The following is a 144,179-nucleotide window of genomic DNA, read 5'->3' on the forward strand; positions in this document are numbered from 1 at the left end:
TTTAAGAATTTGAATAGCAATTGAGAAAAACCAGTCTTAAGTTGATATCCATCTTTGTCCTTTCATTTTGACTCATACACCCTGCTTATCATTCACTGACAGTTCAGGGAATGGAAAGCCTTTATCAAACAAATATCACTGTTATAAACTAGTAAATATCAGACCCCTAATTATGGAGGCTGGATAACATTCCTGGGCTGGGAACCCATATTTATTGAAACATTACCAGTGATCATAGGTCTTTCATTGTAGTTGGTAACACTCCTCTTACTGCTAGACAGTAAATCATCTCAGCCCTACCTTAATGCAGGTACAAGGACATAGGCCACCAAATATTCCCCTCCATGTCAGGACTCAAGTTAAACAAAAACACAATAGCCATTCCCCATACACCTTGAAAGACTGACATGGACTCAAGCCCTATTTTCAATGCCTGTTGTGGCAGATAGAACTGAGCAGCCCTCTGGGAACCACAACTCAGGTGTGCAGCTCCCTCTGGATAATGGGGCTCTGGCACCATTAACAGAAAACACCCTGAGAAGATCCCCTGAGGGCCTGAATTCAGCTTTGGTCTGCCTGGTGAAAAACATAGTTCTTCTCCAACAATTCCCCTAGGAGTTTCCTTAGGAGTACCACACGTAACAGTAAACTGACCCATTTGGAATAACAAGTTAGCTACATGAGAAAGAAAACAATGTCTCTTAAATTTACTGACCAAAGCCTCAGTAATTTGAGTTTGTTATATGAAGTTGACTAATTATGCTGTCATAGCACTCAAATTTGGCTATAAGATTTCATGAAAAAATCATATTTTAGGGAGTATTAAATGTAAACGCATGTATTTAAAATATCATGAAAAACTCTCTAATTTAAGAGTTTTGTTGACACTAGCATAACTTATTTATGAAATGTATTATTGTCCAATACAATGATCTATTTAAATCATTCGGTTTTCTAACTTTTTTCTGTAGAGTGGAAATTTTTACACTGTCTCAGAGCCAAAAAAATTTATTTACATATAAATATTTTTAAGCTCTTCATTTTATAAACATTATATGGTTCTAAAACTTAAACAAACAACCAATAAAAAAAGAAGTTATGGGGTAAAGAGTGGGGGAATTAGAACTGATCCATTGGACACATAGTATATTCTCCTGATAAATTAGACAGGAATTCTAGGCCAGCAGATAAAAAGCTATTCCAACTTCCCTTATAAATGCACATCCATACTGTAACAACTCCCATGGTGATATGTTTTCATGCCAGTACAATGCTGTTTTGATTGCTACGCCCTTGTAGTATAGTGAGATAGCAGGATGTGTGATTCCTCCAACTTTTGTTGTTCTTTCTCAAGATTGCTGTGGCTATTTGGGTTCTTTTGTGGTTCCACATAAATTTTTAGAATATTTATTTTGTTCCACAAGATAACACCATTGGTATCTTGATAGGAATTGAATTGAATCTATAGATTGCTTTGGATAGTATGGACATTTTTAATGATAATTCTTCCTACCCATAAACATGGTCTATGACAGCAATGAAGATCAAATCCTCCTCTTTCAAACTTGATTTTTATTGCTACCAGATTTACTAAATTAAGTTTGGATAATCACTGTTCTATGAAAAAAAAATTGCTGTGAAAGTGTTTTCAGGTATCTAAAATAAATGATAAAGAAGGATCTCTGGAAGCAAAGGCTGCGAATACCTGTGGGTGCCCCTAGTTTTGGCCAAGTCCTGCTCAGGAGGGAGACTGTTGCTTGTGGCAGTGCAGCACGCAGGACAAGGAACATCTAAGATACCTGCTCCCAGACCGTTGCAAACAGTTTTACCCTTTGGACTGGGTCAGTGGAACTGGCGGAGGAGAGGAATTAACTTAAAGAATGGCAATAAAGTCTACATTGCTCCTTCAGGAGTGCAAAAGGAGCAGATTCGGTCTAAAGACATGTTTGTGACATCAATGAACAGGACATGAGCAGATCTTCACCATTCACCATATAAGAATCTCAAAAAACAAAAACAAAAACCAGTATACACCTCTTTTTATGAATGCTTACACTATAGGAGGAGCAGGCGCAGTGATTCCTACCTGCTCTAAAGCTGCTGTCATGGCCCCCCTTCTCTTTCTAGGGCAGGAGTTTAAACTTACACATCAAGAGATGATAAAAGGAATAAGGAAATGTACCTCGGGAGGGCATTATAGATATAATAGTATGTTTGTGGTACCCATTACTGAGAATACACCTGAGGAAAAAGACATCAAAGAACGAATGGCTCGCACAAGGAAGGGATACCCAGACTCCTGTACAGTACTAGTCAGACGTTGCAGGGTCTATGGGGAGAAACACACGAGAAAGCTTAAACTATGTGTGAGTGTTAAAACTGTTTGTTTGATATGCCATTTTAATGAAGAAAGTAGGATTGGTTCCTCCACAGCTTCCAGCTGGAGAAAATGGGGTTGTATAAGCCAAATATAGGTGTTTATATAGAGAGACAAAAGTTATCTTAATTATTACTTAAATGAAATATACTTTTAAAATTAATTGAAAATTTCCACTCTTCCATTAATTTGCCACTATATTCTTCAGATGATCATCTTGAACCTCTTCTCTCTTTTTTTTTTAAAGATTTTATTTATTTATTTTTAGAGAGAGTGAAAGGGAGAAAGAAAGAGAGGGAGAAAAACATTGGATGATGTGAGAGAGAAACATGATTGATTGACTCTCCTACATAATGGTCTGGGGACCGAGGACACCGTCCTCCTAGCCCCCAGCCTAGGCCTCCCTAGTAGTCCATCCCTGGACCATTCTGTTTGCAGGAAGATGCCCAATCAACTGAACCACGTTGGTCAGGGCCTGAATCTCTTCTGCAGTTGAGTGATATTTGCTTAAACTCTTGTAATTTTAAATGACAATGCCATAGCCTAAAAATTTTACAATGAAATAAATAAATAAAATCAATGATGAAGAATGAGGGGTCATTATTTGCATAGAAGCACTGTACTTTTGGTACAATAAACTCAAAAACTAAATGTATTAAACAACTAAAAATGGGTACACGGAAAGTCTATATGACTCTATCTCAGAGATGAAATCTCTTGACTAATTCAAAAAGTGTCAGTCTTTTCTCCCCTTCAAACATTCACTTGATTTCTCTAATTTATCTAGTTATATAACTGATTCTGTGACTTGTAAACAAACAACCTTATTGCTTGACAATTCTAGATCTGTGGGTTTGTTCTGCAGTTTCCCAGTGTAGGTTGCGAGCTGCATAATGATTTATTCTTTCTCCACCCCTGCCTTCTCTTCCTAGTTGGCTTCCCTTTTTTATTTTTTCTAAGTAGATTTAAAAAAATCCAAGGAAACTACATGTGAAAACAAATCCTGGTGCTATAGGATGGAGGCTATAATTTAAATACCCTAGACACACAAAAAAATAAAAACCTGAGGGTCTCATACTCAGATGTGGTCTCACAGGGAGACTACTAACATGTATTTTTCAGCATCCCCTGGAATCTTAACCAAACGCTTTTGTATAAGGCAGCTTTGATTCTCCTGATTTCCCACGCATGAAACTCTCATAGCTTGCAAAAGATACACGGGGGTGTAGTTCTGTAGGAGAATGGGGCTAGTAGGCAGAATGTGGGTGAATTAACATTGCAGTCTGTGCTTTAATTCCAGTGCTACCTTTCACTGGTGTGCCCCAGATATAACATTGCTGACAAATTAGAAGCTTTCTATTTTGGTGATTAGACCTAATCAATTACCTGGAATTAAAACACATCTAATTTCACCTTAGAGAAGTTGAAGTCCATGTTTATTCTTAGGTTGTGAATTCTATTTATTTTCAATAGTGTAGTTTCAGTACAGTTTATACGGGGGTATGATGTGCCATGTACTGACTGGCTGTTTGTGTTGCGGATAGAATCTTCAGGAAACATTTTTATTACATAATAATTTAATGCAGGTAAAATAAATCTGGAATAAATCAAGTATTTTTAATTTTTAAAATCCAGAAAATAATGAGGTCTTTAGAAAAACAACAGAGCCTTGAAATACCTTAAAAGATTTCCTGAAACTTGAATTCATCCTCCTTTTGTATTTTCTATTTAAGAAGACCTTTATTTCTAAATATTTTCAAACAGCTTTCTCTCCCATATATCACCTTTTCTTCTACCACCAGGGGCATTGTAAATCATTTTTGTGCCGAAGAATCTCTTAGAACATTAAAGTCTAATCTAATAGTAGACTTTCTTCTTTTGAAACGCCAGAGAGGTCTTTATTAGCTGCCCCAGGGCAGAAATAAGGATTTTTTGAAATTGCTAAAGGCGTCTTTGAACGCTGTCTTTGGAGGTTTGGTCTCACATCCATGAATATAAGCAATTTGTGATTAAGGGATGTTTGATGATCTCTGTGTAAGAAATCTAGCCCTTCTTAAAAATCATTTTGTTGTGGGAAATTTTTTTATATTAGTGCATTTCCTAGCTTTATTTTAAATTAATTTTATGTGCATATTTTCATTAAGAATGTACAATGCTCTCTGACCTCGATCCATGTGATCCAGGTTGAAATGAAAGTGGCAGGCCCCAGTTCAATGGCCAGCAGACGTAATGAGATTCTGAAGTGAAATAGTTGCTGAGCCCAAGAAGTAAGAGAAGCCTTTGTGTTGCTCTCAGCGGCTACAGCTGGAGCTTGCTCGGGTTTTCTCTGGCAGGTTTCAGAAAGTCTGTTAGAAACATGCAAGCTCTGGCTTTTAGAGGTGGACCAGAAGATGCTTAGCCTTCATCTCTTCACAATCCCTCCTGTTAAAGATAAGAAAATGCATCCCAAGCAGGAATTGTCATCTTGAGAAGTACGTTTTCTATTTTTATTCCTTTCTAAAAAGGAATTTTTAGCTTAAGTTCATATTAACAATATTTATATCCTACTAAACAGGAACCCCTGAATTACTCTGTCCACATGGTGGAGGAATTGGAGGGATGAGCCATTTTGCTCCCTTGCAGGGACTGAGAAAATGCAGAGCAAACCATTGGATAAAACTTAAGGATCTGGATTTGTAACAGGGAATGAATACACTACTTATATAAAACTACCCATATTAATCTTAGTAAATATTAAACTCGGTTTGTTACACTAACCTGATTTTTCTCTTAAAGGTAGAGCCTACATGTTAAAAGTTTCTTTTGTAAATATATTCTACAAGAATTAACAGACTCAGTTCCTTTGTAAACCTAAGAAACAGTCTGACCTTGGGGTCCCACTGACTCAAGGATGTTGACCGTAAAGGTCCATATCAAGACCCACAAGGACACCGCCTGCATGTTCACAACCTCTCCCCCAATCTCTTTGTCCTACTTTCCTTCTCCTCCTTCCTCTTAAAAACCTCTGCCTGCTCTAAGATGTTAAACTGTAACCATAATTTAGTATCTCCCAGCTAGTAATCAAAGTTATGTCAACCCTGCGCTTCCACTTCAGTTCTGCTTGCAGCTGTAAGATATGCTGGTGCCAGCCACAAACCACAGGTATCCAGGGAAGGAAAGAATGCTAATGTAAATAGAGAGATAACACCCCAACAAAGGGAGTGAGTGAGCTTGGGGATAAACTGTGAAACTCCCCTTTCAGTACCCCCTCCCCTTACTCCCAAGAGAAACAGCATGTCCGTGCCCACCCTAGGAATTTTCCCCTTCCCAAATTCCTACCAACTCCCGGTAAGAATCACTGGCTTTATCAGATGTTAAGATAGGATGGGCTTTGAAACAAAAGTTCCCCATTTTCCATCTGAAATAAGCCACTGAATAAGCCACTTTCCTTTACACCAGCACCTGTCTCTTGAGTATTGGCTTTCAAAGATGCAGGCAACTGGACTGACATTTGGTTACAGATCTAATTCACCAACTTCCATATTAATAAAACATACTGTCAGATTTACTTATATAATCACAAACTCCAACTATGAAATATAAGATAATGTTATTGAAACCAACCTATTCTTTGCAATGGAACCGTAGTTGGATTTTTTTAAAAGGTTGTTTAAAAATTCACTTTCTTATTCCACATATCAGCTTCCTGTGTACTTTGAAATCACATTTACTGTATAAACAAATTAAAAAATTTTTAAAGTTTACTGTTACATATTATTATCTAGTGAGTAGAAACACTAGTTAAGGGAACAGGAGAGAAGATTATATTTCTGCTATTTCTATGCCAAAGCCTGAAACATTCTAAAAGAGAAAACGTTGGTGAGTCTGTGGTTATGAAAGTTCCCAAATGTCTTGATGAGTTTGTATAGTGATTGGGAAATGTGCACTGCTGGTGAGAGTCTATAGTGGTACAAACTTTTTTTAGAGTAATCTGACTACATATATTTTTAAAACCTTTAAAATTTGTGTACATTTTGGTTCTGTAGTTACTCTATTACAAATGTATCCTTAAAAAAATTGGAGATGTGCACAAAAATTTACAAAGATGTTTAATATATTATTGTCTGTACTAGAAAAAACTAAACCCAACTAAAATCAGAAATAAGTTACAGGAGATGTGCTAAATAAATTAAGGCGTACATTAACATTGTTGAATATATAAAAATTAAAAATCATATTCTCAAAGAATATTTACAGATATGAGAAACATTTCTCAACTCGTAAGTAAAAAGCATGCTATAAAACAGCAGGACCCAATTATATATGTAAATTTTTTCTGTATATCTACATACAAAAAAGATTGGACATACAGTACATCCAAATATAAACAATAATTACCTCTAGCTGGTATGATTACAGATGACTTCCCTTTCTTTGTAATTTTCTGTATGTAAAATATTTTCTATAATAACCATGTTAATTCAATGGTTTTCCTCCAAGGGTCCATTAGAATTTAGCTATATCATTTATGTCACCAAACAATTACCCAGTGTCCAGAGTCAGGCGAAAGAGAGAACAGGCTTACTCAAAAGTGGAAAGTTCTGAGTAGCTCCCTCTAGTGAAAACAATGGAAGTAAAGCAAAGGTTACTAACATCTAGTATTTAGCTTCAGTTTCCCCATCTAGAAAATGCCATCCTAAGCTATGCCCAGTTATGGTTTATAACTACAACTTAGTAACACTGTAATGACATTGCATTGCTTCCCTTCTCCCAATAGAAATTAGTGGGAATTTCTGAGGTCTGCCACCCAAAGCCAAATAATCTCTGTTATCTGTGGGCTATAATTGGTAAAACATGTTCCCTTTTCTAGGGATCAGCTTGATCCTGGTGTGCATACCTTTTCAAATATCAGATGAGTTGAATTAATGGAGAGCCTATGCCAAACCAACCTTCATTTGCTAATTTACTTATTTCTCTTCCTTCTGAAGCCAAGGACTACCTGAAAATTCCCTGAGAAAAATCCTGATAATGCAAAGAACTGGATTCAGTATGTTTCATACCCTGATTCAGCACTAAGGAATGTTAGTTTTAGATGGAATATAAAACTGAAACACTGATCTTCTATTTATTAAAGATCTCTTAAGAATATGTGAGCTGACAGAGTTAATAATTTATCCTTTGTACATTCTCTTTACATTCTAAAAGTTCTCTATAGTGTCCTGATTGCTACTTGAAATCTATGAGTATACTAACATTGTGGGTAAAAATGTAAAATTCAAATTACAGTAAAAAATAAAAATTGCTAGTGAAAATAATGTAAATCAATTATTAATCCCGTGAAGTTAAAAATATATTTATGAATTTAAAATGTTCTTGTTTGTTGCAGTATATTATTTGATTTTGAAAACACTACATTAACCATTTTAATATAGACTGTATGTATTTTTGTCAGTAGTACTGACAGTTTTCTTATATTTCAGTCTCTAATACACACACACATTTTTCTTCTTCTGACATTAGCACATTTCATTTGTTCAAATATACTTTTCTGAGGCTTTTTTGAGTGTCTTTTATATGTTTGCTTTAAATGCTAAGGGCACCTAGGATAGGTTCAATTAACTTGTTATATTTTAAATTTTCATACCAAATAATAAACAAACATTATGTTAATGGTCGGTGATGAATATTTTTAGGTAAAGGACTTAGATGAGTGCTGTTCAATACAGCTTTCTGTGAGGTCCAATATAGTAGTCACGAAGGTATAGAGCTGTCAAGCACTTGAAATGTAGCTTGGAAGACAGAACTGAATTTTAATTTTCTTCAATGTTAATTAACTATTATTAGTTTTTATCCTTACCCAAGAACATGCTTATTAATTTTTAGAGCAAGGGGAATGGAGGGAGAGAGAGATGGAGAGAAACACCTATGTGAGAGAGAAACATCAACTGGTTCCCTCTCGCACACGCCCTGACTGGGGACCAAACCTGCAACCTAGGCATGTACCCTAACTGGGAATCGAACCTGCAACCTCCCCATTTATGAGAGGATGCTCTAATGGAGCCACACCAGCCAGGGCCAATTTTAATTAACTTAAATGTAAATAAGTCACATGTGGCTAGTGGCTAACATACCAGACAGCACAGACATTAAGACTTAAATTACTACCCAAATTAATACAGAAATGGCCCTTGCTGGTGGGGCTCAGTGGATTGAATGCTGCCCTATAAACCAAAGTGCCTCTGGTTTGATTCCCAGTCAGGGCACATGCCTGGGTTGCGGGCTAGGTCCCCACAGGGGGCGCATGAGAGGCAACTGCACATTAATGTTTCTCTCCCTCTTCCTTTCCCTCTTCCTCTCCCCCTTCCCCTCTCTCTAAAAATAAACATGTAAAACCTTTAAACAAAATTCATACAGAAATGGACTGGAACCAGAGGTGGAATCAGAGCTAGGGTCTCACCCTAGCCTTACAGAGTTTCGTGTGGAGGACATGTAGATACTTTGAGTGTGTAAGTGTATTAGTGAGTTAACAAGTATGCCAAACAGGTCTTCTTTAGTGTCACAATATTAATATGTCTCTTTTACATTTAAATCATATTTTCTGTCATGTTGAGGTAAATACTGCTTAGGTAAATGCTATATGGTAAATATAGTAAACTACTAAAATGGAAATACTATCACAGTCCATAGAAATGGTTTTCGTTGTTCTGACTTTTATGTGCAAGAGACCAAAGAAATAAGTGGTATATGTTATTCATAAAAACTCTTTCAAGACATAAGCTAAGACATCTCAGTGAATATATACAGATGTGAACCAAGGAGGACCATCTGTTTTGGTCCTCCTTGACCACACGGTTTTTCCTCTTGAACCATCTTCAGCTTCCTGGTCATCCTGGCCACTGAGTCTCCCGCCCTTTGGCCTAGTCCATCATATTTTCTTTCACTTCTTTCTTTTTGCACTACTTAAATGTATATGTTACCTTTGTTTTTGCCCTTGGTGAGGCCCTATTGCTTCTATGTTTTCTGACTTCTGTCCTCTACCTCATGGTTTCAGCTGTGATGTTTATATAATGACCCAACTGAATATGGTTAGCATATAGAAAAATAATCAACAAAGAAAGAGAATAAAGCTCATCATGTGAAATGTTAACAGCCTTAAAAAAAACAGCCTTAAAAAAAACACCGTGGGTTTTTCCTCCAATATTTGGAACTAGATTGTGGATTCAAGAGGTTTAGGAATGAATCTTAGAAAGCGTTTTTTGCCCTTTTTTTTGGTCCAGAAAGTAGTAGAAAAATAATTTACATAACCAATTTATCACATAAAATTGGAAAAACTTTTCCTAATTAAAAAATATTTCTAATTTGTGTTTCATCTGAAAAGTAAATGATAGGTTTTATTTTGAACAAATTCAATGTTATTAATTCCCTTATCAGAATTTGAAAAGTTGCATACAATCCATAATTTTAAAAGTAGTTGTGCTTAAAATAAAAAAAGAAAATCCATCCAGTATGTAGCATACATTTTATGCAAACTCATTAATTCCTAAAGCTACATATTTTTAAGAGCATTGTTTTCTATTATTGTTTTTAATAGCAAATATACAATTTTAGCTACATGATAATTTAATTAGGCTTTTGTAGGAGGGCCATTGTTTACAGAACTCTTTGTAAAGTGGTTTCTATGGAAAAATGAGCTTCAATAAAATTTAGAATCCTTGGCTCACACCTCTGCTGCTTAGGAAGAAGGAACTAGCTACTTCTTTATCATCTCAGGTGTCAATGAACCTTTTCTCAACCACCCCCTGGAGCAAGGGGCTAGCGGGAATTCCTGCTTTCCCCTCCATACAAAAAAACAAAAGGGATTCTGGGAAGGAAGGTGAGCTATTTCCCAGGCAATCTCAGTGCCCTCTGAAAAAAGAATTCTAGGATGTGAAACTAGGTGGAAAAAAGGTACAAAATACTCTTAAATTGGGGATTCTTGAACTGGTACATACATGTTTATCCACGAGGATTGATAGTTGCTTCCTCTTCAAGTGGTTTTAATTAATTCTTCATTTTAATTGGCATTTTCTTCCCATGTATAAAAGTATAAAATTAAACGTGGTTTCCAGTAAACATTAGTCAATGTAATCACGAATAAGAGTAGATATTTTGAGGTAATACTGCACTGGAATACCTTAAACAACTACACGAATGGTAATTTGTTTCTTCTGCCAAACTTAATTATTATATGTAAATAAATGACAGTGATCAGTCCTTTAAGAATATGGCAGATTTCTAGATATCACAATGATCTTGAAGGTCTACACATGATAAAATTTCCTGTGACATTTCCAACTTAAAGATAATTGCAGAGCCATTGAAGCTTGAGGCTGCCTATAGTCCAATATGACTGTAACCATTACTCTTTCTTAAACTTTTCTTTTCCTTTAATTTTCTACTTAGCAGCTTTATTACCATCTCTGAGTTTTTTCCTTTTTATTAACACTAAATAAGGGAAAATTTGAATATTTCACTTTCAATCTTTTTTTTAAAGTTGATTCCTTCCTAATTCTTTAATTGAAATTTTTTCTTAGAAATATATAATCAAAGGAACTCTGTTTCTTTCTAAGGTGCACTTCCAGCTTCTACTTGGGTGCTTTCACTAGGATATTTCATCAGTAGCTCAAATATTGCATTTTAAAATACATATGCAAATCTTCTCACTCAGCAACCAAACTCTCGACTTCTTTACTTCTCTAAAAGGTATCACTATTTTCTCTTATCCAAACTAAAACTTTTCACCTTTGATGTCTTCCTCTCCTGTTCCCCATATCCACTGAGTTGCATAGTCAGTCCATTTTTGCTTCATGTCTTTCATATTTACCCCATTTTTTTCTCTGTCATTGGTACTTCTCATTACCTCATCTCCACCTGTTACTGTTTCTTGTAACTAGTATCTATGTCTTCAGCACTTTTCCTTCCAACTTATTTGACATCATACTTCCCAACGATCATCTTTGGGCTGATACGTTTTCTGGGTATAGTAATCCACTTATTAGAATCTTTCCTTTTTCACTTATATATTTAAAAACATGTATGCCTTTGGCAGTACATTTGGTACCTGTTTCCTCTCATACCAAGTTTTACAAGAAAACTTAATGAAAAAAGACAAAAAAGAACAACTATCTATCACCTGTTTTTTTTGGGGGGGGGGCCCTAGGGGGAAAACCTGGGTATTAAAGGTGCATTTTAGATTTGCTTCTCTTAATGGATTTAGAATAGACTAATTAGATTCCATGTCAGAGATGGAACCTGATACATGCCTGTATTTTATGCAGTTTAAGACAAAGCTGAGAGACTGTAAATGGTAGATTCTGGGAGATTTACAGGATGCAAAAGACCAAGTGAACTGACTGATCTTGTGTCTCTTGCTTTGGTCAATACCAGAGGCTAACCCATCTTTCACAATGACTACATCTTGAGTTTCTGATTTAGTCACAATAGACATTTGTTGAATGATTATAGTCTGAACTAGCTCAAATAATAAGAATATTGTAAGTTGCTCTAAATCCACTGCATTCCATAGATCTCAAATTCCTCCTTAGTATACAATCCTCAGTCAAAATGATTTGATTTTTACTGAACTTGTTGGAGGGACACACGCACACACAACATCAGTTACAGCGACTATCTCTGCGAACTGGATTTGAAGGAGTTTTTAAAAGTAGTACTGTTATTAAAATGAGCATGCCTTAATTTTACGATAAAACTAAAATTAAAATAAAAAATAATATACTTATAAATGACACACATTTAGTTTAGGAACTTTCCCGGTTTTGGAACACATCAGTATGTAAACAGCAACATACCTAAATCGAGAAACTTAAATGGTGGAAGAAACCGTCATTTCCTGACCTTTCCTGGATACATACACTACGTTATTAGTCTGAGTTACTTTTTCTCATTCACCTTGACACGAAAACAAAATAGTTCTTTTAAAAAAAGCAGGGGAGGGGGTAGACTAGAGCACATCCCTCAGCCTCTATTAGAGAAAAATGAGTGCCATGGCTTTTTATAAACTTCTCAAGGGATTTGTCAATAGGAGTTTCTAACCACTCAGAAAACATTCTTTCCCTCTCTTCCACATTTTCACAAAGATGAGATTATCAAAATCTGAAAAGGAATAACTTGTTAAAATTGCTGCGAAGTATTTTCTTCACTATCCTTATCACACTTCTCCTGTCAGCTTATATTTTCCCTGAACATAACTTTCTTTCCTCTTTCTGCTTTTCTGGACTCCCATTTCCCATTGTAGTCTGAATTTTCTGGGAATCCGCCACCAAAGTGGATACAGCCTTACTAAAGAAACAAGTGGGCGTTTTTCAAAAACAAACACTGCTGCACCCTACAAAAGGCAGGATGGAAGGTTTAAGGAAAATGCTGAGCTGGATGAGAAAGCTTTAGCGAGAGTGGGAAGCAGCCCCTCTTCTCGGTTGTCCTGCGGCTCCCACGCCTCAGGCTGCGGCCAGCTTTGGCTTTCTTCCCGGTGTTTCCAACCCAGCTCCTGACTGTGCCAACTAACTCATACTGGAGTGTAGGCCTGCAATTGCTGCATCGGGGCGACAACAGCGTAGATGCACCAAGTACTGGGTCCAAGTCGGTACACTGATGGGAAGATACCCGTCTTCAAAAGCAAACTGATCCTCTCCAGGTTAGATTTTTCTTTTTGGTGCGAATGTCGAGGTGGTTTTGACACGCTAAAATAGATCATCTGCTACTCCTCCCCCTCGGAACTCCCAGTCCTGGTCCCAAGTGCCCCTCCGCCCAGGGCTCGCGCACCCCTCGCATTTCCTCCCTCCCAGGGAACCCTCGCATTTCCTCCTTCCAGATACAGCCCTGCCTTCCCCCACGCCCGCCTCCAGCCACGTGACAGGAAGGGCTTCGCCACGCAACGTCACCGACGTCCGCGACCCCGCCTCTGTCCTCCCACCGCACCGCACGCAGGGGGCGGCCGGCGGAGGGGTGAACGTGTCGGCGCGCTCCGCGCTCCCCAACCAGAGCTCGCCAGAGCGCCGCGGCCGCCGCCAACGAGCCGCGCGCGGGTTCCCGGATGTGCGGCGCTCGCGGAAGCCCCGCCCCCGCCTCCGCGCGCCCCCGCCCTCTGCCCCGCTGCGCTGTGCTTTCCCCTCCCTCTCCCGCCCTCCCCCTTTTTCGTGCCTTGAGGTTGCGGGTCAGCGCGAGCCTCTGCAGTGAGTCCGTCACGGCTCCGGCGTGAGCTTGAGCGCGAAGCTGCAAGCCCCCGAGCCACTTGGCCCCCTCTCTTCCCTTTCCCCTTCCTCTTTGCCTCTCCCGCTTTTTGCTGTCTCTCCTCCTGCTCGCTCAAGTCTCTGAACCTCGACTTTAATTTTTCTTCTACCCCGCCCGCTCCCGCGTGCCCAGTCACCCGGCCGGCGCGGGCCCCGCGGCGCCGCCTCTCCTCCAGCCCGCACCCCCTCCCCTGCGGGCGTCCCGAGGGCCGCAGCCGCCCCAGCCGAGCGCAGCTGGGCCGCCGCCGCTGCTGTTGCCGCTTCCTGCAGGAGCCCGTCAGAGCGCCGACCCTCTTCTCCGTCCGAGCGAGCCGCCGACCGCCGAGAAAAATGGTGAGACCTGTGCTTCCCCAATGCACCAGCCCTCCCCCGCCCGCCGCTTGTAGGGGCGGGGGCGGAGGCGAGCCCGGACGCCCCCGGTCGGCTTCCCCCGGTGGAAAATTCGAGAGACCCGGCCCGGGCTGGTGCCACGGCGCATTCAAAAACCTCAGCGGCCTGGGTGTCTTGGCGGCCGTGGGGGCGTCGCGCCGTTGCCTGACAGGACGATGGGGCCCCCGCTCCCGCCTCCGGGCGTCTGCGGCGCCCCCTCCCTTGCGGCCTCCGGGATTCCGCCTCTGCCTCGGACACCCCCCCCCCCCCTCCCGGGCCATCGGACTGGTGCGGTCCTCTCGCCGCCCCGCATTACTTTTTTCGGACCCTCTTCCATGTGGAGCTTCCTTTCACCAACCCCCCCATCCCCCCAGACTCTAAAGTTCGGGGACATTCCGAAACCCTATGGAGATAATATGTGACAAATGGCTTTTTATATAAGACCCAGTTTCTCTCCAGAGCTGTTCCCTGTCCCACTCCATTTCCAAGCAGTGAGCATTGGCAGGAATCCTGCCACTTAGTTCCCCCCTCTCCTTTTGGTGTTTATTTCGCTGCTGTGTGCAACCTTACGGGGATTCTCCCGCTGCTGCTTTTCTTTGCACTGGAGAACCGGAAAGGGCCAAGGTGTATATTCATGAAAACATAGCATAACTCGGTCTTTGGTAAATGGGGATGCCTTTTTTTTTAATGCTTTCTTACTATCAGGGGTTTTCTTTGTTACCTTCGTAAGTCTCTCGCTTGCGGTTGTTTTTGAATCATGGCGATTTAAATTTGTCTTTCCCTACCCTCAGTAATCCCTAGGTAGAATTCACTGCTGTAGTGTTTCAAACCGACGCTAGGGGTGTGTCTCCCGCCTCTGTCACTGTAGCCAAGAAATCAACGACGCCCTTTTAGCCAGTTACCGGTTCTCTCTCTCCGGGGGTGGCCGGTGTAGTTTCCTTTTGAAATCAAGAATTGTGTACAGGGTAACAAAGGTTCGCAGTGCTTTTCCATATGTATCAGGGATTCGAACATGTGATTTGGTTGCTTAATGCTTTCTCGGGCTGGCTTTACACAATTTGCAGAAGATATTTAGATTGACGGGTAATTTCTCGCACCTTTTAACTGTATTGCACCCTGTTTGTAGAATTTAAGTATTTCAAAATAGAGTGATGGATTACTGAAGAAATTCTGTTATTGTAACTTAAACTCATTTTGGTGTGATCTGCGGGAAGAAAGTGAAATTAGAATGTTCAAGTCAGCTTTTATTTAAAGGACAGGTCAAATGATTACGAGCACTTACGAGTGTACTTAAAACCCAAATTAAGAGCAGACTTAAGAAGTGATTAGTGATTTTGATATGTATAAGTTTTCCCTTCTAGTTTGGGAGGCATCTCAGAGACAACTTTGGCTCAGAGTCACAAAATGTGGGCTTTTTCAGACTTACAAAAAAACAACTTAGATCAGAGTCATTCATATACAGCTTCATTATACCTGTATTTTAATTGAAGGCCAGGATCTTGAAGATCTTTATGCATTGCAGTGAATGTTTTCACCTGTATTTGTAAATAGTAAATTTTGAGAAACAATGATCTAGCCTTTTGTCGTTTGTGTATTATATAGCAGAATGATCTAATTTGCAAACAGTTTTTCTTTCTTGTTTTTTTTGGGTTTTTTTTCCTTTTTGAACAGACTGGATTTGGGGAATTCTCTTTTGGCTCTTAAATTTATTTTTCAGGTATATTTTAAAAATATACCTGCGTACTGAGCTCCTAGGAGATTTTCCCAAATCTCACTAATGGTCGGTTGTCTTTGGTAAAATAATAGATGTTATTCAAATAAATACAGATATCCTCGCAGTTACTTCTCTAGGCATGTTTAGTTTTAGAGTACTTCAGTGTCACATGTAAAGGAATGGAAAAAATAAAATAAACAGAAGAATGTTTAAGTTGCTGTGATTGAAAACAGTTTGAGTAATTTTTGAAGGAGTAGATTTTGTAGGGCGTTTTTAGAACCAAGTTAACTTCTCACATATTAAAAATAGTTTTTATTTTGTGCTTAGTATAATTTAGAAATGTGACCATGCTTTTTGTATCTGTTGTTATTGGAATGGATAATAGGAATTTAACTTGGATGCATATATGAATATAGTTCATAAGTAATTAGTAAGTGGCTACTTTAAATTTTGTTACTTAGGGCAACCTTAAATTTAATAAATGACCTTGTGACTTTCTGTTTTTAAGCTTTTTATTAAAATTATTTTCATGATCTGTAAATATGAAGCACATACATTGTTTACGTTAACTGCACTTAGAGTTGTACGCAACATAATCTATCTAGTTCAGATGCTCTGACAAAGAAAGGCTACTTTAAAAACAAAATCAAGCAACATGTCTTATGGCCAGAAGAATTAAAATTTGCATCAGTCGGAAGGAGGAAATTTCTTTACTCATTATGTCCTATAGTGGATGAGAGAATTAAAAAGACTCAGAGTACAAGGTAAAGAAGCTGACTAAGGGTAGGTCAGCAATGAGAGGCTGCTGTGGGAGGATCGGTCATCTGTCATAGGTAGTAAGGCAAGCAAAAGTCCAAAGCAGTATAAGGAAGTCAGCTTGGGCAGAAGGATTAAGTGAGTTAGACAAACTGGGCCTAGAGTCTGGGCAAGCAACAGGGATTCATTTGAGTCAACAAACACTTAAAGATTTTGTCTATTGTTTATTGATTATTGTGCTTGGTTGTGGAAGATCATAAAATGCCAGTGGGTGTGGAAAAAAAATAAGTTACCATATGAATGATATACACAAAGCCCAATAGAAATTGAGGAAAGAGCAAGACGAGTTTCATCTGGGGTTAGTTTTGTGGAGGCTGTGACGTTGGAGCTGAGTCTAAAAGGATTATTTGGATTGCTGTAGGCAGAGGTGGGGGCAGCTAGGAAGACTTTAAAATTCTTGAGGTAGAACAATATAGAGCACTGATAATTAAAATGTGGTTCCTGGACCAACAGCATCAACGTTACCTGGGAACTTGTGAGGCTCCACACTAGATAGAATAATGACCAAGGAGATAGCAGAAAGAACTTGAATAAAACAACTATAGGACATTTACACAATGGGCTACTGCTTGGCCATAAAAAAGAAAATTTTACCCTTTGCCACAGTATTGGCAGACCTGGAGAACATTATGCTAAGTGAAATAAGCCAGTCAGAGAAAGACATACCAGATGAATTCACTCATATAGGGAATCTAATGAACAAACTGAACTAACAAGGAAAAAGGGGACAGACTCATAGAGGGAGAGCAGGATCACAGCTAGTTGCAGAGATGAGGGGGTGGAGAAAGGACCTCGTGGACATGAACAACAGTGTGGTGATAGCTGGGGGAAAGGGAGTATAAGGGGACTAAACGGTAATGGAAAAAATACAGTAAAGATTAATTTTTTTTTTAAATTGGTTGATTGGACGTAGGAAGAGGCAACATGTTTGAGCATTGATTCTCAAAATGTTGATCCTGAACTAGCATCGTCAGTACCAGCTGTGACTTGTTAGAAATACACATTGTCTGATTAGAAGATACAGGACAGTGAAATTTGGAGGAGTGATAATGATTTCTTTCTGGACATGTTGAATTTAAAGTAGTCATGGGTCATCTGGGTAGATATGGCCAACAGGTAATTGGCTATCTATATCTGGAGCGCAGAAGAGAAATCTAGGCTCGGATTAAGGGTTTGAGCATTGTGTTTGTATTTGTATTAGGTTGAAGCCATAAAACTGTATGAAATCCTGTAGTGAGAGAATATAAAATGAGAAGAGTGCATACCTTAAAGAACATTGCATTAGAAATTCAGGTGGAGGATGAGGAACCTGTGAAGGCTCAGAATAAATAGCTAGAGGGATAGTTGGAAAATTAGAATGATGTCATATCTGAAGGAGTCTGCAGTGTCTAGATACTGCAGAGATCAGGAAAGAGGAGAACCTAAAAGTTTCCTTAGAAGGGGTCAGGTAACTTGGGAACAGTACAAAAAAACCCCACATCAGTTTGTACTGGTAGCAAGGAAAGCCAGGATGCAGTGAGTTGAATATATGGATGGTGGGCAGACATTGGGTATAGACAGTTTTTTGGAACTTTTGACTACTAGGAGAGATGATCAAAGCTAAAGAGTTTAGATTTGAGTAGGCATTTATTTTGAGGTTAAGGGAACATGCCAGGAAAGAAGGTTCAGTTGAAGATTCAGAGGGATTAATAAAATGGAATTACTGATAGTTTGAGCAAGGAGGTAGGAAAGCATATGATTCTCCCAGACAAGAGGAGAGGTTTTTCTCATCTGTTGACGGGAGACTGAAGGCGAGAAAAAAGACGGCTATTACTCATTAAGTTCTGGGGAATGAAAATAAGATTTCAAGGGAATGTAAACTGTGAGAATACAGAAGCCTTATCTTTGTCTTTTCATTGTTATATTCCAAATACTTGGTATATAACAGATACTAAGTACTGTTTGAAGAAGGAATGTGTAAATGAGTAAGTAAAAGAAAGGAGTAAGTATTGATGAGACTGGAGGCAATGAGTGTGAGTGTGAGTTCCTTTTTTTAGACATTTATGAAGAAAAGAACAAAGAAAAGTTAAGTGGGTTACAGTTGGGGTAAATTCTTTTTAGCATGTATAGATGTTGGTATTCTTTAGAATTAGAAGAAAAGCCAGGAGAGGGAGCTGTAAGAGAGAGGATGATTAATAGAATGGGCCCTAGAAGTGGTAGGAAAAAGTTATTAAATGAAAGGAGGGACGTCAAAAGGGATGGAAAATCAGGGTGGGGAGAGTAGGCCATGCAACGAATATTTTTAAAAAATTTTTTATTGTATTTTTTTCTATTACTATTTAACCTCCTTATATTCCTCTCTCCCCTGCAGTCACCACACTGTTGTCCATGTCCATGAGTCCTTTTTCCTTTTTGTTTGATGCAACAGATACGTGTTTTAATAATGAAGTTCATACCAGATGGCCTAAAAATCATCACAGTAATTTGAGTTAGTTTGAGGCAAGATTATCTGCTGAAGTCGAGATTGAGGTTGAGGTAAATGAGGTGAGATTGAAGGTGGAGAGTATAGAAAAGGGTTATGATAGCAATTCTGGGGGGTTTGATAGGCAGTTAACAGGGTATTAAGTAAATATTATTAAATAGTAGGTGGACCCAGGAGAGGACAACAGTGGGTCAGTGACCTAGGAAATGAATCTGGAGAACAGGAATTTTAACAAAACAAAGAGTTTACTGCTCTGTTAGTCTTTGCTTTAGTAACTTCTGATCAAGTTACATGGGCCTAAAAGGAATGGACCATTTTCTGAGTTTAGGTTTTATGTAAAGGAAACGTATAGTTGTGGATTAATATTAATTTTTTCTAAAGTTCTAAAGACATTATTAATACACATTTGCTTAAAAATTAAACCACACTGAAAAGTATAAAGTTGAGAATAAATTTAATGGGGAAAAGATGGGGAAGCATCAAGTCAAGGAACATGTATAAAGGACACATGGACAAAGCCAAAGTGGGGAAGGATTGAGGGTGGGGCAGGGGAAAGTGGTGGTGGGAAAATGGAGACAAATGCATCTGAACAATTAAAAAAAGAGTACATTTTTCCTGGTCAACCCTTTCCCTTGTATTGATTATAATTTAGTTTTTATTTAAAAAGATTACAGAGGTCAAACGTGGTGATTTTAATGATGCCATGCTCTAGTTTATTAATTGCAATCAGTTTATTTCAAGGTATTTAATCGTATTTCAAATGTAAACATTGAGTCAAAAACAATTCATAATTTTTCAAATCAGGTAGCAATTTTATAATGAATGAAATTGGTACTTTAAAAAGGGTCTGAACTGTGATAGTATTCTTATGAAATTATTCATAGGGATGATAATATTTTCCTAGAACATTGTACTTTTTCCACTTACCGTCTTATTAAACATTAACTGTGTGGATAACAGTTACTTCTTACAAAGAAAACGACCTTGGAAGTGTAGTGGATAAAGCATCTATTTCATTTCAGGCTTGCCAGATTAAAATTCTTCATCACTTTCATCCTTCCAAATAAGCCTTTTCTTCAGCAGCCTACAGCCGCTGTCTCCCTTTCTGAATTTTTTCCTTGGACTTCCTCTTTGTGGTCATGAGTTTGACAGTATAATTAAAGTTAATGTATAGATCTGGCACAGGAATAGAATTTTGAAGTGGAATGTGACTGATACATGTTTCTGGGTTTGTCTTTGTTTTTTATAGTCTTGTACTATAAAAATATTTAAAACATTGGAAGGTTTCTATGGGAAATCCTTTGAAATTTAGCACTGATAATGAAGTCATAGGTTCTCATAGGTTCCTTCTTCAGGGTTTGATTTTGTTAGTTACAGACATTCCTTAAAGCGTCACAGGGAGGAAGGCCGTGACATATAAGTGAAATCATAGGTATTTATCTTTCTATGACTGGCTTATTTCACTTAGCGTAATACTCTTCCATTTTTATTCTTAATTTACCTCGTTTCAGGGATGGTTTTCTTTCATATCCTCCAAGTGTGGTGTCACAAGCAGTGTCCTATTGGAGGCATTCAGTAAGCTGAAGTCTGAATATGACAATTTAGTTTACTGAATGCCTTATGAATACTTAATAATAATATGACAGAAGCATACATTCTTTCATATTACTTGTAAGTTAATTTTTAATAAAAATTAGAACATCTGGAAAAAACAAGTGCTAATAATAATTGAAATCTGTGATTTTATGTGTGTTTATGTTGCAGCTATTTTCCTAACAAATAGAATTTTGGAAATTATAAACTAACTCATAATATTTATCAAGTAAATAGTGAACTTATGTACAGATAAACTTCACCTCTGCTTTTCTGTTTGGTTGTCACTGTTCCTCTATCTTTACTATTATACTTCTTCACTTTTATCTCCTTTTGCTGTTTCTCTTGTTTCTCAGACTACAGCAATCTAGATCTGTGATGTCCAGTTAAGCAGACACTAGCTCTCTGTGGCTGTTTTAAGTTAAAATAAATTCAATGGAATTCAAATAAAATGATAATTTAGTTAAATGAATTAAAATTAAATAAGATTATATATTCAATTCTTCAGTCACAACAACTATATTACAAGTGCTCAGTAGTAACTTGTTGCTAGTGTTATTACCTTAAGGTAGCTGTAGACCATTTCCATCATTGTATGCATCTGCATTTCACTGAAACTTAGTATGCTGGCAGTAGTTTTATAAGCCAGCATGAGATTTGGAGTTGGAATGATTTGAACTTTTAGATTCTGATTGTGCCATTTATTAGCTGTGTGACTGAATAAATAACATGAACTCTCTCGGCATTATTTAGTACATTGTAAGTGGGAATAACATCTCAAATTGTGGTGACAATAGTGTCTGGAAATCCAGTAGGTACTCATTAAATTTATTTGGTGCTTTGTTCTTCTTCCATGACTTCTTTGTAATGTTGGACGTTGTTGGAAACTCTTAATTCTCTCCTCTTTTGGTTTCTGGGTGCTTTTAAATGTGATAGTATCATTTTCCCATTTAAAATTCTGTATATTATAAAACTAAGATGTTTACCATAGCCCATGGACTCCATATGTTCTATGCATTGTTCAGTTAAGCTTCTTTCACATGTTCCTGCTTTTCCTCTAAACTCTAGTCACTGTGTTTTTGTTTGTTCTGCTATCAGAGCCTTTTACATAGACTATGTTGGAATGCCTCACAAGTCCCTCATGTAAGAGACTGAACCTGTCACCCCTGAACATGTTAGGCCATGTTCCTTTGTGCCTTTTTATGTCTTATTTGTAGTGCACGATTAATTAGTTCTCTAGGTGTTTGGTTGCGTACTGTCTTGCCATGATTTAATATGAGCTCCCTAAAAGTGGGTATTGTGGCTGTATTGTTTTTCAATACATACCCATGATGCCAGCATAAGCCCCTACGTATTATAGGGATTCGGTAAATATTTGTTAAATGAATTATTTGTTTATTCTCAAAGTTTTATCATGTTTTATGTAATGATTTATATTTTAAGTTTACATCATATTCTTTTCCAGTCCATGGATCAGATTGCTTACTGGATGGATATTTATCTAAATAAGGATATCTGTAAGGCATCAAATTCAAAATAACAAAAACTGTGTTCATTATTGTCTTATTCATGCTTCATTATTCCTTAATTTTTCTTAAAGGAAACCCTATCTGTGTATTTACTTCTATCTGGAAACCTGGTATTCCTTTTTTCTCCCCTTTACTACTTACCCATGTCTTAAGTGGTCACCAATTGCAGTCTGTACAAAAAAAACAGTAAAACATACTCGAGGGACTTTTGAGCCATTCCAGTTTGGCACATACACTATTGATAAAGAGGAAAATGTATATATAATGTTCCCAGCGTATTAGTGCTTCATGCCATGAAGTAGTGGCAGCTGAGTCCAAAGTATACTAACGTAGTTGAAAACAGTGAACTGAAGAATGCAGTACTGTATACTGTCTGTATAGCCCAAATTCTTTCTCTTGACTTAGTTTGGCCATTGATCGGTGTTGGAAGAACTTACTTCACAATTTCCCCAGATGTTTGTGCATTTTTCCTTTGTTTTTATAGTTTAGCTTGAAGCAGACCTTGTACTTTTTTCTGTTACTTTCATTTGTATCTTTAAAAAGTCCTGTAAAAAGCCCAGAGCCAGAAATTTGTTCATCAAGTTCCATCAGAGACATAGGTTTTAGTTTACTTTAAAGCTGGGCACATCAGGAGAGAGTTGCTACAGTTTCAAGTGCCAACATCTGTCTGAAGGAGAGAGAGCAGGGAGTAGTACTTCCTCAAGTTTTTCTTTTTACCAGAGAGGAAGAATTTTCTTGCTAGTCTCATAGCAGGTTTTTTCATTAGGTCCCATTTTATCTTTAGTATTTTTGTTAGTTTTGTTAGTACTCCAGTTACAGAGTTGCATAGGTTTTGCGTGTCTGCTTCTAGCTCCTTTTTAAGCCATGTTATTTTTAATGCGTAGTGTTAAGAACATGAAGTATTTTCAGGAACGTAAGTATCATGTTATAGCAAACCTGTCCTCATTTAGGTGCCCCAAATGCAACTTGAATCAGCTTCTTCATCCCCATTGCCACTGGCATTGTTGCAGTTGCATGTATCTCTCAGGAGGACTATTTCTATAACCTACTTAATACTTTGCTCTTTTTGCCTCCAGGTTCTTCCTCCTTCATTCTTTCCTCTATATTGCCACTAGAGTTTTTCTTCTGAAGAGGAAATTTACTGTCATTGCCTTATTTAAAAGTCAATGCTACATCTTCCAGAATTAAAAATTTAAACTCCTTTCATGGCAGTCATGTTCTAATCCTTATTTCTGGCCATCCTTATGCTATGTCTAGAAGTCAAGTCACTTGGTTCTCAGATGCCTTATCCTTCTTTATTTATTAGTGCCTTTGTATGTACTTTTTCTTCCATCTGCAGTGTTTTTCCCCTTTTTGTGTCTGGCAAAAAATCAAGATCCCATTTCAGTGGCATTCTATGAAAACTTTCCCACCTCCCCCAGGCAATTACTGGCCATACGTAAGTAACTTCTAGTGCATCTTATATTTCATTGTGTTTAATTGCCTTTCCTCCTAAACTCTGGGCTCCTCTAGAGCAGGGAATGCATTTTAATTCTTCTTGGTAAAGTTAGTTGCCATTATAGTCTCTCTCATGGAACTTAAATGTAAATGATCGATGGGTGAGTGAGTAGGCTCTTGTCCTGCTGGCTTGGGAAGCCAACAGAGGTGCAAATGAGTTGTTTTATTTATAGTCATTGCTGGAGGAAAAAATGACAAAACTGAAGCTGCCCTACTTCAGGCACATAGTGCGAATATAGGATTCTTTGGAAAAAATAATCCTGGGAAAATTAGAAGGCAGCAGGGAAAGCGGTAGGCCAAATATGATATGGATTTATTTCATAAAAGCAGCCATAGGCATGAGTCTATATAGTAGAGCTACAACAAGGTGCTAGATTTCTTCTGGTCACTCTGCCTGTCCAGTTTGAACATGGCATGCAGCAGTTGTTTGGACATTTTATTTTTCATCCTACTTACTTGACTCATCAAATAGAGTTGTATAATGTCAATCAGTTATTTAAGTGCTGAAAGAATACTGTAATTTTTTTTGCTTTATGTTGCTTTCAGTGAATTTCATTTGGTACTATGAGACATAATATGTGATAGAACAAGTGTGGAATATAGAATTGGAAGACCTGTAATAGAGTAACCTGAATCTGCAAAATGGCCTCAAGACTGCCTCATTTAGAGTTCTTGTGAGTATTGGGTAATCACCCAAGATGCTTATACAGTGTAAAATGCTGTTTAAATTTTTGAAAATCAAACTGCCAGACTGTACGTATGTGTAGTATTCTTGGCAGATTTAGGTTTCATATACTTCATTTTAATTTCTGTGCAGCTAACAAAGTAGAAAATACATCAGAATGTTTTGGGCTACAAGTAATCGAATACCCACCTAACTAAAAATGGGCCAATAATAAGGAATGTATTATTTGACAGAATGAGAAGTCCAGAACCAGGAACTTGTTCACATCAGGAGAGAGTTGCTACAGTTTCAAGTGCCAACATCTGTCTGAGGGAGAGAGAGCAGGGAGTAGTACTTCCTCAAGTTTTTCTTTTTACCAGAGAGGAAGAATTTTCTTGCTAGTCTCATAGCAGGTTTTTTCATTAGGTCCCATTTTATTCTTAATGTTTTCTTGCACCTAGAAAAAGATTAAATTCCTTATTCTGGCAGGGTTTTTTTCCAATCTTACTGAGAAATAATTGACATACATCAGTATAAGTTTATGGCAAAAGCATGATGATTTGACTACCACAATAGGTTCAGTTAAAATCCATCATCTCACATAGAGAAAATGAAAGAGAAGAAAGAAGAAAATTTTTTTCTCATGAAGAGAACTATTAGGATTTACTCTCTTAACTTTCCTATATGTAATAGAGCAGTGTTAACTATAGTCATCATGTTGTATATTACATCCCTAGTGCTTATTCATAACTAGAAGTTTGTATCTTTTGACCACCTTTCTCCAAGGCAGTTAAGTTCTTAAAAACTGGTTGTAGTTTACCACAGATGAGGCCTTACATTAGTAAAAACAGCCTCTTTATTTTGTACACTGAACAATATCTTACTTGGTACTCTGATGAGATTGTAGGTAGTGAAAACTGTATTTGGCTTCTGATACTATACCATACCTCTTCCCTTACCAGTACTTAGATATCACCCTGTATTGTCAGCCTATTCACAAAAGTATTTTCTGTACCGAGTTTACCATAACCAAAATTCTGCTTCCTTCAAAAGGGTACCATCTGCTTTGCAGCCCCTGCATGTAAGGAAGGCTGCTCATTTTAAGTTAGGGATGGATGGGAGTTGTTGCCATTGTGTTAGATCAGGAGTTGAAAAACTTTTCTGTAAAGAACCCTGGCTGGTGTGGCTCAGTGGATTGAGTGTCGGCCTGTGAACCACAGGGTCTCCGGTTTGATACCCTGTCACGGCACATGCCTGGGTTGTAGGCCAGGTCCCCACAGGGGGCACATGAGAGGCAACCACGCATTGACATTTCTCTCCCCCCACAAAAAAAATAAATAAAATCTTAAAAAAACTTTTCTGTAAAAAGTCAGATAAATATTTTAGGCTTCGTGGACGATACATTCTATCAAATTCTAACCTCTGGCATTGTAACTTGAAGGAGCTATAGACAATTCATAAACAAGCAGCATGGCGTCATTTCAGTAAAACTTAATTTACAAACAGTTGACAAATTGTTTCTAAAAGCAACAAAGTAAACAAGGAAATAAAAAAAGATAAATTGAACATCACCAGAATTACCATCTTAAGTGTTTCAAAGGACACCAAAAAAATGAAAAGACAACCCACAGAATAGGAGAAAATTTTTGCAAATCATAGAACTGATAGAAGAAAATACAAAGAATTCTTATGACTCAGTAACAAAGACACACCCATTTATAAAATAGGTAAAGAATCTGAGTAGACATTTCTCCAGAAAAGATAATCTCACGTCCAATAAGCAAATGAAAAGATGTTCAACATCATTAGTTATTAGGGGAATGCAAATCAAAGCCACATGAGATACCACTTCACACCCACTGGCATGGCTATAAGCAAAAAAAAACCAGGTAAGTGTTGGTGAGGGTGTGTAGAAATTGAAACCCTCATAACATTGTTGGGGAGAATGTAAATGTTGTATTATAGTTGCTTTAGAAAACAGTTCTTAAAATGTTAAACATAGAGTTAGCTACCTAGTAATTGCATTCCTAAGCAGTATATACCCACAAAAAGTGGAATGAAAAACTTGTACATGAATGTTCATAATAGCCCCTCTTTTTTTTTTTTTTTCAAGATTTTATTTTTTCTTAGAGGGGAAAGAAGGGAGAAGGGGAGGGAGAGAAACATCAATGTGCGAGAGAGTCATCAAATCGGTTGCCTTTCTTAAGACACCCTGACCTGGGACTGGCCCACACCCCAGGCATGTGCCCTGATTGGGAATCAAATTGGTAACCTTTCTCTTGGTGGGGCAATACCCAACCAACTGAGCCATACCGTATGGTCAGGGTTAGCATTATTCTTAATAACCAGTTTAAAAAACAAAAGGAGATGGTCCAAATGTTTAGCAGCTGATGAATGGATAAATAAAATGTGCTCTATCTGGATATACAAGGAAATATTTGGCAGTATAAGTGTTGACTCTTGCTATTGTATAGATGAACTTTGAAGATACTGTGCTAAGGAAAAGAAGCCAGTTACAGAGGAACACACTCTCATATATAATGTCCAGAATAGGCAATTATACAGAGACGGGTTACTGGTTGTCTAGGCTTAGGGTGAGGCAGGGAGATGGGGAATGTGCTAGTGGATGCAGGCTATCTTTTTGAGGTGACGAAAATGCTCTAAATTTGGTTGTGGTAATGGCTATCCAATTTTGGGTATGTAATGCACAGCATGGCAACTGTAGTTAATAATGCTGAATTGTGTATTTGAAAGTTCCCGAGAGGAGGTCTTAAGTTTTTTTCATCACAAGAAAAAGAATTTTATAGCTGTATGGTAACAGATGTTAGCTGTAATACTGTGACGATCATTTTGCAGTATACATAAATACTAAATTATGCTATGCACCTGAAACTAATATTATATGTCAATTATATCTCGGTCAAAGAAAGGTACCACTAAAATAAAACCCAAGAGGTAGTAGAACTGATCTGGCCTGGAGCTATAATTTGCTGACCCCTCAATAGATTATTACTTACTCTCTGAAATCATTTCCTTTTATCTGACCATCCCTCCCTCCCTAAGATTTTATTTATTTTTAGAGAGGGGGGAAGGGAGGGAGAAAGAGAGGGAGAGAAATACCTGTGTGAGAGAAAAATACCAATCCATTGCCTTTCCTACACCCCCCAGCCTGGGACCATACCTACAACCTAAGCATGTGCCGTGACCAGGAATCAAACCTTTGACCTCTTGCTTTGCAGGATGACACCAAACCAACTGAGCCACACTGATCAGGGCTGTACCTTTCTTTATTTCTTCTCATTGTTATCACTTAACATCTTTCTGGATACTCTAGTTTTCATTCACAATTTAGGTTCCTGTGTCACATTTTCCCACTGGGTTCCACTCTCTAAGTCATTATGTACATCCTTGTTTTAGTGTTCTTGATCTTTTCCATTTTACTGACCTGTACTTTCTCTCTTCTTCCACTATTCCCTGTCGTCATAGTCAAGATGTTCTCTTACCGTCATCCAGAACTGTCCCACTGCTAGGACTTTATTTTCTTTTTTTGATACTATTTTCTCAATTATAATGATTTAAAATGCTATGCCTGTGGAATTTTGTTTGGTTTTGGGATTATATGTGTTTTTAAATCAAAATATAGTACCAAATTAGTATCACTGTTATTAGATATATGAACAATACATTTTAAGTTGGTATGCCTGTGTGGGTTGGCAGTGATGAGCCACTTGAATTTGTGTTCTAAGATGAAAAGAAAATGGCTTCAGTAACTTACTGCTTTTCTTGTATAACATATAAATGGTGTGGCTATATGATGTACTATTGGTAAAGATACTATGGGAATTATATTAATTTGAATTAAAATTTGGTCTGTAGCACTACCAGCTGTGTGACCTTGTGCAAGTTGCTTAACCATAATACCCATTTATCCAGATTGTTTGGCGGCTAAATGAAATCATGTATGTAGTCTCTCTAACAGAGTGTCCAGCATATGGGTGTTATTTTTATTTTCTTGTATTCAGTAAACTTTCCTTTGTTCCATTCATGTTTGTATTCACAAAGCTAACTTTTAAAGATTACTTTCTAGATCCATTGGTTTTTACATTTAAAAAAATCCCTTAGAACTTGACAAAGCAGCTTTTACTGTATTTCATATTTAGTTTGAACTAAAAAGTAAGTTATTGAAATGTAAATTACTATACCTGAAATATCTGAAGGATTTTAGGACTTTATATAAAGAATTGTCTTAATTTGAAGAAAAGTAATGTCATTGTTAGAGTAAAACCAAATGAAAAGAGCCAGCAGGTTTTTCATACTGTTCTTTAAAAGACCTCTGCTTTAATAAAGTTTTTTTCATGTATCTGTTGCTTCTTGAGAGATATTTTGTACATTTGGGAATGAAGTTTTATTACATCCTTGGCTGTATTGATTGCTTACAGTGTATTAAGCACGTTATCACTCTTAACCTTTTGGACAAATACTTCGTCTTTTAAGAGTTTTCTTAAATGTTGGGAGCCTCATTCCTGGAAAAATTGTGAGTTGGCATAAAAGTGATTAATTGGTGTTGACTATGTTTAAAGTTCACATACCAGTTGTTTGAGACTCAGTACATTTTTTTCAAAGAAATAAAAAGGGATGATGACTATTTCCAAAAGCATATTTCATTTTAATTAGATACTTCATTTCAGTGAAATAATTCAAAATGTTTTTTAAGTATTTTCTATGTATTATGCATGGAAGAGTAACTGTAGTAAAAAAACAAAAAAACAAACAAAAATGAGAAAAACAAGTGCTTGGCTCTTGTGGAGCTTGCAGTGTAGAAGGTAATCATAGTGAGTAACTGATTCCATATCTGGAAACAGTTCCTTTGCATTTAATTTAGGTGTAGTTGAGATAGAATCTTGGTCCTGACCAGTGTGGCTCAGTTGGGTGTTTTCCTGCAAAGCTTAAAAGTTGCCATTGATTCCTGGTGAGGGTGCAAGGCTGGGTTGCGGGTTTGGTTCCCTATCAGGGTGTATGTGAGAGGGAACTAACAATGTTTCTTACTTTGATGTTTCTTCCCCTCTGTTTCAATCTCTCTCCCTCTCCCTTCCCTCTCCTCTAAAAATAAATAAATAACATCTTAAGAAATAAAAGATAGTATCTTGTTATAGCCACAGCCATTCTAGTCGTGTGGCTACTCAGAAAATATTTTTCTCTGACAGACCCATAATAATGTGGTTCATATTTGTGTGTTCATTAAATAAGAAAGTACTTAGAACTGTATGTTAAAATAAATCAACAGATCATTTAAAATATTTCATCCATTAAGGTTATTTTAAAGATCATTTTGTAGGGCTGCTGTTGGTAGTTGCTCTTAGTATAGCAATCTGCATAACTTTAGAGTTACTGATCAAGTTAAAGTTATATCTTTTAATATGATTTAGTAAAGTCTGAACCTACCAAAAAAAAGAGAGTAATTATTTTGTCCCTTTTGTGACTCTTAGTTCCTTCTGACTTAAACTTTTTCCTTAGATGATTTTTTTTGGTAAGATTTTATTTATTTTTAGGGAGGGGGAGGGAAGGAGAGAAAGAGGGTGAGAAACATTGATGTGTGAGAGAAACATGAATCAGTTGCCTCTCACATGCTCCCTGACTGGGGACTGAAGCCACTACCCAGGCTTGTGTCCTCAGCAGGGATCCGAACTGGTGATCCTTTGCTCTGCGGGATGATGCCCAACTGAGCCATATTAGAATACAAATCATAATAGAACCAAAGTAATGTGTATGCTCTATTATAAGAAAATATTATGCAATGTTATAGCTCATGATAAAGCCATAATAAAATACTAAATTACTAGACTAGAACCATATTCTACTGATTCTCTTTCTGTAGTTAATCATTCACTTTGTTTTTGATGCATTTCTCTTCTATTAGTTTTCTACTATTATTTCATTTTCCATGTTGTATGAACTTTTTCTTCAGTTGTGAATATTACCTATCTGTATATTGACCATTTCAAGTTGTATCTTTAGTATGATCTTCCCCTTCAGTCCACCCTCTGTACTTGCTGATGTGTCTACCTGGATGTCCGTAGATCCCTACAATGAAAAAATTATATGTTTAAAGAACCTGAGAATTTGTAATATTTGTTACTTGATTATGTCTAACATATTGTAATGCATATGGGTGGGCATTTCCCCACTCCCTCTCAACTAATGGTTCTGTAACAGGGTATAAATAGCAGGCTCTTGCCCTCTTTCCATGCAGAAAAATGCTTCAGAGTATTAATAAATGATGTAAAGATACAAAATCATATAGTAAAACTTATGTTCACACAGCCTAGTAAAAATAATCAGATGTGCTTGGAATTAATCACAGTTTAAAATAAAAGATGACTAAATTAGGCTACATTAAAATTAAGAACCTTCCTTCATCAAGTGACACCATTAGCCATTCTGGACTAAAACGACCCAGGCTCCTTGGAGAAATAGCTGATTTCAGGACTGGGACAGAGAAAGTACAATGTCTACTTGGAACATCTTGTGCCCAGGACATAGTAAGGACCCAGAGAATGATGGGGACATGTTAAAAGGACACAGGAACCAGACCGAAGGGGAAGGACTCCTACTGGCCAAATGTGACTCAATTTAAGCATCAAATTTGATGACTATAAAAGATTATAACCCATTAAAGTAAAACCCTGAATTCACACTGAACTACATATAGAAATGGAGGAGAAAAGAAAGCCTTTCCCTACAGGAGAAAACCAAATAATAAATGTTGAAGAAATAACAATTAGAAAAACACTGTATGGAAATTGTATGCGTTAACCTATTGCTCCAAAACAAACTACCCTAAAATGTAGTGGCTTAGAATAGCACTTAACTATTTCACAGTTTCTGTGGGCTTAGCTGGGTTCTCTGCTTCGTGGTCTATCAGAAGGCTGAAATCAAGGTATCAGCCTGGATCTGGGATATCATATGAAGGTTTTTTTGGGGAAGGAACCAGTTGCACACTCGCTCATTGGTTATTGGCGGCATTCAGTTCCTTGTGGATTGTTGGCTGCAGGCCACCCTCAGTTTCTTACTTTGTTATCTTTATTAAAGCATGTAAGCTGAAAAAGCTATAGGAGTAACTCTTGGCAAGACAGAAGCAAGTTTCTTGAAACCTCATCACAGAAGTGATAGCCCCTTAATATTGCCATATTCGCTTGGTTAAAAGCAAGTTAGTCACAGGAGAGATGGGAATTGATTATACAAGGCTTGTGAATACCAGGAGGTGGGGATCCTGTTAGAGGCTGGCTGATCCCGGCAGTCATAATGTAATCAACTCAGACAAAATCATCAATGGATGCTAAAAATGAATGCATGAAAGTTTGAGGAGTAACTTGGATATTTAAATAGTTTAAAGCTAACTTCCCGTGAGATGCTTATTAAATACAGAGGGGAAGATAATGTTGCAGTGGAGAAACTTGGCAGACCTTAACTGAGTAAACATTACCAGTAATGAGAAAAAGCATCATCTGCCTCTTGATATCTGGGAAGAACATATCGCAACTTTTGCAATTACTTTACTAGAAGGGTATGATCTGAATCTAATCACGATCAAGCATCAGGCAAATCTATTAGGGACAGTCTACAAAATCGCTGGGCAGTAATCTTTAAAAATGTCTTAAATCATGAAAGACATGAACAGACTGAAGAAATAATGGTTCCAACTTAAAGCATGCAGAAGAGAGACCTGACAATTGAATACAATACATAATACAGGATTTTTTAAATTTTTTTTGCTATGAAGAATGTTATTGGGACATATTTATGTATTATAGGATAATATAGAGTATTATTACGGAACCATAATAGAACTGGTAGAGTAGATCCATCGTGTACTTAGTTCTGTTGCTCAATTGGGTTGTTTTCTTTTACATTGGTGAATCTCACTTCAGGTTCTTTAGATGTTGTTATTCCCTATAGGCAAAATTTAAAACATCTTTAAATTGTATTAGTAGTTTTCATAGTGGTCCATGGATACCTGTAAATCCCCTATATCAGTTCAGGGGATCCACAAGGTCAAAACTGTTTTTATAATAGTACTAAAACATTATTTGTTTTATTCGTTGTGCTTACATTTGCACCGATGATGCAAAAGCAGTGGTTGGTGTAACTGCTGCTGCCTTACATGAATCAAAACAGTGACAACATACTGTATTAGTGTTTCTGTTCTTTACTGCCATGCATTTGCAGTTTGAAAAAACAGCAGCTTCACTTAAGAATATCCTTGGTAAAGTAGTAAAAAGTATTTTATTAAATCTGATCATTGTATACATATGTCTTAATATTCTGTATTATGAAATGATACATGTGCAAAGCACCAATTCTACATACTGAAGTTAAGATGGTTGTTTTGAGAAAAAAACAAAGATTTATATGATTTGCAAGCTGAAGATGCTGCCTTTTTCATAGAACACCAAAACTACATGAGAACAACTGACAAAATCTGGTTATTCACACTTTTGACTATTTGGCAGACATAGACTCAAAAATGAGTAGTGAGCCTGTCATTTCAAGGAAAACAACTGATACATAGGAAACATGAAAAAATAGAAAACCAGCAAATAAATAGAAGATACAAAGAACAAATAAAAAGAACTGAAAAATACAAAAACTGATAAAGTGGCTCAGTGGGTGAGCAGATAGAGCAGACAGAGGAAGGAAAGAATAAACTGGCAGAGAGAACACAAGGAGGTGCCCAATCTGAACAGTAGAAAGAAAATACCGTATTTTGCTATGTTTAATGTGCACTTTCCTTGCCCAAGATTTTAAGGGGGAAATTAAGAATGTATATTAATATACATGGGTATAATGATTATTACATACCATGGGTGTAAATGATGGGTATAATAATCTATTATGCACACAAAAACATGGGTGCACATTATACATGGCAAAATATGGTAGATTGAAAAAAAAATTACAGAGCCTCAGGGAACTGTGGGACTATAAAAAAGATTTAACACTGTGTCACTGGATTCCCAGGAGAGGAAGAAAGAGGACAAGGTTGGAAAAGTACTTAAGGAAATAGTGGCTGAAAATTTCACAGATTTGGTATAACCTACCAATTGAAGAAGCTGAGTGGACATTGAACAAGATAAACCCATTGAAATTTATATGAAGATACCTCAAAGTTAGACTTCTAAAAACTAAAGACAAATTAATATTCAGATCACAAGAGAAATGATACTTCATATAGATGGGAGAAACAGCTCAAATGACATATGTGTCATCAGAAACCATGGAAGCCCGAAGGAAATGGGAAATGACACATTTTTCAAGTTCTGAAAGAAAAGAACTGTCAGTCCAAAACCCTATATTCAGAGAAAACATCCTTGTGGATAAAAAGGGAAATCAAGACATCTTAGATGAAAGAATTATGAGAATATGTCTCCACCAAAATTTACCCTAAAAAATTGCTAAAGGAAGTTTTTTTTTGTTTTGTCTTTTTTTGTTGTTGTTGTTTTTAAAGAGAAATGACAGAAGGAGGAATCTGGGAATATTAGGGAGGAAAGAACAATTCAAAGCATAAAAGTTTGTTTTCTAAATTATGTTTGACAGTTAAGCAAAAATTGTAACATTGATATGGTTCTAAAGGTATGTAAAGAAAATATTTAAGACAGCTTAAGTTAGTTCTATATAATGCAATACAGAGAGCAACCACTAAGAAAGCTTTATAAAGAGGTATACTTGAAAATACTAGGTAAATTAAAATGGGATTTTCAGAAATGTTCAAGTAACCCACAGGAAAGCAGGATAAAGAAAACAAAGAGAACAAAACAAAAAATAAAATGGAACATTAAGCCCTGACATATACCCATCAAAACATTTAATATAAATGGTCTAAATATACCAATTAAAATACATATACTGGCCAAGTAGATTAAAAACATGACCTGTCTCTGTGTTTATAAGAAACTCCCTTTAAATGTAATGATACAGGCATATTAAAAGTAAAAGGAAAAAAGAAAGTTATGTCATGCAAACAGTAATCCTAAGGAAGCAGGAATGACTATCTTGATACCAGATGAAATAGATCACACAGCAAAGAAAATTACCAGAAACAGTGAATGGCCATTATGTAATAATGAAAGGATAAATCCATCAAGAAGACATAGCAGTCTTAAATGTGTTTGCATCAAAAAGTGAAGCTGCAAAGTACAGTATATGATGCAAATAATGATAGAACTGAATAGAGAAGAAGGACAGATGCAAAATTATAGTTGGAGACTTCAACCTGTTTCTCAACAAATGGTAGAAGAACTAAGCAGAAAATCAGCAAGAATATATAAGCACTCAACAACAGTCAACCATTAGTATATAACTGACACACAGCACTCCACTAAATAACAGTGTATACCACCTTTTCAGGTGCCTACAGAACTATACCAGTAAGCTATATACTGGGCCATAAAAACAGACCTCAAGAAACAAAATAATTGAAGTCATTCTAAATGTATTCTCTGACAACAGTGGAATCAAACTTAAAGTCACCAACAGAGAGATAGCTGAAAAAATCTTTAAACACTTGAAAACTAAACAGCACAACTCTAATCCATGTTCAAAGAGGAAGTCTCAGTGGTAGTAAAACTATTTTGAACTGAATGAAAATAAGAATGCAGCCAGTTGAAGATTGTGGGACATCGCTAAAGCCACACTGAGAGGAAAATTTAATAGCGCTGAACGCACACTTTAGGAAAGAGGAAAAATATCTCTGATTATTTAAGCTCCCACCTCAAGAACCTAAAAAAAAAGCCCAAACAAAAAACCCAAAAAATTTATCCAAAGCAAGGGGAGGGAAGGAATAAAGATGAAAGCAGAAATCATTGACATTGAAAACAGAAAAACAGTAGAGAAAATCAGTGAAAAAAAGAACTGGTTCTACAAAAAGATCAGTGAATTGAAAAAACTCTAGCAAGACTGATAGGAATAAAAGAAATTACCAGTATCAGGAAGGAGTGAAGTGGAGGATATCACCATAGAGAGACCTTGCAGATGTGAACACAATAATAAGGGAATAATACTGTGAATAACTATATAAATATTACAACTTTGATATATATAATTGACCAGGTCCTTGAAAAATACAAACTACCACATCTCACTCAGTATGAAATAATTTGAATAGCCCCATTGCCTTGGTAGGAAAAAAGAGGGGGGACAGTACAAAAAATAAACTTTAGGTGCATATTCCAATATTATTGTAGATACACAAATCCTTAACAAAATATAAGCAAATATAATTAAGCAGCACTTTGTAAAAAAATACACCATGGCAAAGTATGGTTCATTGCAGGGATGCAGGGTTGGTTCACTATTTTAAAACAATATAAATAATTTGCATTATTTATATGCTAAAGAAGAAAAATCACATGATCACATCAGTTGCTAGAGAAAAATAATTTTATAAAATTTAGTTTTTATTTATGATTTTTAAAAAAAACTTGAGCTATAAGATATACGGAAGGAACTTAGCTGGATAGGAATATCTATAAAAACCTGCAGCTAACATTATGCTTAAAGGCAAAGACTAAAGGCTTTCCCCATAGGTTAGTAGTAACAAGGCAGAGATAATAGGTTCTCATCACTCTTTCAGTTTAGTGCTGAAAGTTCTAGGCAGTGCAGTAAGGCTTGAAAAGAATACAAAAGGCATACAGATTGGAAAAGAAGAAAAACTGTCCTTATTTGCAGATGGTGTGATTTGTCTACATAGAAAATCCTGAGATCTACCCCCCCCCCAAAAAAAACCCAGAACCCCAACTAGAACTAATAATGAGTTCAGTAAGACCACAGGATACAAGATAAACATAGAAATTATGTTAATATTGAGTAGTAGAGAAAAATAGGACTGGTTAGATGTGATTTAATTGATAAGTTTTAAATGGTAAAATTGATGAATTGATATTATTTCAGGCCCCACTATACAATAGAATTTTTTAATATAGTTAACATATTACGTATCTTCAAACAGTCATTTGGTAAGTCCAAGCAAGAGTGTGCTTTTGGCAGCATTTATCAGGCTAGATATTTTTAGGGGATTTTCCCTCCTAATATCGTTTGAAAACTAGAGATACGTTTTTTCTTTCTCTTGGACAATTAGTCACTGTTTAACAGTGGTATTTTCTTGTCATGTGATAGCATCATAACTAATTTTTGTAAAGTATCCGCAAAATCCCTGGTATCAGATTTGTTGCTTTTAACTAAGATCACGTTTGATTTATATTGCCAACAACTTGTGCTTCTGAGATTTACCATGCCCTCCCCCTTTTTAACGCTAATTGTTGTATTGGAATGCAAAATGAAATAATAAAAAATTAAGCATACTTTATTTGGGAAACCTTTTGCCTGTTGGACCAACAGGATGCTATTAAGTTTCTGTGTTCTCCTTTTCTCTCTCTGTTCCCCCTTTCTCTCTCTGTTCCACTCTTCCTTCCATATTTAAGTACATCTAGCATCTTCATTAGTAGTCAAAAAATTTAATATAGCTACAAGGACCCTTGTACTTATGTAATCTTATTTCCTCCATAGAGAAGTGCGTGCTTAGAGGGAGGGGTACTTATGGACTCACAGCTTGATAGAGACATTCTTGTCCCTGAAGTCTGTAGCTCTCAGCTGTTTTTATCTCTTGCTTCTGTCCTTTGATCTTTTTATTTCCTTTCCCCAATTCACTTCTCCACAGTTTCATACCTTGTTTTTTATTTCTGAGAATAAAGAATATCTGTTCTAGAACAGTTATTAAGATGGCCATTGATTTTTACCCTATAGGGGAAAAATTGATTTTGATTTTTGTTACAATAATCACATTAACTGGAAAGTTGGCATGCTTTGTCTTTCAGCAGATAAAGAATTTGGACATATTTAACTTCCTTAAAGACAGTGTTGCCCCATATTGTTTTTAAAATATACTTTATTATGGTTATCAGTTTTTGGTACACATTAAATTAATTGGAATAGGAAAGTATTTTCTAAAGAAATTTTCTGGCAAAGAAATGAAAATATTTTGGGACCACTTTTATCTCATTTTGTTCAGTTACTTTAATCTTAAGAGTGTAATCTTAAGATTTAAGAGAATAAAAATAAGTTTTATAGATACATACTGTAAAGTTTAGAATACTTTTAAAGGACATGCTGTCAGAATATTTAGATACTTATCTTTATTGCGTAGGCTTTAAGAGATGATAGCATTGTCTTATTTGGTTATAGCTCTCCTTGTGAACTATAAATATATTCAGTGTAAGAGTAGTGCTTATTTAGTGTATCTTATTAGTGTTATGTAGGACCAGATGATTAATAGATGCTGATTATAAAAAGTGAGCATCAAGGAAAGTGAAAGTCTAAAGTTCTTTAATAACAGGACTTTGAAGAATATTTTGAGTCTGCTAACATGCCCTTCATCTAGCCACATTCTTTGACACAGTGATGCTTAAAATGCCTCTTAAACTGAGTTCCTTAAGGTTATCTAGGTTTTTACATGCACCGATAAAATTCTTCTTTGAAGAAATTTAGGACAATGTTAAATCTGTCAAGGGATATCAGAAGATAAGACAATTGCTGTCTTCATGGAATTTAAAATCTGAGAAGGGACTAAATGAAGGATGAAAGAATCATAGTGGTAAAGTTTATTATCACTTAAGTAATTTCTGGTTTCTCGTGGTACTGCAAGGTTAATCTGGGAAAAAAAAACCCCATAATTTTCAGCCCTAAAATTTATATGTGTCTTGAAAAAATAAAAAAAAAAAACTGTGTAGTTTTTGAATTGTGATTAATAGCATGACAGGGAACTATACTGATGAGATTTTTCTTAACTAAAGATAATTCTAAGTGTTATAAAGCAATTCCATTATACTTGGGACCTCTCATCAAGTCTTTAAAAAATCAGCTTTACTGAGATGTAACTTACATATAATACTAATAAATAACCAATTTTAAGTGTATGGCTAATATGTCTTGGCATATGTATATAGTTTTTTAAGCACCACCACAATTAAGGCATAGACCATTTTTTTTACCCTAATATGTTACCTGGTACCCCTTTGCATTGAAGGCCTGCATGCAACCCTTGATATTTCAGTAATTATAGCTTATTTCCTAGCATTTGTAAATGCAGTCATGCTATACATAATCTTCGTATCTGGCTGTTTTCACCTAGCATATTGCTTTTGAGATTTATTTATGTTGTTGTGTGTCAGTAGTCTTTTCTAGTCATTACTGAGTAGTATTCCATGTCAGGATACACCACAGTTGTTCATCCATTTAGATTGTTTCTTGTTTGGGCTATTAACAGTAAAACTTCTATGAACATAATGTACAAATCTTTGTGTGGATGTATTTTCATTTCTGAATGTTATGTTAAACTTAATATAAAGAGTCCACTGAACATTTTCCCAAAATGGTTGTGCCATTTTGAGTTTCCACCAGCAGTGCATAAAAATTTCAGGTGCAGTCCACGTTTTCACCACTGCTTGGTATGTCAGCATTTTTATTTTTAACCGCATATACTATAGGTCTGGTTGTTAGTTTTCTGTTGTTGTGAAACAGATTATAAACTTAGTAGCTTAAAACAACACATATTATCTCATAATTAGTTCTGTAGGTCAGAATTCAGGACAGCTTCTCTTCAGAGTATCACAAGATTGAAATCCAGATGTTAGCCATACTGAGCTCTCATCTGGAGGTTCGGGGTAAGATTCTGTTTCCAAGCTCTTTTAGGTTGTTGGCAGAATTCAGTTTCTTGGCCCTTGTAAGATTGGGTCTCTGCTTGTTCACTGTCAGCTGGAGGCCACTCTCAGCAGCTCCTAGAGACTGCCTGCATTCGGTGGCACATGGCCCACTTCATCTCCCTTATGCTGAATTCTTTTCATGCTTTGCATCTCTGACTTCTCTCTGTTTTTAAAAGGATCTTGTGATTACGACAGACCCACCTGAACAATCTTACCCTAAGGTCAGCTGGTTTGGAACCTTAAGTACATATACAAAATCCCCTTGCAGGACCTAGATTATTTTAATAACTGGGAGAAGATGTATACCAGTGGCTGGGAATTTCAGAAGGCCATCTTCGAATTCTGCCCAGCACATAACTATTTATTTATTACACATTTTCAGCAACACTTTGCATGTCAGCAACTTTTAGCCATATCTATACCAGTTGCAAATATAGTGGTATCTCATTGTAGTTTTAATTTGGATTTCCCTAATGTCTAATGATGTAAAACATCTTTTCATGTGCTACACTATTGTTGTAAAATTCAGGTCTTTGTCTTTTTTCATATTAATATCTACTTGTTTTAGCATCATTTTTTTTGCAAAGATTTTTCCCCTGTTGAATTACTTGAACACCTTTGTCAAAAATTACTTATTTTGTGTGTGTGTGTGTGTGTGTGTGTGTGTGTGTCATTCTTTAAAGTCAGAGTAGTAAGTTCCTCAACATTGTTGATTTTCAGAATTTTTAGCTACTTAAATCCTTTGCATTCCATATACATACTAGAATTGATTTATTGATCTCTATAAAATATTTTACTGGGACTTCGGGGTTATTTTTATCAGATCAGTTGTCACCCTAACTAGTTTTCTGATCTATGAACATGATATAGGACTTTGTTTTTTAAAAAATCATCTTCAGTTTCTCTCAGCTGTGTTCCATAACCTTTATTGTACAATCATTACACATATTTTATTAACTTTATCACTATTTTGTATCTTTGATGATTATCTTAATGGAATGTTTTCTTAATTTTTTTTCCGAGTTGCTTCCAGAATTTTGTACATCTTGTCTTATTGTACTGATGCAGATATCATTATCTTGTTCTTGATCTTAAGTAGAAGGCATTTAGTCTTAAACCATATGTTGTATGATGTTAGCTATAGGCCTTATGTAGGTAGCCTTAATAAATTGAACAAGATTCTTAGTTTGCTGAGTTGTTTCTATTTTATCATGAATGAGTGTTGAAATTTGTCCGATATTCCTATTGTCTCTGTTAAGATGGCCATATGCTGTTTTTTCTTTTTTTTAGTCTGTTAGTGTAGTGAATCACATTGGTTTTGACTATTAAACCAACTTTCCATTGCTGGAATAATTCTCAGTTGGTCATGTTTTCTTTATTCAATATTTTTTCTGGATTTAATTTGCTCAAATTTTTTTTTTTATATTTTTTAGCCTCACCTGAGACCTTTTTTTTTAAATTGCTTTTTTTAGAGAGAGAAACATGGATGTGAGAGTCAAACACTGATCAATTGCCTTCTGTATAGTGGGACCAGGGATCATCTGTGCCCTTACTGGGGCTTGAAACTGCAGCCTAGGTATGTGCCCTGACCGGGAATCAAACCTGCAACCCTTTGGTTACAAGATGCCTCTCCAACCAACTTAGCCATACTGGCAAATTTGGTAAAATATTTTTAAGGATTTTTACATCTGTGGCCAAGAAGGAATATTGAAGTGTAGTTTTCTTTTTTGTAGTGCCTTTACTTGGTTTTGGTATCAGGATAATGATGATCATAAAATGAGTTAAGAATCGTTCCCTCCTCTTTTACTCTATGAAGGGATTCATATAGTGTTGGTATGTTTTTGAACTGCAGATACATTTTAGAATTGACCATTGAAGCCATCTGGGTCTCTGGTTTTCTTTGTGAGAAGGCTTTTAACTCAAATTCAGTTTAACAGCTATAAAGGGGTTCAACTTTTTCTCTTTTATCTCGAGTCAGTTTTAGTAGGATCTATCTTTCAAGAAACTCATCCATTTCATGTAAGTTATACCACTGATTTTCACATATTTAGAAAACCTTTTTATTTTTCTTTGAGGTTTTTGGTTTTATTGGTTTATCTTTGTCTACTTTCTGTTTTGTTATTTTTCCTCTCCTTACTTTGGGTTTAATTTATTTTGGGGGGCTTTTTAAGGTGGGAATAGGTATTTGTGTTTTGGACTTCCTTTTGCAAACTAGCATTTTCTTCAAAACGTTGTTTAGTCTGCATTCTGTAAATTCTGGTAGGTTCTGTTTTCACTCTATTCAAAATATTTTCTGATTTCTGGTCATTTCCTCTGTTACTTGTAGATAATTAGAATTGTCTTGTTTCATTTCCAAATACATCGCTATTTCCAAATATCTTTCTAGTTTAATTCCATTGTAAAAAGAGAATATATTCTGTATATTTCAAACCTTTTAAGTTTACCAAGAGTTTTTAAAGACTGTATTTCTGGGGGAGGGAGATGAGGGAGAAAGAGAGGGAGAGAAACATCTAATGGTTGCCTCTTGTACATGCCCTGACTGGGAATTGAACCAGTGACCTTTTGCCTTGCGGGATGACGCCAAAGCAGCTGAGACATAGAGGTCAGGGCTGTTGAGAAGTGTTTTTTGTTTTGTTTTGGGTAAGATTGATTGATTGATAGATTGATTTAGAGGGGAAGAGAGGGAGAAAAGTATCAATGTGTGGTTGCTTCTGTCCAGAGTTTTTTTGAGGCTCAGGGTAATGTCTGTCTCTGTCATTGTTCCTTGGGAACTGGAAAAGAATATTCTGCTCTTTGAGGGCATGTTAATTAATAGTGTTTATACTTTCTGTAACGTTACTGATTTTTTTGGTCTATTTTTTCTGTCAGTTACTGTGAGAGAAATGTTAAAATCTGTTATGGGTGTCTTATTTTCCTTTCAGTTCTCTGAGTGTATAAAAGGCTTCTGGGACCCAGTTCTCTGTACATGTATGTAGTTTTTCCTTATACATCCACATATCCATACAAGTCTGGGACATCAGTTGGGTGTCCTATCATTTTACTCAATTCCATCACTGTCCACCCAGTGATGGCTCCAGATTCCACAGGTTAAGGCTCAGTCCTACAATACTGCTCCTCTGTCTCCCCTTCAGATGCCAGTTGCAACTCCAGGTTTTTAACTGGGGTTCTAGATGTTCAACTGGCTTTAGGTTGAAGGTTTTGAGGACCTCTTCTTTGGGTTTGATTAATTTACTAGACTAACTCACATCTCAAAGAAATATTTTACTTAGTAGATCACTGGTTTTTATAAAGGAGCTAACTCAGGAACAGCAGATGGAAGAGACACGTAGGTCAAGGTACAAGAGAAGGGACGAGGATCTTCCTGTGCCCTCTCTAGGGTGCGCCACTCTCCCTGGATCTCCACGTGTTTGTGTTCAACAACCTGGAAGCTCTCGTAACCCTGCCCTTTTGGCTTTTTATGGAGACTTTATTATAATACATAGGCATGATTGATTGAATCAGTGACCATTGGTGATTGATTCAACGTACTGTCCCTTGTGCTCTACTTTTAAATAATGTAATGTTTCTCTCATAGTGTAAGAACTTGGTGGTCTCACATTTGTGCTGCTGTAAAGGTTTTACTTTTACAACTTCTATATCATACAGTGCATTGTTACCATGTTTGTGTTAAATAGTTGTTTTTAAAGACCTTCAAAAATGAGTTTAGTGTCTTATATGTACCTGGAAAAAACATTTTGCCTTAAATGTTTGAAAGATATTTTTGTTGGGTATAAAATTAGACAGGTTGAGTTTTAAATAACCTTTTGGATATATGGATTCTAAGCTTAGAAGAGAGGTGAGGCATTCAGTGTTGGTGGAAAGTCCTAAGGAGTCCTAGCCAGGCTGCTGCTTGGCTCTTAGTGGATGCTGACTAGCAGGGGGTGATATATGATGGATGGTATCATTTATAAAGAACTGATTAACACTGTAAAGGTCACTGGGGTAAGGGAACAAACCCCTGGTTTCGAAGTCCTCCCTGAAATTCATATAACCCTTTGTCCTCATTTATAAAACAATTATAACATCAATTATTTTAAAAACTCACAATAATGATCCAAAGTATCATTATACTCTTTTTAGAACCTTGCAAGAAACATAATTTTAGTTCAGGTGGAATAGAATTTTTTAAGTGTATTTTAAAAATGTAGGCAGGAAAGAATATATAAGGCAATAAAAGATAGGAATGAATCATGGTAAGAATTTCTTCTGTCTTTAATATATGTTTGATATTTAAAGTGCCCTAATAGAATTAAATTAACCGGTTCTGGAAAATTGCAGTTAACTGCTATAAGTTTCAATTATTGGCAACATAAGAATTGAAGATACTGATAATACTGATATACTAATAAACTTTTTTAGACCTTGAATTTGCATAGAGTAAGAGATACTTTTCAGAGTTTGAAAGCTAGCCAGCCAGACTAAAATGGTTTTTCAGAGTATTCAGTAACTTCTTAGGGGTATATGTATATAAGTATATACAGGAATGGGCAAAAGTAGGTTAATAATAAATAATACAGTAATATAAAAATAAACTCTATTCCACGTACTCACAACCATAAACCTGCCTTTGCCCATGCGTGTATTTAAATGTTAATTGTATTGTACAGTTATTGTCAGTACTAGATTAATAGAATATAGGATGCATTGTACTCAATTTTATCACTGAACTTTAGAACTCAATTTACATTACTTTAAAATTCCTGGACTTTTAAAAAAGATCTTCATGGTTTTTACTTCATGTTAGATCTATTATACTTAGAATTGTGACCATTTTAGAGTTAGAACTACTCCTGGTTCCATTAGTAATCAAATGGTGTGGTCTTCTACCAGGTACATACCTCCCTGGGCTTAGTTATCAAGATGTATTCATTGTAAGCATTGGTCCAGGACGATATTTTCCTACAGCATTTTTCTTCTTAAATTTCACATAGAACCCTGGTATAAAAAATAGGTTGTTGGTTTTATATATTTTTTATAAATTAGGAGTTCAGAGAAAATTATATTAACTTAGAATCTATCCATGAGATAAGATGTCCCATAAAAAGAAAAATTTGAATTGGCTGTATGATGCTGGACCCACTTCCCTATTACTATTTTTCTTACTTTATTTGCACAGCATGTAGAAAATTATGTTTCAGTGGAAGTATAAATGTTAACAGGTATTTACTATTTTTTCTTAACAGCTTTGCAGTCTAAGGAAACTCTTCAATTACATAGAGATGGCAGGAGAAACTTTTCTGAGCACTGATAGTCTAGTGTTAAAATTTTGTATATAATATTTATGCTATTAAAAATATTGAAAATAATTTTTAATCAAATGTCTGCATAAGTCTTAAGAGTCAGAGATAAAACTTTGGCCTGTTTGATTCAAGAGCTCTTTCCTATTGTGTACTTTTTAAATAAAACATAATTTTTAGATGTAGATACATTAGTTTCTGGCTTCTCTGTTTTGTGACTCAGTGTTTAAGTTTAATTTTGTAAAGAAATTTGTGCTTATTTTGTAACTAATTTTTTTTTCCTCTTCCAGGGAAATGAGGCAAGTTATCCTTTGGAAATGTGCTCACACTGTAAGTCAAATATTCTTTTTATCAAGAATTTCTTTCATATTCACATATTTTTATATATGTATGTATATCATACAGTTCTGTATGTCTGTATAGCAAAGTTATTTAGCCCATAATTAATTTAAAATGTCTAGTGAATTTGATCTATAGTCTTAAGTAATCCAAATAAATATTTTTATGAACTTTTATTATTAGTATCTGCAGCATGCTCTAGTTACAGATCAAGTCTCAGTTGCTTAAACTGATAGTTATCTTCTTTTTACATAAAATAAATTAGAAGGCAAGTAGAATATCTAGCTATTGCAAAAATGTTTCTGGGGAGAATGAGGAAGTATGGGTGGGCTAGTTATTTCTAACTGTTGGAGAATGTAAAAGCAGAACATGACAGTCTTATTCTTGATTTGAAGATCAGTCAGAGGACAAAGGAGCTTAATAAAAATCACAAGGTTTTGTGTGTGGAAGGGCAGTGACCAGGGAGAGTAAGATCCTGAAAATTGGAATGGGGACATTTGGTAAATTAGATGTCATCAGGAGGTCCCAGAATTCCCAAATCATTCTAAACCTTTCTTGACCTTTTTATCCCTATTTGATGGAACTTGTTCTGCTTACTTTGCAACAGAGTGCTGCTTCCCTTTTTTCCTCATTAAAAACACCTTCCTTGTTGCTCACTATGTTTCATTAGTTTGCTTTCTTTTCCCAAAAAGCACTTGTCAATTTCTTTCATTCTCATCATCGACACCTGTGCTTGCTTATGAGCTCTGGGTAGGATGATCTTGTATAATAAATTCTTTTTTTAAAATTTAACAAGTGATAATTTATTTAAAAGGTTGACTTAAGCATCTGCAGTGGTGACTTCACCCTTGATTTCTGGCTCAGTATTGATAGAAGTCACCTGCTTAACAATCTCTAACAACTTTAGAAGTACTGTACAAGTCAGTGAGTTGTTTGTGGATCCTCATCTGAAGCTGATCTCAAGTCTTAGAATTTTCCTCACTGGTGTTTTACTTGTATGGCATGTTAGTCTTGGTAGGCATCTAAACTGGTCTTTTCACTTTAAGATTCTTTTCCTTTGCGCTTCTGATCAAGTCTCCACACACCTTCTCCCAAGACTATGTTGCAGCTGGTTAGAGTAATTCTAAATTGGTTAATCTCCACCTCTGGTTCCATGGGTGTCTCCAGTATCTTTAAAAGCCATGGCTCAGGCACGGCTTCCTGGCATACTTAGACCTCCACAACAGTGAACAGTGGTGAGTCTGGAGCAGGAGCAGGTGGAATGGAGGCCTGCTGGAGCTGAAACCTTGTCTTCCTCAAAGAGTTATATCAAGTTCTTTACTTAACTGACTTCATTCTTTCAACTGTCCGCCTAAATGTCACCTCTTTGGAGATGTACTCTCTCCTCTCTTAGAATCCCTCTGTCATAGGTCGTACTCTGGTTTTTTTTCCTTGCAGCAGCTACCATAAGTTGATATTCCTTGTTTATGAATCCATTTAATATATTTTGTAACTTTTAAAGTTTTTTAAAATGGTGATACTCTATGATCAGTTACCCACAATTCTGCCATCCCAGCTACTACTTACATTTTAAAGTTTCTTCTCAGGCTTTCCTTTATGAATTCCTTACTAATTATGATCATATGTAGGTGTATGTTTCTATTTTAACATGAAGATAAAATGTTGCATCTGGCATATTGTTACTTACCAAAATCAAACCTAATTATGACTCTGTAGACCAGGGATTGGTAAACTACTGCCTATTGGCAGTTTTGTTAAAGTTTTATTGGAACACAGTTATGCCCATTTGTTTACATACGGCTGTTATTTTATGCTACAGTGCCAGAGTTGAGTAATTGCAACAGAGACTAGATGGCCTGTGAAGCCTAAAATGTTTACTCTATGGCCTCTTACAGAACGAGTTTGGCCTCTTACAGAACAAGCTTGCTAGAACTCTGTAATAGATTGTAGTGGTCTTCTGGATTTGAAAACTGTCACTTCTGCCAGTGCCTAACCTACCTGAAATATGGTTAATACACAGTTGTTACAGGCTAGTCCTCTGGGTGTTATCTAGATCTAGAATTCTTGTCCCTGGCCAAGTTAATGTGTTGGTATTATGGTTTCTTGAGAATTGAAAGGGTCTGCTCATAATTGTACCTTGCCACTTATTATTCATTTTGAGCATGTGATAGTTACCATATTTTGCTGTGTATAATGTTCACTTTTTTGCCCAAATTTTTAAGGGAAAAATAAGGATATGCCTTATACATGGGTATAATAGTTCTGTGTGTAATGCTCACAAAGAAGAGGATACACATTATACATGGGAGTGCTGCGAAACACAGTATTCTTCCAGTTGCTAGTGGGTGAGAAGGTGTTTGGAAGCCTAAATAGCTAGGCTTCAGGATGCAAATGCAGTTGAGATAGGGTGTTGAGAGTATCTTTTGTTTATTGATCAAGGAACAGAAGTCCTAAGGGGACAGTACTTTCCAGGTTCTAATCTTCTCCCCCTCCTTTTACCTGGTTGCAAAGGAAAACATCTGAGGGCAAAAAGGCAGAAATGGATGTTAACATCTGCACATCGAGATGGCAAAAGCCAAGTTTTTAAAAAAATGTGTGGTATTTGAAATAAATGCCATACACTGTTAAAGCTGTTTCTTTCAGTTCTATCCTCAGAACTTAGGTCTTTCTTATGACTATACCTGTGCTTTGATGAATCTTAAACCTTGTCAGGAAAGGTTTGTGCTTGTCATTGAGTGTTCAGCCTGCAATGAATCTGACTTCTGTTACCCAGTATATATCTTTTTTTTCTGTTCACTACTTGATTCACTAGAATACAATGTACTTTTATCATATTTTACACATGATTTAGATTAATTTCTCCAAAATGAACTTGTCCACATTAAAATCACTTTTTCCCCCCAATCAAACATTCTAGTAATTTTTTTCCCCCATTTACAAACCTCCATTGTTGGAAGAGCTTACTGTTACCTGTAAAGAGCCACCATAATATATAAGAATGTTAAAACCAATCCTTGAGGTACTTTAATATTTATACTTCCCTGTTCAGGCTAAATCCTGTCCTGTCTTCTCATCCCTTTAAGACCCAGCTCAATTCTGTGTTCTCAGTGAGGCCTTTTGCCTTTCAGTAGTCCCCCCAGCTCTTCAAGTAGTAACTTTTGTTCTTTCAGTATTTAATTGTATTACTTTTTAAAAAGGTAATTAGATTCTAAATCGTATGCTGTAAGGTATTGTCTTTAGTTCTGTGACACACAGGTAAGCACCCACAAGGTGCTTAAGCTCTAGCTACTGGGAAAAAGAGAAATTCATAAATTGTTATAATGGAACTAAACAATTAAGGTAAATAAAAACATAAGAAATGCTTCATGGTGGGACTGGCTTGAAATGGTTTTTTGAAAGCTATGTTAGGTTTCAGTCCTGATGAATTCTTTCACCTCTCTGGTCATTTGTCCCTTTCACTCCCCTTAAATTGCATCAAGATTTTCAGCATTCTGTTCAGACACCTTGCATAGTCATTTCTAATACCCAGCTTAAACTCAATGATTTCTCTCCTAACTCTTAAGAAAACTGAGAACATTTTATTTTTATTTTTTAAAGATTCTGTTTATTTTTGGGGGGGGCGGGGGAAGAGAGGGAGATAAACATCAGTGCATAGTTGCGTCACATGTGCCCCTACTGGGGACCTGCGCAATCCAGGCACATGCCCTGACTGGGAATCAGAACTGGTGACCCTTTGGTTCACAGGCCAGCACTCAATCCACTGAGCCACACCAGCCAGGGGAAGAAACTGAGACCATTTTAAATGTTATCATAATTACCTCCTTACTGCCAGCCCCACTCCCTACCTTCCACCTTCTCTGCCATGCACAGAAACTTTCCTAATCACATACTCATGCGTAACTAACTCCTTCCCTTCAGTGTCAGAGTTTCGGTTATACCTCCCTTACTCTGCGTCAGCCTCTTTGCTTGTGGTTTTGATCTCATCACCTCTCATCTCCCGGACCATATTTTTTGTTAGGGTCTGTTTCTCTGCTCCATCTCTTTTTGATTTGCAGACATAATAAACTGCTCCTTGATCCTGATCATTCATGCATCTCCCAATTTTTCTTCACTCTTTTTCATATATGAGCTCCTCAAAAGAAGAGTATAATATAGTTATCTCCATTTCATTATTTCTGTTAATTTTGTGGCCTTCTGAAATCTGGCTTTCATTCCTTACTACTCTGCTGAAACTGTAGTTACTATTAAGTTCATCCTCATTTTATTGACACATTGTTTAATTTCCAATTCTGATGGATTTTAAAAAAATGTAAAATCATTTGTGGCATTTGGGGAAATTTGAGGATTGGTTATTTAAAATCAAGTAATTTAGGTATAATGTTACTGTGTTTTTTAAGAGTATGTTTTAGAGACAGATAATAAATTCTGAACACTTACAAGGAAATGATTTGTAAGTGCATTGGTTGGCATCAAGTAGATGGGCTAAGTATCTCTTGACTGAATAAGCTAGTAAGAGTTCACAGCTGGAGTAGCTGTGTTGGATAGACAACTAGCTGGATAATTGTAAAGGCTATATCTTTAGGAAAACTCAGTAGTTAACCATCACCACACTTATTTTTATAAATAATAACAACATATGTGCCAGACACTATTCTATTTTACATATATCAATCAACCTTTTAAATCTTCATGATAGCCTCATGAGAGAGGTATTATTGCTTTACCCATTGTACAGATGAGAATCTGAGGCAGAGAGATCTTCGGTAACTGGCCTAAGGTCACACAGCAGCAGGTAAAGTAACAAAGCCATGATTTGATCTCAGGGAGTCATGCTTCCAGATTCATGTTTTTTTAATCCCAATCCTGTACAGCCTCTCTGTTAAATCTTACAGGATTAATGTTATGTTTGTCTACACATGAATGATTTTAGGCAAACTGGACCTATCTAAAACACAGGTATGCCCTGATTTTTTTCCCTTCAATTCAGTGTTCACTTTTTTCTGTGTTAAATTATCCTAGGTCATTGTGACTTTGTTTCTATCTGTTGGCTAACCTGTCTGGGCTGTAATGGAAATGTATACGCTGTTGGGGTGATTTGCTCAAAGCTGAGACCTTATTTGTGACTTGGCATGATAAGTTGGAAAAGTGACTGTGGGAGATACTACTTTAGATAGTTTTGAGCGGCAGACTAGATTGGGGCACAGTTGAAAAGTATTAGTCGAACATCAGATTCAACCTTTTTACTATTGATAAAACCAGTATAATTCTGAACAGATTTGGTAAAATTAAATATAGGGCCTATTTGTAGACTGAATATAGATGAAAGACTAATAATAGTCTTTTCCCTAAAAAGATTTCTCCGTTTTCTTTCATTAGAAGGTGACCCAAGAAGAGCTTTGGTAGACCTTTAAAGAGTGTTTTCTTTTGCATAATGAACTACCTGTAGAAATCTTGAAGACATCTTTAGCCATAAGGACACTGCTCTAGTTTTTAAATAAACAGACCAGTTCATGTTCAAGCAGTTTTGTTTTTGGTTTGGATATTTACATATGACTTGAAAGTGTAGAGATAGTAACTTTGTGCTGTTAATTTCTGCTCTCAATCATATTATCTCATGTTTATATTCTTAGACTAGGGTTTTTCTTTGTTGTGAAAACAAAACTTTTTCAGAGAAAAGTGAATCTGAAGTTAATTTGATTTCCTCCTTTACATCTGCATTTCTTAATGTTTCCTTTCTTAAGTGGACTGGATTAACTCCAGTTCTTAATGTGTGTTCTAAAAAGTAATTTCTGGTTTTACTCCCAAACCTTTATTCAGAATTTCAGAAGTCTTTGGAGGAAGGCTTTTTTAATATTAATAAAATACAGTTCGAATGTGAACAGGTAAAAATGTTCTTAAACATTTTATTCCTAAGATGCCATTTATTATGAAGAAGTTTTGTCATTAAATTTGAAATTGCCATGTGCGTTTGTTACTTTAGATTAAAAATCTCCATAAATGTATCACATAGTTCATGCTTCTTAAACAATCTACCAGCCATGACTTATCATTTACTTCGTAATTTAATGATCGTGAATTACAGTATTATCTCATTTGCTGAGAGTTACTTCTGTTTTGCTTTCTTTCAGTAAAGCTTTAGAGCTGTAATGAAGAGGCATGAAAGGTTTTCTAAACTATTAGGAGTGAATTTGAACACCTAAACTTTGAGTTATTACCTTGTGCTGCTGTTACAGTACCTGTTTTTAAGTACCTGGATTGTCTCCTGTAGTCTAAATATTTCAGGTTTTTAGGTAAAGTAGTCTTAAGAAAAGTAAAGTGCTAGCTTTTTTTATTCATACTGTCAAATTTTAATATTATGACAGCATTTACTGAGTGGTCATTTCAACAGTAAAGTCCATGATGTAGTAATTTGTTAGTCTGTCACAAATTTGAAAAATTTTGAGTCTGTGATGTAGAAGTCAGTTTTTATAGCTGGTAAAAAAACCTAGCTAATAACCATTTTGCAAAACTATAAATTCTAGGATCTCCCTTATAATGTTAGAGCAAAAGATACGAAAAATTACCTAAGAAAAGAAGGACTTGGTAACAAATACAGGGAATAGCCTCTGTTCCAAAAGAAATTTCAGGAAATGCATTAGGTGGAATGGAAGCACAAATAATCAGTGAAGTAATGGGTGAGAATTTCCCTCTCCAGGAAAATCAAATCTTTTGATTGGAAAAGCATTCTGATAGTCAAGAAGGTTAGATGAAAAAGACCTCTATTTATTAAGTCTCGACCTATTTTATAATTTTACAACTCTAAGAGTAAAAAGAAAACCTTTACACAGTGGGAGGAAAGCTGCTTAAAAGGACTGGAGTGTGCTGGCATTAGATTTCTTAACAGCAGCAATAGTAGAAAGTAGTTAGGCAATTCATTCAGAAATCCAAGCCCCTACATCCAGAAGTTTTACCAACCAAATGTTTATTCAGGTGTGAGATCAAATTTAAGACAACTTCGGAAATGTAAGGACTTGGGAAATTTACCTTTTATAACTCCTTGAATATTTACCTCGAAAACTAAAAAGAAGATAAAAATGGAATGAGATCCAAGAGCTAAATCTCTTAAGACACCACTAAAGATCCCAGGATAATAGTTATGGCATGAAAATGGTTCAGAAGTCCAATTGTTTATCAAGAATGTCTTCAAGAAGAAAGTAAAAGCCATTATATAAATTTCTGTGTGCTGGAATTTCTTGATGTGTTAATAGAAGCAAATCAGTAAGAAAGAAAAGGCAGGGACTGTTGGGGGATACAGTATGATATTCTTGGAGATAAAAACCAGATTGCGCTCTGGAGCAGCTGTAAATAAGTCTGGAATAATTGATGCTGAAAGTAAAAGAAGACTCTTGAATATGCATTCTTTTTTGAGAATACCATATTTTTTTTAGAGATGGGGATGAGTGATACAAAGCTAAAAGAAAAGTGTTGTTAACATCTTTAAATGCAACATTACATAGGATAAGGTTGGGGTTGAATTTGACTTGTTAAAAACAATGGAACAAGTCATTGAGAACCATGTCTTTTAAATAAGATGTGTTGCTTAACCTACACAATATACTTAGGTTTTCTAAAAAATAAGAGGCTGAATTTTAAGATATGTTATTAATAACATTGAGAAAGCTTAAAGATGTATTTTTATGATCTTTATATAATAGATTGGAAGACTTGATACTGTTAAGGTATCAGTTGTATTCAGATTGGTCAAGACAATGTCATTCATATTGCCACCAGGCTTTTTGTAGAAATTACCTGTTAATTTCATGTGGAAATGCACATGTCTTAGAAGAACCAGAACAATTTTGAAAAAGTGCTCCCTGATTTAAACATCTACTATAAAACCCAGAACTGTAATATTGACATGATAGACAGATCAGTGGAAAAGAGGAACAGAGTAGAGGATATTGACCCTATTATTGAATATACATATTGATGTGCCTATGTCAATATTTTGTAATATACTTTAAAATTCTCTCATAATATTTATTGGTAGGGTGTCTTTGCTTTGTCAAACTGCTTCGCAGAATATAAATATTAAACTGCTAGGCTCTACAGAAGATAGTTACCAAATTGCGGGGTTTTTTGGACTGCTTATGAAGGTTTTATTTGTGACCTGTCTCTACTGCTCCCCCTGGTGGTTTTAATTTCTTATTTGGGGGTAACATGTAAATACAGTATTGTGTGTGGTAAGTTAAATCTTACAAAAGACTTTAAAACTTTTAAGTTAGTCTTTATGTTAAAAAACTACACGGTAGCATCTTTTAACACTATAAAGCTTTGTGCTTGTGGTCATTACAAGAGTTACTTAATACATGTTTCTGCATAGGTAATTTTGTTGTGTCTGGTGACTCTTTCCAAGATACCTTTAAGATACATATTTTGAAATCCTTTCTTAGAGTAATCTTTCCTAATAGTTCATTCTGTTGTACAGTTCTAAGTACACTGCCATACCAAAGAGATTGGAGGATCTGTTTAGAACTATTATAAGTAGTCAGAAAGAGGCTGGAATGTATTGTGGTGCCAGAAATGAAGTGCTCAAAATGGGGATTGTTGAAAGGTCACGTGGGAACCAACTTAAACATCAAAACTGGAACAATTTGACTAACAAATAATGAAATCATTGGACTTTAACCAATAGAATAAAATAATATCCATAAATCCATGCTGATATTAATAATCAAATACATAATAAATGGGGGAAAGGAACAGTTTTTTTTATTAAAGGAGCATTCCAATTAATGTAGAAGGAAAGAAAAAAAAAAGAAAGTCATTATTAGGAAAATTCCATAATAATAAAACCTCGCAGACAAGATCTACCAGTGGATGCTAAAATTAGGCCAGAGTTTTAGGAGAAATAAGATATTTGCATAGTTTAAAGTATCCCCTCCACCTGATTTTTTTTTTTTTTTTTTAATACAGAGGATAAGATAGTAGATTTTATAGTGGAGAAATCTGCCAGATACCATGTTTGCCAGGTGGTAAAAATTAACATCACTAATAAAAAGACATTGATATCATGAACCCCTTAATATCATGCACTGAGAAAGACATGCTCTTTCTATGGTATTCTTGCCCCAAATGCCCAAATTCATTCTAATCTGAGAAAACATAAGCAAGTTCAAACTGAGGGATGTTCTACATGAAACTGGATCAGAAGTTTCCAGGTCATAAAAGGCAAGGGAATAATTAAGAGCTTTCATAAATTGGAGGACAGTAAGGAGAAATTAGAGAAAAGTTGGAAAAATAATAGTGTTCTCAAATATCCTTCACACAGCTTCCTCTAATGTTAACTAACATCTTACGGAATCATAGTGCAAATGTCAAAATCATGAAAATAACATCAGTGCTATTAAACTGCATATTTTAGTGAGAAAAATAAAAGCTGATAAAATTTAAAAATTTTTCTTTTACAGGATTCTAAACAGGATTCCCCATTACATTTAGTTTCTTTCAAGATGTTATTATTGATAGGATTTGAAAAGACTTGCTATATTTTGTTTTTGCTGTTAAGTCATTAATAGATTAATAGGTAATAAAGTATTTACGAAGTGGATATTAAAAGAATTTCCTGAAGGAGCAGCAGTAGTCTTGTTGCTGTTTACTACTACACAGTTACTGGAATTGGCTAAAATTTGAGGAAAGTTTATTTTTCTACTATTCTGCTTATTTTCCTTTTGATTCTGAGAAACCTCAAAATCACCTAAAAGAACTTAGAAATTGCTTTTACCTTTTTTTAATCCTCACCTGAGGATATGTGTACCGATTTAAGAGAGAAACATTTGATTGGTTGTCTGCCATACGAGGAAGTTCTGTACAGCCAGGGATGAAACCGACAGCCTTTTGATGTGTTGGACGGTGCTTCAACTAACTGAGCCACCTGCCAGGGCAGTCGTTTTTACTTTTAACTCTTAATGGTGAAATAGCAGCTTGTTGTGAACTTAGTAATAACAGTGCCTTAAGAGCCAGAGACTAGATCTTTGCTCTTTTGGAATCTCTTAAATTCCTTTTTCTCACTGAGAAAAATATATATGTAATAAACAGAGATCGTTTCTTAATCTGAGACTGTAATGAATGAATATGCAACCTTTTATCTCTTAATATTATATTGCTCCAGTATAACTGTGTTCCAGTTTAAAATATTAAAATTTACTGTAGCAACATGAGCTCTCTAAAAGCAGATTCTTAATATCACTTGTAAAAATGAGTAACCATCTAGACACCATATTTATCTCTGAGTACCATATTTTGCTGTGTATATTGAACACATTTTTGCCTAAATTTTTGAAGGAAAAAATAAGGATGCGCATTATACATGGGTGGTACATGAAATTCCTTGTAGCTGTTCTTGTGTTTTGTAATTACTTGTTACGTAAAATTTCTTGTATGTTCAAAAATAAATGCTAAAATTCCTTTATAATTAAAAAACAAGTATCTAAATATAAATAATTGAGTTAAAAAACTAAAACAAAAGATATTTTTCCTGAAAGTTTGGGCCGAAAAATACAGGTGCACGTTATAGACAGGAGTGCATTATAGTCAGCAGAATATGGTATGGCATAGCGGGTAAGGTGCCAGCAATTTAATTTGGTGTTTTCTGTGGAAGGAATTAATCAGTTTCTTATTACTAACTATATTTCATGAACTCAGACTAAAAGATCTAAGTTTTTAAATCTCTTGCTTACATTTCAGATTATATATACACATATATACAGATTGTTACAAAAGTAGGTTTACAGTTGTGAGTACTTGAAACACAGTTTATTCTTGGTATTATATTCCATATGAACAACTGTAAACCTACTTTTTACCCCCACCTCGTATATTTATGATTTTATGAGATTCTTTATTTTGCCACTTTGTATAATTTAAGTTGAATATGTTAGTATTTTCAACTATTAAAAAAGTTCTCCGAAGGTATCCTCACAGAAAGTAGAATAATAACATGTGTTTCAACTTGGAAGAACGTATGAAAAAGAGTATGTGAGTCACAAGGTGAGTCAGGAGGGTGAGGTTGTTTTTTTTTGTTGTTTTTGGTTTTTCTTGTCCATCTGTTTTAAAGGAGTATGATCCCAAGCAGTAAGAGAAATCTTTGATGGAATTTGTTCTTTAATACTTAACTTGTACTAATTGAAGATCTGAAACATTTAATGATACTGCCAAGGTGGAGTTGCTATGTCTTAGAGATCAGCGTTTAATTTGTAGGAGTTGGTAAATGCTGGTATTTGAAGACTTGAGACCTGTTTCATACTTTAGGACATACTTAAATCTTTAACACATCTAGTCTGCGGTGCTGACAATTGGGAGTGCTAAGTCACTGTTGCAATCCTAAAAGAGGAATTTTTATATTTTGTTTTTGAAACCTAGCTTTCTTAGAGCTTGGCTTTTAAAAATACTCATTTTAATTATTTAAGTACAGGCTCCTTCATTGCTCAGCTAGCCCCAACTAGATAATAAGTACTGAGTAATCTAGTGTGTCTTACTCATCATCATTGTAATCTAAGCAGGAAGGAAGGGACAAAAAGGAGAAATAAATGAGTGGTTGGAGAATAGACACTGCCTTCTCTCAAACTACACTGACTTCTTAAGAAAGCTCTAGGTGAGTTTTGACTGCATGGGGTATGTGAGAATGGTGATGAATAGAAGATTAGATGGAGCTTGGTTCCCTCCAAGTCATACTTCAGGGGCTTTTTAAAAAGCCAGTTATTGTCAAGTTATCATCACTGGCAGATTGCTTTGCCTTGAGGAGGGTTTAAACTACTCATCCAGAACAAGTATCAACAAGTTCATTGTATTTCATAAGATATTTAAAGCAGAAGGAAGTGAATAGGTTTTAAATACTGCTTTTTAAGGGCTTTTGCCAGAGTGTGTTCACAATACTTACAACAACGGGATACACAGTTAATAACACCTCCCCCTTTATTTTAATCAGAAAAACTAATAGGGGTTTCATAAATGGATTGTTAAGGTAAGGAAGGACCTTCCAGCAGAGGATTTATTAAGGAAATGGAGGCATAAAATTTACGCTCTTGAAGAATTATGCCAAGAGCATTGTAACTAAGGTAAAGGTAATGGGAGGGGAGAGAGATGGAAATTTAAATTAAGGCTAAACCTTATCCAGGGCTTAAGACTTTTTACCCTGTAAGCACAAGAGCTAGCAATTTGGCTGAATATAACTTTTAGAAAGATTACTATTTGACAGGGCAAAAAAAGGTGGATTGAGCCAAGTATATTTATTTGATGATTCATTTTTATTGTTGATACTCTTTAATATTTACTCATTCATGAAGACTAGAATGCTGTCTTCTGGATTAGTGAGGTTTTTCAGGTAATTGAAACATAATCCTTTAAGCACTTCAGTTTCAATTTTGTAATGAAACTTTCTAAATTGTTATTCATGTCCCCTCCTCAGTAAATGGAATCTCACAGATAGTGTCCATAAATACGGCACTGCATTTCTGCCTTTCCTCTTTTCCATTAATGATATACTCCAGCTATTAAATGAAATGACTGATTAATCTGCGTGCTGTTTGTGGCGACACTGTCGTTTTTCCTTTTCCACTTGTAATCTACTTTAGTCATTCGTTATGTTCAATTTCCTCATCACCTTTTGTGGTCTGTGGTTTTAAACTAAGGCAAACTAAAGATTGCTAGAAAAAAAATAGTAAACTCTTCCTTGGTATGTACCTAAAATCAAGACAAGCATGGAGAAATAGCTCTCAGGGTGTTTCTGTGAACTTTGAGAAACTGTTCTGAAAGGTTTGCTGATTGGTGTCTGGTTAGATAAGTAGTTTTACTTTAAATACTGATGGTGCTTTGATCAGTAAGTTTAAAACATTTATTGAACACTTCTTATGCTTGTGTGCAATTTACACAACATTGTTGAAAAAGTCATGGACTCTGCCTTGAGGTGGGGGAGACCTGTAAATAAGTCGAAAGCATGTGTAGGATTTATTTTTCATATTTTTAAAATGATATTAATATCAAATAAATATCATTTTTCATATTTATTAAGGATTTAATTTATTAAGGTTGTTTATTCCAAGAGTAAGAGTATGTAATTTTATCATGGAAAATGGAAAAATAAGGTTTATTTGAATAATTTCGCTATTATCCATTTATTCCATTAAATAAAGAATATTCTTTAGTAAAAGGATAAAATGCTCTATGTAGTTAATGTGTTTGTGGAGTATGTATTTGAAGTTTTGATTGGATTATTATATCTGTACTTTGCTGTTTGAAGCAGGGTTTAGGTGAATCTTTAAAATAAAGAATGTGAAGGCATTTATGCTATAATACAGTATATGTATTTCTGAATAACCTCGCATGCTGCAGAGTCATGTCTGGGAAAAATACGAATAAGGGAGAGCACTCCTTATGCAGCTTTGTAACAGTACTAATAAAAACCAGTTTGACCTTTAAAATACTAACACAAATTACCTCTGATAATTTGTATTAAGTCCATAGCCGTCTACTTATTAGCCTTAAACTGGGGCTTGTGCTTCCTATTTTGAGATACAGTTTCTTGAGAGCATTTGCTTCAGCAGAAATGAGTTTTGTAAAAATTAAATAAGGAACCAGGATACAGTCACCTTTGTTAATTGCTTTTTTTCAGAATGGGGGGACATTTGGTGAGAAGTGGAAGATGAGAAGTTGTCTTTGCAGCTTGCTCATTTGCAGCCTTAGTTTTCACCAGATGATAATGTTGAAAAGCCTCGGGGTTCTTGAAGCCACTAAACATGCTGTTATTTCTCTAACGAGAGATACTTGTTAATTTTCTTTTTTTTCTTAAGGTTTTCATATTTTATTAAGACTTTCTTTTTAACTTGAGAAAACTTGTCCCTGGTCCCTTTATAACATTGCAGGGAAAACCCTAGGAGAATAAGCCCTGGCCAGTGTGTGTGGCTCAGTTGGAGTATGTCCTGTGGACCTGAAGTCATGGATTCAGTTCCTGGTCCGGGCACATACCCAGGTGGTGGGTTTTGTCACCAGTTGGGGCATGTGCTGAGGAGGCAGCTGATCTGTGTTTCTCTCTCTGGTCAATGTTGCTCTCTTTCCCTCCCTTCCTCTCTCTCTAAAAGTAGTGAAAAAAATGTCCTCAGGTGAGGATTAAAAAAACCCCCCACAAACCAACCCTATGAACCAGTGATATTTCTGTGCTATACCGACCTCACTCCTCCTCTTTACCAACTGCTATGAAATAAATTCATGTTGGAGCAGCATCTTGTAGTTATACAGTGTGTGCTTGAGTAGTGCAGATAAAATTACAATTGTTATTTTACTTTAACATAATAATTTTAGGTTTTAAAAATACATACTTTACCTTTTAAGTTCTTATAATGAAGATGCCATATATATTCGAACTTCCAAAATAGTTTCAATCTCAGTCTCTAATACTGTGGACCATAATACATGTGAACACAGTACGTAACACATGATGTAGAAGAGGACCCTTACCCCATCATCTTAGCACCCTGGTCTTGGACTTCTAACCTTCAGAACTGTAAGAAATAAATTTCTGTTATTTATAATAGCCCCTCCCCCCAAATCATAGTACATGACCAGAATACTCATAGGCAGTGTAACATTTGACTTTTTAAAAATTGGTGATTGTATTTAGTTTTCTGTATATTTATATTATTTCTATTAAGCTGTGATCAAAATTATTTATATGAATTAGTCTGATTTTTTTAAAGGAATGAAAATAATAATGTAATTTAGAACAAAGTAAGGGAACTTTTTCAAGAATGCATTATGGTAAGAGACCTGATACTGAATTTTGATAGATGAGTAATTGAAACATTTTTAAGTTTAGTTTTGTGAGTTGTGGGCTGCTTTGTTGTTGTTTTTAAAAAAGGAAAAAGCCAAAGCTGTGTTTTATTTGCTTGTACTTGCAAAAGAATATCTCTGGAAGAATATTAAAAAAATTGGCATCATTGCCTCCAAGAAGGGGAATTGCGTATCTATAGGGTGGCACGAAAGGGAGGCTTTGAATTTTGAACCATCAACTATTAGAAATAAAGTAAATTAAAACGTAAAGAGGTAAGTGAAAGTCAAGGTGCTTCAGTACAGTACAGCGATTGGTTTAGCCTCCGTAGTAGGAACCACCTGACTTCCATGATCAATTTAGCATTGTCAATCCTATTTGATATTTTGGTGTATTCAGCATATAGTTGGCTGTATGTTATGGCAGGCGCAGACAAACAAAAAGGTAATTAAATAAAAATATGTATGGTGTACTTTCTCTGTTAAAAGGAACTAGTCAACAGTACATTTAACTCTTCTAATTAAGTTGAAAATTAAATGGTTCACTGCTGGATGGTTTTTCCCCTATAAATGATCATAAAAATCATTTTTTAAATTATACTGCTCTTTTTGTTTGCTTTTAGTTGATGCTGATGAAATTAAAAGGCTAGGAAAGAGATTTAAGAAGCTCGATTTGGACAATTCCGGTTCTTTGAGTGTGGAAGAGTTCATGTCTCTGCCGGAATTACAACAGAATCCTTTAGTACAGCGAGTAATAGATATATTCGACACAGATGGGAATGGAGAAGTAGACTTTAAAGGTAAGAAAGTAGTTTTAACATCACAAGTTATAGTCTTACAGATCTATATACAACAATGTGAAAATTTTTAGTGTTTTAAATGCCTTTATATAATTGGTAATCTTACAATCATAGATTATGTTAAAATCTCAAAATCTGTGGGATATGAACTTTAATGAACTAAGATCTTTTACTTTTTGGTTCATAGATCAGATTGTCCTTATAAGATAATTTTTAAAAACAAGCTTTAGTATCCCCTTTGTTTTGAGAAAATTAGTCTCACTTTAGGGAGAGATCGCATTAGAAGCTGCATATTTTTAACCTTTTATACAGAATGAAGCGATAAAAAACAAACTAGTAATAAGGATATGGGAATTAACACAACGGATTAACTTGGTTCATGGAGATTTCACAAAGACATTTGGCAGTGCTTTTGATGATGCTAACATGATGCATAATTTTATACTTGATTTTGTACTTTAAATCAGTGGTCCCCAACCTTTTTGGCACCAGGGACAGGTTTCGTGGAAGACATTTTTTCCTCTGACCAAGGTGAAGGGGTATGATTCTGGGATGATTCAAGGGTACTGTATTCAAGCTCACCTCCTGCTGTGTGGCCCGGTTCCTAACAGGCCTGGACCTGTACCAGTCTGCAGCCTAAGGTTGGGGGCCTTGCTTTTAAAGTAAATTAATATTTCTTTTCACTGGGGAATCAATAGATTTTGATACTTCAATTCCAGGAACTGAACTACGTAAGTGAAGGGATGTAAAAGTGGTCATGATGTACTGTTTAGCAGACAGTGAAAAGAAATGATCATTGTCATAAAACTTCCAACAGTTTGTTTAAATCTGAATTTTGGAGCCAGAAATCCAAAATTATTTTTGTTCTGGGAAAACCAAGTATAATCTTTTTGTAAAGCCTTCTTTTAATAGTCATATTTTCAAAGAAGAAAGTTAAATAGCCTAAAGAACATGTTTTTGAGTATTCTTTGTGATACGTAATAAATATTTGTTAAATTGACTAGAGAACTTCAAGTTCAAATTTTTAAAAAACATAGAACCTCTTTTTGTTGAGGTCTCAAATTTGGAACTTTCTATCTTAAACATTGCTAAGTATTACTTTGCAACAAGAAAATATACTTTTGTGGGTATGCTTTTTGTGTGTATTTGGGTATGTATTTTTTTTCTATATAAAAAAATGGAAACTTCTGACTTGTAAACTTATTTTTTTATTTAGAATTTATTGAGGGAGTCTCTCAGTTCAGTGTCAAAGGTGATAAGGAGCAGAAGTTGAGGTGTAAGTATTTTTCTTCACTGAGTTTTTCTCTCTCATACTGCAGCTATCCCATACTGCATTATAACCTCTTTTCAAATATTCTAAAAGATATCTTTTATTCCTCATATTTAGTAGATATAATAGAAAAATTTATATTTTGGGAATATAAAGGGAAAATCCTTTTAGGACATTTATAACTAGTAATTTTTAACAGTGTGGCATTGTTGGTTTTTAATTGGCTAGAAGGAAAACAGAATTTTCTTCTATTGAAAATAATCATATAAACTACATATCTTGGATAGAAGATTTTTTTAATGAAAGTGGTGAAATGTTGTAGTGTGACTAGGTTAACTTAGTTTACACATACTGTTTCAGAAGTATTTAGCCAGAAGCCCACTATTTTGGTTTATGTAGGCAGCCTCTATTATAGTGAATATCTGATACCTTTTAAAATTCAGTTCTTAACTAGGAAGATAGTTTATTTAATAACATTTCTCCGAAGCACACGATAATGCAAACATCCTTTGCAAATGAACTTCTGATATAAATAACAACAGCAAGTGCTACCTTTTATTAAGCTTTTGCCATGTATCATACACTGTTCTAAGCAATTTACATGTATAATTTCCTTCAGTACTCTGAAGAACCTGGAAACTAGGAGCTGTTATTAGCCTCAGTTTTATATGTGCAGAAACTAAAAGCTTAGCAAGTTTAAATAATTTAACCCTCGGCTATGCTTACTGACCAAAGCTCTCGTGATTCCTTTGCCCATGCTCTTAACCCGTTATGATATGTTAAACTGCACTGAATGGCAAAATCTGTGTGAAGAAAGGAGCCATCCTCATAGTTACAATTCTAGATGTTTGGCAACTTAACCATTTTCTTAGTGAAAGTATTCACTTGTGATTGCCTTATACTTGCCATTGATTTTTTTTCTTACTCTTTTTTTTTAGTTGCTTTCCGTATCTATGACATGGATAAAGATGGCTATATTTCCAATGGGGAACTCTTCCAGGTGCTGAAGATGATGGTGGGGAACAATCTGAAAGATACACAGTTACAGCAAATTGTAGACAAAACCATAATAAATGCAGATAAGGATGGAGATGGAAGAATATCCTTTGAAGAATTCTGCGCTGTATGTACAAAAAGATCTGATTCGTCATTAGTTATGTTTTGAATGAATACATTTTAAAAACCATGTAACAGAGGAATGCATATAGTTATTTTGCCATAGACATTTATATATCTGATTTTGCCTAATTGCCCCCATTTAAAGGTTTGAAGTGTTTTTGTTGTGATCGAAATGATTATTCTCAAGAATTAATACAAGGGTGGGTGGGCAGAAGTAGGTTTACAGTTGTGAGTAGGCAAAAGTTTATTCTTGTATTGTTATTTACTGATTGTTGCATTAGTTTCTATATGCACAACTGTAAACCTACTTTTGTTCACACCAGTATTCTCAGTGTTGTCTCATAAAATGCCACAAGACTTCTACGAGTAACTTTTACTTACAGTTGGTAGTCCCTCAAGTTGCACCAGTTTATATTCTTAAGGTTCATTTAAAAATAAACATGTTTCAAAATCCTTTTGTGGGAAATATGTGTTCATGAGTTTCAGCTAGGAATCCAGAAGCTTGGTTTCATGAGGACAACAGAGGTAGCATCCCTTACCCATCCTAAACTCACCAACTAGACAATGTAAATAGTGATTCTCCACCCCTCTTCCTTCTCTAGGATACTGATGGGTAGTTCTTGTGTTCAGGGGCAAGGGCTCTGCAGAGGTGGGGACTCTAGTTACTGGGAGCCCTAGAAAACTAACTCTTGGTGGGATCTGGGACAACAGCTCAGCTACCAGTTCACTGCTTTTCTTCAGTAGATCCAGGGATTTGCCCACCACTCACTGCTTCTATAAATGGGAGCACAACCACTCGGTTTCTCTTCTCTACTTCTGCCCTAATGCAAAGATACTAGCTTTTTGGTGTGTTATAGGAGTTTCAACTGCAAGAATCCAGAGGAGCGGCAAAAGTAACAAAGAAAAAGTTTTGAACTTTTTCAGTTTGGATGCCTCCGTAGGAAGATTTTTCTCCTCTTTTTCTTTCCATTTTTTAATTTTAGATGACTACAAGGAAAAATGAATTACTTTGGTTGTACGTTGTGTAAGGACTGAGGGTAGCTACTTTGATCCCAAGAATAAGTTCACACTATACTCTTTTAATTATCTTCCTTCATCTCAAGGGAATACTGTCTTTGCATTTTGTTTCAAAATGTTGGGTGGTGCTCTAGTTGAAGAGTAGGCCAGGGTTTTTCCGAAGTGTGTTAGGCTTGAGATTTGAGATTTTGAACTGTTGCCAGGTGGTACTGCTGCAGGAGTTATTCCTTCACCATTGTCAAAGATCACTGAAGGACTCCCGTGGGTCGGCCTCCGATTGAGTGGGACAGGAAACCAGGCTGGTAGTGACATCATAGACAGCAGCCAGTTTTCAAAAGAAGAAAAGAAAAGAAGAAATACCAAGCCTTAAGGGAACAGAACAGAAATGGAAACTTCTTGGGTGGAATGATAAGGAAGGGATGTATATAAATGAAGACTACTTACATTTAATAAATATAAAATGTAACCTGAAATTATGTACAAATCACTTGTAGTGGATGGAAATTAAAATAGATCTTTGGTTATAGAAATCATGCTATTTACACTGAAGACAAACTAAGCTTTGAGTTCATTTTCTAGTATTTTTGATAAATTGCTTTAATTTCTATTTTTGAGGGTCATAAGTCAGGAAGGGAGAAGTGTATACTTAGTGTTTTAAACCAACCTTTTTGAACATTGATCAAGCCCATAATTTTGGCTTCATTGAGTTCTTTTTATTCTGCTTTCTCAAGTAATAATAGTGAAAGAGATGGGGAAAACTGTTTTAAAAAATCACATAGTAATATATCTACTTTAAAATTTCCAGAATGCTTAACATAGACAAATTTATAATTAATGACAGGATTGAAGTTGGTGGACTGAAAATAAGTATGCATTTTTACTTCTTCTCAAAACAGTAATGAAATTAAACGGATTAAGAAGAAAAGGTTATGAACCCATAAGGACAAAGTGAACAACAGAGAGAGGATAGCAGCTGAATTTTTCAACTAAAGTAAACTGACTTAGCAAACAGGGGAAAATAGGAATTCTAAGCTGGCAGCTTGAAAAGCATAGAAGCAACCTGGTTTACAATGCAGAGGCCCAGAAATTGGGGGCACAAGATAACTGAAAGTGGGGGTGAAAGTGAGGCTTTAAACAGGGAAATGGCTTAAAGTCTGTTTAAGAAGACATTAGAACACTAGGTCTCCTTCCTATTATGATCAGACCCTCCTCTTGCCTTTTAGTGGGAGATTAGAAATGGTGAAATAGAGTCTGCAGGTAGAAACAGGAGGCATAGATGCCGGCAAGTGGGGAGATGTGTTTTGAAGGAATTAAGTGACGATAAGCATATTTGCATTTTGACAACTCCAGCCTTCCTCCTGATCAGACTCCCTGGCAACCAGACTTATTCCCTCCAGTCAAGAGATAGGAAAAATCCTCTTTGGGAAATCTGATCTTCCCAAAGCAGACATCCTACCAAATCACTGGAAGTGTAGCCCACAATCAACAGCTCTGCCATGAACAGGAAGGCTGCAGTGGCCTTTGCACAGAAGCCGAGAGCCAAGGATCACCAAACATTAGACGAAAACTTCTAATACAGAATATAAATACGAAGCCAAGCCAGAAACAAAGCTTGGAAAAATGTTTTGCTAGCCCAGTAAAAGCTTGAAAAGTAAAACAAAATCTGTCATAATTCTCAGGAATATAATACATTGAGTCTTTAAAACAAAAACTGGATAATATATACAAGAGCTTTAGGAAATCCAGAGATTCACTGTGGGAGATCCAACACCTAAAATGCTAGGTGTTCCAGAAAGAAAATGGAGGGAAGGAAATCAACAATGAATCAAAGATAATGAACCAAAAGTAAAGAGTTTCCTGGCTTGAAAAGACTTACCTAAGTACCCAGCATGGTATATAAAAATAATCTGGACCTAAAGCACATTGTCATGAAATGTTAAAACAGTGGAAACAAACGGTTCTATAAATTTCCAAAGAGCTGGGGTACGGAGGTGGGGGAGGAACTTCATACAAAGACTCCAGATTCATTGGGGCAAGTCTTCCCTAGCAAATGGAAAAAAAGCAACAGTGGAGTATGGCCTTCATAACTTGAGAGACAGTTATTTCCAAACTAGAATTCTCTACAAACTCAAACTAAATGGAAGAATACCTTTTCAGATATGCAGGGTTTCCCTTTTTGGGAAACTACTGGTGGATGTGCTCCCACTAGTACGTAGTAAGGTTGTAAATCAAAAAGAAGATAATGTGGAATCCAGGAAATAGAGGGTCCAACATAAGAGAGAAGGAAATCTCCAGGAAGGTGGTGCAGGGAGATCCTGAGATGGCATGCCTACATTGGAGCAGGTTGGAAAGCTCTGGGAGTGATTTAAAGACAATAAAATTGACAGAATTATATAGCATAGGTGCATGTACTTAGAACAAAAGTTTGAGGTTGACTTGGTAAATGCATAGAACACCGAGCAGAGGAAAAGATCAGATAATTACTGACTAGCAAAACAAAATGTGCAGGAAAAAAATTATAGTATGTGCTTCTGTTCTGCTGTAAAAAGTATTATATAGTTATAATTAAAATGCTGAGTTTCTGTCTAATAAAAAATAAAGATATACCTATAGAATGGGTAGATGGGAAGTACATGGGGTACAGAGATAGATGGGGAAAGGGGTGTGAGAAAGAGCTAAGTCTTCTGTGATGGGAAGTCAATAGATGGTGCTTTTAACTTGGAATACAAGAAAAAGCATGTAGGAATGTTACTTGTAGGTAAACACTGAAAATGATTGCCTAGTAAAAAAATTGGAGAATGAGTGCAGAGTAGCAAACCTTCATAGCAGAAGTTGTACAACTAATTGGCTGTTTAACCTGTATTTTTCAAATAAAAAATTTGTAAGCAATAAGTTTGAATTAAAAAATGAGAGATGCAGTTATAGACAGCAACATGGTTTAATCTCACAAACATAATGTTGAGTGAAACACACCAGACAAGAAAGATTTGATTTATAAAATGTATAAAAGTATAAATACGTACACTTTTTCCTTTAACTATAAACACTTTTTTTAAAAGTAAGTATAAAAGACCTAACTAATCCATGGTTTTAAAGTCATGAATGTGGCTAAATAATGTGCAGAAAATCTTACTCACTTGTTACTTCATTATTGTTTTCTAAAACAGACTGATAGTAAAGCTTGTATTTGGTTTTTGAGGATGACTTTTATTTTAACACCTGGTAATCATTCCCACTGAAACGACTAAGGCAGGAGTCAGCAGGCTGCAGAGTGGGCCAGACCCTGCTCATGCCCTGCTATGTACGTCTTTGAGCTAAGAAGGGTGTTTTGCATTTTTAAGTGGAAAAATAAAATGCAAATGAAATTATACATGGCCTATGAAGCCTAAAATTTGTACACTCTGGCCATTTATGGAATAAGGTTGCCAACTCTTGTGTTAGAACACAAGAAAATGCCTGTTATTCTAGAAGGAAGACGCCATGAAAGTTCTAACTAGATGCAATACAACATTTTTTTACAAAGCAACACAACTTCTGAATATGGTTAAAATATTACATGTTTTTATAGTAGTTTTTGGTAAGGTGTTTAAACTAGTAAAGAATGTCTCCAACATGGCTAAGCTTGATTTGTTCTGTTACAGGTTGTAGGTGGCCTAGATATCCACAAAAAGATGGTGGTAGATGTGTGACTCTTTTTAAAGAGTACCACCCAACACTTTTGCTTTCTTCTCCATCTCTGAAGATCTGCTCAAGACGTCCAGCAATGCTCTCTGTGTATTTAAATGGAAGTATTTTTCTCTGTGAAGCCACATTTTCCAACATGAGCCTCATGAAGCCAACTAAGTGTTATTGAACTGTTACTCTCTCAATAACTCAGTGTAGCACTTTAAAGTCTGAAGGACAGCAACACGAAAGAGCATATCAATGTGGTGAAGAAAGGGAAGGGGTTGGCTTTTTAATTTATTTTTCTTCATCTTTTATAACAAGAAAGTATCTATATATACATATGTAAATATTTATATATAGATATATGTAGCTTTCTATATGTGTAGTAGGTTGGCTTTAATTTAATATACTTGATTCAAAAACAAAATGATCGAGTACAGAAGTGCCAAGCAGAACATAAAGCACCCTTACTTTTATTTCACACAGTTTTATATATAGGTAGAAGATTGTACAATTGGAGCCGGGTGTTAGGCCAGCTACTTTCCTTTTCCTGTGCTTTCTCCTTTGAGAGATTGACAAAGCATTTGTTAACGTCCTATTATTTACCTAATTACATTTTTGTAAAAGGAGTTTGTAACTTTATTTATACCTATGAATATATTTCCAGGGACTAAGTCTCATTGCTGAGCAGCTTTTACTACATCTCTGCTTGAGGAGAAAGTATAGTTACAGTGCTACTGCCAAGAGCTCGTTCTTGTGTTCATATAGTACCTGCACAAAGCGTACGGCTGCTTCATTCTGTTACTGTTACTTCATAACTAGGAGCCATTACGTTTATTAAATGTCCCTAGTACTTGTAAGTTTCAGTTGTGATTTCATACATAAAGGCCTGAAGCTATGTGAGGCAATCATAATTTATCTTAGACATTACTTAATGAAGAGTACCTGAAGTAAACACGTAACTGCATAGGATATCCATTTATTACTTGGGTAAATAATTTGTCATTAAACCTATATTTGAACCATAGAAATTCCCTTCTGAGTTTTTTGTCAAAAGACTTGGAGCTAATACAATACACAGGTGATATTTAATGTGCATGTATGTATCTAAACACCCACATATATTTGTTATTTAAATGGAAGAAATCCTACTCATCTGTATGTTGCAGAAGAGCTAAATTTTATCCAAATTTATACCTCTTGAATTTCTTCACCATAGAGCATAAGGAGTGCATGAGGTATTCTTTCTTGATTTGCCCATATTCGTAATGGATAACTTAATAAATTTGTGTGATATAAAAGTAGTGTTACCATGTTCTACCACTTGTTATTGTCCCTTCCCTTTTCTGCAAAGGTACTGTTGGCTGGAAGAAAACATTTTGGTTAGCTTTCTAGGACAGTAGTCTTTCCCTATGTAGATTTTCAACAAAAACTGATTTTATAGTCATGAGTGGAAAAGGGCAGGTTGAATCAAGGTGAATGAATCTTAAATTGGGCACACCTGCCTGCCATCGCTGTTCCTTCAACTGAGTGCTGCACATCATGGGCTCTGTCTGTGAGAGAAAAATCTCGGTGCTTGGTGTCCTTGCATGACATGGAGTTTTGCATGTAGATCGATTTAAAAATGTACCTCTTGTTTACATAATTTGCATAATTTTAAAAGAAAACGTTGCCAAACTTTGGAAATGTTAATGTTCAGACTGAAAAATCTCCACTACATGTAACTTTCTTCCTCTGGATCAGTACGTGGCTTACAATCCCAGCCAGTGGTTTGATCTGTTCCAGTGTCAACTGCCATGTGCTCTGCTTCAAGGGGGAACTAGTCTTTTGTGAATTTTTTGTACATAAGTATTTGTTACAAATATTTTAGCAAATGCTTTCTATTTCTCTTGCTTGTGCATATCTTGGCTGGCGTTACAGAAAAATAGTGCAAACATTATTTCCTTACTGGGGAATGAGGGGTTTTTTCCTTTTTTTTTTCCTTTTTTTTTTTTTTTTTTTTTTTTAGTGTGTATGGGTTGGGGGGAGGGATGGTTTATGTTGAATGTTTAGTTTTTCTTCTGCATGAAACGTCATGTTGTGGGAATCTTTAGAAAACTTCCTACTGTATGAATAAGAAAATAAAATATTTGGAACTTGAGTGTATTTGCAGTGGTCTTTGGTGGGCTTCCAGTCAAAAGGGGCTTTTTTTTTTTTTTGGATGGTTTCTAAAAATCTGACAAACTGGTGTTTGATCTTTGTAATGCATAGGTAAAAATAAATCTGCTTTATCACTGGGTAAAAACACAAGTCATTACAACTTACAAAGAAAGCCCTATCTCACTCTCATACTGCTCCTCATACCCTTCCTTCCTTTGCTTCCAGCCTCTAAGCCTCCTTGGAGTTCCTGGAGCCCTTGGCTGATTTCCTGTACAGACCTTTGCAGCCTCTTCCCCCTACAGCTAATTAGATGTCCCACAGCTAATCCCTCCCAAGTCTTTGCTCAAGTATGTCCTGGCTCAACAGGAACTCTCCTGGCCACCCTATTTAAATATATGACTATACCAGAACCTCCCTCATCTCACTTTTTTTTTCTCCAAAAGCATTTAACCTCTTCTGATATAATACACTTACGTATTTTATATATTTCCAAATTATGGAAATAAAATGAACAAAAGCTCCACAAGGGCAGGGATTTGTGTCCCTTCTTTACTAGTAGCCTTGGTTTAGAATTCTGCCTAGCCTTTAATAAATTTTTAGTACTTTGTTACTCTTCAAAAGGTAAAAATTAGTATTTTGCTTAAGACTTTAAATTTTGTAGTTTCTACTACAATGCCTAGCACTATAATAAGGACTTGAAATACTTGGGCCAGGTAAATAACACACCTGGCCCACATGAGTTACAAACTGTTGGGCTGTTTTATACCCAGAACACCCATATGGTCAGCTATGTATTCGGTAGAAGATGTTACACACTGGATTCTTTGACCCTTTAGACTGTCCTAGTATAGAATTAGTTAAGCATAAACCAATAGATTCATTTAGGTCCTAGTTCCTTTCTTCACCAGGCTCTAATGCTCTTAAGAGTAGAAAAGATTACAGAGTAAAAGAGCACCCCACAGAATTGGAATAAATACTTATAAATCATTTGTAAGACGTTACTGTCCACAATACATAAAGAACTCAGCAACAACCTGATTTTAAAAATGGGCAAAGGATTTTATTTCTCCAAAGAATATATATGCCCTGCCCAGTTGGCTCAGTTGGTTGGGTGTTGGCCTGCAAAGTGAAAGGTCACCTGTTTAATTCCTGGTCAGGGTACAGGTCTGGGTCACAGGCACAGTGCCATCGTGTGTATGAGGCAACTGATTAGTGTTTCTCTCACATTGATGTTTCTCCCCCCCCCTCTAGAAATTAAATGATAAAAATACAAATGGCCAAATTACACATAAGAAAAGCCTCAACATCACTAGTCACTATGGAAATTCAAATCAAAACTTTTGAGATACCAGTTCATACCCAGTAGCACTGCTGGCATGATAATGGAGAAATTAAAACACTTCCATTGCTAGTAGCGGTGGCTGTGGAAAATAAAACTTGATTACTCAAAAAAAAAAAAAAAAATATATATATATATAAACAATTACCACGTGATCCAGCTATTGCACATACAGGTACACACCAAGGCTAAAAGCAGGAACCCTCACGTTTCGTACGCCCACATTCATGGTAGTATTCTTCAGTCAGTAAGGAAAACTAACTGAAATGTGCGTGACTATACACACGTACTATGCACTGGAACGAATGTTCAGCTTAAAAAGGAGGGAAATTTTGACATACTTACAATGTGGCTGAACCTTAAAGACATTATGCTAAGTAAAATAAGCCAGTTACAAAAACAACAAATACTGTATGATTCCCCTTCTGAGTTCCTGGAGTTGTCAAATTAAAGACAAAGTAGAATGGTGTCAACGGCCAGGAAGAGGGGTGAATGGGGAGTTAGTGTTTCATGGGTAGTTTTAGTTGGGGAAGGTAAAGTTCTGGAGATGGTGATGGTTGCACAGTAATGTGAATGTACTTTATGCTACTGAAGTGTACACCTAAACGTGGCCAAAATGGTAAACGTTATGGACTTACCACAGTTTAAAATAAACAAGATAGTGAAAATAAACCTCAATCTTTCTGGAGAGTTGCCAGGACTTGTGTTTTTCAAACTCCTGTGCCTGAAAATATTAATCTTAGTCTTCAAAAATTCCCCCATGCTCAACAACTCATTGCATTAACTAACATTTCAGCTAAAGTCCTTTGCAACTTCAACCTTTCACTTCCCTTGGTCATTATAAATCTATCAGCTAACCAGATCAAATTAGCAAGTCCTTGCTCTCTCAAACCTAAAGATTTACTTGTTTTCTTTGACCAAATAAGTAACACTGGCACAGTATGAGCATTTTCCAAGTTTTAGGATGGTTGTATACAATACATTGTCGCTGTGTATGCTCAGTAATCTAACATTAAGCATGCTGGCCCAACCTTAGCATGGCTGAGATCAGGAATTAGGTATCTTTCCCAGATGCTTAATGAACATGAGCTTGCTTCTCTTCCATCCCAGTTCTAGGTAGCATGAGATGAAACCCAGATCTTCTGTAATGACTAAGAAACACCTCGGTCTTTTCCCTTATCAGCCACTTAGTAGGAAAATACTCCTCAGGCCCATTCTTCAGCCAGTATGTAAATTGTTGTGTCAGAAACTGCAAGATACTGAGTATCCAAAGGAGAAAGGCAGACATAATTACAGTAGAGCATGACAAATGCCATAGAAACATGGATATGCATGGCTAAGGATGAGGTATTAAAGTGTCCAGGCCTTATAGAAAGCTTTCAAAATGCTCTGATCCAGGTTGTTAAAATCAACTATCACTGTGACAGATTAGTCAGATTTACCTGTAATTCTTTGTCATTCCCATTCCAAAAATCAGTTGGGTTTCCTCCAACATTTTGCCTCTCTATCAAACCCCAAATAGTACTGATCCCCTAGGGAGGACGAAACCAAGGAGGTGCCCAAGACTCAAGATGTAAATAAAAGTTCAGTGTTTTAAGTTTTATGAGTAAAGAGACCTACTACTATTATATACTCTCTTCATACTGCTGTGTTGCCGGAGGATAAAAAATTATTTTGGAAATTTTTCCAGCAATTTCCCACTGGATCCCAACCATTTAATATAACCAGTCCCATGCACCGTATAAAGTTGTTTGGGACAGTGACACATGTAACTGACATCAGGGAAACATGCTTAATAAGAATACTTTTTCTGGTTCTTACATGAACTTTCAAATGCTCCATTAAAGAGTTTTGGTCGGGTTCTAGAGATGTACAAGCAAATGTATCACACAAGTTTAATGAAGTGAGTTCTTACATTTAAAAAATGCATAAACTGAATCAGATAATATTTAAATAGGCAGGCACTAGTTAAAACAATGTATTACATTTGAAGAACATTTTCTTAGGTTTAAGAACGTTGTTCTATCATACTTGACTACTTAGAAGAAACCCAACACATACACTTTTATAAAAAACATTCTTTCCTCCTGTCAACCTTGTGATACAGGCCTTTAATTTTAATTTTACAAGTAGTAAAACAAGTACAAAGATTGGCCTTTTTGGTTCACACAGTCCAGCCAAACTGCTGCTTATGAATGACCTGACTGTAAAACAGTGACACGCCCCTCAGTATTAAGGGCTATGATTCAGAGAGGTTTTCTGAGATAAGTCTTTAATTACAACTCAGAGAAGAAATATTCATAAATTTGTAAGGAAAAAACTTGTAAATTCATATAGAAAAAGAATTTTCCCTCCAAATGAGAGAAGTAAAAGTATGCAAATATACTACATGTAATTTAAAATGGAAAAAAGGTAAGTTAATGTTAAGTATAATCATGGTACTGAAGTTTGATACTTAAATTATACTCAAAGCTGTTGAATGAATATTGTCAAATTTTTCCTTTTTGTTTATTCTTCTGGCTGGGAACTGAAGAAGGGATGTAGGCTTGAAGTGACTGCAAAATCCTTCTCATGGCTTCTTGTGACCACTTATAAAGGGTAAGGTCTTTAGAGTCCAAAGACAAAAGTCTCTGATTTGAAATCAAAATCGATCTGCTGCTCTGCTAGCCACAGCTCGAATATTGCCATAAACCTTTGATGGAGGATTTCCTGTAGAGAAGAAAAAAGCTAATTTAGCTACAGAAATATACTGATATATATAGAAGCTCCACAGAAAATGGTCTACAAAACTCTAAAAAAGAACAGAAAATTTTCCATTGGATCTATCTTAAATCAAAAGAAAGACTAAAAAGGAAACCATACCATACCTAAATAATCTTTTTAAAAAACCAAATTTAAATCCTAAGAGCCAAAATATTTCAAAAAGACCTGGGCATCAAGGGAGAATCTTAGGAGTGTAGCAAATGGCTACACTCCTGTAACTCTTGTCCAAAGTTACTGACTCTGCTGTCCCATGTGAAATGGGACCAAGTGGATTAAACTGACCGATGTTGATCAGCAGCTCCCTTTTTGCTAAAAAGTGGCTTTTCTGTGCACCTCATCAGGGGAAGGCAGCAAAGATTTAAGTAATAGAAGCCAATAAAGCCTTTCTCTTCTCTAACAGGCATGAAATCCAAGTAAAAGGATTCCTACCTTCTCTTAGTCCCACAAAGAGTTGCCAATCCCCAAGAGTTTCTATTTGCTATTTAACATTTCCATAAACTGATGGACAAATCTGGTTTCATCTAGATACCCTGTTCCTTACTTTCCAAAGAAAATACCAAAGAAATAAACTGCTACTACCCAGGATGAGGTTACAAATGGCAGTTCTTGCCATCTTGATGTTTTGGAAAGAGCCAAGGATGTGAACTTTCCTGCAAGAAAAGAAGTGAGACAAATTAGCAACAAAAAGCATTTCCTTAAACTAAGACCTATAATGCAGAAACTCTGAAAAATCATGATACAGATTCCCAGTAAGGGTTGTGATGATGGTTGCAAAACTCTGCAAATATGCGAAGAACCCACTTTGAAAGGGGAATTTTATGTTTATTTTGTCAAAACAAACAAAAAAAACTACAGTCAAACCTTGGTTCTCAAACGTCTCACATCTTGAACAAAACTTTGGTTCTCAACCCGACAACCCTTTCATACTGATACCTGTATGATCAAGTTACCTGCGTGATTTGGTTTTCGAACAAATTACTTCTCAAACAGCAAGAATATGTAAAGTGTCAGTTTTCCTACTAAAACAATGAAAGTAATGAGGCAGTGGTTGGAATGGAATGTAGGTCCCAGGATACATGGGCAGCATGATTTCCCATCTGATATACTGAGTGTATCGGGAACAAATAGTTTTCAGCTTTTTATCTTGCTCACATTATACTGTATTTTGCCAAATTAGAAGCTCATCAAAAATAACACAGGTATGTAACAGTTCACTTTACGGTTTTATTGTAATTAATATAAACTGTTCAACTTGTAGGTTTCCAATTAGCCTGTTCATAGCAAAAACTATGAAATAGTACATTTCTTTAATTTTGAGTAGTGTAATTCTATTTGTAAAAACAAAAACAAAAAACAAAACACAACCACACAAGATATAAAATAATTCAATAGCAACATTATTGATATTAGTACAAAACTGAAAACAATCCCAAAACTGAAAACTTTCCCCACTAACTGTGAATGGATAAACAAAATGCAATATATCCACATGATGGACTGGTACTTGGCAAGAAAAAGGAATTACTAATACATCCAAAGAAATGAAGAGACAAAAACAGTATGTTGACTAAAAGAAGCCAAACACCAAAGACTATATACTGTGAATTTCTAGAAAAGGCAAAACCATAGTGACACAAGATATTAATTAATACGTGTGAGAGGTGGGGCTGCAAAGACGCACAGAGAACTTTTGGGGTGGCAGAGCTGTGTGAGTGAAGGGGGCTGCAGGACTGGAACCTCTGCCCAAAACTCACTGAACTATATACTTAAAACATGTGAATTCAATTGTACATAAATCATACAGCAATAAGGCTGTTAAAAAAAATTAATTCAACTAGTAAATCTGAACTTATACACTTACAAATTTAACATGATGTACTACCCATAATCTGATTAGCAAATCAGTTACATTTTTAGATTTCCAAATTAAAAAGCTAAATACAATATTTCATTTTATTACTTTTTTAAATTCTTGACCGAGGATACATTTATTGATTTTAGAGAGAGAGAGAAACATTGATGGTTGTCTCCTGTACACGTGCTGACCAAGGGTCGAACCGGTGACCTTTTGGTGCACAGGACAATGATTCAACCAACCGAGCCCACCGGCCAGGGCTATATGTGATATTTTAAAAACTTTCCCCCTGGCTCCCTACTCCTAACTCTAGACTCAATTCATAAAAGATCAAAATTATAATACACCTGTCCTCAGGTAAAGAGGGCCACCAATGTAGTATCATAGTTATTCTTGGAAGTATAAAAAATATTAGAGCCCCTCAGTTTAGAGCAAAGATGAGACAACTTGAAATAAAATTATTTCTGGATTCAGTAGCAGGCAGATCCCTCCCCTCCTCCTCTGAGCTAACTGCTTCATTTCCCAACTCCATGGCATTATGTAATCTTTGAGCCAACAGCCAGTAATCCCAACCTAGCAATGGAGCAGCTTCAATCTCACAGAGGGGCAATCCCAGCTTGAATTCCTGCACCCTTACTTTTAAGTCCATATCATCTTATTTACGTTCACATTGACTGTATCCTATAGTTTTCACCCAGTGTGCACTAATCACCTTCCTTTTAACAAAGGACTTTATATATATATATATTAAAAGAATGCCTCACAGTGGTATTTAAAAAACCCACTCGGCGCCCTGGCCAGGTAGCTCAGGTGGTTAGTGTCATGCCAGTATGTCATGGTTGTAGGTTAGATCTCCTGTCAGGACACATACAGGACGCAACCAAAGAACACATAAATAAGTGGAACAATCTGATGTTTCTCTCTCTGTCTCCCTTCTCTCTCTCTAAAAACCAATTTTAAAAAAACAAATAAACCAAACCACTCTTCCCTTTACTCTACCGACCTAATAGATTCCTACGAGATACTATTTAAATTTTCACCTGTCATGTGATTTCTTTTAATAATGGTTCAAAACATTTCCTTTGTTGCTAATCGAGAAAAAAGATAGAATTTCTAAGATTTTCCTAACTTAATCTGCTTTTGAAGTAGGCAACTACCTATTCATCCAGAACCATATGCTTACAAAGATTTAGTGGGAATATTATGCAAAAATACGTTTATGATCTTTTAAAACCAGCAAAAGAGCAAATATAAATTACAAGTTACTTTCTCAAGATCACATACTTACACATCAGCTAAAACTATCCGCGTCCGTGTCACATTCTCTATGGTGAACTTGGTTTTTCCTCCTCTGCCAGCGATTCTTCCTATTGCCCTTGACAGGTGATCTCCCTTTAGGGGCTTCACTAAATAGGAAAAGGAAGATCTTAAGAAGCAAGCCATTCCAGTACACCGTCCACTTCCACATCAAGTTCAATCACTAATAAAATTTCCTCACTAACAGACACGGAATACGGTTTTTTTAAAAAAGCTGCTAACAATAGAGCTCAATTGATGCTATTAGAAAGCTGAGAGTCACAAACAAGAAAGTCAGCAATTCAAAAGTACAGTATTTCATAATAAAAGACCACCATACACTCACCATCTGTAATTTCAAAAGACTCTAAGAAGAGATCATCCAGCCTAATGAGGGCAAGTGCATCCTACAATAGAAAAATAAATACTGTGAAGTCCTTCCATTTAGATACCTCAGAATGACTGTCAAGCTATAATTCACAAACAGCAGAACTAGAAAACTCAAATTAGGAAAAGAGCCCCAACCCACTGAAACATTCATACTGAGTATTTGTCAAGCCTCCATTTCAGATGTCATTAAGTTACTCACCTCCACCTGAAACCCGAGAATAAAGGCTTTCACGAAATCAGCCGCTTTTGTCAGCGCACTAACATCCTTGGTTTCTTTACAAGTCTGTTTTAAAAAAGGCACAAATTATAGGTGGGGATGAAAAATACTCTAACAGAATACTAGGAATGATCTTTCCCTTCACTGCAATTTCCTTCACCACCACCCTCCCCCAATGTACTCGCCATGACCCAGTTTTTGCTGAAGCACTGTGGTTAATTTGCAAAACAAAACTTTCCCAGATCCAGAGGTAGAGAGCTCCACCAAAAGACCGTCCAATGACCGACTGTCCTCAAAGACTGAGCTGACTTGGGGGTTAACAGCGAGACTCCTCCGGCACAGCCCAACTGCACTCACACTGGACTTCAACGTTCTCAGACCGTCCCGTCAACACCCAAGCTAGTCCTCTTCTCTTCTCTTCCCCTGCGGCCTTCCCTGCAAGTCATGATCTCCTGACTTCAGTCACCACTTATGTGCTGATGCGTCCCACAGCAACAGCTCCAACACTAACTACCAAGAATGGGTTAAGGAGTTTATTTGAATATCACAGAAATAGCAGCTATTCATGAAATGCGTAGCACTATAAATGACATGTGCTACAAAGGTGCTTAACGTACTGTAGCTCTAAGCTTCATGGCAACCCTGAATATTAAGTGATATAAAGGCTTTCATATTTGAGGTAATTAAAGTACTAAAAGGTAAAATGGTATGATCAGAACACAGGTCTGAGGGCAAAACTGTCATTTCCTCTATCCCACACAGACCCGCAATTTGAGGAGATGACGTATGTGACAAATTTGAAACCACACAGGGTTGTATAATGGAACATTTAAAACCAGATCCCAGTCGCAATCCTATATGTGACCTTGGGCAAGTCCCACAGATACTGTAGGTCTTCATCTGTAAAACAAGGAGGTCAGAGAAGGAGATCCTGAGAGGTCCCTACTAGCACCAAGACTGACTCATCAACTTGATGACTTTGGCCAAGAAACTCCTATGACCCTCAGTTTCCCCACATCCGGAAGAGGGGGATATGTCATGTACCTCACAGGGCTGTCCTGAGGACCAAAATGATGTGGTGCATGTTAAAGCACCCCTCTGTGTCTGGCACATAACTGTATCGACAATGTTTGTGGAACCCAAATTGATGCTGCTACAATACCTATGACAGCTAGGCACAGCAAGAGTACAGACATCGAACACAGGACTGAAAAATGGATTGATCACAAAGGAGAAAGAACTTGAGCTAGACCCTGGAAGGTGAATGGAACTGAGGTAGGAAGACAAAGGGTGTAGGGAGGGGGGCCTTAGAGAGGTAAGACATCTGTATGTAGGGACATAAAAACGTTCAAAAAGACAGTGAGGTGACCTTGGGACTGGGACTCCTACTTGAAAAGTTCAGTCAAAACTTAACTCTTACCCTTCAGTGACACTGAAGATGCCAGGATATCATAATAAAAGCAGTGTGGTCTGGGAAAATTAATCTGGCTCTGGCACTGAGGATGAAGTGGTGAAAGATGATGTAAAGCAATGAAACAAGGGAAACCTACCAGGAAACAGGTTTTGGCATGAAACCGTAAAAACTGGAATGAAAGTGGCAATGAAGTCGCCTGTCTAGTTCTGTACTTTAAACTTTACCAACTATTTAGAGTGGCGCCTCTCAGCTTTATTCCATTATTCTAGTCCCTCAGCGGAGATGAGTCTATACCAATTCTGATGACAGTATTAACAATCCTCAAAAAGGAAGATTATAATTAATTTTGGCCTTTGATTCTGATACGAAATTGGCACTCAGAAAAAGAAGTCCAAAGTCAACTAATTTTAATTGTCTAACTCCTGGTTGACACCATGGAATGCAATATATAGAGGTATACGGACATATAAATATAGATAGTATAACAAGGATATGTATGTATAAAACATACTTATTTCTAAAACAATACACTTTCCCTCAAAAGAATACCATTAAAATTTATACTGCCTGTTCTGCAGCAAGTACTTCATTCAGTTCATTATTTACAAACTTCTGTTTATGACAACCTCTTCACTTGGCCTTTTTTCAGTTCAACACCAAACACTGTAAAAAATATGCAAAGGCATAACCAGTATTTTGATACGATTTCAGACTCAATTTATGAGTTCAACTAATATACGTGTTAAATGCAGACTCTGAGGGCATTTGAGAAGTGCAAATTCACTAAGTTAGAAAATTGGAAGACAGCCGTTTAACAAAAATCAGTCCCACCGAGGAAAGTCTATTCATCCATTTTCATCCCTGCAGGAGAAACCCTAGTATATTTGGAAATGGTTGGAATTCTTACCCTGATTTCTACATTCCTCGACTTCAAGTTAAAGCGTATCTGAAGTCCCAAATGTTCTACAACAGGAGTAAATATCTTCAACCAGTTCTCTTTTAATGGTGTGTATCTGTGAGCTGGCACTGGAATTTTCCTCGTTTCTGCTTTCCCGTCCTACAATAAAAGACCACACAACTAAGATGTCTGGAGTTACGGGGGTTGAGTTAAAATAAAAAAAAAAATGACACCTGAACCCCTCCCCGCCAACACACACACAAAGCTTCCTTTATCTGAACGAATCAAACTTCACCGGCGTCTCCTCTCTAAGAACTCACGCCAGAAGAGCCCCTGCAGTTTCAACATCACCCAGAGAACTCGAACTTGACCTCCCTCTGGCCTCTACTCTGTTCCTGTCCCACGGTCCCCCCCAGTACCAGGATCCCATCCCCGGAGAGGGGAGGAAAGACGGGCCTCTTGGCGGGCCGGGCCTCCTCCGTGTCCATGGGACCCGCGTCCCCGCCTTCCCTGGCTGCAGACAGCTCTTCAGCCTGCCGCTTCTTGGCTCGCCGGCCACCCTTGCGAGTGACGTGAGTGAAACCGTCCTCGACCCCGGAGTTTTGTAACTCCATTTCAGAGGCCATGCTCAGGAACTTCCAGCCACAGGGGGGAGGGGATCTTCCAGCAGGAACACGTGCGCAGTTGCACCGCGCAGGCGCACCTCGCAGGCTCCAGAGTCCTCCAACCAGTACTAGGGCTACGCTCCCTTTCTAAGAAGTCCCCACGCAGGGGACTTGAAGCAGGATTTTTGTTGTGTGTTTAATAGGTAGGACATAGGGCTGTTCTAAAATATGCCGTATTCTTGTGGTCTTCTTGCCCTGCCACTCACAGCTACGACATTTCGTGATCTCTAATCTGTATATGGGTTAAATGCAGTCGGTAAAGGCCACAAACAAGTTTGTGCCATCGGTGAAGAAATGTCTTGTGCGATCTCAGTAGGGCATCTGGCATTATCCGAGACAACTAAATCCAATTTGCTAGGGCGCCAGGGTGCGAATACGGCAAGCGGGAGGGACAAATTGTCCTTAATGTTTTGAGTCTGGTTTCCAGGTTAGAGTTTTGTCAGGGTGGGAAAGTATCGGTTCGCGGAGGAGAAGTCGCGCGAACCATGTCGGCCTTCGAGAAGCCTCAGATCATTGCCCATATCCAGAAGGGCCTCAACTACACAGTGTTTGACTGTAAGTGGGTGCCGTGCAGCGCCAAATTTGTGACCATGGGCAACTTCGCACGGGGCACCGGCGTCATTCAGCTGTACGAGATCCAGCACGGGGACCTAAAGCTGCTTCGGGAGGTGGGTGCTAGGTCGAGACTGCGGAGTTCCAGGATCTGGGAGTACCGTTGGGGGGCAAGTGCGGATCCTGGGGGTTTGCATTCCTTTCTGCCAAAACCTGCGTACAGTGTCCCTCAAACGCACAGCTCGAGCTGCGCGGGAGTAGCCAAGTTGATCGCAGGTTGAGGAATACTTCTAACGTAAAATGCTTTCGGTCGAGTCCTGAATTCTCAGCGGGCTATTTCACCCGCGCCCTCCCAGCCCCGTTCTCCAGCCACCCCCGCAGTCAAGAGCTAGGTCAGTGGAAGTATCGTTACGAATTCGGATCTAAATTCGAGGCCTTTCGGGGCAGTGCTCAGTTTGTGGAAAGTCTGTTAATAGGCACGTGTTAGTAAAATGCTTTTTCATACAAGCAGAGCCGAAGCAGGCTTCCGTATGCCTGTATGCCTGCAGTGTAATTGGAGACCACCTATCATTTATTCTTTCAACAGCTATCAATTGATTGCCTGGTATTCCCAGGCCTTGAATGACCATCCCCGATCTCATGGAGTTTTCTGGTGGGAGAGAGAATCAGTTAAATAATCAAACCAACGATGCAGAAATACAGACCACGATAAATTCTCAAACAAAAAAACACGGTTTTCCGAGAGTAGAAACAGATTAGGGATTGGAAGAAACTGTTCTGGCCCGAACTAGGAGTAGAGGAGGAGGTTTCCAGTGGAAACGGCCTAGAAAGCTCAGCGGTGGGAGAAAGATTATCTTCTTAAATAGAAGAGGTAGGCAGGGGCCAAACATTGCTAGATCTGTAAGTCATTTAAAATTCATGCCTTTTTTTTTCCCCCTAAGAAAAACAGGACATCATTGAAGGGCTTTAAGCAGTGTGTGGCATGATCAGGTATACAAGTTTTATAAAGATTGCTAGTGAAAGAATTTAGGAATAATGCTGTTAACTAACATTTTTATACCTTTTTACAGTTTTAAAATGCCTTGATTTGAGTTACCTGAAAAAAAAAAAGATCATACTCAGGTGTATGATAGGGTTGCAGTAGGCTGCAGGGAAAGTTGACAACTGCAGGGATCAAAAGCTATAGAGAGAATCTGCTTGGAGGGATCGGAGGTTAAACTGGTAAAGGAGGAATATATTTTCGATAGGAAAGCTTAGATTAAAAGGTAAGTTGGGCTCTATTCCACTTTAAATTTCTGTGAGTGCCAGTTTTCTTGTTCAGTTTAACTGTCTTCTGTAGTCAGGGACTCTACTCAGAGTAAACATGGCTTGTTCTTTTCTGTTTCCTTAAATTGCTCACCAGTTCATCACCAGTCACCTATTGCAGTTCTGAGGTCCAGTCAGGTTATTTGATATACAAGGGCGGATCCCCCAAAACGGAATTTATTTATAAAAAATAAATAAATTTATTTTTTTATTTATTCTTACGTTTTTAAACTTCAGTCACCTTCAGAGTACTCTGCATATGATGCAATATACCTACTGAGACATGTTTCCACTGCTCAAAACTGCTTTTGAACTCGCAATTTTGATGCCTTTTAGTGCTTCTGCCATTTTTTTGTTTTACTTCCACGTTTCTCTTTGAGGACCTTTTTCCTCTGGGGAAACAAAAGAAAGTCACTCGGGCAAGATCTGGTGAATGGGAAAGATGGGGCACAGTGTGGGGAGGTGATGTCGTTTTCTGGTCAAAACCTACTGAACACTAAGTGGGGTGTGGGCAGATGTCCTGGTAAATCACCCATCATGAAATGGACAAATGTGTTAAAAGAGTCTTCCAAAAAAAAAACACTGAAGCAGAACACAGCCTCTCACAACACCACCAGCTGGTACACTGACAGATGGGTTTCTAGAACACTGACCTAGAATGGGAAGCCTGTACTACAAGGGGCCCGCCCTCCAGAAGATAATTCCAGTTCTGGTAAGGTACCCACCTCACATGAATTCCCTTCCTGATCCCCACACATTGCATTTTCTTACATTGCATTCTTGTAGTACTTACTGTCTGTACCTAAAATATATCATTCTGTCCCATTAATCTCTAATTAGATTGTAAGCTTCTGGAAAGTAAGGACAGTGTATTTATTTACATGGTATGTAAGGAGCAGTAACTCAATAAATATACTTGTTAAAAGAACGAGTAAATGTATATCTATAAAGGATATAACGGGTGATTTTTTTTCTTTCAGTTTTATTTGTATTGGTTTCAGGTGTACAGCTCAATGGCTAGACAATCATATACTTTACGTAGTGTAATTTGGGTAATTTAAATATTAGCTTACTGATCATTTGATTGGGGTCAGGAGTTTAAACAAATGGGAAACACTAGAATAACAGAAATTTAAAGGTGAAGTATTAAGAAAAAATACCAATCGAAGCTCAACCAGAGAGCATCTACAGACTTGTGACTGCCTTTTTATAAGACTGAATGATTTGTGTAAATTTCAGGAATACTTTTGTTCCATAAAATGAAATAGTGCTCTTTGGCTCTTCTAGAGATTATGGAGAATTCTAACAAATTTTTGAAATAATTTTGCTTTTTAGCAAAAGTAATTGTAAATTGTGTTCATTGTAAAACATTTTAGAAATATAGATAGGAAAAAATATCACCCATGATCTTAACCCTCAGGGTAACCACTTTTTATATTTCACTTGTACCTCTTGCAGCGGTGGCGCCATCTTCTTTTTTTTCTTCTTCCTTTTTTTTTTTTTTTACCATAAACTATCTATGGAGGACCAAAGGTATTTGAAACATGTGTCCTTTCTCCTAAAGAACCTGCCATCTAAAGAGAGGATAAACCAAATGCAGAAACATGTAAGAATTTGCATTGGAATTGGCAGTAATGATGCAATGGAAAAGAATATAGACTAAGTACAAGCTCAATGATTCTCAGCTCTTACTGTGCATCATGATCACCTGAATGTGTATTGTTGCTGTTGGTTGGTTGGGTGTGTGTGTGTGTGTGTGTGTGTGTGTGTGTGTGTGTGTGTTTTAAAATATTCATGCCTTGGTCCCACCTCCAGAAGTCCTGACGCACTGGCACTCTTGCATCTAGACTAGACTGCAGTTGAAAATAAGTATTTTTTCAGTTTCCACCAGGTGATTGTAATGAGTACCAGGGTTGACTACAATGGGGCTAGATGAATTATTTTATTAAAATAGTAGGAAACATACCTGATTCTATCATTGTGGGACCTCCTCAAGTCATGTACTCCAAAGCCTGTGCATCCAAGTTAAAAAATAAGGAAGAAAATGGGCCTTTGTTGGTGCCGTCCTTATTTTGTGACCAAAGATAGATGGGGAGCTAGGGCAGGGCCTCCCTGTGCAGTTGAACAGTTGGTTGCGTCACCCCAGGGGGTCTGGCCAGCAGTTCAGTGAGAGCTGCAGTCCGTCTCTTTCCTCACGCCTTTCTGTGTGAGACTTCATCAGCCTGCAGAAGGCACCTTATTTTCCTAATTGGTCCAAAGGACTAAGGGTAGCCCTGAAAAATGGAACTGTAGTTGGAGATATTTATACTTTAAAATTTAGTAATAAGCTAATACAGTACTGCCTTTTTAGCCCCTGTGGCACTGAATTCACTGCTTGTTAGCATTTGGTTGACTAAACCTTTTAATGCTAATTAAGTAGTGCCAGGATGTGGAGGAGGAAATACTGACAAGCTGTATTAGATTCACTCACAGACAGAACAAAAATAGCTCTCACTGGAATTACCTATCATGGTCTTTTTAATCGTGTTAACTTATTGTAGCAAAGAGAACCAACATCTGGGTCAAACATGACCATCATGGATGGTCATTTTCACTATCCTATAGCAAAAGGTAATATATACTAATTATCATTGTATATCAATTTCACGAAGTAGAGCTGCTGCTGCTGTTCCTTTTTTTTTTTTTTTTTTTTTTTTTTGTAATTCTCACCCAAGAATGTGTTTATTGATTTGATTTTAGAGAGAGAGGAATGGAAGGAAAGAGAAACATCAATCGGTGGCCTCCCATACATGTCCCTGCTGGGGATCAAAGCCACTCCTACTGGAGGTCAAACCTGCAACGTTTTGGTGTCAGGGACGATGATTAACCAACTAAGCCACCCAGGCAGGTTTTCTAGCAAGAAGAATTTTAGGTAATCACTGAATTCTTTTTATCTTTTCTTTTTAAAAGGTAAAATATTTAATGGGGCATTTTTTTATGAACTATATAATATTAGCTTCACTCCAGCATCCTCTTAATTTAGCTGCTATTATGATTTCTGTGAATGTCTCTGGAAGGAGAAAACACTGATGCTTTTTTATATTTTTTAAGTTTTATTATTATTTTTTTAAATCCTCATCCGAGGACATTTTTTTTTCATTGCTTTTGGGGCAGAGAGCAGAGAGAGAGGGGAACATTGATGAGAGAGAGAGGGGAACATTGATGAGAGAGAGAGGGGAACATTGATGTGAGGGAGAAACATCGTCCGAGCCCCAACTGGGGATCAAACCCTCAACTTGGGTATGTGTCCTGACCTGGAATTGAACCCTCAGCCTTTTGGTCTAAGGAACAATGCTCCAACCAACTGAGCCATCTTGGTCAGGGCAAAACACCCTTGCTTTTGTTAAGTCCATTTGTCAGAACAGCTCATCCCTGTTCTGGGATACAAAGTACAGTCCTCCTTGTGCAGATGTTTATACATTTGAGTTTATTTGTTAATATGTTTATATATTTTGAGTTTAATTTGATTCTTGTACAACATGAATGTCATATATTTCTATCTTGTAAAGATATGAATGAAGGTAATAACCAAAAGACACAAATATGAAAGCACCATAGATTTAGTTCATGCTTTTACCTCACAGTTCATTTCAGGATTGGAACATTTCTTTGGTATTTCTAATGACTCAGGTTTACAGATGGGGGGCTATATAAAAAAAATGTTTATTTGATTGATACACATGTAGGCCTGGAGTCAGCCTAATGTAATAGAAAGAGCTTGGAGACTACCTGGTTCTAGGAACCTTGGGCAAGTCTCCTAATCTTCTGAACCTGGTTCCTTATCTGGCAAGGGTCTTCCAAGCGCTTAGTTTGCAGTTGCATGTGTTAGAAAGAGAAGGGATGGTCTGGTCTAGAAAACATCCAGAACAGTATCTGACATGTAGGTGTTCAGTTTATGGATTCTGTCTTCATTATTGCACACAAATGACATTGGAAACTGTATGTCACGTGAAAACGTGGGAGAAATGGGAATGCAAACTCTAGCAGTGGTTCCTCCCTCCATGCACTAGGACAGAGATTAATAGATAATCATTTATACTGTCATTTAACAAATGTTGAGCACCTGTTAGGTATAGAACAAATTGGACAAGGCCCCATTTCTGTGGTACTCATTCTAGAAAGGGAGGAGATAGATAATTGAAGGAATAAAATAATTTTTCTGGTAAATGAAGATTAAACAGGGCAAATGATAATGATTGGGAGTTCCACTTCAGATTGGAGGGGCAGGGAAGGCCCCTTGGAGAAGGTGACGTTTAAAATGAAATCTGAATTGGGACAAGGAAGACATGATCTAAGGGAGGAGCAGTCCAGGCAGTGGGAAGAGTAAAGGAAAATGCCCTGAGGTAGAAATGACTTTGGTGTGTCTGAAGAACAAAGAGTCAGGGAAGGGGAAAAGCGAGAGCCGCCAGATTTCAAAAGGCTTTTGTGTATTTTGTGTACCCCAGGTTAGGTGCCAACCCTGTGAGTCTGTGCCTGTAGATGTAGATACATTTTACTTCATTCCATTCCATTTGCAATAAACATCCACTTTTAGAATCTATGAAGTGACAAAATGAAACTAGTACACTGGCCTATCGTGTAATGGATATGCATAGCATACATAGTTCTCAGCTTGGTTTATTCTAAGGTGGGGATTCTCCTATGTGTTCAGGTGTCAGAACACCTGGTCATTGTGTTGCTGTTTGTGAAATATCATGAAATACTGGAATAGTCAGTTCCACCTCTGCACAGGGGTTTTTCCAGTAGGAAAATCTGACACTATTATATACATTGTAATCTTTACATCACAGGAAATTTCTTATCCTCAGTTGCAGGTTTTCTTGTTGGTGTTCATTTACTAGTACTATCTAACTTCAAGGGGAAAAAAAACAGCTTTAAAAAAATTATTACCTGTGCTCGCTTTGGCAGCACATACTAAAATTGGAACAATAGAGAGAGGATTAACATGGCCCCTGAGCAAGGATGACATGCAAATTCATGAAGCATTCCATATTGTTTTTAAAAGGAGGGAAAAAATTCCGTTGGTACCAGAAGATTAGTATAGTCCAGAAACACGGCTTGAGATTCTCTAATCCAAGGGCCCACAGGTGAAAGGTAAAGGAGTAACATGGGGAGCAACCTTTGTGCTTGCCAGGTTTTTGTGCCCAGCACTAAAGCCTTAGAAGAACAGTGTGCTCGCTGTAGGCACTGAAAAGCAGAAGTTAGTGTTTCTGTCTTCCGGGGCCTGGGAGGAAGACTGGAAACCCCGTCAGAGGCTGCAGGTGGTAGGCGTGGGATTATGGGAAGCGGGTGAAGGGCAGCGCGTGACCAGGCTTCCCAGTACTTTTCTGAGAAGAATTTCCACAGTTATTGCAATGTATGATAAGCTCTCCTTGGCCCCTAATCCTCTGAGTCCCTGGAACCATATTCTTGCCCATTAGGGCCCACCTCACTTTTCACCGACGGGCGCTCTGCACCCTCCGCCTGAGGCGGTGGGAGCCATTATCAATGACGTGGAGCAGGGGAGCCCCAGGCTCACTGAACAAACGGGCCGAGGGGCGGGGGTCGCTGGGACTTTGAGGCAAGACGGCTGCTGCCGCGTGCGGAGGAGTGCGCCCCGAGATCCGGCGGGCTAGTCTCCATTCGCTCCCCAAAGCCGCCTTCCCCCATCTCTCCTCAGGCGTCTGTGGCCCACTCTGCCCCCGCCTTTGCCAGAGACCGGGGAGATGAATGTGATGTATGTGCCCTTTGTTTGGATGACTATGAAGAGGGAGATAAGCTCAGAATCCTTCCCTGTTCCAATGCTTATTGCAAGTGTGTAGATCCTTGGCTAACTACAACCAAAAAAACCTGTCCAGTCTGCAAGCAAAACGTTTCTTCTCAAGGTGATCCAGACTCTGACAGACGGTGGTCAGGAAGAAAACGAAGTGTCAGAACATACCCCTCTACTTTGACCTTTGGCTTCTGTTAGCACCCAGTCATTTGGGGCTTTGTCAGAATCCCGCTCACATCAAAACCTGACAGAATCTTCAGACTGTGAGGAAGATGACAGTGAAGAGACTGACAATAGCGACGCAGAAAACGAGATTAACGAACGCGGTGTTGTGGTTCAGCTGCAGTCCAATGGTGAACAGGATTACAACATAGCAAATACTGTTTGACCCAATCAGAAGGTGATTGGGTTATTTCTCTTTAAAATGTTTATTTAGGTATATAATTTGATATTTTTTGCTCCCTTCACAGATTTCTGTAGAAATAACATTTTTTTAGTATTCTACACTTTAATCTTACTGAAACCATTTTTTAAAAATCTAATATTTATCTGGAGTATACTTCATTTTACTAATAAGTATTAACAGACTGGTGCTGTAATTCAAGCATCAAATCAACTCTTATTTTGGAATGAAATACAGCCAAAATATTAAAAAAAAATTTTTTTCTCAGTAGTCTAAGCCAACTCCCACCTCCATAAAGTTACCTAGAGTTGTTGAGTTGGAATGTTTGTTTTGATATTACCCCAAATTGCCATCATTAGGGAGGGACAACAAGGTAATTCAGCATTTTTCCTCCAATTGGCAGCACAAACTCAAAGCCACCTTTCCCCTTTCTGTTCCCGAGCAGTCTTACCCTGAAAGGAACAGTCTGTATTGGTGCAGATTTCAAGTTTTAAGGTTTCTAATACTATAGTATTATGTATGAAATTGATTCATCAGATAAAGTAATATGTCACTGGACTGAAGTTACTGAATTTCAGTATCCTTGAAGGTTTTGTGTTGTGATCAAAGCAAAAGGAAATGATGTACAAAAATACCAAACTTCAACTGTTAACACACAGATTGTATACCTCTTAATAAAGAGCATATTGTGCTAATTAGCCCTGCTAAACCATGTACAGAGGAAATTGTTCACATATTGGATTTGAAAATAGTCGCTTATATTTAGCAGAACTAATAATCTATTTAAACAATGTATTATGAAAAGCTAAATTATACATCATTGTAACTGTAGAAAATGTATAGACTTACGTATAATCAAAATGCTAAGAATTTTTATATGGTCTTGTATGAAGGGAGTTTGAATGTTAATAAACACATTTAAAAAAAAAAAGCTGGGACTTTGAATTAGTTTAACCATAGAAATTGTGTCCTAACAGTGGTAATGTGCTAGATCACTAGTAATATATAGTATGATTTCGGGTACTTTTATTTAAGGGAAGGCGAAGGTGGGGAGGACATAAGGGATTTGAAAACTGTCCACTTGGTTACATTGACAGAAATTTTTGATCCTCTGTGTTGCCACATTATAAGATACCCTTCTTTATAAAATTGGAAAAATAACTGAAATAATACCAGTCTGATACAGTGAACCTTCTGTGGTTCTGTGCTTCTCACCAATATTATCTTTTACAACCATGCTATTATAGATGGCTGATTCACTGGACAATTCCAAGGAGTTTGTCAACGCTTTACTTTATACCCGGCTACATAGTGACTGCTAATTTACATAGATCCCAAACCATAAAAAAGCTGAACAGGTTGAGAGTTTCCAGAGCTTTGTACCATATAACAATATCCTTTGAATCATGAAAAAAAATACTTGCAGTTTGTGTGAAGTGAATTTTCTTTTTCTTTGAAAGTTGTTGTGTATACCCTATACGGAAATGTCCAGCCAGACATTGAAAAGTGGCAGGGAAAATATTTTTTAAATTATATGAAACAGGGCAACCCTAATAGGAGGGAGGAAGATTGGCACAGGAGCTGAAGGGTTACCAGGGGAGGTGCCCTGGCACCCGGAGAACTCTGTGTCGAGGAAAAAAGTTTATCCGGATGTATTGGTCATTGGAAAGAAATCAAGTCAAAGGACAATTATTTGATGATCCTCTTCATATTGAAACAAACCTATGTGTGTTTGTAAGTGTATAGAAAAAGGTTGAGAAGGATGGGAATTCTGGGGAGTGTCAAAGGGAGACTAACTTTTTGCCTTTTTTGTTTCAATTTTTTAGAGGGAAATGTATTATTTATATAAATGTCAAGAATAAAAAAGTGTAAAGACTGTAGAGACCAAGAGGAATAGTTTTGCCCTTTTGAGGCTGACAGTAAATGGAAGGTGATACAAGGCTAGAGAGTGGTGGGGGACAGGCATCAAATCCTGGCCTCAGCTAATTCCAGATTGTCCAGTTTCCAGGGGCTGAGCCAGAGGAAGAGCAGACTCCAGGCAGGATGTCAGTGACCTGGGCGGGTGAGGCTGGGGCCAGCGGGGACTTTGGCGAAATTAGAAACATCAGGATGTAAGAGATTAATGAAAGACCCGCAGAGGTATGGGAGTAGGTGAGAGTAGTACAGGGCACGTGCGTATGTAGGAGGAGTCCGAGGAGAACTGACATGGTTTCATTATCCACGGTTTTGCTTTCCACAGTTTCCGCAGTCTGAGAATATTAAATGGAAAATTCCAGGAATAAGCAATTCATAAGTTTTAAGTTGCATGCCATTCCGAGTAGCATGATGATATCTCCTGCCATCCTACTCTGTCCCACCCTGGTATCTGCATTGTAGAAGCTCCCTGCTTGTTAGTCATTTAGTGGCCACTTTGGTATTAGATTGATGGTCTCAGGATCTCAGCATCACAATGCTTGTGTTCAAGTTATCCTTATTTTACTTAAAATAAGTATGTTGTTATAATTGTTTTATTTTATTATTAGTTATTGTTAATTTCTTACTGTGCCTAATTTATAAATTAAACTTTACCATAGATGTGTACAGGAAAAAACATAGTGTACATAGTGTGCAGTACTATCTTCTGTTTTAGGCATCCAGTGGGGGTCTTGGAACCTATCCCCTACTGTATTTGGGTTGTAAACTCCTTGAGGGCATCGCCAGTCTTACTCATCTTTGTATCTTCTTCTGTCCAGTTCATTGACTTGCATATAGTAGGAAATCAATAAATGTTGAATGCTTGTGTTGGGCGAATCTGTAAAGCTCTAGGCTTGGATATCTTTACCTAATGACAGGGGAGTATTATATTAGATAATTTCCAAGGATTCTTTCAGTAATATGGTCTTCATGTGACTTCCATAATCCAAGTGCATTGGTATATGGTTATTTTATTAATGTGATTATGTACAGTACTTGGAGCAGTAGACTTTTAAATAAAAAGAACCTGAAAAGATTGCCTAAGGCATACCAATGGCAGTGCCTTTGGTACACACAGGTATACACATCTCTGTGCAGTGACAGAGTCCTACAGAGAATAGGACATAAACATTCTCAGTTTTGAGGGTTCTGCAGGGAAAACTGTAAGACAGTCATAATCATTTTTGTTCCTGTAGCCATCTGGAAAGTACGGTATCTTCATTACATTCTTATTTCTACAGAGGCTCTTAAAGAGGAATACCACATTAAATGCTGAAATTTTCATATTTGCTAACCAGTAGAGATGGTTGAGTTGTTAGCATTTGAATGTCTTATTAGCGAGATGAGAGGAAAGGCAAAATTAAAGCTCATTTTTTAGACAGTTACATACTTCTAAAGTATAAAAGAATGACTAAAGGAAAAACATGACAATTTTTATCAGAAAACATTTTAATGCTTTTTATATTATGTGCCTTATTTAAATCCTAATAAAGCTATAAATATCATGGAATATAAATATGTAGCTGCTTACATAAATAATGTATCCTCTCTCCCTCTCTTTTATCAAGATTGAAAAGGCCAAACCTATTAAATGTGGAACATTTGGTGCAACATCTTTACAGCAGAGATACTTAGCTACTGGAGATTTTGCTGGAAACCTTCATATATGGTAAGATTATTTAATTAGTATTAAGATATGAGATAAACAATTCCTTTGATAGTCTTCTTACTCTTCCTCTGAAAGAGAGAAGTCTAATTTTTCTTTAGGTATTTCAAATAATGTTGTTAATATTTATTTCTACATATGCTGTTTGATTCTAACATTTAATACCTTGTATTTGTAAATAATGGTCTATCTCCCTCCACCTTGAAGGATACAGTATATAAAAATTAACATGTAGAACATGGGAAAAAAATCAGGTATGTATTGTTTGCATTTCAGCAATACATTTGGCATTACAGAATGATACATTAAGTTTTTGTTTGTTTTAATTTTTTAATGTAGAATTCCAAGTTCTTTTAAAAAAACTTTTTTAATGCGCTAGCTAATAACATCTGAGCACAGCTTTTTAGGAACACATCTGTTGAGCAAATGAAGAGAAACCTGCTTTGAATGAGCAAAATCACAATTGTGCCAGCTGCTTTTAATTTTCATGTTTTACTGAGAGTTATTTCCTCATATTTAAGTTGAAGTTGAATGAATTCAAATGTCTCTGTAGTTACTTTCCAGAAATATCTCTTAATCATCTGAAGTACACGGTAATGTTCTAGAGATAAACTGTCTTCCCTACTTCCTGTTTTCTAATGTAACCTTTCTTGATTTTTCACTTAGAATCTGCTACTTTGTAATTAAATTACTTTGACCTATTTATCTGTCTTAGAATCCTAAAATAAAACATAGTGAAGCTATTTTGATTCACCCTTGCTTTAACTGCTTAATAATTAAGTTAGCATTTATTACAATGTATTAGTTCTTACATGCAGTCATATACTTTGAAAGAAATGGGAAAGAGACCAGTCTGAATGTTATTTTTTAAAGTAAATATATATATACACAGAACTGGTATTACTTATTTTCATTGCTATGTCTTACAATTTTACATTTTTAAAGAGTAGTGTTTTTTAAAAAATTTGTACACATAATAAAAGTTTTTTTTAAAGAAAAGACTTTTTTTTTCTTTTTAAAGAAAGATCTTTAGGGAGAGGGGAGGGGAGGGAGAAAGAGGAGGAAAGAAACATCGATGTGAGAGATAAGATAGGTTGCCTCGTGTAAGAGCCGTGACTGGGAACTGAGCCCACAACCCAGACATATACCCTGACCCAGAACTGAACCGGCAACCTTTTGCTTTGTGGGATGATGCCCAACCAACTGAGCCACGCTGGTCAGGGCAGTAAAATAGCTTTTTAAGTAGAACCTCAGTCCTGTTTAGTCTCTTGATTATTTCACAATAATACTACAAGATAAACATCATCTCTGAACTAGGACGAACTATCTCAAATCTGCGAAGTGAGATTTTACTAACCCTGGCTCATTAATAAATAGGGATTATATCATGAAAAGCTACACTCAATTTTTTTTAAGTGTAAGTTACTGAAAACTGACTTGATAAAGAAAAACATGGATAGAAGCTTCAATAGAAAAGTAAAACAAGGGGACAAGCAAGAAAAAGGATGTATTAACATGACCTGCTTGAGCCAGTCACCGTCCAGCCACCTCATGTAGACTCAAGCACATGTAGCATTGTAATAGGTGCCTTCCTGCATTCCTTTCTCTTAAATAAGCTAGGCAAACTTCAGGCAGTTTGACTAAAATATCTGTGACCAGCGCAATGATAAACTGAAAAATATAAAACTAAATGCAAATCAACATGGAATTCAGTGAGAAAATACAATAGTAAATTATAAAGGGAGAATGTGTACAAAGTGCACACTACTCATATATTAAAATAAATCTCAGAAGGTGACACTACTTTGGAAACATTCTAAATTTTGAATTTAATCTGTATTTAAAGAAGTAATGATCAGACTTCAGTCAGCAAAGAGCCAGCAGGTTTGGGACCCCGTCCCAGAGATCCTCACTAATTACATCTGGGGAGGAGCCTGGGAATCTGCATTTACCAATACGCCGTCATTCCTGGCCAGAGGTCCTGGATAGACTGCCTTATAAGAATCCTAAGTAAAGTCGACTTGGGAGTTTGAATTCTAAATTGAATAAATGACTGTTCTCATTGAGGGCTTAAAAGATGCGGAAGTGGCGAGAAGTAATTGGGAGGATATGTATAAATACACAGCAAAACCCTTATTTTTAAACAAAAATCTAAAGATGGTATGTATGCATTCTTACATTTTAGTGGTGGACTAAACGTTTGGGACATGTGGTATAAGAAGAAACTGTCTTCTGTTGTGTAGGAATTTGGAAGCTCCAGAGAACCCGGTATATTCAGTAAAGGGCCACAAGGAAATCATAAACACTATAGATGGTGTAGGTGGACTAGGAATTGGTGAAGGGGCACCTGAGATTGTGACTGGCAGCCGAGATGGTAAGTCAATGGATTTTAATTTTTTTTAAATGATACTTGTACAACAATTTATCTTTTCTATGTGGAAATCCTCGGTAACCTTAATGGACTAAATCTGACAGTCTACTTTTTTAATAGGCGAGTTTGATTGCATATGCCTCAATTGTTTCATTCTTGAGCATTTTGACATAGAGGCATGGCACTTACTATTTTAGTTTTGAGCCAGTTCAACTACTGACCATAGTTTCCCATGAACCTTGAAGGATTTAAAATGTCTTTATAGGTTTTTGAGGCAGCTGACAATATAATGTGGGTGGCAGCTTTTCATTTTCTTTTTTTAAAAAGCAGGATCAGTACTTGTGAAAATTGTCACATTGACAGCTGGTTGAGCACTGAAGTTCCGCGATCCTTCCGTTGAGTGCTGTAGAAAGCTCCAAGCGCACGAGCTCTGCTTTCCTACTCTGCAGCGACTAAAAAGGGACAATAGAAGAGGGAAGCGGAATTTTCTAATAGTTACTCAAGGGTGACTGTATTTCAGAAATCAAATATTCTTTTCAGCCCTAAAAACAGTATGGAATATAGAAAGAAAAATAACATCCCGTCTACCACACTAGCATAACTATTAGGTTTGTCTTACACAACGACCTGTCGTTATCAGTGTGGGTGTGATTTTGTATCTTACATTTTCCATTTAATGTTTTGTCATAAGTAAATGTTGCTATTTCCATATAGTTTTCATAATGATCATTTTAACGGCTATGTCACATGCCATCCTATGGATGTGTCACACCATTCTTAACCATGCCTCTGTGAGAAGCATTCAGTTTACCTTAAGTTTTTTGCTTATTGTTTTGGGAGAGTGACTTAAAAATAATGAAGGAATAAATATTATCATGTACATAATTCTTTTGGGATAAATATATCTTACGGTTTTTAAAATTTACTGCCACACTTCCCAAAGTATCTTTTTACCTTATCAGCTACAATAGATGGGGTAAATTTCCAGCCTACATTACTAGCATTGATTTTCCTTTCTTCCTCTAATTTTATAGATAAAAATGGTACTCCATTCCAACTTGTGTTCTTTCTGTATTTGTTTACTACAGATACAAATATAAATGCTTTGCGAATTGGCTATGTTCTTTGCTCATTTGACTATTGCAAGCTAAATATCAATTTTATCAATTTTTATGTGCCCTATAGAGTAATATAAACCTCATCACATTTGCAGGAATTTTTTTCTCCTTCAAGGAACCTTTTCAATGACCAACTTTATTTTATTCTCGGAAATAAATCTAGTGGAATAGTGCCCCTTTTTCTGTGTTTATTATCCCTTTTAAGGATTTATTTTTTTAAAGGTTTTATTTATTTATTTTTAGAGAGAGGGGAAGGGAGGGAGAAAGAGAGGGAGAGAAACATCACTGTGTGGTTGCCTCCCGCACACCCCCTACTGGGGGCCTGGCCGGCAACCCAGGCATGTGCCCTGACTGGGAATAAAACTGGTAACCCCTTCGGTTCTCAGGCTGGCCCTCAGTCCACTGAGCCACACCAGCGGGGCCCTTTTAAGGATTTTTTTAACCCTTTTTCTATTCTCTCTCAGGTACTTGGCTTTTAACCATTTTGTTACATGCATTTGTATTTCTCATAGACAGTGACACTATTTAGTTAGTAGTCCTGTAATTTGCATTAAAATGAAGTTGAAATTAAATTGAGAAGAATTATTTGTTAATTTTATTTAATATTTCCCTGTTCTCTATTGCCCCAGGGAAATTAAACTTAATAGTATATGAAATAGTATTCTAAAAGCCAATATAAGATCACAGATGTAAAAATCAGTTTATTCATCTACATAAGAATAATGTCAATGATTATGTGGGTAGTAAGGAAATAATTAAAATGGCGCTGGTATTATTCTAAATAACACATTAGTTTTAAGCTTAAGCAAAGAAAATAAAGCATGATTTGAATTATATAACATTTATATTTGCCTTGTCAACCATACTTTGTTGATAACTTAGAAACAGGTGTTGGCTTTTCTGTTTATCTATTTGGAAATATAAGTCATACAGTGACATATGAGTTATATCTCTGATATTAAGTATGAAAAATGTGAATATTTCTCAGATGTTAATAACCTCTATAATGTTGCCATGTACACAGGAGGCCATAGGAAGAGAGTGCAGAAAAGAAATGTCATTATTCTCTGCTGAATTTTGCTGGCTCACTTTTATTTATGACAGGAACGGTGAAGGTGTGGGACCCAAGGCAAAAAGATGATCCTGTTGCCAATATGGAACCTGTACAAGGAGAAAACAAGAGAGATTGTTGGACTGTGGCATTTGGTAAATTACTGAAGAACTCTTGGATTTGAAGTATCAGACAGTTAAAAGCACAGTGCTTCAAGGAAGCCCTGCTAGTCTCTTTATAGTCTGTTTTGTGGATTATTCGGACAGTTTATTTGGTCAAATAGACTGGTGGTTAATGTCAACCTCTGCAGCCTGGGTTGGAATTCTCACTCTGCCACTTAATGGCTCTGAGACCTGGGGCAAGTTCTTAAGCTCCTCTCTGTCTTGGTTGCTGAATGGAATAATAGAATGTACTTAATAGTGTTGTTTTGAGGATTCAGTGAGTTAATACATGTAAAGTGCTTAAAATTGTGCTTAGAGTAAGTGCTCACAAATAATTTGCAATTACTATGTATTTGTGTTTAACCAGGTAATACTGACTTAGAACTAAATACCAGTAATGGAGCTAAGTAAAGCCTCAAGGGCAAACGGTAACTTAACAAATCTTATATTAATTATCCTCTGCATAGGGCATGTTTATTTTCTAGAAAATGGCTATGCCATTATAAAATTCTTATAAATTTGATAACTGTGTTCCTCTATTATACTTAAAATGAATGTCAATTTTGTAGGATTAATTGATATGTGCCTTGTATCTCTTGCTGAGCATCGAAATTAAAATAATTTTCACTAATTAGAGATATAGGCCATATTTAGGTTTTTTAAAAATAAATTTTCTTTTTTATTTTATTTATTTACTTTTAGAGAGAAGGGAAGGAAAGGAGAAAGAGAGGGAGAGGAACATCAGTGTATGAGAGATATATTGATTTATTGCCTCTCACACGCCCCCAACGGGGGACCTGGCCTGCAACCCAGGCATGTGCCCTGACTGTGAATTTAACCTGTGACCTTTTGGTTCACAGGTTGGTGCTCAGTCCACTGAGCCACACCAGCCAGGGCCATATTTAGTTTTAAGCCTCTATTTTCTTTCTGTTTTTTTCTTAGTATAATCCTGTGGAGATGACAGACATTAAAATTGGGATTTAACAATATGTGTGAACTGTTCAATTTTTTATATTATGTTAAAATTGGACTCTTATTTAATTACAGGAAAGTTTTAGACTTCCAATTTAAAAAATTATTGTATGGGAATTATTTTGTGCATGTATATTATGAGCAGTAATATATAAACTTAAGACATGTACACTTGGGGAGAATTTTACAATTAGCACTTAAAATCATCATTTAAAATTGACATAATAATTAAAAGGGCTCATTACAGCTTTTCATCATTGATCTAAGAGACATAAGTACAATTTTAAACATAGGACATTAAATTTAAAAAGAAAATCCATTGGTTTTGACGATGTTTTATGAATGCCAAGTAGGTTCAAAGTTGTGAGCATATAAAGGTGAAACAGATACATTATCTAGCTTCAAGATGCTTATTGTTTAGTAAAGAGGACGTGATATCTACATTAATTATAGTATAAGGTAGGAGCGATACAAGGTCACAAGAGGCATAGACCAATGCAGAAGGAATCCTGAGGGAAAGATGACTGGGGAGTGGATATTTTGACCTCAGACCAAGGGTGTATAGGATTTGAACCACTGAAATTGGAAGGAAATTTCAAGTATAAGAAATAGCTTGAGAAGTGTCCACTGAAGTATGTAGAAGAAAACACTGTAGTGGTATGAATAGTTGTGAAGATTGCACAGGGCCACAGCCATAAGTAGTTAGATGGTCTGGAGGTAGTTGTAAATGTTTGAAGGATTTTTCAAGGATGAGATAAGATCAGAGCTTTAGGACAGTTAACCTGGCATTGTGTAGTGGAGTGAGGGATAAGTGGCAGAGGGAATATGAGTCCTGAAGTTCTGCATTATTCCAGGAAAGATATAGGTTAGAAGCATTGAGAATGAGGCAGAGGGGATTGATTCAAAAGATAATATTATGGCAAAATAAATAGAATTTGGAAATTTTTTGGAGATGAAGAACAAGGGAAAGGATTGTGTCCAAGGTGACTAGATTTTAGGCTGATTGTGGGGTGAAGGCTAGTACTAATTGAAGTTTTACAAAAGGTATGATGGTTTATAAAGGAAGATGAGGAGGTCAGTTTTGGACATCCTAGGTTTAAGATGCTGTTGTATCATGTAGGCGGAGCCCACAGAGGAAGTGCAAGGCTGGAGTTTATGAAAAAGAGGGAGTTGGAGGGAATAAAGAACAAAGGCAATGGGATAAGATGCCCAGACAGCCTAGCAGAGTTAGAGGGGCCTCCCTCTCCCCTAACATTTTCCTTGGCAAAAGGTATTTCCCAAAAAATTCCTGGAACCAAGCAGGATGAATTTTAACTACAGAATATAAATTTACAGGTGTGATCATACAACTAAAAATAAATCACTGTGTGCTACAACTTATTTCAGGTTTCCTTACAAAGGTGAGGCAACACCAGAGCAAACTTTTGCAAAATGAATAAGTTTTAAAGTAGTTTCTGTTTGTATTCATATATAGTTACTACCAAAAAAAAAAAAAAAAGCAATAGAAACATGGCTGTATTTATTCTACCAACCCCTATATGTTTGGACTGTAGTTGGCCTTTTAATCTTTGCAGATATAGCATAGAGAGAACATTTGCTTTCAATTTAGCCTCCAATAAACATTTTCACATATCCCTTCGGTATAGAATGAGCTTTAAAAAACAATATATCATATACCAAATTAGTAATCTTAATGTCCTGTCAGGATTGGTAACATGAGATTCGACTCAATGTGATTTTTAAAAATCTGATTCAGTACAAATTATGTGCGAATTTTCATAAAGTTATTTTAGCAGTCTTCAAATTAGCACTTACGAAGATCTGAAATGTTCTGTCTTGATTTGCAGGCAATGCTTATAATCAAGAGGAACGTGTTGTTTGTGCTGGCTATGACAACGGGGACATCAAACTGTTTGATCTCAGAAGCATGTCGTTGCGGTGGGAGACAAACATTAAGAATGGGGTAATGTACATTTGCATTCTTTTTAGTTTCTCTGAGCGTGTTTTCATCCACCTCTGAACAACTATACAAGGAAAGTGACTCTTAATAACTCATCTCAGTACAACCACTCTAGACCGGTGGTCTTAACCTTTTGGGGCTGTGGAGCCCTTTGGGGACCCCGTGAAAATCGTAGCCCTCTCCTGGAAGGTGAACCACCGAGAGGTGATAGAACAGTGCCAGGTGAGTGGCAAGTCCTGCAGCCTGGCTGTGGACACCTGTGGGCCATGCATTGTGATATCAAAATAAGCGAGTAAGAGGCCTTTTTCTGCTGTATTAGAAAGCCTGAAAATAGGAATGGCTTCCCCAGGCCCTTTTACATTCGTGGTTCCTGGGTTGTATGCCTTTTGTGAAGAATGTGGTTCCCTCTTGTTTTCTAGAGTCAGCCTTGACTTAATTGTGTTAATATAATAATTGGGGAACTCAAGATGGGTTTAATCTTATTAAGCAAGAAGAAATTTTTCTATGCTGTTAAAGTATTTGATATATTGATTCAAAACACAAAGTGATTGTTTAAATGCTTTCACAGGAACTAATAATTTTAAACTTGTTTTACTTAGTTGGAAAGAACCTCCTGAATCATAATCATTAGACTATCAATAATAAATATTCTCTATTTTCAGGTATGTAGCTTGGAGTTTGACAGAAAAGATATAAGTATGAATAAGTTAGTAGCTACATCTCTGGAAGGAAAGTTTCATGTTTTTGATATGAGAACTCAGCATCCAACCAAAGGTTTTGCTTCTGTTTCAGAAAAGGTAAATCTGAGGGAAATGTCTTTCTATGAAGAGAAATGTTCATAGCTCGTTTTAGACTAATAAATAGACTTAGTCACCAAGGTGCCTTCCAGGTCTTTATGTGAAGGGAGCTATTTTTACTATATTCTTGTGGGATCTTGACAAGTTCTTCTGTGCAAAAAGTACTTTTACCAAAGTTTGTCAGTTTTAGACTTCTTGATTATAATGAAGGCCTCAGTTGGTCTTATTTTGTAGTTAAGGAGCAATCACAGGAAAACTAGCTGATGATAGGAATTTCATCAATAAAATCTAGCCTTGTGTTTCCTAATATATAATATTTGCATTAATACCTAGTTATATATACTTTTAGGTATATACCAATGCACACCTTAGTATACTAATTATATACTTTTCAAAATATATTAACATGTATATTATGTCATTTGACCACATTTTATTTTATATTCCAGTTGGCTACATTAAATAAATTTAAAGTGTTAATCACTGTGATTGATACATTGTAGGTGTTTATACTCACATACATACATACTTTGCCTTATTTCAAATAGTTTTTGATGTAACTTAGAAAAAAATATGGTATTATAATGTTAGAAAAATAGGAGAAGAAAGCAGGGCAAAGGGAAAATACTTGTTAAAAAAATAAGATGATATCTGGAGTAAGGGGATTGCATAAAATTCATGCTGAAACATCCTGTCATTTGCAAGAGATGGGTTAGAAATGTGACTCTGAGCTTCCTCCTGTATAAAAATAAAGATCAGTTACAGATTTTTAGTTTCCATGAGATTAAAATATGTAAGTTGTTCAGGAAATAAAAATTCACTACTTTTCTCTATCATGGATTCAGTAGTACTTCTCAATGTTCTTATTTTATCTTATTATTACAATAATTATTATTGCATGTAAATTACTGCCACTGCTTGATGAACTAAATTCTTAACAAGGTAACTTATACATTGTAATGTTGTTTTGCCTTTGTTGTTTCAGAATATATTAAGTATCTATCAACATAAAGCACTTTACTAAATTGTTTTATATACTTTTGCAACATTGTTTCTTACTATCTGTAAATTAGAGTGTTATCATCAAAAAAATTTTTTCCCAGGCCCTGGCCAGGTGGCTCAGTTGGTTACAGTGTTGTCCTGATACATCAAGGTTGCAGGTTTGATTCCTGGTCAGGGCACATACAAGAATCAAGCAATGAATGCATAAATAAGTGGCACAACAAATTGATGTTTCTCTATCTCCCTTCCTCTCTCTCTCTCCCTAAAATCAATAAATAATAAAAATAATCAAAAAGCCTTTTTTTCATTCAGTTAATCTAGTCATTACTAAGTGTGACAAATAAACCACTGTTGTATTTTAAGAGGCCATATCCCTTTTTGCTTTTTGTTGTTTTTATCAGCTTCCAGAAGAAAAAGAGAAGTTTAACGTACAAAAAAAATTAAGTTTTAAGACCTTGAACCCAACCACCTGAGGACTCACATGTTAAAGTGTGTGCTTTGAGATGTGTTTTTATCTGCTAATGGTAGTTCTCTTAAAAGACTGTTAATACCCAGTGTCAAGACTAATCACTCACTAAAATGTGAGGTGTCTTATGTGTGGCTTAGATCAAGCTAGCTGGTCTCACTGCTTCTACAAAGCAAAAGTCTTTCATCCCTCCTCCCTGCCCTTCTCCTCCCGTCCTCCTCCCCGCAGTGAATATAGCACTATTAGGATTGATTTACTGGCTGTTAATGTGCAAACAAGCTGTTAACTTTTATCTGATTGCCATTTTTATCTTTTAGTTTAATGTGACTGATAAAGCCTTGGCCTATTATGACCATAAACACAGTCTGTAAGGCCTTATGACCCTTATTGTGAAGACCAGACAAGTCCAAAAGTGTAGGTTGAAAATAAAGCTCGGGGAGCTTTAAGTTCAAACTCATTCTATATATGGGAACTCTCTGTACTCTCTGTTCAGTTTTGCTGTGAACCTAAAACTTCACTAAAAAATAAAGTTTGTTTATTTTTTTAAAAAGGTTTTATTATTTTTAGAGAAAGGGAAAGAGAGGGAGAAAGACTGGGAGAGAGAAACATCAATGTGTGAGAGAAACATCGATTTGATTGCCTCTCGCCTGCCCACAACCTGGGACCTGGCCTGCAACCCAGGCCTGTGTCCTGACTGGAATTGAACCGGAGAGCTTTTGGTTTGCAGGACGATGCCCAGCCCACTGAGCTACACCAGTCAGGGCTACAGTTTGTTTTTAAAAAATGTATTCTATCTTTATTTTTTCCTTAGCAATATTTTTTCCTTAGCAATATGTATATGTTTTTGTATTTTGAGGTTTTATTCCCTCTTCAGAGTGAGCTAGAGATATAAATGTATAAAACCTATTTGCATAATTTATATGGTACTATAAATTTAGACTTTTAATCTGCTAACACCTTTTTCTTTAAATCCATTAGAACTTTTTTCATAAAGCAATAAAGAAAAATGATGCTTTTCCTGATTTCTGATGGGTTCCTCTAAATCTCTGTAGCCATTATAAAGAGAAGTACCAGAAAATAATTACTTTTATAACAGTTGTTGAAATTATAGAAGTAAAATTTCTTTATTTACAAGGTTTCTCTTCTAGGGTAGTCTTTATCATATAAGCTTCTAAATGAGTTGTGTGCCTCTCCTCCTGTTTAGGCTCATAAGTCCACTGTGTGGCAGGTCCGACACCTGCCACAGAACCGAGAGCTGTTTCTGACAGCTGGAGGCGCCGGCGGCCTTCACCTCTGGAAGTAGTAAGTCTGCCAGCATATGTGGCTTTTTTTTTTTTATGTTATTTGTGGGCCTAAAGTAGGATTAGATTGAACTTTTGGGGTTTTTTTTTTTCTTCCTTTGACCTAGTTCATTTTGGTATGATTTTAAATTTTACGTCATTATATAAGTATTTTCTAAGCATTTTTTTTACAAATCTACTTATCTTAGATATTAACCTTCTTCTGACACACTAAATATGTTTGTTATTTAGTTGTCTTCCATATATTGTAATGGGTCAGGAACAATTCTTTTTCATAGATTTCAAATCATGTGTTTTTGCTAGTCGGTTGTTTTTAAATAGGAAAAGTTTTTCACCAAAGGCTTTTGTGAAATGTTATAATAAGGTTGTTAGAAAATACCTCTCAGAGACAGGAAAAGGTTTGGAATTGTTAGTTTTTGATCCTGATAATGCGCTAGCCCAAGTTCAGATAACATCCTTGTCACAGAACCAAGGCAGAGCCCGAAGACGCTGATTGGTCTCCAGCAGAAGCCTGGCCGGGGGTTTGCTGTCTGCATTCCTCAGCAGGGCCAGTGACGGTGCGAGCTCACTGCACACTGTGCTCGGGGGTTCTCGCCCCGAAGGAGGCGGGGACTAGACAGGCAGTTCATTTAAAAGGCCTGATAAAAAGTGTGGTTAATGGTTATCTCTTTCTGTAAACATCACCCAAGGGGGGGGAAAAAAAAAAGAAAACAAGCCGTAAATGAAAGATATTTCAAAAAGTTTGAAAAAAAGGAGGAAAAACACCATCTTTAATACTTCTGGGACTTCACATTTACAAAATGGTTTTCTATTTATTCGCTCCTTTTAGAAGCTAGAAGGAGTTCTGAAAATTAGGGCTACAAAAGTATTTAGGGATATAGCTGACCAAAAACCAGGAGTGAATGCTCTAGATCAAAACTATATCGTTTCTGTGGATAAAAAGCAGAGGAGAAGTTTTGAGGCACCCAGCAGACTGACTGGTAGGTGGGTTATTTGGTAATTTTCTCCTCTACTAGCACCTTTGTCCATTGTGCTTCCCTGCTGCTTCCAGCCCAGTCCCCACCCTGGGGTAGACTGCAGACCCCCGCAAGCTGTGCAGCAGCACATCACTGTTGCATCAATACTTGATGGCCAGCCTCTTTTGGCTGCCTACTGGCAGCGCTAAGTCCCAGTCTTCTTTGTAATCCACGCATGGAGTTGTTTTCCATGTGATATGCAAACACTTTTGCAGCTAGAATTTTTGACTGTCATGGATTTAGTTAATTGGGTCTGTATGCAATTAGAAATTTGTAGTTTATCTCAAAATTAACTTTAATCCTTACCATAACAGATATCTAGTCTAATCTTCCAGTTGGTTTGGAGTTTTGTGTCAGGTGTTATGCCAGCAAACAATCACTGGTTTAAGTAAAATGATATTTAGCTTTATTTCCATTTGCTAATTAAGTTATAACTGTTTCTTGAGCACTAGCCAGGAATTTCTAAGGAAACTCACCTAGTTATTCAGGAATTGTTTTGTGAATGAATGGACTCCAACATGCTGATTTTTTTTTCTTTTTAATATCTGAAACACAAAAATATCAAATCTTTAATAGAGAGTATGGAGAGTTTTTAAAAAAGTCTTTGCTATTTTTAAAATACTAAATTATTGCAGCCTTTACCAAGAGGCATAAAAATATGTGTAGGCTGTTTATGCAGCTGACTCTTTTATTCTTTTCAAAAGGAGTTGTAGGGGCTGAGAGGAAGAAAGAATAGTATGTTATCTGCCTGTCTATTTCTGCACTGCTTCTTAGCTGCTTGTTATCCTGAAGCTCTTGGCCTTTATTAGCACTGATAAAATACAGGCAACATCATAGCTCATAACTAATAGGCATTAAAAGGCCTTCTAAGGAGGAATACTCCATTATTTCACTAGGAACACTTCTCCTTGCCTGCAAGGATATTTCTTTCCCCCTCTCTTGAATCTAGACCAAATAGTATTTATGTGTAATTCACCTTCAATTCTTCTTATAATTTTATATTTTCGGCTGAAAGAAACTCCCGTATTTCAGAGTGGTTTATTCTCTTTGGAAGCAACGATGTTTAGGTCTAAAGTCTCCTCCCAGCAGCGTCCTCCCGCAGGAGTGGTGCACAGAAGGTCCTTAGGCTGGGACTTGTACCGCGGAGCTCTGGGGCAGAAGCCAGTGCCTCCCAGCCATTCCGGAAGCGTTTAGATGGGGTTCTGCAAATGTTACTTACAGCTTTTGCCTTTGTACAGGCTGTATCACTTTTTACCACTTTGTTCTTGTTTTCAGTGAATATCCTGTTCAGCGGTCAAAGAAAGATTCCGAGGGAGTGGAGATGGGAGTTGCTGGTTCGGTCAGCCTTCTGCAGAATGTTACCTTGTCTACCCAGCCCATTTCCAGTTTGGACTGGAGTCCAGATAAAAGGGGCCTTTGCATTTGTAGTTCCTTTGATCAAATGGTAAGAGTACTGATTATTACAAAACTCCATAAAATTTGATCTAAGACTTTGGACTTTGAAACCATCCAGCAGAACACTCGTAGAATTCAGAATGTGTTCTGGATCCTCTGACCCTCATTGAACAAAGTTGGATTTGAGTGATGAAAAAAGGCCCAGACACAGACCTCCAGGCCAGCCTCTCCCTGGGTGTGGAAGGCCCAGTGTGTTCTCGCCACCTGGCTGGTCGCTGGTTCGCTGTTGCACGTGGGGCCACCACTGTCTCCAGGGCCAGCTCTGCCCCTCTCCCTCCATTTCTGATGAAAAGTTGATACTTGTCGGTATTGAAATATATTTAAATTGATTCTGCATCCCCAAAGTTCCATGTTTTTTAATACACACTTGTGTTGCATTTCAGTGTTTATTCAGTCGTGATAGGGATCACTTAATTTGGTTTAAAATGCTCTGCCTTGGAGAAACTGCTGTGAATTAACCTTTGTATGTACACTTTGAGAGATTCCACAGTCACAAAGTTTCAGTACAAAATAGTACTTTATAAAATACCAAAGTGGCATGGTCAAACTAGATTTGGTTAAATGTTTTTTAGCAGTATAACTCAAAGTGAAATACTATGATCTACAGAGACCTCTTCTTACCTAAAAAACAGGAGTTGACTTAATGAGACTTTTGTTTGTTGACTATGGTAAGTGATGTTGAGATGTACAAGATTGTGGGGGGTTTGTAGCCTTACTTTTTGTCAAGCTTTTTAAATATATTTTATGAATAAATTTTTGTTTTTGAAATCTATGGTACATGTGATTCTTTTAACTTACTAATAATAAAGCTAACACCATCACTTATTTTGATTTATATATAAATGGCTTGGTAAATAACTCTTAATCACTGTTTCTTTAATGTTCACTAAATCTTTGATTAAGCTTAGAGAGGTATTGATTATATTACGCTTTCACTCAGCCTACCGTCCCTCCTCCACTCAAGACACAGAGCCACCTAAAACATTTGTAATATGAGAAATTTATGTGATTTCAGGGGTTCTTGGAAAGTCATTTGTTTGGAATATTAAATTCAGAAAATTAACTTTTTAAAAAATCTCAAAATCATGGATAAAACAATACTATGGACATAATTATGAAAGTAAAAATTAAATTGAACTTTCAAAATGTCCAGTCCTTTGGCTTTTTGTTTAATTTTCAAAGGAAACATGAAAAAATTCTGAAATTCTTACACCACTTGTATTTGGTGGTATCACTAGAGAGAGTGAAGTCAAGAACAATAAATAGTTGTATTTTACTAGATGTAAGATGTCATTGATTGCAGAATTATACCATAAGAAGGAAAAATGTTGCCAGTGAAACTGATACAATGCTTTCTTTTCACTTAGCATTTCTTTAATGTTCATTGAATGTCCTATTAAACTTATTTATATGTACATTTTTTTCACCCTACTTTTCTCTTGTGCATCCTTAAAAAGGAAAATATATGCAAAATAAATTTGGGAAGGTAGTCCTCAGGTTTCTTCCTACTCAGAGTCTGATCCTTCCTTCTTAGTCACTTTTTGAATTGACTCATCACTGCTCATGGTTTTCCTTAGTGTTGCCCTTTGTGCTATGAAAAGTGTTGCTGATGCAGCCATTCTTTAAAACATGCTTCTCTATTGTCTTCAGGGTTTTCTTTCAGTGAGCTGACACTTGTTCTACAAGTTTTGTTGCACTCATCCATACCATGACAACTGTTGCTGTATAATAAACTGTTGCAAAACTTGGTGTATTAAAACAGTAGCCGTCATTTACTGGGCTTAGGAAGCAGTGATACTTGGGCAGGGCTCAGCAGGGAAGGTTCATATGTCCTCCACACAGCAACAGCTGGGCCAAAGGATCTGCTTCCAGGGTGGCGCTAACATGGCCCACAAGTTGATGCTGACTGTCAACTGGGACCCCAGCCAAGCCTGGAACTAGGGGTCTCTCCACAGCTTCCTAAGAGTGTGGTTACTGGGTTCCAAGGGTGAGCATCCCAAAAGAGAAGGCACATAGAAGCAATATCAATTTTTAATGGCCTAGAATCATAATCCACTTAGCATCCCTTTTGCCATACTCATTTAAAAATATTTTTTTAATTGATTTCTGAGAGAGAGAGAGAGAATGATTTATTGTTTCACTTATTTATGCATTCTTTGGTTGATTCCTATATGTGCCCTGACTGGGGATTGAACCTGCAACCTTGGCATATTGGGACAATGTTCTAACCAACTGAGCTACCCAGCCAAGGCTGCCATACTCTTAACTGAAGCAGTCACCAAGCCCCCCCACTTCTTGGCTAGGTTCTAGAAGAACACCTGAGACTTGAAATATTGTATTGATTTTTGGAAAATACAACCTAGCACAGGATTATAAGAGGCATCCCAATTTCAAAGATGTAAAAATTGGGGCTAGTGGGGTTATGTGGTTTGGTAGAGTTGATGAAATAAATTACTTGAAATGCAGATGCCCCTATCTCCCTTGCTGCCTACACCCTTCCCTGCCCCTAATCTATTGCAGACATTACTAATCAATCATGGTACTCATTTTCTCTGAGCCTCAAGTTTTATCAACACTCTACTGGGAGCCACTACCAACTGTGGGGTAGGGAAGCTCAAACTTACATAGTATCCTGAGTCTAGAGAGCAATGCCCTGTGGAGGCCAGCTAGCCCCCTTGGCCTGGTGTCATCACCTTAATGTGGACTCCCACATCTTTGGTTTTGTTTTTCAATATTCCAAAAAAATGATGACCTTTCCTGCCTTAGACCATATAAATCAAAAATGCAAACACCAAAATGACACTTTATTCAGATACAGTGAAGGATGAATCTCTTAGGGACAACAATGCTTCGGTTTGCCAACTGGTGCAACCTCCTCTTCATGGCAGTTTATATGAAGTGCCATATGGTTCCCAATGCTTCCTGTGAGGGTAGAATTAGAGACAGGTTGGCCGCATTTAGAAATAATTCATGCAGGACTCAGTGAACCCTAGAACAACTCATCCCAAAGCAGTGAGATTCTTGGATATTTTGCACTTTTTTTTTTTTTTTTTTTTACTGCTGGTTTCATTAGCAGAGCACTTCACTAGGTGTGGTGGTAAATTACAGAGCGCTTTGGTAGGGGGTCCCTGGAATAATTATCATGGAGCCTAGGCCCTTCCTGGCAAATCACTTTGTAGAGAAACACTTTTCCTTTGGTCACCAGACTGTCCCCTGAAAAAGGTGAAGCAGCTAGAATTTGGATATAAAGCTGGCTTGTGCAATCTGAGTAAAACATGGCAATCTGTATTCAGGTGCTCTGGCGGGTTTGAGAAGTAAGTGGCCAGTTGGCTTTTAGCTGTGTTTCTAAAAAGAACTGGTTGGTGTTTTTGACCAGGAAGCTCCCATCCTTGAATGGCCACCCTCACTGGGCTGTATGGCCCCACCTCATCACTCTAGGTGATGGAACTCAGCCGCAGGGCTCCTGCTGAGCCTGGGGCACTGGGCCCTAGCTGCTGTCAGACCTGTGGGGACCTGCTGACAGAGGCCTGTCCCTCATCCAGACAGCCAGAGACTCAGGGCTGTCAGGACATGTCCCCTACCCCACGCTACCCTGTGCCCCTGAGTGCTGCCTGGAGTGGTGAGGAATTCTTCGCCCAGTGTACTCGCCCCTCCATTTTTCCCTATGGGGCTAGAGTGGACAAATGGCAGCACAAAAACTCTTATACCTAGACCCCGTGAGTCTACGTCTCTGTAGGGATCTAGAGGGAAGAGAACCTCCCTGTCCTGAATCTCGAACCAGAAAAGTGGTTCCCAGTCAGAACCCCGTGGAGCAGGTGCGGACTGGCCTCACAATGCTGTGGCCATTAATGCACTTGGCCAAAGGTTTTGTGTGTTTTGCATCAAATGTCAAGCTTGAATGAAGGCATAGGATTTCGACTTTGTCTTCTTAAATTATACAGGGAAATTCAGGATAAACTCTACTTCTGCTCCCAGAGAAAACACAGACATCAGAAACAGCTATGGCTGTGACCAAATATAGCTGCATTTGTACAGCAGTGCTGGAGCAATTTTCATCAAGGACTTTTTAACAACTGAGCTTTGCTTATGGTATCATAATCCAACTCAATCCTTAAGCCAGTGTGAAATCAGATCGCTCAGCAGTATATTACGAACACACTCAATAAGCATTGATCAGTGATAAAAATGATAATGACAAAAGAAGTAATTAAAAAAAAAAAATCCCACCTTACCTTTGACCTGTTTTCTCATGAAATCTCTCCTGTTTAGGACTTCTTTCAGCTGCAGCCAACTGAAAACCCACAAACAATTTTTTTTTAAATAATAAAAAAATTTTAAAAATTTTTATTTCTCTCATAAAAATCTGAGGTAAGCAGTCCAGGCTGCTGTGGTGGTTCCACAATGACGAGAGGCCTGGCTCTCTCTATTTAGTTTCTCTACTATCCTCCTTATGTATCGTTCACCTCAACACCTAACGTGGCTGCTCCAGCTCCAACCACCACGTCCACTTTTCAGCCATCTGGAAAGCTGGAAAAGCAGCAGGACCCCTTACCACTTTAAAGAGCTCCACTTCTGCTTTCATCCTGTTAGCTGTGGTTTGGCCATGTGACTACACCTCCCACCATAAGTGAGAAACAGATTGTTCTGTGCCATGATATCCTCAACTCCCATCAGGAGTTCTGATACTGAGGAAAACAGGGAAATGGGTATTAGGAGATGTAAGTGGATTCTGCCGCAATGCGACAGAATAGTCAAGCATAAAGTCTCCCTGGCTAAGTTCTCCTTCTGTGAGGCAGGAGGTGATCAATCCATTCTTCTTTAGGCTGAGCCTGTGTCTTGGCACCCCGCTGGCCCTAACTGCTTCTCCTTCAGCTGCTATGGACAAGGCGCCGTGGCATCACTTGTTCTCCTGACTTGTTCAAGCACTTTTATTACCACTCAGTGTATTCAATGGAAGCCCAGCCCAGTACAGAAATATGAAAGGGAAATTCCCCCTAAAAACCTCAAACTATATCCTAAGTTTATTTGGAGGTGGGGGTATTTATTTTTACTTAACAGTTTGCTTCACATCCTCAGCACTATTTCCAACCAGGAGAGCCCAAAGCCCTGTGCAGCAGAACACATTTCCTCATGCATTTCTATAAACTCACAGAAGAAATGTGAATGGTTGAAACAAAAGTCACTTTTTTTGGTGATTTAGGTGGATAAATTTTGTATTTATATAGGAAAATTAATTTGTTTCTGTTAATGTCCAAGGATTGTCCATCACACAAAATGATTTTATTCTTTTCCCCCAAGAGAATGGCCACATCATTTCTGGCAAATTCTTAAGAGCTTTCGGTTATGCTGAGATCCAGCTCTCAGACCTGCCTCCTAGCTTTCAGGAAAGAGGCACTCTCGCCTAAGCCTAAAGCCCCTGTGATGCACTGACCCCTTGTGGGGAAATGTGGGCATTGCCAGCCTTTCGTTACAGAAGAAAATGGACTTTGCCTTTCAAATGCAACATGTTAAATCTTCCCTGTTCAGTTTACAGTAGGCACACACGTCCAGTTGGACCTTAAGAAAGACATTACCACTCTGGCTGGTGTGGCTCAGTGGACCGAGCGCCGGCCTGTGAACCAAGAGGTTACTGGTTTGATTCCCTGTCAGGACACATGCCTGGGTTGCAGGCCAGGTCCCCAGTTAGGAGCGTGCGAGAAGCGATAGGTGAAAAACAAAAGACATTATCTTACAGAAATTACTTCCTAAGATGTGAGTGTTTATGAAAAGTAACATTTCATATTCAGTAGCATTTTAGAAGTTGTGTTGTCAGCTTTATTATATATTCAACCTTATTTTTACGTACCATGAGAGCTGACTTCCAGGAGGGAATATTCAGCTTTTTATAAAGTGAGAAATTATCTTGTAAACTAAGAGTGTACATCTCCACCTCCCACTAACAATTTATTCTATAAGTTCTGATTGTAATATAAAGTAACCGTCCTCAAAGTAAGAACATCTTTATACCATTGCTTAACTTCCTGCAGACTTTCTAGAATTTACCCCACCTTCCTTGCTCCGAATTTGCATGGGATATGGTCATTGTTTTTTACAAGCTATTTCTGCACATGCAGGTCAATGAGCAGGAGGCCTCCCATCTGGCCACTTTTGGCGCAGTGGACCACACAGCTAAAATAAGCAACATAAAATAAACAGTGTGGTCAGAGACTCACAACTCTGCTCACACAGGAGGCTGAAGACACGCATGCTTTCTGCTCCTCATTTTAAGTCTTCAATTTTTCTTATCCTTAAGAACTCACACTGGGCCTTTTGCAGCAAATTGGAATGTCAGCTCTGGAAGAGGCCTTGGGGTCCGCTGAGCCCAATCTCCCCCTTGGAGACAGACTCAGGTGCTGCATCTCCTGACTCCTAGTCCAGCACTCTTCTCCCTGCACCACCAAGGGTGACACTCCACACTCCACCCCCCGCCCCCCCATCCTCCCTCCCCCTGCCCCCTCCAGAAGCCAGACACCTCTCAGTCTAACAAAGCCAGAAACAGATCAGGTGCGCAAACAACACCACAGCTCAGAGGCGATAAGGGTAAGCAAATAAACAACCGAGGAGGAACAGCTCTTAGCTCTTAGCACCCTGTAGATAAACAAGTGTCAAGTGTTTGATCTGGGCTGAGCACGTCCCTTATCTGGTGAGAGATAACATTCACACTCAGAGGGCATCTGAGTGCTGGCCTGGCCCGCACACTAACTGAACCAGGGCTCCAATAATGGACTAGGGGAAGTTGTTCCCACCCACCAGGGCTCCCTGAACTCCTGGGAGATCAAAGAGACTAAAGAAGACAGACCCAGAAATCTTAGTGGAAGAGTCCTGGTGGCCATAGCCCACTCATCCACTAAGGGCCATGGGGTCATGCTATGGATTTTCCAGATCTTGTTAGTGAAGCTCCTTAGGCAAGAGAAACATCAGAAGCCTCCTTCTCTTTCTCACTCTTCAAGTAATTGAAGCTGAGATTGAAAGCTGTGAAGTGTGAGGCCAGAGGAAAAGCCATTAGCATGTCCCCAGAGAGGTCTGACCTGGGTTAACATAAAGAGAATAATATTGACAATAAAGCAGCTAATACTTACCGAGCACTTACTATGTGCCAGACACTATCCTAAGTGTTTCTGCTGCATTACATTCTTCAATCCTCACCACAAATCTCTGAGGTCAGTATTATTGTTGTTGACATTGGCAATTGAGCAAAAACCTTCAAGAGGTTAAAAGACTTGCTGAAAGTCCCACCACCTAAGCAGGAGTGGGAATATCATTTGTCCATCTCTAGTACTCAAACTCTTAAACAATTTTTTTTAATTTATTGATTTTGAGAGAGAAACATCGATTTGTTGTTCCACTTAATTATACATTCATTGGTTGCTTCACGTATGTGCCCTGACCAGAGATTGAACCTGAGACCTTGTTGTATCAGGACAATGCTGAAACCAACTGAGCCACCTGGCGAGGCTCTAGTACTCAAACTCTTAACCTCACTTTTTTAATATATAGGTGGCAGCTGTTTGATGCATTTCCCCCATCAATTTTACTACTTTAAGGATATAAATCCTATTGATTAGAGAGGGATTCTGATGAAATCAGGAGAGAGCAAGGAAGCCCTGAAAAGGGAGGAAAGGAGAGGAAGACTGACCCTTGGTGGCAGCCCGGCCGAGGCTGGCACTGGTTCCCATGACTCTGTCCCCATAGCTCCAGTACTATCTCCCACTGCGGTGGGCAGCCTCCGCACACCCACCCTCCTCCTTCCTCATAACCAGAGCCCAGTTCTTATCACATCACATAGTAAAGAGGCATCTGCCAGCCTGCCCTCCGGCTAGGTGTGGCCACATGGACCATGAAGGCGAGCCTGTGCTCCAGAGGTGGCGGAACCTAGAAGGTGAGGAGCCTGGTGCCTGATGATCTGGGGGCCTCCAGGCCTGCTCCAGGCTGTTGACCTGCACTGCTTCCACTTGGCAGACAAGCCAGCTTGCTTCTCTTTTAAGGCAATGATTGCTTGGGATTCCCTCTTGGAGGCATGGGTCTCTAGTCCTAACTGCTTTTTCTTTTTCTTTTTCTTTTTACAGAGGCGAAAACAGGCTCAAAAAAAGAGTAAGTAACTTGATCCAAAGTCACGCAAGTATTATCTGGCAGAATTCAGATTTGAATTTGTCTACGTGACCCCAGAGTTCTTTGTCTTTCCAAGACTGTCTATACTAGTAAAAGCAGTAGGACCATGTGCACATGTAATGCTTTGTAATTTGAAAATCATGTGTATGGTTTGGGATTTGGGGGCTATAAGCATCAGAAATAGACTCCAGATAATTTATACTAAAGACTATTAGGAGAATGTGAGGTGGTGTATCAATCAGAGGAGCCAAATCACAAGGGATTTATTACAAGGATTTGATTTTAGAAAATCGTGTAGGGCTGCTGTCCTCAAGTCTGCTGCTGGAGCTGGAGTCCACAGGGAAGACAGCTGGGAAGGGGAGATGGATATAAAGTGGGGGAAAGCAGGAACCAGCTGGGACCCATACACACCAGCTGGGAACCGCGAGAATGGGCTGCGCCCCGTGCCTCTGACCTTGGTGGCATACATATCTTGCATAAATCAGGACCCGTCAGCACGGAGCGGAGAACACATGCCAGGCCCAGAAGTTGGAGAAGCTGAACAAGGATCCTGGGAAAGTCGGGGTCGTTGCCACTGCCTCATGCTGATAAGGTGAACCAGCAAATAAACCACAACGAGTGCTTGTCGGAAGGCAGGGAAGTCTTGACTTGGCCTTGAAGGATGCTGGCCAGGCCAGGGGAGGATGCCGATGGTGGGAATGTGTGTGCCAGGTTGGGGAGAGAGGGAGATGGCGCAGGAGAACAGAACCCTGGGCACGGGATCTGAAAGCCGCAGTGTGTCCGTCATGCGTTTTGGGGGTTCAAGACACAAGAACTCAACTCACACTTGGTTAATTAATAAAAACGGGGAGGTATATGACTGTGAAGTCGGAGGTAAATGATTTCTTGGAGTGGCCGAACCAAAGATGCCAAAGCTCATACCGCTGCCAGGCAGTCTCTCGGAGGCCGCGCCCTCTGTCCTCTGGTTGGCCACATTCTCAGGCATGCTCCTCCCATGTGGTGGCCAGAGTGACTGAGCATATTGCATCCCGGGTGGGATCCCCCAGTGGGCACGTTCCCCCACCAGTTCCAGCCTGGCTGGGCCTGTCCCTTCCCGGAGCTAATTGTGAAGGTCAGGGAGCATGAGTGTTCTCAGTGTTCAGGCCCATTTACATGCCCACAAATTCCAAGCACAACGCAGAAGGTTGGGGTGGTTCCCACAGTGGAGTCAGGCTACCATTGCCGCGAGAAGCAGGGCGATAGCAGCGTGGCAGGCTAGAACAGCAGATGCTTCTAGAAGGCTCAGTCGCAGTCCTGCTCTTCCGGAGCTCTGGGTCTAGCTCGGGGTTGGTACCTGTAACCTGTAAAATGGACCCCTCAAATGGGATAAGGCATGCATAGACCTTCTGGAAATTGAGACAGCCCCCCTCAAACCTAAAGGGCTATTTGTGAGAGGAAATCAACCTGGTCAGACAAGAGAGAAGATATCTAGGGCGAGAATATGAGAAATAGCAACAGCAGGGTAGGTACGGGCAGGGCTCTGAAGAGGACAACATAGAAACAAAGATGCAACTCCCAGAGGGCCAAACGTGGCCCCTGGTGCTGAGTAATTGTTTGATGTTGGATACAAGGCTGTATATCACCCCAAAGGATAAATAAGTTGCACAAGAGTCAACACAGTCACAGCTGTAGGCCTCAGCCCGCGGGGACTCTCCTTATTAACCAGTGGGGAAGACAGGGTTGCGGTTCTGGGCCCCAGGGCTTCCCTCTCCCCACAGTTCTGTCAGGGCCAGCCTGGGAGAGCAAGGACCAAGGGGGACTTGCTGTTGGTGTGGTTCATGTCTAACCACCTGCCGGCCGCGGGGAGACGGCACCTGAGGGAGGCTCGCCCCTAGAGCGGGGCTGTATTTACCAGGTGCAGTGAGGCCCGAGGCAGGAACCCTGTGGTGATGCTGGGGCTGGTCCTCAGGGAAGAGGCGCCCCTGACGTCAAGGTGGGAGGCAGTGGGAATCCAGTGAGTCAGGGACTCAGCAACTGCCAAGAGACCTGCTCAGCTGAAGGCCTCCAGGAGGAGCCGTTCAAACCTACACGCCAGTGCTGCCCCCACTGGAGAGACCACTTGTCCTGCTGCTGGACTTCTAATGGGAAAGCAGAAAAGTCTCAGGTAGACTCGGGTAAGTTATTCACTCCCCCCCGCCCCAACACCTTTAGGCCTGAGTTGACCTCTGACCTCTGAGGAGGCTTCCAGGACAGGGTCCCAGTGTGTGTAAGGAGGGGAGGACAAACGAGGCTATTTCGGATCTTGCCTGCTCCTGCTTTGGGGGCCTTAAAACAAGGAGAGAAACCAAGTTGTTTGCCCTCTGGTAGCTTGTCATGAGCTTCAAGGCAGGTGACACCATCTTTGCCCTCAAATATGGGAAACTTGCAAGCTAAGAGAGGTGTCCTACAAACAAGCAAATTCAGAGGGGAAGCAAACATGCTGCCCACCAATCATTCTTGGACCAAAAAGCAGGGGCTTCCAAAGTGAGAAGGAGGAATGGCAATAATGAAATGCTGTCATGGGCGGAGCCGTGGGGGCTGGTAAATAAAGACAGCAAAAAAGGATTGTTAGGCCAGACCTTCCCTGGGGCACAGGGCTTGTCCTGTCAACACGTGCAATGCACCTGGAGCCAACTAACTCCACGGAATGGGATTAGCACGCACTTTTCTCCTGTGATTATTCCAACTCTAGAGAGTGGAGATTATCATCCCCATTATACTGATGAGATAACCAAGGCTCAGAGCCCTTCAGTGAATTGCTTAAGGTAACCTGCTAGGACATAGTAGAGTCACTGAGCAGTCTCAATGACTCAGGTGTCAGTGACACATTACTCACAACAGACATCCCCTGGGTTTTCCCGAGGTGACTAAACTTTTGCCACAGTTGATTGCCATTTGACAAGTTCTACAGGACCTCCTGCAGACTAAAAAGGAATTTTTAGTTGCTGTTCTTATTTACCAAGAAAAGTGGGATTTGGTTTTGGGTCAGAGCTCATTTGTCGGCGCTGTCCGTGACACCTGTCATCTTCAGCGTGGGGGTTCCTGACATGGGGTAGGAGGGTCCCTGGTGAGGGGGTTGATGGGCCACTACAATGGTCAGGAGGGGTCCTGCTGGGGAAGGTGAGGAAAGTCCTCGCTAGGGACAGGAATAGGCTCTGCTGCCAACAAATGGCATGTTAATCTTTGGAAGGCCACAGGGTTCATATTTATTCAATAGCAGATATGGATTGTGAGCCAAACTGACCATAATTTAGAACAGCAGCATCTACATCATGCTGTTGGTATTTATCACTCTAATAAAATTATCTAATTGAGAAAGTCCATATTGACAAACCAACAGGAAGTACCTTGATTTAATAGCAGTTTTGAATTATTAATTCTGCTTTTTTTCCCCCATAGAGATGCTATATTTTTCATCAGATAGGCCTTCTCTTATATCAGAAAATTCCTGAGACTGAAGTAAGGAAGTCTTGTGGATGCTGTGAGAAGCTGTTTGGTTTTTTGTATGCCCTGGTGTGTGTGAGCATGTGGGTGTGTGTGTGTGTGTGTGTGTGTGTGTAGACTGACTTCCTTAGGTGATCTGAGCCAAGAAAGGGAATTTAAAGTTTGCTCCATTGGTCCTGTGTACTGAGACCACCATTTGGGGAAGGGATGGGGAGTCAATGTACAAGGTCACATACTGGTTGCATTGACCCCTCCAAGGAGGACAACCCCATTTAGGCATGAGCAAGGGCACTGTGGTGATAACCCAGAGCATGTGATTGCACTCATAGCAAGTACTCAGCAAAGACTGGTTTACTACTTAAATGATTGAAAGGAACACCACGTCATTTAGGAACTGCATTCAGCTGCATGTAAGAAAGCCCCAGAAAATGGCGGGTTTATTCTCTCGTATAATGGAAGTCAAGAGGTAAGCAGTCTTAGGATATATGGTGGCTCTCCATGATTCCGCCTCCTTTCTTTGTTCTCCGCAATGCCTAGTGCACAGTTTCCATCCTCAAGATCACTACATGGTCCAGGAAGGCTGCTGGAAAGCTAGCCACCAAAACACTATGTGGGTCTGAAGGAGGAATAAAGGCAGAAGGGCAGAACGTGGCCTATCTTCCAGCAAGAAATCTTCCAGGGTGTCCCCCGCACACTTCCACTCACTGATCAGTGACCAGAAGATAGTCGTGTGGTCACCCTTAGCTGAAAGTGAGGCTATGAAATATAGCCTTTAGCAAGGCATACCACCACTCTAAAACAAAATAGGGAATCTCTTATTATGGAGTTAGGGAAAGTGGATCTTGAGTTGGCATTAGTAGCTTCTTTCACAAGCACAATTATATTAGCATGATCGGGGGCGGGGTGCAAACTGGCCACATCCATCAAAATGTTAAGTAGTTATACTATTTGAACCAAAAAATTTTATTTAAAAAATCCTTTCAATATATTTACTCTCACATACACAGATAATTGCAGCAGAGCACTATTTATAATACCAAAAACTTGTAAACAATCTACATGTCCATCAATAGTCAAATAGTCCATAAATTCATGATTCATATACAAGAGAATGTTATACAGCTATGAAAAAAGAAGGAGGTGACTATTAGTATTAAGAATGAATAAGGTAGACTGTGGTATTATTAAACAAAAAATCAAGTTGCAGGTTATTGTACATACTATAAGGCGTATAACATGATCCCATTAGTAGCATTTTATTATACATGCTCCTAGAGCTGTATCAGAATCTCTGTGGACAGTGAGAAATGAGCTTGTGGGATTTGAAAGAGCTGCTGGAAACTCTAAAAGACAAAATCAGAGTTAATGACCATGAGCTGAACCCCTGATACTAATAAAAAAAAGTCAAGTTTATGGTCAGAGAAAGTGGTACCAATCTGGTTTTCAAAAGAGTTCTGCTTGTACCAAATTTGCACCTAAATCTAGGAGGGAACAGTCAGATGTAAAGCCTTTGTAGCGCATCTTAATGGTGAAACGGGGGTGCTGCTGGCAGAACCGGGAACAGATACCCTGACATAATACTCTGCTACGATGGCTTTCCGTCCAGATAACAACATGGTTTTAATACAGTGACCTCTCACCAGGAACAAAGGGAACTTCCCAATAATAACAAAACAAAGCATAACAACAACATGCGAACATGCATAGTGAGCTAACCCTAGGATAGAGGGAAGAAAACAAACGGCAAGGCTTGGAGGATGCATGCCAGCGCCAGCCCAAAATGCAGGACTGGGAGCTCAGCTCTGAGCCTGCCGCCCAGGCCTATGTCCTCATTAAGAAGGTGAACGTCTTTCCTGTTGGTAACACACGTGACTGCAGGAATAAGTAAATGCAAATCTCTTTTGGAGGAAAGTGGCATTAATTCGGGTTTTTAGGATTCTCACAGATTAGGTGAAACGAAATGAAAGATCACAATAAAAAAATAACCAAACACACAAGGGAACAAAACATCTTGGTCATATCTCTTAGGGCTAACTTTAGCTTCACTTGGCAGAAAAACAAGATAACAGTGACTTAAACTTACAATTTTATTTGTTCTCATGTAAAAGAAGTCAGGGAGTAGGTGCCCAGGACAGGTTCAACACGACTTTATCAGGACCTGTTTCCTTACAGTCCATGAGTCCCCTGAGATCTCAGTCATGGCCCTTGGTGTGATCCACAGGCGCTGCCGGAGCTCCCATTGTCCATGTTCCCCCCCCGCCACCCCCCGTGGAAGGAAGGGCATGAAGAGCTGCCTACTCTCTTTAAAAACATATTCTGAAAGTTGCACACAGCACCTCCACTTACAGTTTGTTGGCAAAATTGTAATCCCATGCCACAGCTAGACCTCAAAAACGCAAAACAAGACAACAAAACAAAGAAACCACTAGGGAGATTTAACTGGGCAGCAATGTGCTTGGAATAAAGGCAGAAGTAATTAGTAATGAAAATCAGCATTTTCCTTACGAGGAAAGAATGGGAGAGTGGATACTCTATTGGCAACCAGAGTCTCTGACACAGTGAGTGTATGATTGGCTGGATAATGGGCCCCCATATAGCAAAAGGGACTTTGCAGATTTGTGATTAGGATCTTGAGATGGAGAAATTATCCTCGATTAACCAGGTGGAGCATAAATGTAATCACAAATATCCTTATGAGAGAAGAAAAGGGAGATTTGACTATGGAAGTAGGAGATGCGATGATCTCCTACTTCAACTCCTACTCCAAGAAGTTGGAGTCATGTAAGGAAGCGGCCATGAGCCCAGGAATGAGGGCAGCCGCTAGACGCTAGAGGAGGGAAGAAAATGAATTCTTCCCTGTAGCCTCCAGAACGACCAGCTCTTCCAAGACCTTGGCTTTAAGACCAGCGCTTTTGGACTTCTGGCTTCCAGAACAGTGAGAGAATAAATTTGTGTTTTTAAGTCACCCACTTTGTGGTAATTTGTTATAACAGCCATAATAACTAATGAAGAGTGAGAGTCAGCAGAGACAGAAAACAAATAGAGCCCCCCCAAAGAATTCAGATACTGTCACGATGAGATAATGAACATTTAAAAGAAAATTTAAAGATAAAAAATATTCACTTTAAAAGTGTGCATGAAGACTATCAAAAATGACCTGAAAATCAGAAATAGAATCTATTTTCAGAAATAAAATATTATAACCTTGATATTAAAAAGACAATGGGTGGGTTAAATGGCAGATTGGAAACAGCTGAAGGGAGAATTAGTCAACTATAGAAAAGAGCTAAAGAAATGATCCATAAAACACAGAGATAGGGAGATGAAAACACTGACCAATCAGTTAAACAATATGGAAGATGAATGAACAAATAGAGGACAGACAATATTTAAAGCAATCGTGGGTAATCATTTTCGTCAAGTAAGTGTAAGGAGCATTTATTATTACTTTTACTTCCCTCTGGTCACTGTGTGCAATCAGGTTCATTGATTATCCTATGTAGCGTGTAATCCTCTCATTATCACCTCCACCTTCCCAGTGCATCTCACCTTTTATGCCTGAACACTTACCACTTCTCTCCACTTCTACCTCCTATGTATAAATATGAGCAGGGTCCAGGCTTGTCTGACAGGTCACCTCAGAGCACGTGCATGGATGTCAAAAAGGGAATCCTAAACATGAAGGGCCAAAATCATCTCTGTGTATGGCCCAGCAGGTGTGGCTCTTGCTTCAAATGCGCTTGGATGGTCTTTGACCTTTTACGAAGCTCTGAATGTGCATGTGTAAGTGAGGCATCCTGAGGGCTCCAACCAGGACATTCAGCTCTGATGGAATATTATCAAGGAACAGCCCTCTGGGAAGATTTGGATGCTGATGGGGTCTGAATGGCTCATGGAAAGAACTGGGATTCCCAAGGAATAATGAATTCACAGTTGGTTAGGACATCTTAACAAACCCTGCTAGAATGCTGGCAGCAAAAGTCTCAAGCTGAAAGTGTCTGTTTTCATTGTGCCCTCAGGACTGGAGAGGAATAAGTATAAAGTCACCCTCTTCCCCCACTTTCTGCTTTTTTTAGCTTCAGTACAGCACAGGCTGACTGCGTCTGGCTCAGGAGCGAGGCGTTTCGCAGCATGTTTTGGAGTGTTTCCCCTTGTGTTCTCCGGAACTGCAGTTGGTGTCCTTGGCTGGAAGCAGAGACAAAAAGACAAGCTCATTTCCAGCTCTCGTCATGTTCCTCCAAATCCCTGACTCCCAGCAAACACAGTCCACAGCGTGATGCTTCATGTGGTTCTTCCATCCATGGCTGCCAGCTCCCACCTCTTTCTGAGGCTTTTGTCTTCCCTGGCTGCTGCCATTGTATTATGTAATGGGTCGGTCTGTGTCCTCCTCAAAAGATATGTTGAAGTCTGTATTAGGGAAACAGAGAAACAGAACCAATAAGGTACACAGAAGTATACAGAAAGAGATTAATTATGCGAGATTGGCTCATGTGATTATGGAGGCTGAGAAGTCCCGCAGTGTGCAAGCTGGAGGCCCAGCAAAGCCCATGGTGTAGTTCCGGCCCCAACCCAAAGGCCTGTGAACGAGAGGAGCTGGTGGTGTAAGTCCGGGACAGAGTCTGAAGGCTCAAGAAGCAGTAGCCCTGATATATTAGGACAGGAGAGGACAGATGTCCCAGCCCAAGCTGAAAGCAACTTTTCCCTTCTTCCATCGTTTTGTTTTACTCAAGCCCTCAGCAGATTGGATGATGTCCGCCTGCATTGGTGAGGGCGGATCTTCCTGTCTCCCTCTACCTATTGGAAGGCTAATCTCCTCTGGAAACACCCTCACAGGCATTCCCTGAAGTAATGTTTTAAAGCTCTCTGGACACCCTGTCGCACAGTCAAGCTGACACATAGAATTAACCATGACACAGCCTTACAACTTTATAAGTTGAGTGCAATCATTAACCCTATTTTGTAGATGAGGAAACAAAGGCTAGGGTTTAAAGGAGGTTGTCCATGGTCACCGAGCTATAAAGTTGGAGAGTCAAGATTCAAGCCAGCAACCCTGGCTCCAGAGCTGCTGCCCTTGGAAGCTCTGCTGTGGGGCCCATCACAAGTGCCGGACTGCGGTTGCCCTCAGAAACTGTCTCAGCTGACAGCTGTGCCTTGGCCTGGGCCGCCCCTCTGGAGCAAGAATCACCTGGGGCGTGGGGCAGCTACTGATGCAAGTTTCTACCCTCCCAGAAAGTCCCTTCCGGGAGGCCTGGAGTGGGGCCCAGGAGTCTGCATTTTTAACCCAGTGGTTCAGTAGGATATCTGCAAAGTCAGGAATTATAGGATGCACTGACTTTTAAATAGTGTGTTAGTTACTAAAAGGGTTTTGTAGTAATGCCAATGTGAGGAGGGGATTTTCCCCACACTACCTAACAATGCTCTGGACACCAGCTGAGTCTCCTAACAATTCAATTCAATCCTGACACTATCCAGAGAGAGCTTCAGACGACATAGGTTAGGGGCTCAGTCCTACAAAACTGCCCCCACACCCCTCTGCCCCTCTTTAGACTTCAGTCGCAAGGTTATTACCTGTACTTCTAATGACGGACCGGATAGAGGGGCTCCCACAGCCCTATCCTTGTGTTCAATTAATTTTCTAGAGCGGCTCACAGAACTCAGGGAATCCGCTTACTCACTAGATTACTGGTTTATTATAAAAGAATATTAGTTAAGGAACACCTTGATGGAAGAGACACATAAGGCAAGGTGCGGGGAAAGGGTGTGGATTGAATTTCCAGAAGCAGAGCCTGAGACAGGGGTTCAGGTTCATGTAGTTTATTGAGGGAGTGCTTTTCAGAAACAAGCAAGCAAACAAACAAATAGAAGAGGCAGAGAAGCAGGATGGGGAAGGGGAAAGAGTGAGCAAGGACTTTGCATGAGGCAAAACCTATCCTTGGCCTCAACCACTGGGAATGGCCCTTGAAGCAGTGCTCTCCAATAGAAGTTACTGCAATGACAGGAATGTTCTATACAGCTGGCACTGTCGAGTATAGTTACCACCAGCTACTAATGGTCATTGAGCATTCGAAATATGGCAAGCTGAAGAACTGAATTTTATATCTAAATAACTACACGTGGTTAATGGCTACCATATCAGACAATGTAGTTCTAGAGTATAAACTTTAAAACGGAATTGAGATGAGGGGGCTGGCCTCTTGCTCTGTCACTGGCTAAGGGCCACCGGGGCCTTGGCGGGAGGGTGGAGCAGGGCACAACTTCCCGGACAAAGCTGACGGGACATTCGTGCATTGGAGGGGTGTGTGTACTGGCCAAGTAAAGGGGGTCGGGTGCACCACAGCGCCCACTACAGGTTAGTTTTCACCTGGGTTGTCTTGTCATCCTACTTTCCCCCCCCCTCATAGATTTCTCCAAGAACTGAAATTTAGCCATAAAGCAACTCAAAGCCAACAACTGGCCATGAGCCTCGTGCAGCAGAACAATCACCCTACCCACCACCCAAGCTGTTGGTTTCTCTTCCACCCCCATCTCAATCTTTCACTGGCAATTCTTCTGGTTTGTAGGTTCAAGAGGAGGGTCATAATCGTTTGTGTAAGTATACATAGGGAATTTTTCTGTAGACTCCTGATTATTAGCATTTCTAGCCGTAGAGAGGAAATCTATTTGATTTTAGAATATCTCCTACAATCTTTGAGATGGCTAGCCCAACAGCTCTAAAAAAGAAGAAAAAACAAAAAACAGCTGTTCTCTTTCCACACTGATGTGTCATAGATATGAAGCTATAAATGAGGAAACCCAGGTTCATGTTTTATGTATATCTATTACACATGACTTATGGTGTTGAAAAACACATTCAGCTTAATTTATGCAGGAATTAACTTTGGTAGAGATTAATTTTGGATCTATGGCACCTTCCTAAAGTTTATTATCTCGATTCATAATCTTGGCCTGCAGAAAGAGAAGATAGTAAAAAAACCAGAAAGACAGACAGAAAGAAAGAAAGAAAAGAAAAACAAGATTATAAATGAAACAACAACAAAAAAATAAAGTCTTTAAAATGAGGATAACAAGATATTTTGAAAATTAGGATACCTTGAATTTCATGGATACAGTCAGAATTTACAATTAATCTAACTGTCCTTCCCACTGAGTGTGGACATTCAGTAAGGAGTTTTATGTGAAAAGACATAAAACAGAAGAAAATAAAAAACAAGACCTTATACATGTTAACATTTAATAATAATAAATTAAGAACTCTAAAATATTAACCAGTGTTACACTGACGTTACCTATGTCACATTTTTACAGACTACCAGGCGAGTGTGTGTGTGTGTGTGTGTGTGTGTGGCTGTGGTTGTGTAAACTGGGAGAGGATAGGATGGGAAGAGAGAAGATAGCTGTGTCAAAAACATCAAAGGGGAGCACAAAATATAGCTTTGAGCCTCTTAACAGTAGATAGAAAAAGGGTACAGTAGATCTCATGCCTAATGCAAGAAAGTATATTACTTTGCCAAAAGGAACTAATTTTGTTTTTGTTTCAGACGACTGTCTTTATTTTAAAAAAGAAAGCTATCTTTATTTAAAAAAGAAATGTCATATATAGATGTCTTTTTTTCCCTTTTCTTTCCTTAGCGCTCAACCCTGTTTAGCCTTACACCTGGCCCGTTCACTCCCTGACAGTAGCTGCCTGGCCCCAGCTGACACTCGGGTGTGAGGAGGATGGGCCTGAGGATGCTGTTCGGATCTTATCACACCTGCCTCTCCCTGTTGAAGCCTCAGGCTGCTCAGAGTGCCATCAGGTGGGTGGAGGAGAAGACAAAGTGAATTGTCTCCCACCCTTCCCATGGCATGTGATACCCTCTCTCCACAGCTATTATGGTTTCGGGGACTCTTCTTTCCCTAGCCCCTGTCACTGTGGTCACCCCGGCAGCCAGCCAGGGCCCAGAGCTCCAGGCCAGAGGTGATGGGAGAAAGGTGCCACAGGAGAGTGACTGAGGAGAGGGTGCCCAAAACGTCTCCCTCACAGATGGGATCTTGTCTGTCTGTTTTTACTTAGGGGAAAAAAAAAAAAGCAGGGGCATTGTACCGGGCCATGCATGTTATTGGACAAAAGCAGAGTATAATATTAAGTCATCGTCTTCTAGATTATCTGACCCAGGGAGTGATTCCAGTTTGCTTCTAGACCGGGTCCTTGGCAGTTGCATGATTTACTTTTGAAAGGAGAACAAATCTTTCTCCTCCGCCAGCTCTCCACAAAAAAGCAATGTGGGAAGCTTAGTCAAGTGCACAAATCTCTACTGTGAACTTTTCTGCCGCATATAGGGGAATTACTGGCCCCTGAAAGCTATCACAAACAGATAAGAAACGGGTTATAACACGATTGGACATGGAGTTTTGAAGGGCCCCACTCAGAAACGTGGAAAGTGCAGCTTTAGAGGCACCATTTCAGGAGATTAGGGTTTGAAATTGTATTGCTTTATCTTGCTGTTTTCTTCTCACAGGCCTTTCCTCAGGCCTTGCCATGGAGCTCTTTTTCTTCCCTTCCTTTCTTTCCCCAGGGTACATACGAAGGTTTGCAATGCTTCATGCCTGAAGACTTGAGAAAAGCTGAGTAAATTCAATATGACCAACTTCATAGGCACCGGCTGCTCATGCATTTGCTTGCTGTGAAGAGAAAAGCATGTGAGGAAAATATATTGCCCCTGAAGGAACAAATCTGTCTCAAGTATAATTGCTCATTTTTATCCATCCCTCGTGTCTTACCAGAGTAGATTTACTAAAGAGGCTGGCCCTGCAGCAGGAGCCCCTCTCAGCCACAGCGCGATGGGCCATCTGCAGGCCTCCTGGCTCCCTGTCCCAGCTCGTCCGCGCAGGCTCTGGGCTTCCACTGAGGTTCCCCAGGGCTCCAGCCCCTGGGCTCCTGGCAGCTGAAACAAAACCTGAAAGAAGTCCACTCAGCTCTGTAAATAGTGTGCGGAAACTCCTCCACCGCAAGGAACCAAACCCCTTAGTTTCCTGTCCTGTGGCTGCTGGAGCCACTGCGCTCGGACTCCTGAGTTAACGGTCCTGGAGAACTTGAGATGAAACTCTGCCTCGAGTAGGGAAAATCAGATTCAGTCCTCAGCTTAAAGCCACCTCTATTTCCTGAGAAGTAATGAGGAAGCAGCCTCTCACCTCCGACTTTCTGGAGCAATTCTGTTTCAAACATTCTTATTTTGAGGTGTGTAAAGAAAGGTTCTTCTGTCCCTATTAGAGCACATACTCTAACTCTGGCCGGGGTTGGGTGGGGAGCTTGGGAAAGACGTAGGTCTAGAAGCTCACAGAGATTGACATCAGAGGACTGTTCATATTGTTTCTGGGGAGTCCACTGCAACTATTTAGGGCCATGTGTTACTGAGAAGGGCCATGGACAAGGGCAGCAGTTGACACCGGCTTATCTGTTTAACGCATTCTCAGTCTCATCAATGAAACAGAAATTGGGGCTCTGACAAGTGGAGGAGGAAGATGAATGGCAGGATGTGGAGCTGAGAGCTCTAGTGAGGGCCCAGCGCCTCTGGTAGCATTGCATTGGGGTGACTGACAGGCAGAGGCTTTTCAGGTGGCCTTGGTACCTGAGATAAAGGTGAAGAGGGAAAGGGAAACTCAGCAAAAGGGAGGACTGGGGCAAGCTTCACCTGTTCCACTGTTTTGCATAAACCAACCTTAATCCCTGGGATTTAACTTCTGATTCACGAATTAAAACTCTTACCAGAAATAAATGACTTCAGCTATTGATACCGATGATGCGATACATTGCTAGGTCCATTGTCAGTTCTCAGTGGTCATAGTGGCACAGGTGTTCGCAGATGAAAACATACCACTGTGTTGTGATCCAAAGGGTTTGACAATCTGGCCCCAGTCTATCTTTCCCAGTTCATCTTTTCCCACGGTCCCATCAACCCCTTCTCTTGTCCTTCCGAACCCTTCCCCATTCCCAGGCACACCTGCACCTACGCTGCTGAGCTGAGAGCATTCTCACTACCTGGAACAAGTCCCTCTCTCTCTCTCCTCTCTGAAAATTTATTATTATCTATTCTTCATGTTCCCTGTTCAGTTCCTTCTATCATGATTTTTCTAACTCCCCAACAAAATTAATCCTATCCTCTGAATGTTCCTTTTTATGCTACTTTAGCTTATTCAGAATTATAATTATTTCTTTATTGCTCTTGCTCTGCTAGATCGCATAGGTTTTAAGCAGGGAGGCCAAAGTTAAATTGAGTTGCCTTATCCTTCATTAAACTAAACAAACAGTCTGCTATATGCAAATACTCTCTCCGTATTTGGTAGGAGGGACAAGAAACAGGGTAGGGAAACTCTGTCTCTGCTATCAAGGTTGCCTGCTGGCATACACACATGCTCATTTAAAAATATTTACACATTATTGTGTAATGTGTACACGTTTAATGTGTAATATTTACACATTAAAAATATGTGTATGCATGTGTATACACATATGTAGATATACAGAGACACTAGGTACTGTGTATGTGCTAAGCAATTTTACTGGCATATTTTTATTTAACACTTACAAGGGCCTCTAAGGCAGGTAACAGTACTGCCCCTCTTCTAGAGGCAAGGAAATATAAATCATTAAGGACTGAAGTAATTTGACCAAGGTACATCGACAGTAATAGAACATAAATTCAAATTCAGATAGGCTGATTTGGAGCCCAAGACTTCATCTGTTATTATTAATTACCTCCCTTTATCACACCTGTAATGGACAACTGTCATTTTCTGAGCTACCTGCTTCCCACTTTAGGAGCTGGAAAAGTCCAGACATTGCCACAGCCTCCTTGCCACTAGGGAGCAGGCACATGACTCAGGTTTGACTAAACGGATGTACCTGCTGAGTGACTTCGGCTTGGAAGCTGATGACATAAAGAGGCAGAGACAGTGGGGAGTCCAGATGCACCAAGGGGACGGCAACAGGAGCAGCATCACCCGAAGCTCATTGTTCAGTGGCAGGGGCAGGGGTGGTTTCCTCACTAGAGGGGTTAGGGGGTGTGTTTTCGGCTGGGTTTCACCTGTTGTCCTGCTTTCCTTCTCTGGTCTCTTCCCTAGCCTGGTCCCAATCTTGTTGAACTTTTCAACAACTCAACAACAGACACTTTTTTCTTGCTTAATCAGCCAGAGTTAGTTTCTGTTGCTTGCGGCTAACAACCCTGACTGCTATAGTATTGAATATAAATTGACACTCCCCCTTGCCCATATATCATTCCTACATGGAAGAGAAAACAAATATATACCTAGAATTTTATAAAAGCTGAACGGAGTGGAGGGTAAAGGTGGCAGATTGTGTATCACTGGGAACAATTTCTAGCTCATCTATCTGACTACCTATTTATGATTTATATTGCTGCTGCAAGAATGATTATGAGACTTTTCAGTATGTTGCAAAACTACTAATGCTATCCAGAAATGGATTTTTACCTTCCAAGTGGAATTTGATTTCCAAGTCTAACTCTGGGCTTTAACATTTTTGTAATGAATTTGGATTTTACTGTACTAAATCTCTGTTCATTATAGGCAAAATGCCTTCCCAAAATTGTAGTATTTAAAAAAAACTAAGATCAGAGAGAATGTTGAATTGCTGAATTATCTAATCTAATCTGACTCATTAGAGCGGTAGCTTCTGAGTTGGGAAAAGATACAGCAGCTTAAATAAAGGTTATTGATAAATTTCAAGATGGAATTCACTTTGAAGAGAATGCAATGCAGTTGGAGGGTGGGAGTAATGAATCTCTGTGACCTAATGCAATGAGGGAGTCAAGTTTACAGTTTGACAAAAGGGTTATCATTACAAGGCATCTCTGAACTTCTGGAAGAAGCTCCTAATTCAGTTGGCCAAGTGGTCTACCGAGATGTCAGATGTTAGACAGGAATAAACCTTACAGAGGCCGGTGATTTGACCTTGGTAAGTCTAGACATGCTAACTTGATTATCATCACTCTAATCAGATTATAAAGTAAACACACACCCTACAAAGCAAAGACTCTCACAAGGTTGTTATTTAGAAAATGATGAAAAGCTACTTTCTATCTCTACTGAGGGCACAGTGAGAAGAAATAGGGTGTTTGCAGCGTAAGGAATTCGGGCTAGATCAGTGGCTCTCCGTCAGGGGTGACTTGGCAATCCTGGCAGGGGGAGGAGGAGGGAGGGTGCTGCTGACATCCCGTGGGTGGGGGTGAGGGATGCTGCTAAACATCCTACAATGGACAACCCCCACAACAAAATATTATCTGGCTTCCAAAATGTCAATAGTGCCAAGGTTGAGAAACCTCAGGTTAGATGTGAAGAATTTCTGAATCTGAAGTTATGTAAATATTGAAATGGGTTTATAGGTCCAAGACTGTTGTGAGTTGAGTGAAGCACTTGCCTCAGGATGAGAAATTTAAGGGTGCCAAAGACTTAAGTATTCTAGATAAACAATATTATAAAAAATCAAAATCAATGCAAAAAATCCCTGATGAGCAATATATAAAAATTTTAAATAAAGATGGCACCCAGCAGAGACGGGATGTGGGTAGGGTAAGGTAAAATATTATTTATCTTGATCATTAAGGTTTTGGGTACCTTTCCCCACCCCCTAAATTAGGCTCCAAAGACAAGTGCCTCCGTCTCCTCATCCTAGTCCTAGCCTGCTGGATTATCAAGTATGGAATCATTTTAGCTAAAAGTTATTTCTTTGGTTATTACTCAACTAGGGGTAATTGAGCCTAGTGAAGGCAAATGAGAAAGTCTTTTTCAGCTCTAGAATTTTAGCTTTTTGTGATTATATTAAGTAAGGAAGCAACCTCCACCTTAACTGCATAGAATTTCCCTAACATGGATTTTCAGCTTCTGTGATTTATAGCCTGGCCGTGATTAGCCGTATCATCTTCATTGTGCAGGGTAACGTATGAATGAAATCCCAAAGAAATACATGGCTTTAACTGTGGACTCTACAGCACTCTTCTCCTGTAACTCACAGTTCCGGAAAAAGAACCACTGTGTGACTTCTCCACTTTATTTAGCAAGTAAACTATTCCCACTTTACCTCAAAAATAACTTTCTATTCTTTTCTGGGCTCCATAGATATTGACGTTATTCTACATTACTTGCCCCTTTTGCCTCCCAAAATGTCTTAAATAGAATTTCTTGAGGGGTATTTTAAATATTTTTTTCTTCTCATAGGGTTGGGGAAATTGTCTATATCTAATTACTAGGTTTATGTCTGTGGAATGTAGAGTACTTACAGCATAATGCTGATCCTCCTCAGAACTGTCAGATGAAAGTTTCAAAGATAATTTACTGTCCTGGGCAGGGAAAAATAGACAGTTATAAAAAATTATAGTAATATTACTAATTAGGAGAAATGTGGTCTTGGATCCATATCAGAACAAACACTCTAGCCATTAGAGATCGCCTTCCATTAATTTTCCTGATTTCCGTCTATGCGTGGTTCGCCCGTTAGAGTACCTGCGTTCAGCAAATGTACTTGTGCATAAAGTAACTGGATATGAGACCCACCCCTTCCCCACTTCCTGTCACTTAATCTGACATATGTACCATTCCTTTTGATCTATGCTAACCATCTTTATCTCAATGCAGATCTCAGCTTTCTATCTGTTATTTTTAAAAACGCTTTAATCAGAGGGTAGCGACAAGTTGGGTTGAATTATAGGGCTTGGATTTAGGATTTTTTTTTCATTCTTTTAGAAACAAGACAACATCAAACTTGGGCTCTTTCTTCCAACCACTTAGTTAGTTGCTATTTTGATGGGCTATTTTGTGTTTATTTCTTGAAGAAAGAACAGAAAAAGGAACTAAAAACTAAGTGGCAGATGAAGAATAATTATAATTTAATTTGAATGACCAAAGCTGGACATATCCAAATGTTTTCTTCTCTCTTTTTCCCCTTATTAATTTTCCTTTTTCTTCTTGGTCCAGAGGTGAACAGGAGTTCATGTGTGCCTGCCTACTGCTTGAGCAAAGGATGCATTTAATTGTCTAGGATTTGGGACTCTAAGCTGCCTGGATGTGCACTTTACCTCACCAGAAGAGGGCAGAGTAGAGTACTGAGTGGAAAGACTGTTGCCTTAGGGCAGAAGTCCTGTGGCCCCTTTGGATTATGCATTTTGACCAAGGACAGGCCATAGGATCTAAATTATGTGTGTCTAAGATTTCCTATTCACAAACTGGTGATAAAAATACTTAAAGTTTTCTTTATAATAAACTGTCTACATAAATAACAGGTTTGTGGGCTACCTACAGTTTTGTGGCAGAAAAGAAACTATGACCTCTGGAGAATTTTAGTTAGATTGTCAGAAAGAGCACATGAAACAAATGGGGTGTTTGCTTTTTTCCCTATATTTCTGTCCTCTAAATAGATGTTACTCCACCATTTTATATAACCATATATATGTAGACTGAACAAATAAAGGAGCAAGTGAATAAATGAATTCCTTGCAAATAGTACAGCTTATTTTACCAAACTATGGACTTGGTCAAGCATAAATTGTGGGTCGTAAGGTAAAATGTGTTTCTTACTGTGATTCATGCGAATCACTGCTGACAAGAGAGTATTATACAACATTTTAAGTAGAATCTTCAAACTACAGCTGACCCTTAAACAACACAGGGGGTCAGGAGTGTGGTGTCTCCCACAGTAGGAAATCCACATGTAAATTTTGACTCCCTGCTATTAATCTACAAGTGACAGAAAAGTGGTGGTTGCCTAGGACTCCAGTGGGGAGATTGACTGGAAAGGGACATTGGTGAACTTTCCAAGAAATGTTTTACAATTTGATTGGAATGCTTTCACATTTGCCAGAACTCATTGAATTGCAGTTACAATGAATGCATTTTATTATATTTAAATTATACCTCGATAAAGTTGATTTAAAAAAAGATCTTGTGACCTAAAGTACCTTCCCCCTTAGTTGCTTATAATAAGCTCTCAGCTTTTGATACATTTTTTGGTGTGGGCAGGCACATACTGGTTTTAAGCCTAAACTGCCTGTTTAGGACACCTGTGTAGCCTACAAAGCCATGGTTATTGTATTAGTTTCCTAGGGCTGTTCTAACAAAGTACCACAAATTGGGTGGCTTAACCAACAACCTGTTTCACACTTCTGGGGGTCAGAAGTCCAAGATCAAGATGTGAGCTGGGTTAGTTCCTTCTGAGGGTTGTGGGGGAGAGGCTGGTGCACCCTCTTCCCTACCCTCTGGTTCTTTTCTAGTCGTCTTTGGTGTTCCTTGGCTTTAGATGCATCATTCTGATCTCTGCCTTTCACCTGAGTTTGTGACTGTCTCTGTGTCCAATTATTCTTATTTATAAGAACACTGGTCATATTGGATTAGGGCCCACCATAATGATCTCATCTTAGCTTGATCATCTGCAAAGAACCTATTGTCAAATAAGGTCACATTCACAGATACTGTCACTTAGGACTTTTGGAGGGGCACAATTCAACCTACGACCGTTGTTTACAAATTAATGTAGCGATGTGGGAGTTAGCCTTATGAATGAGGTCATCTCAACTAGTTCACTCTTCCTTAAGCCACAGCCTTTGGAATCTTTGACTGTCTTTGCTGCCTATTATGTTATCTTGATTCTAGGCCAAGTTCTACAATGTTAGCATAATTGAATTGATTCAGTTTGAGGCAAACATTTAAACAGAGAAAAGACAAACATGTGTACTCAATGTTCAATTATACTGTTCGTTCATTGACTGATTTACATTAAGGGCTGAAAGTAAATACCACCTACAGCTTGCTTTATCTGAAAAGGTATGGCTGCAGCTCCAGTTGCCTTTACCAAGTTTATTTTTGAGACCTCTGAAGCTGTAATAGCCATGAGCCCTATAAACAAACCAATGGTAAATTTCTTTTTATTGATATAACTTTACTTTCCTTTTCAGAGTAAAAAGTTTCTGAAAGCTGACTTCTTTTCCACTTATTGACTTTTATTTATTTTTTCACCCATTTATCTTAAACGGATACTTTATTTATTCTAAAATTTTCTAATGAAAGAGCTAAAACATTTTTAATGGACAAAACTGTATCTGCCTTTATTTTTACTCTGAATTTCTTACTTTCAACATAATATAAAACTTTCACAGAATATTTGGGAAATAGAATAAAAAATTCATTCAAATGTCATTACCTTATAGAACTAGGTATTTTTTTCTGAAGTTCTGTACTCATGACATTTAGATATACTCATTGAACAAAACATATTCTTTTCCTTCGCAATATAGATGTACCTCTTCCTGCTAACAACCCTGTTAGTATAACATTTCCACTATATTTTTGTTCATGGTGAGAAAAATGATGCCAGGGTTTTTTCCTACTAACCAGTTTACACATTTCTTAGTTTTTTTCTTTATATAATAGCAGAAAGGATGGATTTAATTATCAACTAACCAATCAACAACTAGATGGGATTATAGTAATGTATCAGGTACTGAAAAAGAAATTAGAGAGGGAGAAAGAGGTCACTGTCCTTAAGAACCCCAAATCTGGTTGAAGAGTTTTCAAAAGAAGTGCCAGATCTGAATGCAGATTGAATTCCCTCCTGCATTCATCTGCACATTATGCTTTTATTCCGCCTGCTCTGAATTGCTATTAGGTGATTGCAGGGATGGCCAGAGGCCCTTCAGAAAGTGAGAGGGAAAAGGAAGCAATAGAGGAGTCAGCCTGCGGAGACGTCCCCAGGGCCAGTTGTGTGTGGGCTACCATAGCAGAGGGTCGGTGCCCCGTGATCTTGTCAAGATTTTTACTCCTGAAACTAACAGGTACTTGAGGGAATACAATAAAAATAATACTAATAGAGTAGTAAGATACCATTTATTATTTAATATTAAAGGAACAAATACACTGTTGACCTAAGACATAAAAAACAGATACTTTGCCCCTATTTGGAATTAAAGAAACACAAAATGGTTGCTAATGAAAATGAGAAATTTCCATACTCACCCTGTAAAAAAAAGCAAAACAAGCAAATGAAATCACACAACACCCTACCCTTCTTTCAAATTAAATACTTTGTTTCTGAACGTGGAGAATCATTTTGTTGATACCATTAAGACAGTTTTGGTAATTAGAATTTTCAGTTCTAAGTCTGGTATCCAGTTGCAAATATTTTACTCTATGGACAAGGATTTTAAAGATTTTACTTATTAGTTTTTAGAGAGAAGGGAAGGAAGGGAGAAAGAGAGGGAGAGAAACATTGATGTGAGAGAGAAACATCAATTGGTTGCCTCTGGTACACACCCTGGGAAGAGGAATTGAACTGGCGACTTCACTTTACAGAAAGGCACTCGACCAACTTAGCCACACCAGTCAGGACTGTGGACAGGGATTTTATAGAGGATCTATCAAAGAATGAGGCCCTCTTCGTGGATAATTATTTATTTTCCAGTAGGTAAAGTCATGACTTAGAGCAAGTCCACAATAGTACAAATTTCTACAAATGCCTTTAATTAGACATTTCCAGTGCTTTTGTTATCATGATAATCATTTCCACAGTTTAGTTTATTTTAACATAAACAGGTTTTCAAGTTTATCTGGATCATTTTTTCAACTTCAAAGTTCTTTTGCTTGTACGGTCCCAGGCTTTCTGTGGGAAAGGGTACGACTCAGCACCTCTTCAAACATTCATGGTACTTTACGATCCTATAAATTTGCTCGATAAGGGCTATTGGGGATTGGTGTTCCTGCCTGGGCACCCCAAGTTCCCAATAATTGAAGATACTTGTGTTGACCTGCAGTTTTCACCATTATTCCCCAAGCCCAAGTTTTGGGGTATGTGAGATTTGCCCCCCTAGAGGCTTTGTGCTGAATTTATCCTTTTTTTTTTTGTGGAAACTTTCAGATAACCCAACCCACTCTTCATTAGCCCAATTACTGAACCACAGTCATAATTAGTAGTATACTCATTTTTATATTTACTTTGGGAACCAGAAGTACTCTGTAATGATGAATTACTGAATCAGACCAGGTCCTGGTCTTGCTGCATCACTGTTGCTAAAAGTAGCCATACCAACTCAACTAAGGAGAGTTCTTTATATACATTGGCCTCTTATAGGAGATATTGATTGCAGGTATCTTCTCCCAAACACTTATTTGTAAAGATATATGTACCCTTATGGTCATTGTAGTCTGTCCAGAAAGTATCAAGCCATGTATTTTGAAAAATGTCTTTATTGAAGAAGATACAAGACTAAAGAAACATTGTACAGAGGACAATGATGTCTCAGTCCCCTTCAAAGTCGGCACCCTGGGACCTCACACAATTCTCCCATTTGTCATCAGCTGCCCTGTTGTATTTTCTTGAATCTCATCGAAGGTCTGAAATCTCTTCCCTTCCAAAGGTGATTTTAGTTTTGGCCAAAGCCAGAAATTGCAAGATGCCATATCTGGGCTGTAGAGGGGCTGAGTCCCCTGGGTGATCTGATGTTTCACCAAAAAACTCTGCACGAGATGTGATGCATGAGCGGGTGTGCTGTCCTGATGAAGCTGCCCGTCACCACTTGCCCAGAGCTGCAGCCTTCTGAATCATTTGGATAGTTCCTGTGGAAGAATGTTCAAACTTAATGCAAAATCTGATGTAGATTCATTTCTCTACTCACTCAGTCTTTTTGAATGCAACAGGCCACACAGTACATATGCTCACTCAACGGCATCTACCACCCCCACTGACTAGTACAGTGAAGTCATTGTTCACACACGTGCATTCCAGTCCACTCTCCCTTGGCTGCCAGGTTATATCGATGTCACACAATCTGTTCTTGTTATATTAACAATGGTTGGACTTTTTTCTGGACAGACCTCACATACATATCCTACTAAGCCATAAAAAGGTGAAATACTGCCATTTGCAACAATATGGATGGATCTTAAAGGTATCATGCAACGTGAAATAAGTCAGATAGAAAAGGACAGAACATATGCTTTCACTCATATGTGGGATATAAAACAAAAAGCAACAAACACGTAGATACAAACAACAGAATGGTAGTTACCAGAGGGGAAATGAAGTGGGAGGAAAATGAAGAGGGTAAAGGCAATCAAGTATATGATGACAGAGGGCAACTAGACTTCGGGCGTGAGCACACAATGGAGTATACAGATGTCATATTATAAAGTTGTACACCTGAAATTTATATAAAGTTATTAAGCAGTGTTACCTAAAATAAACTTATAAAAAATGACCCTGCTTCTTAGTGGTACTGGAATCAAAGCCACAGACTGCAGTGGAACCTTTTCAAGACATCCCCTACCCCTACTGGAGAGAGAAGCCAACAGAACATGTTTGGAAATAGAGCTGTAGAATTCCTTCAGCCTTAGAGGGCCTGCTCTGGTGCAAAATCCCCAAACAAAACGATTACTAAACACCCGCTTCTGGAACAAGAAGAAACTCTACTTTAAGGAATGTTTAATTGAGCCATTAACACATAGCAAGGAGCGGAGAAACCGCATTTCAACCTCTGGGCTCACTCACTGGGCATACTCGACAAGGCAAGTCATAACGGGCCTCGTAAAACACACCCAGTTGTCTTTATTCCTTAATTAAAATCTTGAAAGTTGACAATATGTTTATGATTGAATCAAACCAGAAACAAATTGCCACTTTTGTCAGCCAACACCGTAGCTTCTTCACAACAACTAAAGAAATAGCGTGGATAGGAAAAGAGCTGCTGAGTACATAAGGAAAAACCAAAAATGAGGTTATCAGGAGCTTGTTTAAACCTTTAAGGGAGAAAATAATAAAGTAAATGTGAGCAAATTCTGTCCAACTGGAAGGAAGCTTAACCCTGTGATTCTTTCATCAGCTTCCCCTCTACAGTATAGACTGGCTGAGTATGGAGTACTAAGGAAGAGCAGGTGGTGCCAAATGCTGGGCACAATTTTACCTTCTTCTCTTAGACTGTCATTTTTAATCCTGCCAAAAACCTATGGGGAAGATGCTATCCCCTTTTACAGAGGAGGAAATTGAAACACAGAGAGGGAAAGCAATGTGCAGGAAGTCACATAGCTATTAAGTTCTGTTCTGGGTTACAAGCCAGGAATTCTGTTTTCATGTTCTGCATTTTCCTTTGCTGCACTCTTAAAGCAGTGTTTCTCACCTTGGTGCCCAAAGACAAACTTTCAGGGATCCTAGAATTCTATCGGGATTAGAATATTTTTTTGTTATTTTTTACCTTTTGGGATAACCTGAAAAACAAACAACAAACAAACAAACAAACACAAGCCCATTTAGCAGATAGTATTAGAACAGGGTATGGGTCTATGTTGAATTTCTTTTGTTTTCCTTTTTAAAATATTTATTTACTGTTTTTTTTTTAGAGAGAGAGGGAAGCAGGGGTAGGGAGAGAAATATCGATTTGTTGTTCCATGTGCCCATGCATTCACTGGTTGCTTCCCATACATGCCCTGACCAGGGGTCCAACCACAATCTTGGCATATGTGTAAGATGCTCTAACCAACTGAATAACATGCATGGGTCTTGAACTTCTATTTGCCTTTGTGAACTCCTGTCTTCTATGGAGCCATAGCCTTGGGGAGAGAGGGATTTTATCATTGTTGTCATTTGCTTCTGAGAATCTCATGCTCTTCATGGATTGGAAGCAATCTCTGAATATAGTTTGTACCCCTTGTTTACATCTCTCCTGAGCCTTTTCCTTTTTTTACATTGGCTGCCTACATTTACATTTATTTACTCAGATATAATGAATGCAAAGTGTAGGAAAAAAGTGGGGGCACAGGGTTCCCTGTCTTCCCAACATTATCTGTGTTCCTACAGTTATGAGGTTGTATAGGTCATTTTATAAAAAACTGACCACTTATAAAATCAGTATTCTCTCAAACATCTCTCCTTTCATTTTTTTTTTAAAATTCTCACCAAGGACATGAGTATTGATTTTAGAGAGAGGAGAAGGGAGGACAGAGAAACATCAGTTGGTTGCCTCAACCTTCAATCTGCATCCTAGGTGTGTGCCCTGACCGGGAATCGAACCCGTGATCCCACTACCTTTCGGTTTACTGAGTGATGTTCCAATCAACTCAGCCACACCCCAACCAACTGAGCCACACCAGTCAGGACATCCTTTTCTTCTTAACTCCAGAGTCCATCATCTTTCTTCACAATCCCCAGAGGGAAAAACACAGCTTGACTGCAAAGTGCAATCACAATTGTTGCAAAGGATGCTGTATTTTATTTAGTTGAGCAAAGTGATAGGGAAACTGAAAAGTCATGGACAATGAGGATATGGCAAAGTTAAACCAGTTATTATTAAAGAGGAGGAAATCTACATGGATTAGGACAAGACTGGTTCTTCAAAAGAGATTTGTTGTTTCAAGGGACTAAGAGAGGACCTTGGGAAAATTGGTACAGCTTTCACATATTTCTGCAAAAATAAATCTCTGTGGTTGTGTTGTTAAAGTGAATGAAGACTGTCACCTAATAATTTTGAAATAAACTTCTATTTTTTAAATTATATTTTATTGATTATGCTATTACAGTTGTCCTGATTTTTCCTCCTTTTCCCCCTTCTACCCAGCATCCCCACTCCCTTAGGCAATCCCCACAACATTGTTCATATCCATGAGTCATGCATATAAGTTCTTTGGCTACTCCATTTCCTATGCTGTACTTTACATCCCCATGGCTACTCTGTAACTACTTATTTGTACTTTTTAATCCCCACACCTCTTCACACCCCCAATACCACCCTCCCATCTAGCAACCATCAAAACACTCTCTGTATCCATGATCTTGTCTCTTTTCTTCTTATTTGCTTAGTTTGTTTTTAGATTCAATTTATTGATAGATATGAACTTATTGCCATTTTATTGTTCATAGTTTTGATCTTCTTAAGTAAGTTCCTTTAACATTTCATATACTAATGGTTCAGTGATGATGAACTTCAGTTTTTTCTTGATTGGAAAACACTTTATCTGCCCTTCGATTCTAAATGATAGCTTTGCTGGGTAGAGCAATCTTGGCTCTACTTTTCATGACTTTGAATATTTCTTGCCAATCTCCTCTAGCCTTAAAGTTTCTTTCGAGAAATCAGCTGACAGTCTTATGGAGACTCCCCTATAGGTAACTAACTGCTTTTCTCTTGCTGCTTTCAAGATTCTCTCTTTATTTCTAACCTTTGGCATTTTAATTAGGATCTGTAGTGGAGTGGGCCTCTTTGCATCCATCTTGTTTGGGACTTTCTGTGCTTCTAGGACTTGCATGTTTATTTCTTTCGCCAACTTAGGGATGTTTTCGTCCATTATTTTTTCAAATAGATTTCCAATATCTTGTTGTTTCTTTTCTCTTTCTGGCACTCCTATGATGTGAATGTTGGACCTCTTGAAATCCCAAAGGTTGCTTATACTATCTTTATTTTGGGGGATTCTTTTTCCTTCTTGTTGTTCTGATTGGTTGTTTTTTTCTTCCTTATGTTCCAAATCATTGATTTGATTCTCAGTTTTATCCACTCCACTGTTATTTCCCTGTAAATTGTTTTTTATTTCAATTAGTGTATCCTTCATTTCTGACTGGACCTTTTTTATGCTGCTGAGGGCCTCCTTAAGTTCCTTAAACATCCTTATGACCAGTGTTTTGAACTCTGCATTTGATAGATTGCTTATCTCCATTTTGTTTAGCTCTTTTTCTGGACTTTTGATCTGTTCTTTCATTTGGGCCATATTTCTTTGTCTCCTTGTTTTGGCAGCTCCCTATGTTTGTTTTTATGTATTAAGTACAACTGCTTTGACTCCATGTCTTGGTAGTATGGCCTAATGTAGTAGGTGTCCTGTAGGGTCCAGTGGCACAGCCTCCCCTATCACCCAAGTTGGGTACTCAAGGTGTGCCCTTCATGTGGGCTGAGTACACCCTCCTCTTATAGTTGAGCCTTGGTTGTTTTTGGCAGATCAATAGGAGGGTTTTGCCCAAGCCAGTCAGCTGCAAGGATTAGCTGTGACAACTTACCACCAACCTCTGCTCTCCATGGAGGATCAGCCATGCAGGGGCAGGGTGGTGGTGCTCTGACATGGTCTGTCCACTGGGTGTGCTGTCCCTGGAGTTTCCTAGGTGGTGCAGCCCAACATCAGCCCCCACCTTTGTTGCGCCTGGGGACACATGAACAATAAAGCAATCTGAGATGGCTGCTACTTGTGCTGGACTTGGAGATTCCCAGGCAAAGCAAAGCTGTGAATCTAGGTTGGCTGCTGCTAGTGTCAGGCCTGGGGCTCACGGAGGCCAGCTGTTGCTTGTTTGAGAGGATTTGGATGTTGTGAAGCATGAGCCAAGACCAGCCATTAATATGGAAAAGCAGCATGGGTGGGCCCATAAGTTGGGTGGGATGAAGTCTCTGGGGATCTCCAAGGCAGGGCAAACACTGTTACTCAGGTTGATGGAGTCTTACACAGGGCACCAGCTTGCTGGCCCTGTGGCTCTGTGGAGGGAAGGCCCAGAAAAGGGATAATGGCCTCTGCTCACCTTGATGCCAGATACCTCAGTCTTTCCCCGTGTGCCGCTGATGCTTTCCAAGCTGCCATCCCAGTGCTGGAGCTCAGAGGGTGTGAGTCTGAGTAGATGAGTCCATATGTGGGCTCTTTAAGAAGAACTGTTTGGGGCTCCAGAACTTTCTTCCACCAACTCAATCTCTGTTGGTTTTCCCAGCCAGAAGTTTGGGGACTTATCTCCCTGGCACTGGAGCCCTGGGCTGGGGTGCGGTGGGTGTTATGTGGGGCTGGGACTCCTTGCTCCTGAGATATCCTTCCTGAATTTTATACACCACATGTGGAAGTGGGACCAGCCCGTTCCACATCTGTGCACCTCTTACCAGTCTGGATGGATGTGGTTTCTTTAATTCGGTAGTTGTTAGACTTCCATTCAACTCAATTTGTGAGAGTTCTGTATAATGATTGTTCTATATTTTAGTTGTAATTTTGATGTAGTTTTGCAAAGAGGTGAGCCATGTCTGCCTATGCCACCAAAAATTTGACCACAGTCAGTACTTCATTTCCAAAATAAGCTTGTACTTTTGGAATAATGTTAGATTTATAGGAATGTCCCAACTATAATACAGACACTACTTGTCTGCTCCTCACCAGTTTTCCTAATGTCAGTATCTTAAATTAACATGGAACGTTAGTCAAAACTAAGAAATTGACATTTGTTTATTACTATTAACTAAACTCCAATTTTTATTCAGATTTCACCATTCTTTTTTCCTGCTAATGTACTTTTTATGTCCCTGGATTCAATTTAAGATACCACGCTGCATTTAACATCTAATAATTTTGACAGAAAAAAATTTTAACAAAAAAATCTCAACCAAAATTTGATTCTGTTGTGATTCATTGTAAGAGTGAGTTAGTGTGTTGCAGTTATAATCAGAATTTTGTTAATGTATGATAAAATAAAATTTTAATCATATTATTTTCTTTCAATTTTCAAATTGGAGAACAATCAAACCACTTCTTACATAATTTACTATTAAATTTACTTCTGCCCTGATGGCGTAGCTCAGCTGGGCATTGTCCAGCAAAGCAAAAGATTTCCAGTTTGATTCCTGATCAGGGCACATGCCTGGGTTTTGGGTGCGGTCCTTGGTCGGGGCACATGTTTCTCTCACACATTGATTTTTCTCTTCCTCTCTCCCTTATCCTCTCTCTAAAAATAAACAAATAAAATCTTTAAAAAATTTACTTCCCATTTGTAGAAATTTAACTTTAACCACTCTTTTTTATACTTCTAACTATGCTTAGATAACTACAACAGATGGTTAGCGAGACTTCCTTAATATATACAAAAGAACATGTTTTTAGGCTCTGCGGATACAAAATAAATAAGTCGAATGTCTGTATAATGAGTGGAGCTGTGTGTAATAAACATATTGATTCTTTGAGCTACAAATTAAATAAATGAAGCAAGAATAGTTTTGATACAATCTAGAACCCTCAGATGAATACCCTGACAGTAATGTGCTATCAGATGTTAATTATTCTCTGCCTACTTCTTGTTGCACAAATATATACTTTCAAACTGTATGCAGCATTGTAATAAAAAAAGTTTTTCGTTCATTACAGAGGTATTATATTTTACTAATAGCCCTTTTATAATGTTGTGAAATGAGCCCCAGTGGATACGTATATCCTGGGGGTAAGCAAATTTTACATTTTTGGGTTCAATAAATAACACTCTTAACATCTAGGAGAATTAACATTTTCCAAGAAGCCAAACTCACTACTCTTCTTCTTCACATATTTTTACTAAACTGTGGCTGTTAGCTAGTGCCACAAAATTGCTGGGTGGCATATAACACTGCACATTTACTTCTCAGGTGCCTGAAGCTTCAGCCAGATTGGCCTACCTCTGACCTTGACTGGGCTCACTTGTGCGTCTGGGGGATGGGCTTTGAGTCAGCTGGTTTTGGGCTGGGCTTGGCTGGGTGACTGGGATCTGCCCTGTATGATCAAGCTCTGCTCTCTGTGACCCTTACTCTCCTTGAGGGACAATGGACAAGCTGGGCCTATCCTCGCTGTGATGGCAGAGACACAACAGAGCAAGCTTACATTTTCACGCCTCCTCTTGCACCACATCCATTATTATCCCATTTGCTATAACCAATCAAATGGCCATGCTCAGAATCAAGGAGTTGGAAATGAACAGCGAAGTCACACAGCAAAAGGCACAGGAACGGAGCTGAAAACTCATGGATCTGTCTGTTTAAACTATTAAGCCTTCTCATTACAGTGGCCTATTTTACAATGCTGGAAGTTCAGCAGAGCCTGGCCTTTTAAGGAATACATATGAAAACAGTCTCAGAGCCTTAAATTGTAAAATATAGCTAAACTGTAAAATATAGTATCTAATTTCTGTTATAAAATTTAGAAAAATAATTAGTAGTTTTGGAATCATACTTTTACTGATTCTACAGATTAGGTGCAGAGCACTTAACTAAATCACATGCCAATAGCTTTGATGAGGACAAATCTTTGAGGCTTGGACTGAGGTCTCTTCCCTTTACACCTTGAGCTGATACCAGTCCAGAACACTCAGGTTATTCTTGGGAATGGCAGGAGGCAGTTTTAAAATCAGCACAGGGTTACGTGCAATTCACAAGGATTCATTCTGAGTAATAAATAAATATATTTATTTTCACTATGCCCATAAACATTGATTTTTTGGGAAAGATATTATTATGTGGCAAAGTTTCAGAGGATTTGAAAGGAATATGACAGAAATCAATTACTTAAATAAGCATTATTTTATCACAATCATTTTTTCAAATGGCTAATTCTAGGAAGGTTTTCAAATTCTGTCTTTATTCCATTTTTTTGATGTAAATCATTTAGGACAATAAAGCACAGTGAAGCAGAGGGCTATGGTCTGAGTGTTTGTGACTCCCCTACCCTCCCCCAAATTTTTATGTTCAAGAACTCTGCTGCCTAGGGTGATGGGATGAGGAGCTGGAGATTTGGGAGGTGATTAGGCCGTGAGGGTGGAGCCCTCATGAAGAGATTAGCGCCCTTATGAAAGGCCTGAGCAGCTCCCTTCTGCCTTCCCCAAGGCAGAGTACAGTAAGTCAGCACTTTGCAGTCAGAAGAGGACACCCACTGTAGGGTACATGGAGTCAGTCTGGCTCCCTCACCCAGATGCGTGGGTAACAGTAGGCAGCAGCTCCTCACAACCTTGAAGGAGTCTGATAAAGCAGTGTTCCCACAGTCTTCAGCCCGGGTCTCACCGCCTTGAGCCCTCGGTGAGATAAACTGCCCTGTAGCCTTGAGTAGGCTTGCATGGGCAGCTCAAGATAGTTACTTCACTTTTCTGGCCTGTTGCCCACTTTGTTTGGGGCTAGTATTTAAGGGATAGGAGTTTTGGATGAGGTGGGGAATTAGGGCGC

The 144,179-nt window shown here is 38.2% G+C and overlaps 3 protein-coding genes, 1 non-coding gene and 2 pseudogenes across 4 annotated transcripts; 4 read left to right on the plus strand and 2 right to left on the minus strand.

The window, feature by feature from the left end:
- Nucleotides 1-429: 429 nt before the first annotated feature.
- On the plus strand, nt 430-2,463 carry LOC129081367 (methylthioribulose-1-phosphate dehydratase-like; annotated as a pseudogene).
- An 11,028-nt stretch (nt 2,464-13,491) lies between these two features.
- PPP3R1 (protein phosphatase 3 regulatory subunit B, alpha) lies at nt 13,492-69,454 on the plus strand. Its single transcript, XM_054586870.1, has 6 exons — nt 13,492-13,974; nt 44,604-44,643; nt 60,075-60,251; nt 61,468-61,527; nt 62,460-62,644; nt 67,299-69,454. The coding sequence occupies exons 1-6, from the start codon at nt 13,972-13,974 to the stop codon at nt 67,344-67,346; spliced, it is 513 nt and encodes a 170-aa protein (XP_054442845.1). The 5' UTR covers nt 13,492-13,971; the 3' UTR covers nt 67,347-69,454.
- On the minus strand, nt 45,473-45,835 carry LOC129081331 (40S ribosomal protein S20-like; annotated as a pseudogene).
- Nucleotides 69,455-71,028: 1,574 nt separating the features above from the next.
- On the minus strand, nt 71,029-80,306 carry PNO1 (partner of NOB1 homolog). The gene is made up of 7 exons (XM_054586871.1): nt 80,054-80,306; nt 79,644-79,793; nt 77,305-77,388; nt 77,062-77,122; nt 76,708-76,825; nt 74,144-74,214; nt 71,029-73,510 (listed from the first exon to the last, which is right to left on the minus strand). The coding sequence occupies exons 1-7, from the start codon at nt 80,258-80,260 to the stop codon at nt 73,443-73,445; spliced, it is 759 nt and encodes a 252-aa protein (XP_054442846.1). The 5' UTR covers nt 80,261-80,306; the 3' UTR covers nt 71,029-73,442.
- Nucleotides 80,307-80,632: 326 nt separating this feature from the next.
- DNAAF10 (dynein axonemal assembly factor 10) lies at nt 80,633-106,361 on the plus strand. Its single transcript, XM_054586872.1, has 8 exons — nt 80,633-80,967; nt 91,872-91,972; nt 94,213-94,343; nt 96,563-96,664; nt 99,490-99,605; nt 100,265-100,399; nt 103,072-103,169; nt 105,460-106,361. The coding sequence occupies exons 1-8, from the start codon at nt 80,785-80,787 to the stop codon at nt 105,665-105,667; spliced, it is 1,074 nt and encodes a 357-aa protein (XP_054442847.1). The 5' UTR covers nt 80,633-80,784; the 3' UTR covers nt 105,668-106,361.
- LOC129081406 (U6 spliceosomal RNA) lies at nt 87,090-87,192 on the plus strand. Its single transcript, XR_008530305.1, has one exon. It is a non-coding gene; the product is annotated as a U6 spliceosomal RNA (small nuclear RNA).
- Nucleotides 106,362-144,179: the final 37,818 nt, after the last annotated feature.

This window comes from Pteronotus mesoamericanus, unplaced genomic scaffold (assembly GCF_021234165.1).
Source record: "Pteronotus mesoamericanus isolate MK-2021 breed Mesoamerican mustached bat unplaced genomic scaffold, CSHL_Meso_final contig_98, whole genome shotgun sequence".
Lineage (NCBI taxonomy): Eukaryota > Metazoa > Chordata > Mammalia > Chiroptera > Mormoopidae > Pteronotus > Pteronotus mesoamericanus.

Coding starts and splice junctions, on each gene's coding strand:
- PPP3R1 (XM_054586870.1), top strand. Junction 60,252..61,467: donor TGGAGAAGTAGACTTTAAAG/GTAAGAAAGTAG, acceptor TTTTTTATTTAG/AATTTATTGAGGGAGTCTCT. Junction 62,645..67,298: donor CCTTTGAAGAATTCTGCGCT/GTATGTACAAAA, acceptor GTTCTGTTACAG/GTTGTAGGTGGCCTAGATAT.
- PNO1 (XM_054586871.1), bottom strand. CDS start 80,260: ATGGCCTCTGAAATGGAGTTACAAAACTCCGGGGTCGAGGACGGTTTC. Junction 79,794..80,053: donor TCTCCGGGGATGGGATCCTG/GTACTGGGGGGG, acceptor CTTTTATTGTAG/GACGGGAAAGCAGAAACGAG. Junction 73,511..74,143: donor CATTTGTAACCTCATCCTGG/GTAGTAGCAGTT, acceptor TCTTCTCTACAG/GAAATCCTCCATCAAAGGTT.
- DNAAF10 (XM_054586872.1), top strand. CDS start 80,785: ATGTCGGCCTTCGAGAAGCCTCAGATCATTGCCCATATCCAGAAGGGC. Junction 80,968..91,871: donor ACCTAAAGCTGCTTCGGGAG/GTGGGTGCTAGG, acceptor TCTTTTATCAAG/ATTGAAAAGGCCAAACCTAT. Junction 100,400..103,071: donor TTGCTTCTGTTTCAGAAAAG/GTAAATCTGAGG, acceptor CCTCCTGTTTAG/GCTCATAAGTCCACTGTGTG.